This window comes from Arvicola amphibius, chromosome 6, assembly GCF_903992535.2.
Source record: "Arvicola amphibius chromosome 6, mArvAmp1.2, whole genome shotgun sequence".
NCBI lineage: Eukaryota > Metazoa > Chordata > Mammalia > Rodentia > Cricetidae > Arvicola > Arvicola amphibius.
Window position 1 is genome coordinate 11629907 of NC_052052.2, and position 101313 is coordinate 11731219.

General features: G+C 50.5%; 4 protein-coding genes and 1 non-coding gene across 6 annotated transcripts in view; 3 read left to right on the forward strand and 2 right to left on the reverse strand.

Moving 5' to 3' along the window:
* Spata21 (spermatogenesis associated 21) overlaps positions 1-18295 on the reverse strand; it is a 23347-nt gene extending 5052 nt beyond the window's left edge. The window contains 11 exon segments of the mRNA XM_042055252.1: positions 2350-2467; positions 2579-2650; positions 4996-5133; positions 6129-6217; positions 6711-7162; positions 10203-10260; positions 11164-11345; positions 11347-11430; positions 12925-13107; positions 15674-15823; positions 18170-18295. Of these exon segments, the coding sequence (XP_041911186.1) occupies positions 2350-2467; positions 2579-2650; positions 4996-5133; positions 6129-6217; positions 6711-7162; positions 10203-10260; positions 11164-11345; positions 11347-11430; positions 12925-13107; positions 15674-15823; positions 18170-18295 (1652 nt within the window).
* A 10465-nt stretch (positions 18296-28760) lies between these two features.
* Positions 28761-46208, forward strand: Necap2 (NECAP endocytosis associated 2). The gene is made up of 8 exons (XM_038335056.1): positions 28761-28895; positions 33221-33321; positions 37580-37684; positions 37770-37851; positions 39414-39522; positions 41816-41993; positions 44393-44477; positions 45078-46208. Exons 1-8 carry the CDS (start codon positions 28804-28806, stop codon positions 45124-45126), a joined length of 801 nt encoding a protein of 266 aa, XP_038190984.1. The 5' UTR covers positions 28761-28803; the 3' UTR covers positions 45127-46208.
* Positions 46209-52829: 6621 nt separating this feature from the next.
* LOC119818208 lies at positions 52830-52936 on the forward strand. The gene has a single exon (XR_005286093.1). It is a non-coding gene; the product is annotated as a U6 spliceosomal RNA (small nuclear RNA).
* A 4709-nt stretch (positions 52937-57645) lies between these two features.
* Crocc (ciliary rootlet coiled-coil, rootletin) lies at positions 57646-94810 on the forward strand. Its single transcript, XM_038333858.1, has 35 exons — positions 57646-57780; positions 62479-62664; positions 62749-62832; positions 62904-62965; positions 63045-63210; positions 63576-63682; positions 65779-66015; positions 66876-66972; positions 67471-67554; positions 67836-68069; positions 68556-68755; positions 71302-71484; positions 73253-73397; positions 74275-74421; positions 74708-74938; positions 75615-75808; positions 76084-76211; positions 77179-77348; positions 79133-79312; positions 79840-79974; positions 80353-80496; positions 80867-81105; positions 81531-81690; positions 84356-84523; positions 85915-86263; positions 88863-89032; positions 89134-89254; positions 89525-89688; positions 90868-91083; positions 91422-91646; positions 92050-92199; positions 92479-92679; positions 92803-92934; positions 93466-93642; positions 94390-94810. The coding sequence occupies exons 1-35, from the start codon at positions 57646-57648 to the stop codon at positions 94474-94476; spliced, it is 5808 nt and encodes a 1935-aa protein (XP_038189786.1). The 3' UTR covers positions 94477-94810.
* Positions 94811-95751: 941 nt separating this feature from the next.
* On the reverse strand, positions 95752-100586 carry Mfap2 (microfibril associated protein 2). Of its 2 annotated transcripts, XM_038335025.1 has the most exons (9): positions 100542-100586; positions 98518-98593; positions 97757-97846; positions 97557-97586; positions 97382-97462; positions 97235-97288; positions 96611-96698; positions 96383-96456; positions 95752-96194 (listed from the first exon to the last, which is right to left on the reverse strand). In XM_038335025.1, exons 2-9 carry the CDS (start codon positions 98558-98560, stop codon positions 96091-96093), a joined length of 564 nt encoding a protein of 187 aa, XP_038190953.1. In that variant the 5' UTR covers positions 98561-98593; positions 100542-100586; the 3' UTR covers positions 95752-96090. The 2 variants fall into 2 exon arrangements, with proteins under 2 accessions (XP_038190953.1, XP_038190954.1); XM_038335026.1 differs by lacking the exons at positions 98518-98593; positions 100542-100586 and having other exon boundaries at positions 97382-97490; positions 97757-97822.
* Between the last annotated feature and the right edge of the window lie 727 nt (positions 100587-101313).

The window sequence follows — 101313 nt, forward strand, 5'->3', positions numbered from 1 at the left end:
GAATCTGATGTGCTGTGGTAGGGTTAGAGGAGTGAGGGGGGCAGGTGGAGGGAGCACATGGCAGAATGTAGATTAATATAAATAAATTAAGTTATAAGATTATAAGAGCTGGTTGGGAACAAGCCTAAGCTAAGGTCAAGCTTTCATAATTAATAAAAAGTTTCTGTGTTGGCAGTCCAAAGAAAGTCACACTGTTTATGTGTAGTGGGGTGGTTGGTCAGCTGGTGAAGTTCTTGGCTAGTGTGCATGAATCCCTGGGTTTGGCCTCTGCACCAAATTAACCAAGCATGGTTGTGCATACCAGTAATCCTAGAGGAGCATCAGAATTTGAAGGTCATCCTTAGCTGTATCAAATTGGAGTCAAGCCTGAGCTACATGTGCCCTTAGTGAAACTTGAATTTTTATTTTATTTTTTGAGACAGCGTCTCACTTTGCAGCCTCTGCTGGTCTGGAATTCACTGTGTAGACCAGCTTGATCTCCAAGTCTCGGCCAATTTAAGGTTATTAGCCTTTGGGAGTTATGGGCACAGGGTGAAGCTGGAGGAGCTCAGGTTCCAGCCCAGCTGGGATAACACAGATCCTATCACAGAAAAGGGAAGAAAAAGTTAACTCTCACCTCGTACCCTGGGGCCCAGTCTCTTAGAGCCTGTAGGCATTTTGCAAGGATGTCCTTTCTGAAGTAAATGCACTTGTGCAAACAAGCTGGGAGCTAAGCGGCCAACTTCCATCATAAAAAGAACCACTAATTCCTGGGCTAGAGGTGTAGCTTAGTGATGGAGTAAAAAGGGAAGGAGGGACTCCAGGGGATGGATGGGTAACCTGAGAGACTAGGGATCTGAGACAGGAGATTGCCATCCTGGGCTACATGAGATCCTGTCTCAAGGAGGTGGGAGGAAACGGGAGGAAGAACAATGGTTATTTATCCTCTGGTATTTGATAGATGTTTTCTCAAAAATGAGTGATATTAGCTGATCACCTTAGGTTAAATCTATGACAGCCTTGGCTGCTTATACAAAGTAAAAAAAAAAATCTCCTTCTGAGCCCCTTGTGGTGTCTTATGCCAGTGCTATAATCCTGGCTAACTCCTCTGTACAAGTAAGGGAACGATGAGGGGAGAGGAAACATGCAGAATTGGAGAGACTGTTCCCGCTGTACGTCTGCTGAGGAGTGATAATCAGAATATACAGAGATCTCAAAAGCCGGGCAGTGATGGTTCACACCTTTAATCCCAGCACTCAGAAGGCAGAAGCACATGGATCTCTGTGAGTTCGAGGCCAGCCTGGTCTAGAAAGTGAGTTCCAGGACAGCTAGGGCTACATAGAGAAACCCTGTCTTGAAAAACCAAACCAAATAACAAAAAAGAACTGAGTCAAGAAAACAAACCATCCAGTTAAAAACTGGGCCAAGGATGTAAGTAGTTCTCAAAAGAAATACAAATGGCTATGAAAGACCTCGGTGTGTTCAGCAGCAGCAGCAGCAGCAGCCAATAGAGAAATTCATCTTGAATAATGAAGATCAAGAAAACAGCTGGTAACAGATGCTGGCGAGGACGTGGGGAAAGGAGAGCCCTCACCCAGTGCTGGTGGGATGGAAATCAGTGTGGAGAATTCTCAAAAGGCTAAAAATAAATCCACCATATGACCAGCAAGTATTAAAATATGCTCATTAAGGACAGGAAGTGAGGGCGAGGTTCAGAGATCAGCTGGGCCTGCCACCTCCACCCATCACTTTCAGCCTGAAAGACATCATGTTTACTTAGCCTGTAGTCATATCTCCCTGGGCTGCCTACTACCTGTCCATCACCTTCCTGGAGGGTGAGCTGTCCAATGCCTGCCCATCCATCACCCTTCCAAGAGGCTGAGCCGCCCACTAACCTTCCTGGAGGCTGAGCTGTCCACTGCCCGCCCACTACCCTTTCTGGAGGCTGAGCTGTCCACTGCCTGCCCATCACCCTTCCTGCAAGATTCCCTTTCTGAGGGTGTTCTAATGCTTTGGGAAGGTTCACTGTGGTCTTGATGAAGCTGCTGAACCAGGAGGACTGTGAGCATCGGGCTGCCATCACCACCCTTCCCACTGGGAGGACCTGGCTGAGTTTGAAGCCAGCGCCCTGAGATAGAGAGGTGGGGAAATAAAACTTGAACGCTATCATCCAGTGTCCTGGATCCAGCCCTTCCTGAGGCCCTGGCTGATTATTTGAATGATGCATTCCTCTTCCGCATAAGGCCGTTTAATTGGGACTCCCTTTCGGTTGCACCTGAGCGTCTTAACCCTCAATTATCTTTAGCTGCTGAAGCACTAGCTGCTGCTTCTGTCTATGTCCCCCACCCTCAGGCAACCGGCCCCTCTTACTTTGTGATCTCTTCTAGGGCCGCCTCCGGCAGGGCCAGCATCTCCACCAGCAGAGAGAGGATCTCAAAGAACAGTGTGTAGGGGTTCGGGGGCGACATATCCATCAGGACATTCTGTTCTGGGGACATGGAATAGTGACTGCCGTTACTCTTAGGTGGCCTCTGATATACCCCATTAGCCTCCAGGTCCTGCTTCCAGTTCTGACTGCCCTGGGCTGACCCCTGCTCACCCACAGAGCAGAAGAAACGCTTGGTGTCTGTCATTACTGCCAAGAAGTCTTTGAAATCCACATGACCGTCTCCTGCAGTGTCAGAGAAAAACAGGGTGATCAGGGACCCTCTGCAGCAGGCCCAGGTACTGCAAGCTAGGCGTGGCCCTGGTGTCTTCCCCCACCCCCACCCCAGGGGGCAAATTGTAATGGCAGTGCCATGCCAGTTCAGCAGAAAATGTGGGCAGGAGAAGCCAAAGCAACAATCTTCTAGTTAGAGGCTCTCGGACCAAGACAGGGCTCGTAGCTCAGTAGGTAGAGTGTTTGCCTAGCGTGCATGTAAACTTGGAGGTAGAGGGAGGAAGGTTAATACTTCACGGTGATCCTTGGCTATATCGCCAGCTCCATGCTCACTTTGACACAGACTGTGTCAAGGAATATGAGAAACTACTGGATCTTGTATTTTTTTTTAATTTATTTGTATTTTATGTGCATTGGTATTTTGCCATGGGTGTCAGGTCCTCAAACTGGAATTACAGACAGTTGTGAGTTGCCATGTGGGTGCTGGGAATTGAACCCGGGTCCTCTGGAAGAATTGTCAGTGCTCCTAACCACTGAACCATCCCTCCAGCCCTTGTACCTTGCGTTCTTGAGATATCACTGTGAGATGAAAACCCAAGTCCACCATTTTCCATTCATGTGAGTTGGGTCAAATTTCTGAACTCCAGGAAGGTTTAGTTTTCTCGCTATGGAGCAGGGACAGTCAACAGGGCTGCACACATAGCATGTGCCCACTAAAGGCCAGCAACTGTCATTACTGAGAATGACCTACCAGATTCTAGCTAGACTTTAGGGCCCTGCAGTACCCACCGAACTCCTGTTAGCAGCCTCATCTCATTGCCATCCTCCCTGGCAGGAAATACTGCCCAAAAGTCCTTATTCCTCCCATTCGAGGTCTCTGTGCTGCTCCCGGGTCACAGATGTCTCCCCTTTCCTGCCATGGTTCCTCATTGTTACATTTTATTTCTTTTATGTGAGGGGAGGCGATATGCTTGCCACATCCCAGGTGTGGAGGTGAGAACATATCTTCTGGGAGTTGGTGTTCTCCTCCCACATGTGAGTTCTAGGGCTCAAACTCAGGGCATGTTTGCAGCTAAGCCACGTCACCACCCCCTTTCTCAGAGGTTCAGACCGGGTCAGATCCCTCGTCAGACTGTCTCCTAAAGCTCCTGTCACACATGTGACACCTGGAACTTAAGACCCTGAGAGACAAGAATTGTACAACTTGTCCCACGCTGAGTCCCAGGGTTCAATCCGGTGGGAACTCCACTGACATTCTCGGAGCTTCTTGATAATGGACTAAGGTGTAAAAACAGGGACGGGGTGCTCTGGACTTAACCCTGGTCACAGGTAGGGCTCGAGGCTCTTGTCCCCGTCCACATCGGCAGAGCTAGGTCAGCTGGGGTTGAGTCCCAGAACCTCTGTCTTCCTAGGTCAACAGTCTGCTGCTTAGCCACACACCCTTGAAATGTGTGAGAGGACTGTGCAGTGGCAGAAGGAGCAGTTGTGATGGTGGTCAGGACGCAGGTCCCGCATGACCCTTCTCTTCCCTGTGTCAGGCCACACTCCACCATACACAAGTGCCTCAAGCCCACTTCTCAGGAGCTACTACTTCCATTTTTCCTGACCCATGTTTGAGTTAACAGCACTTGGCTTGAGTGGCACCTCCTCCAGGAAGCCTTCCTTCCCGACCCCCATCTTCCAAGCTGCTGTAACTGTTGTTTGCGTTTGCTTTGCTTCACTTCCGAGTCAGCTCTTGCCCTGTGGCAGTAACTGTCTTGGAACCCTTGAGGACCGCAGGGCTCGCATGCCTTACACATCGCTGTTCTTGGTGCCCTGCACAGGAACAGCCACAGAAGGCATTCCATACTTGTCACGTGGGTAATGCTAACAGCTGCTGCCTCCTGACCCGCAGGCCTGGTTCCCACCCTCAGCCTGGCTCACCCATTTTATCTGAGAGAACTTGATGAGGATGTTGCTCCCAATAGCACAGAGAAGCTGAGGCCTAGCAAGCTGTAGTGACCAAAGCCATAAGGCTGGTAAAAAGACATGCAAGGGTCACAGGGGACACTTGATGTACAAAGCCAGCTGAGGTCACTTACACCATTGGTCAGGAGGTGGGTGGGTCCTGGTCACCTCTGGATCCCCAGAGATGACACTGCACAGTGATTCTGAGAACATTAACTTCGGGAACCAGGGCCAGCTTGCCAGAGCCTTTGTGAGCCGCGGGGTAGAAGAAAAATGCAAACCCAATAGGTTCAGATATTAGGGCCACTGGACGCTGACCCTGAGCCTTACGCCACGAGGGATCCTTCCGGCAAGGAGCCCACACGTGGGTGCAGCCCCTAGCTGGAACTCAGGGAAGACCCCGTGCTCACCATTGACATCGGCACTCATCAGGGCCTCTTCCACCTGTGCCGGGGTAAGGGTGAAGCCAATTAGGAGCAAGATGTTCTTGAGACTCCGCGCATCCACCTCGCCAGGGCCGTTGAAGATCTCAAAGTAGCTGCGGAAGGCTGTCAAGGGACACAGGGTGACCGAGTGGGTCACTCCTGCGTTTCTTCCTTTTAGCTTTTGTGTGGCATGTGGAGTGTGTGTAATATGCATGATGTGCTTGGTGCATGCGTGTGCATGTCATGAGGAAGACATCGGTATCCAGCCCTGTTACTCCGTTTTATTCCCATGGGTCAATGACAACATTCTGGAAGATCTGAGGAAGGAACTGCTCTGGCCAAGAAGGTTCTAGACCTTGGGAAGGAGTGTGAAACAGGAGGGTTCACTGTTTTTAAACTTAATCTCAATCTTACCGATTTTACCAGTAAAGACTCAGGTGTCAGATGCTAGGGAGAAAACCTGCTAGCTCAGAGAGGCTGAGGAGCAACCAGCAGACCTTTTTCCCTAGTCAGCATCTCAGAAAGAGAGCTTTTCTTTTGTAGTCCCACACCAAAAAGGACCACCACCAAACCCAGAGTCCCTCCCTCCTACTTCCTGTGCATTTCTCCGTCCATTTTCTGGACGCGTCTTACTCTCTATGGGTACTTCTTGTTAGCTAGCTGCTGCTTCCACCTCTTGACCCAAGGTTGATTTTATTAACACATTCTTGGGGTTCACAGTGTGACCAAATATCCCACAGTAGTACACATCCATTCTTCTAGGGACAGCCCAGCATGAGAAAGTAGGGTCAGAGGGCATCCCCAAGGACCATAGAGACCTCACCCAGGGTAGGAGTTCAGTCAGCACTGTTCAGTTTTGTTAGTGGGGCAGGGTGTGATGGGAAGTAGGGGCTTGTTCAGGGATGGTGGCCTTGTTAAATGGAGAGGGATTATTTAGGATAGGTCGAGGTCCTGAGGGACCCTGTCTCCCAAGCTACCTCTAAAGAGTGGGTTGGAGTGGGGGAGGTGGCCCACCTCCTCTTCTGTGTCCTAGGCCAAGTGCAGTTGACCCCCCGCTGGGGACACTGCTTGGTGTGATGGGACGATGGGTCAGCAGGGCAGTGGTGTAAGGTGCTCACCTTCCTCTTGCTTCAAGGTGAGGTGCTCCTCAGACCGTTCCTCCCAGCTCTGGTACAGTTTAAAGAGGCCATGCTCTTCCGGCTCCTGCCTGCAGAACAATGGGCCCAGGACAGTTTGCAACCACCTCCTGCCTGCCTGTGCCCCTGCCTCTGCCAAGGCTACCCAAGGCAGGGGAGAGGAAGTCAGGGCAGCACAGGTTAGGGAAATTCTGAGGAACTTTGGTGGTCAGCAGCCACAAGTGACAGGAGAGGCAGACCCAAGGGAATGAAGCAAAGCCATAGGTGGTTCATTTGATGGTAGTGGTGGCAGGAGTGGGGAGACTAGATGGTGGGGGGAACTGGGGGTGCACTACAGGGGTGGAGTGTTTGTCTAATATGTGTGAAACCCCAGCATCAGGAAGAAGAGAAAGAAGGAAAGGAGGGCTTGGAAAAGGGACCTGGAACTTGGGGGATCCCTGCTGAGAAGCACAGAAAGAAGACAGAGTTGAGGGGGGACTCCTGAGAGTGTAGGAGATGCGAGGGTCCACGTTGGACATAGACTGTAAGCGTGGGACCCTGTCTAGGTGGGGAGGTGGCTCCTACCGTGTCTTGGCATAGTTCAGGCTTCTCTCACTGCCCTGGGGCAAGAACTCTGGCCATCTCCAGCTCAGGTCCTGGGTGGGAGCTGACAGGACTGAACTAGGGGACCCCACAGAGGTAGGGGTTTGCCCAGGGGCTGGTGGTCTGACCCACAGTGGGACAGTAGCTGGAGCTGAGGTGGAGGGTTCAAGCAGGGTCAGAGGCAAGGTTGGGACTGAGTTGCTGATGGGGCCTGAGGTGGAGACAGAAGTCAGGGTCCTGGGTGACCTCCGGGTTGTCAGGGTCCGGGCTTTCAAAGTCCTCCGATGGGTGACTTCTTCCTGCTCCTCCACCTCCAGGAGGCACTTCATGAAGCCCCGACGGGAGTTCCCAGATGCATGGCTTCCTGCAGCTGCCGAAGCCTGCTGCCGTTGCTTCTGCCCTTGGCCCAGCTCCTTCTTCTCACTGTTTCTTTCCTCCTGAGGGAAGGTGAGGACATGTGGGATACCAGAAGCCAGCCAGACTGGCTACAGAGCTGCTCACCCCTGCAGAACGACTGAGGATGCTCAGACTGTCCTTCTCCAAAGCTGTGGAGGAGATACTCCAGATCTCCATGTACCACCCCGGGACCCATGTGGGTCACCACCTCCCACCTGCAAGCTATGTTCCTGAGTGAGCCAAGTTCCTTCATTGCAGCCCACACAGCTGGCAGTGACCTTGCCTCACTCCTGATGCCTATTTCATACAGGTGTCCCCAGCACATAATGGGCACTTCAACTGTTGTTCCTCATTCATTCCATAGAGCCAGCCATACCTACATCTGGTCCTCCCATCCCTGGGTCAACATACCTGCTTCAGCCCAGCCTTTCTCCATCACTTACTCCCATCAGCATCCCAGCCTTTCTCCATCACTTACTCCCATCAGCATCCCGGCCTTTCTCTATCACTTACTCCCATCAGCATCCCAGCCTTTCTCCATCACTTACTCCCATCAGCATCCCAGCCTTTCTCTATCACTTACTCCCATCAGCATCCCAGCCTTTCTCCATCACTTACTCCCATCAGCATCCAGACCTTTCTCCATCACTTACTCCCATCAGCATCCAGACCTTTCTCCATCACTTACTCCTATCAGCATCCAGACCTTTCTCCATCACTTACTCCCATCAGCATCCAGACCTTTCTCCATCACTTACTCCATCAGCATCCTGGCCTTTCTCCATCACTTACTCTCATAGCATCCTGGCATTTCTCCATCACTCATTCCTGTCAGCATCCTTTTCTTGATGCCCAACGTCTGGCTGATGATAGGAGTGCTTGCTCTGAGGCCCATCCCTAGCTCTCACTTTTTTTTGTAAAAGTAAAGCAAAGCTGGCCATGGTGCTGCACACCTTTAATCCTAGCTCCTACCGGAGGTTCTAAATCTGTAACTCTAGTATTAGGGAATATAGTTTAAGGTGTGTTACACTTTTTTATGCTGTGAAATGTTTGTTTAATGATGCAAAGATGTGTTGCCTTTTTTAAATGTTGCATTTATTTAACTCTTTAAAACTGCTACTTTGCCTGTCTAAAACAGCTGATTGGGTCTAATAAAGAGCTGACTGGCCAATAGCTAGGCAGGAGAAACAAATGGACAGGACTCTGTAGGGCAGAGAGAATAGGAGGAGAAATCTAGACTCAGGGAGGAGTGAGGAGTAAGAAAAGGAGGAGAGGAGGACGCCAGAGGCCAGCCACACAGCCAGCCACAGAGTAAGAAGGAAAGATATGAAAAGTAGCCAGGCAGTGGTGGCGCATGCCTTTAATCCCAGCACCCGTAAGGCAGAGGCAGGCGGATCTCTGTTGAGTTCGAGGCCAGCATGGTCTACAAAAGCTAGTTCCAGGACAGACTACAAAGCTACAAAGAAACCCTGTCTTGAAAAAACAAAACAAATAAATAAAGGGTTTTTTTTTTTTAAAGCTGGTTAGAAACAAGCCAAGCTAAGGCTGGGCATTCATAAGTAAGAATAAGTCTCCATGTATTTATTGGGAGATGGGTAGAGGACCCCTAAGAGTTAAAAATAAAGAACAAACAACTACAGTGGGATCACAAGACCTGCTCTGGTCTGTGATCTGAAGAGAGCTCATGCCAGCTGAGCTTGGTATTGAAGCTGGGAGTTTCAAGGCTCCATGGCTGTTTCTTTATTCTTTTTTCTTTCTTTTGTTTTTGTTTTTGAGAAAGGGTCTCTGTGTCTCTGTGTATCCCTGACTGTCCTGGAACTCTCTATAGACCAGACTGGTCTTGATATGCCTCCTGAGTGCTAGGATTAAAGGCCTGACCGAGGCTGGATCTTTTCTTTCTTTTTCTTCCTTTCTTCCTCCCTTTCTTTCTTTTTTCTTTCTTTTTTCCCCTTTCTTCCTTTGTTTCTTTTCTTTCTTTTCTTCTTCTTTCTTTCTCTTTTAATAATTTATTTATTTTTATTTTGTGTGCATTGGTGTTTTGCTTGCATCTATGTTGGTGTCAGGGTGTTGGATCCTGGAGTTACAGACAGCTGTGAGCTGCCATGTGGGTGCTGGGAATTGAACTCAGGTCCTCCGGAAGAGCAGCCAGTGCTCTTACCCGCTGAGGCATCTTTTCAGCCCTGAAGCTGGATCTTTTTCATCCTGTTTCCTTCAGTGGCAATTGTTGGAGGCTGCAAGGACATGGTGGAGTGGAGGTAGAGGGTCACGTTGCTGAGCATCAGCTAAATAAATCATACACGTGGTAACTTCAGAAAGAAGCCAGTGGCAAGCCTGTGCACTGTGCTGTGCCTAGAATGTTCAAGGCTGGGGTGTGGCTGGGGATGTGGTGTGAAGCTAGGCAGGTGTGGTGAGGGCTGAGGATGATGGTAGGGTGGGAATTCTAAGTTTGTACCATCAACTCAGAGACCAGAAGAAAGTGGCAGACCTGGTGGCATGGGGCATCAGAGAAGCAGATTGGGACTGAGGGCAAAGGGCAGAAGGAATCTATGCCCATGTGGAGCAGCCCTGGGATGGACTCAAGGGCTCTCGAGTGTGATCCGTTTTGACTGCCAACTCCAGGCAGACACACTGGGGCCCCCAGCAGAATACGCACATACTGCCAGTGCCTGGGAAGCAGAAACCAGAGGGGTTAGGGTTTGGGGATCATTGTCGACTACATAGGGGGTTTTAGGGCAGCCTGGGTTACAGGAGATCCATCTCAGAAACCCGTAATTTGACTTTGAGATGGCTTAGCAGGTAGAGGCACTTGCCACCAACCCTGACCTGAGTTTGATCCCCAGGGTCCACATGATGGAAGGAGAAATCCTCCACTCCTGTGGCATGGATATGTGGTGAGCTTATACATGCACAATAAGACATTAGGACTTGTAATTTAAAAATAAACAAACTATAAATCACACACATAACACATGCATAAGTTTACACTTGACCCAGTTTGCCTGAAAATGTTTCTGTGCCCACCATTTTCCCTCCAGCCCTCCCCAACTCCCTTTCCCCATCTCCTATCCCCACTCTGACTCGACTTACTGGTGGAGGAAGAGGCCTTGGTGATGCCTTGGTCTCTGCAGCTTCACCTCTAAACAAAGAAGAAGCCACCCCCCGAGGGGGGCAGGGTTTCAAGTCAGGGCTTGCACCTTATACTGGCCCCGAACCCCCAGCACATTCAGGCCTGATACCCTAGTCTTGCCCCTTTGTTTTCACCTCAGCGTACCCTCATTGCCTTACCTGCATGCAGACATACCCACAGACCAAAGATGGGGAAACTGAGGCCTGGCAGCGTGCAACTTAACCAAGGTGTTTCATGAGCCAGAAATGAAAAACACCACACCGTTTTTATATATGTAGCTTTTTAAAAATTACATTTGTTTGCTCATCTTGTGTTAGCACAAATGTGGAAATCAGAGGACGGACAGACAGTGGAATTCAGTGGGTCTGTGGGGTGCCAATTTCAGGTCACCATACTTAGTGGCAAGCACTTTTACCTGCTGGGCCATCTCATTGACCCAGTTATTGGTGTGTGTGTGTGTGTGTGTGTGTGTGTGTGTGTATGTGTGTGCATTCCAGAGCCCAAGTGTGGAGGTCAGAGGACAACCTGCACAAATTGGTTCCCTCCTCCCGCTACATTAAGTCCCTGAGGATTGAGCTTAGGTCTTCAGGTTAGCAGCAAGCGTCTTTACCCACTGAACCATCTCCTCAGCCTCCATGTTGCTTTGAGACATGGTCTCTCATTGGCCTGGAACTGGCTAGGCTAGCTGGCCAGTCATGGTCCCAGGATCTACCTGTTGCCATCTCTCTAGTGCTGGGATTACAAGCACGTGCCTCTGGGCCCAGCTTTCTTCCTGGGAAATTAATCTCAGGTCCTCATGCTTACAGAGTGAACCCTTGACCAACTGAGCTGACTCCCCATCTCCAGTGTCACTTAGCTGAAGAGTCACCCACAGGCAGAGGGAGCAGCAAGTGGCCCTGAAGGATGACTTACCCCTCTTTGTGTGGTCGAGGGATTGGTGCCGATGACAAGACGGGACGGGCCTTCTTTTCCTCCACAGTCACCATGGGTTTGGGTGTCACTGCCTCCTGGGGACTGTCCTTGTGTGTCCCCGAGGTGGGTGTTGGCATGGGCTTCTGCAGCCTGACCTGTGGGAGGCCTGCGTTACTGGGGGGGGTCATCCTCCAGTGGCTGACTCCTGCTGCCGGAGGCGCTTGGCTTTTCCAGATGATGATCTGTGTCTCCTTGAGTGGGGAGAGCCTGGGAAATTAAGAAGATGACCTGAGAAGAGCTACTTCTGACTTCCTAAAGGGAGTTTCAAAGGACAGACCTCCACATACTTCTTATATTATATGGTATATTTTTTCTGAACATTTTTTTTGAGGGGGTGGGTTTCGAGACAGGGTTTCTCTGCATGCCCTGGCTGACCTGGAACTCACTCTGTAGACCAGGCTGGCCTTGAACTCTCAGAGATCTGCCTGCCTCTGACTCCCAGTTGCTAGGATTAAAGGTGTGCGCCATTACCACCTGGCCCAAAGATCTTTTATTTATGTGTATGTGCCTGTGTGAATGCATGTATGTGCATTTGGAGGCCAGACGACATTGGGTCCTAGAGTTATAGGTGGTTATGAGTCACTATGTGGGATTCTGGGAACTGAACTCCAGTCCTCTGGAAGAGCAGCCAGTGCTCTTAACTCTGAGCCATCTCTCCAGCCCAATTTTATACATATGTGTATGTGTGTGTGTATTTTGTATCGTAACATATGTATATATGTACACATATATATTTCGTTGTTTTTGTTTTGTTCTTGTTTGGGAAAGGGTCTATGTAACTCTGGCTGTGCTAGAACTCACTATGTAGACCAGGTTAGCCTCAAATTCAGAAATCTACCTGCCTCTGCCTCCCGAGTACTGTGATTAAAAGCGTACGCCATCACTACCTGGTAAGACCCTGTCTTAAAAAAAAATGATGCTGATTTGGGATATGGGGCTAGGCTTCAATATGAAGAAAAACCAAGAATATATGCCTTTAATCCCAGCAGTTGGGAGGCTGAGGCAGGCGGATCTCTGTAAGTGTGAGACCAGCCTGGTCTACAGAGCAAGTTCCAGGACATCCAGGGCTATACAGAGAAACCTTGTCTCATTAAAAAGGCGGGGGGGAGGGGGGAGGAAGAACCAAGAGTATTGTATTGGGCTGTGTTACATTGTTTTCTTCTATAAACGAATGTAGAAATGAGAAAAATAAGGAAGTAAAAAGTCTGTTAAGTTTTGGAATGGCCAGCATGTCTGTCAAAGGCTCAGTGAAGGGGCTGGAGAGATGGCTTAGTGGTTAAGGGCATTGCCTGTTCTTCCAAAGGTCCTGAGTTCAATTCCCAGCAACCACATGGTGGCTCACAACCATCTGTTATGAGGTCTTGTCAGAAAGAATATTGTATGCATAATAAATAAATAAATATTTTTTAAAAAGGCTCAGTGAACACGGGGTGAGGTATGTCACAGTCATTCTCTTAAACTCAGCATCACCGTCACACAACCCTAGCCCTGCCCTGTCCTCAAGACACCCAGAGGGCCTCTCTGTAAACAAGACCTGAGGGGAACACTGTGATTCCAACTGCCAGAACCATCCAGGAACCCAGGGAGACTGAGCGTCTGCGCAGCCTCCACCAACACAAGTGCATCTGTGTTGGGGGCAGAGAGGGCCCTTTGTCCCCCTCCACGGGTGCCCAATCCCTCTTCGTGATCTCCCAGGGTTACCTGGCAGCTCTCAGTGGGAGGAATCTCTTTGGCCTCGGCGCTCTGCCATCTCTCCTGTTGGTCCTTGGTTGGCATGGTTGGCTGTGGCTGCTGCTCTTCAGAGGTCACACACTCCCCGTCAGGCTGGGCTTGCTCCTGGTCAGCTTGTAGATCCTTCGGCCCTTCCTCGGTTGCCAAAGATGACTGGTTCCTTGTGGAAAGAACAGACAACAGACACTTCACCCCAGCCTGGGTGCGGCTCTCCCAGAACCCTGTCCAGGACTAGGCATCTTAGGGGTGCATGGGAGGCATCTTAGGGGTGCATGGGAGAATAAGTGAGGGATGGACACACACCCAAGTCTCAACACCTTCATGTGAATGTTGAAGTGGTTACACTCTAACCCTTTAAAAAAAAGATTTATTTTTATTTTATGTTTTGCCTTCATGTATATCTGTGTGTGAGGATGTTAGATCTTGAAATTACAGTTTGAGTTGTTATGTGGGTGCTGGGAATCAAACCTGGTCCTCTAGAACAGTCAGTGGTCTTAACCACTGAGCCATCTCTCCAGTGTTTTTTTAGAAAGAGAAGGGGGTGCTGGTGGTGCACACCTGTAACCCCAGTACTAAGGAGGTGGAGAGGGGAGTGTCAGGATCTGAAGATAGTCTCAGCCACATGGTAAATTCAAAGCCAGCGCAAACTGCATGAGGTCCTGTGTTGACACTCTCACTCCTATGGAGAGAGAGGGAGACAGACGGAGAAAGAGGGAGAGAAAGAAGAAGGAGAGGACTTTAGGTTGGACTGGGGATAGAGTTCTTTGGTATAATACTTGCCTGGCATGCACAAGGCCCTGGGTTCAATAACACACACACACACACACACACACACACACACACACACACACACAGAGAACTGGGTTGAGAGACTTGGGCACAGGGTCGTAAAGCTTAAGGTAGCATCGGGATTGGAACCTGTGTGTCTCCAGCCTCTTCACTCTGAGTTCCTGTTCTTCACCAGCCCCTTTGCTCCCTCCTTTCTTCCCTTCCTTCCTTAGACAGGGTTTTGCTCTGTCGCCTAGGCTGGCATCAAACTCCTAGTCCTCCTGCCTTAGCCACCTCTGTGCTGGGGTCACAGGTGTGTGCCACCACCTGCCTGGAGCTTTCTCCTTGAGGCGCTCTCTAATGCATAACCCACTGTCAGGGGGATTCATTAAATGGCTGTCCTCACATGACTTCATAGTCTACATATTCACAATGCATAAAATATTAACATGCTAAAAAGCCTTCATATGCATACTTTCCTTTTTATGTTTCCATTAGTATATTTTAAAATTTATTTAAATTCATCGGGGCGGGTTTCGTTTTGACATTTATACATGGATAAAAAAATGATGATGTTCCCCCTCATTACCTTCTCTTCCCCTTCCACTCCCTCTCCCCCCACCAAGTCCCCCTTTTCATCTCAGGTCTGTTGATGACTAAATGACTTTCATGAGGGTTGCGGACAGGAGCACAGGTGATGCACGGGCACCTCAGCATCAGCGACATCACTCAAGGAATGTTTTCCCTCCCTGGCAGCCATGGACTGCCTAAGGTCCTCAGGAGGGGTGGAGCCTCACGAGTCCCTCCTCCCTGCAATAAACACACTTTTGAGTGAGCATATAAAATTCCATATCCTAGATGAGTAGTGGGCATACACCTTTAATCCCAGCACTCGGGAGACAGAGGCAGGCGGATCTCTGTGAACTCAAGGCCAGCCTGGTTTACAGAGAGAGTTCCTGGACAGCAGGGCTGCATAATATAGAAACCCTGCCCCAAAACAAAGCGAAACCAAAAAATTTCATGTCTTAACATTTCTTCTTTTTTTTTTTTTTTTTTTTTTTTTGTTTTTCGAGACAGGGTTTCTCTGTAGCTTTGGAGCCTGTCCTGGAACTAGCTCTTGTAGACCAGGCTGGTCTTGAACTCACAGAGATCCGCCTGCCTCTGCCTCCCGAGTGCTGGGATTAAAGGCGTGCGCCACCGCCGCCCGGCAACATTTCTTCTTTTAATTTGTTTATATTTTTATGAGTGCTCTGCATATACACCTGCCCTCCAGAAGAGGGCATCAGATCCTGTCATAGATGGTTGTGAGCCACTATGTGGTTGCTGGGAATTGAACTCAGGATCTCCGGAAGAGCAGCCAGTGCTCTTAACTCCTGAGCCATCTCTCCTGCCTGAAATATTTCTGTTATGTGCACTTTAATTTTTACTTTTTTGTTTTTTTTTTTTTTTCAAGGTAGTGTTTTTCTGTAGCTTTGGAGCCTGTCCTGGTGCTGGTCTACAAAGTGAGTTCCAGGACAGCAGGGGCTACACATAGAAACCCTGTCTCAAAACAAAAGCAAAGGAGTGTTGGAGAGGTGGCTCAGTGGTTAAGAGTACTGACTGCTCTTCCAGAGGACCCAGGTTCAATTCTCAGCACCCACATGGCAGCTTACAACTGTCTGTAACTCCAAGATCTGACATCTTCACACAGACATACGTGCAGACAAAACACCAAAGCACATAAAATAAAAATAAATTATGTAAAAAGAAAGAATTTAGTTTGATTGACACTCTGAACTGGGTCAAAGGCCTCCGATCAGTGAGGGAACACTTGCCAAGCTAACAACTGGGTTTGCTCTCAGCAGGAGTAGGTGGGGGAAGAGATGGGAGAAGTAAGAAGGTGGGGAGAAGCATGGAGTGTTGCAGCTGCTAAATCTCAGGTCTCCCCCTTTTCTGGGGACGTCCCCCCAACTCACTCTGGTCTTGCTGAGAGCTGTTCCTGGGTCTCAAGCTCCCCTGGCCCCTTCTGGGGTGATCCTGTGTGTTCAAGCTCCCCCTCTGGTCCTCTGGGAGCTACAGGCTGCTTTTCTTTCTCCTTTTCCTTGGCATCAGCAAAACCAGCCTGAAACAGAGACATGAGTGGGTTGGTTCAAGGGCAGACCTCGGTCCAGGTGTTGGGGCCATCTCCTGTTCCTCCTTGCCCATTCTCCTGTGTCTGCCTATGTTGGGGAGATGTTGGAGAGAGAGGACAAGAAAGACCAGGGGCGCCTGGAGGTAGGTGGTGGACCTGGCCCTACTGGTTAGCATTGTGAACTCTGGCATAAAACTGGAGACCAACTGGAATAGGAGCCAAAGGATTGTGTTGAAGAGTGATGCCTCCCACACAGCACCGTCATCCCATGGCCCAGATGCTGGACTTCTTAGAGTTTCTTTGTGTAGCCTTGGCTGTCCTAGAACTTGCTCTGTAGACAAGGTTGGCATTGAACTCAGAAATCTGCCTCTGCCTCTGCCTCCTGAGTGCTGGGATTAAAGCATGCGCCACCACTGCCCAACATTTTTTAGTTTTTTGAGATAGTGGTTGTGATTTATAGCCTAGGCTGGCTTTAAACTTGACCATCTTTTTGCAGCAGCCTGGATCCTAAGGCAACAGGTGTGTTCCACCATGGCCCACCTGTTGTTTTCTATTTTAATTATTGCTGCCTTTTAAGATACAACTGTCCTAGTCAGCAGCTGCAACTCGGCTGCTATCAGCAGCAATTTAGCTGCAAGAGATGCATCCTGAGGAAATTCTGTTCCCTCAGGCACCGACTCTTTCAAAGGTGAAATTGTCTAAATCTCTGTCCCTCTAAAGAACTCACGATTCAAAGGCTGAAGTAGACTTCTGCTCCCCAGAGGGGAGCTTCTCATGCTTCTCCTCGCCCCTCCTTATAAACCTTCTCCAGCTGGGTGGTGGTGGCACGCACCTTTAATCCTAGCACTTAGAAGGCAGAGGCAGGTGGATCTCTGCGAGTTCGAGGCCAGCCTGGTCAAAAGAGCTGGTTCCAGGACAACCAGGGCTACGCAAAGAAACCCTGTCTTAAAAAACAAAAACAAAAAATTCTTCTCCACCTGGCTCCTCCCTACAACTTCCCCGTCAGCTAGTTGCTAATGCAGCCTCCTGGCTGCAGGTGAATTTTATTTAATCAAACACATCTTTGCATCATTAAACATTCCAGAGCAGAAACAAAAGTAACACACCTTAAAATAATATTTTACAACACCCACCCCTGGATTTTTTATTTTTAATCTCCATCTTGTCCATCAGTTGCCAGTAGGGTGGAGCGTAAGCCAACATAGCTCCTAGCCTCAGAGGTCAGCAAACACCACGTAGCTCATTAACTAATGGATGAAGGTTCTTTTTTTATCTACTTGTTTTTACTTTATGTGCATTGGTGGTTTGCCTGCATATGTGTCTGTGTGAGGGTGTCAGATCCCCAGAAACTGGAGTTCAAGACAGCTATGAGCTGCCATGTGGGTGCTGAGAACTGAACCTGGGTCCTCTGGAAGAGCAATCAGTCAGTGCTCTTAGCTGCAGAGCCATCTTTCCAGCCCCATGGATGAAGTTTTGCTGTTTTGTTTTTTTCCAAAAGATTCTGGTGGAAGCCAACTCTAGTGGGTGCCTACAGCGAGACAGAGCCTCAACACACTTAGTCTAGGTCATCCTTACCATGACAAACACACACACAAAATGATGAAAGGGATTCAGAGATGCCTCGAGGTCACGGAGCTAATTAAGTGGCAGGATCAGAACCCCATGTTTGCTTGCTGAGAAAATGAGTAGGAGGTGGTAAAGAAGGCCCAGAATGTTCGCCAGGGTTCCTTTAAAAGACTAAACATGTGTGATGTGTGACCCACAGACTCCCAACTGGGATTAACAGCTGGTTGGTTTCAGGAAAACAGCCAGATCATGAGGGCTATGCCTCCCCTAATGGAATTATGTCTTGCTGGAATATTAGCATAGTGGCTTTGTGGGGAGGGGGGTGCATTGTTCTGGGTTAGGAACATGCTTGGATGGCAGGTGACAGGTGTCCACAGAGGGTGGCCTTGTGGTTAGCTGTGGTTGTCAGCTTGACCAGTTGAAAAAATGCCTGGGGGTTCAATGGGGTGCTTTGTGGTCTTTAATCCCAGCACTTGGGAGGCAGAGGCAGGCGGATCCTTGTGAGTTCGAGGCCAGCCTGGTCTACAACAGCTAGTTCCAGGACAGGCTCCCAGAGCTATAGAGAAACCCTGTCTCAAAAAGCCAAAAAAGAAAGAAAGAAAGAAAGAAAGAAAGAAAGAAAGAAAGAAAGAAAGAAAGAAAGGAAGGAAGGAAGGAAGGAAAGAAAAGAAAGAAAAAGAAAGAAAAAAGAAAAACCAAACAACAACAAAAGGAAAGGACAAGACCAGCCCTAGGAATGGCGATCAGAACTGGAAGTGAAGGCCCACCTACCTGACTGACTGACACAGTGGACTCTAAATCCATCTTCTTTTTGGTGGAATTCAGGCCAGGACTTGGTTGGACCGCTGGAGCCTCCTCATTGTTCTCTGGGTGTATCTGGGTGTTTCTGTTTTCCATCGTTCTGGAGCCAGCAAGATTCCCAAGCCAGGGGCATGAGCTGCTGTTATCAAGGAGAGATCCAGTCAAGCTCCCACCAGCCAGGCCTGAGACCCCATGGCTGCCTCTGTGCTTCACCAGAAGCCTGGGGTGAGCAGGTCTGGACTCGGAAGGAGCAGGGCCAGCCTGTCAAAAAAGAGCCTGCACTTAAGTAGGAGCCAGTCCTATGCAGCAAGAGCCATCGGATTCTTTAATTTCCACAATTAGCCTGAGGAAGAGGCTCAGGAAACACGCCCAAGGTCTAGAATAGGTTCGGACGTATAACTGCTGCAAACGCCAGATCTTGGGCTCTTTCCGCACAGTTCTATCCTGCTCCATCCTCAAGCCGGCCTGAGCTAGAGGGAATGGAAGGCTGGCCTCATTGAAACGAAGCATAGAGTGTCTTACAGGACATCTCAGAGCCTTTAAAACTCTAGTGGACACTTAAAAGCCTGCCCATTAGGAGCTGGGGTATAGAGAAATTGGTAGTGTGCTTGCCTAGCTTACACAAGCCTGCATAACCGGGTGTGGTGGCCTGGGCCTATGATTCCAGAAAGTGGAGACAGGGAATCAAGAATTCAAGGTCATCCTTGGCTACATTTTGAGGCCAGCTTGGACGAGAGGGAGAGAGAGAGAGAGAGAGAGAGAGAGAGAGAGAGAGAGAGAGAGAGAGAGCGCACATGTGTGAGAGAGAGACCTTGATGTCACTGCTGCTTCAATGAAAACCACATTGAGACATATGTCCATTGGATGCCAAGTTTCCATTGGCAATGGTAACTTGTCAAACACAGCACCCATATTCCCTGCCCCCTGGACATGCCCTTTTATTAAACTTCCTTAGGGTCTGTGGTAGTTTGGATGAGAATGGTCCCCATAGGCTCATATATTTGAATACTTAGTCACCAAAGAGTTGCACTATTTGAAAAGATGAAAAGAAATAGGAGGTGTGGCCCTGTTGGAAGAAGTGTGTCACTGGGGGTGGGCTTTGAGGCTTCAAAAGTCCAAGCTAAGTCCAGAGTATCTCCTCCTCTCCTCTCTCCTCTCTCTACTCTCCTTCCCTCCCCTCCTCTCCTTTCCCCTCCCCTCCTCTCTCCTCCCCTCATCTCTCCTCCCCTCCTCTCCTCTCCCCTCCTTTCCTCTCCCCTCCTAGGGTTCAGGATATAGCTCTCAGCTACTGCTCCGGTGCTTGCCTGCCACCATGACACTCTTGAACTAAGCCTCTGAAACTATAAGTAAGCCCCAGTTAAATGTTTTTTTTTTTCCATAAGGTCATGGTGTCTCTTCACAGAAATAGAATGGTGACGAAGACAGGCATCTCCCACTTCCTGTCCTCTGGGACTTCACTGGCCATATCGTAGGGCAGAAGTGGCGGCATGTTGTGTTCTAGTCTAAGTGGTGTCCATCCTCTTCCCCAGGTACCCTGTCCACATTTCTGCTTCTCCCACACCCCATTCCATCTTGGCTTCCAGCCACTGAGTCTCTCTCTCTCTCTCTCTCTCTCTCTCTCTCTCTCTCTCTCTCTCTCTCTCTCTCTCTCTCTCTCTCTCTGTGGTCCTTCTCTCCTGTCTGTCGTCTCTCTGTGTCTCTCTGTCTCTCTCTCTGTTCTCTCTGTCTGTCTCTCTCTCTCTCTCTCTGTGTGTGTGTGTGTCTGTCTCTGTTGTCTCTGTCTCTCTCTGTCTCTCTGTCTCTGTCTGTCTCTCTTTGTCTCTCTCTGTCTCTCTCTCTCTCTCTCTCTCTCTCTCTCTCTCTCTCTCTCTCTCTCTCTCTCTCTGTCTCTCTCTCTCTGTACCTGGGTCCCCTGCAAGAACACACAGTGCTCTAGCCACCGAACCACCCCTCTGACTCCCCCATATCCCCCCCTTAACAAACAAATCAAAATAGGGGTTTTGGTAACTGAAATCAGGTCCTCATTCTTACAAAGCAAGCTGTTTACTGGCTGAACCATCTCCCCAGCCCAAGCTCCTTTAGGGCAACATCAGCACCGTTTCTATGGCAACATTTTGGCTGCTTCTCACACCCACTAGTTCTCAGAGGTCAATACCCCCTCCCCACAGGGAGAGCCTGTGACCTGGAGGTTCTCGGAGACCTTCCCTTCTAAGCCTCAGCAGGCCAGCTACTGTCCATGGAATGACCTCCTCACTGCTGGGAGTTCTTCAGCAGGATTCTCTTCACAGCCCTGTGAGGTTCCTGTAGTAGAAGAAACAGCAGCTCAGAGTCACCCAGCGTTTTGCCCAGCACTACCTGGCTCATCTCCAAGTGGATTAAAACCTAGATCTGTCAACTCCCCCGATGGCACTGCTGACAGGGTTGCCCTGCCTATTGAAAGCACGGGCCCCTTATTTACCGCTTAAAGACAATCGTCTGTACCCCTTAAGTGCCAGGGTGCCCTCTCACACACCCCAGGGATACAGATAATTTCTGCTGACACAGACCCCAGCTTTCTCCTCTTGCCCCTCCAAACCCCCTTCTGTTATCTCACCTACCTTCCCACAGTGAGCCAAACCCTGTACCCCAGCTCCTACGCGACCCAGGTTCTCAAATGGCACGAGAAATTGTGGCTGTGGCTAAGTTTCCCTTTCTTCCCCTGTGGTTTGTCACTTTCCCCCCACCTCTTTCCCATTAAGGACCCCTTAACCATCCCTCCTCTCTGGAGCTGTGCTGCTCCAGAGGGGGCTGACCCTTCTGGGAAAAATCTCCTCAGGCCCCAGACACACCTTTCTCTGTCCACTGTTTCCATCTCAACCCCGGAACCCTCAGGTCTTAGTGTTCTACAAACCACAGATGCCCCCCCCCCTCCCGATTTGTTATGTAACAGTGTTCTGCCAGCATGTATGCCTGCAGGCAGAAGAGGGCGCCAGATGTCATTACCATGTGTCACCATGTGGTTGCTGGGACTTGAACTCAGGACATCTGGAAGCACAGCCAGTGCACTTAACTGCTGAACCGTCTCTCCATCCCTACAAATCACAGTTTTTTTTTAAAAGATTTTATTTATTATGTATACAACATTCTGCCTCCATGTATGCCCACATGCCAGAAGAGGGTGCCAGATCTCATTATAGATGGTTGTGAGCCACCATGTGGTTGCTGGGAATTGAACTCAGGACCTCTGGAAGAGCAGCCAGTGCTCTTAACCACTGAGCCATCTCTCCAGCCCTACAAATCACAGTTTTAAGGGAACAGAAGTCCCCAAGGAAGACCAGGTCCATCAGGAGCTAGCTGACAGATTAGACAAGGAGGAGACCCTCTGGCTAGGCTGAGGGGCACATACTCCAGGGACAGAACTGGAGTGGCGGTGGCAAAGACAGGCTTCATACTCCATTCAGGGCACCTGACCCTGTTTTTGTTAGCAACTTTCTTTGAGCTGTACAGTATGATCATTGAAAGTCCACCGATCAGGCTGGCAAGATGACCCAGTGTGCCTTGACACACACATGTGCACACACACACTAAAATGTATAGTCGGGTGGCGGTCGCGCACTCCTTTAATCCCAGCACTCGGGAAGCAGAGGCAGGAGGATCTCTGTGAGTTCGAGGCCAGCCTGATCTACAAAGTGAATTCCAGGACAGCCATGACTGTTACACAGAGAAACCCTGTCTTGAAAACAAAACAAAAAAAGTAATATAATATATATTTTTTAAGAAAGCCCACTTGTCACTTAGTGGCTATTAGCGCAGTCACAGGGTTGGGTTCCCAGTGACATTTATCTCAGCCCATAAAGGAATCCCATACCCCTTGGCCATTGCTACCAACCTTCCTGCTGGACTTGGCAACTACTATCTTTCTGGCGCTGTGAACTTGCTGTTCTGGGTTTTTTATAGAAACATGCTCATACAGCTTAGCGCTCTCGTGGTTCATCGATGTGATGTTTTGTTTTTTAAAGATTTATTTGTTATGTATACAGTGTTCTGCCTGCAGACCCGGAGAGAGCACCAGATCTCATTACAGATGGCTGTGAGCCCCCGTGTTGTTGTTGGGAATTGAATTCAGGACCTCTCGAAGAACAGACAGTGCTCTTAACCTCTGAGCCATCTCTCCAGCCTAATGCTTCCTTTTAAGAAGATTTATTTTGAAGGTGTGTGTGTGTGTGCGTGCGTGTGTGCGTGTGTGTATGAATGCAGATATCAAGAGACTAAAAGAGTGCATTGAACCCCCAGAGCTGGATAACAGATGGTTGTGAACTTTTGGGGTGTTGGGAACTGAACTTGGGTCCTCTGCAATAGCAGCCAGTGTTCTTAGCTGCTCAGCCATCTCTCCATCCCCCTTTCCTACTCTCTTATGCCTTGGCTGTGCTTGCTTTGGTTCTACATTTGCCAAGATGCAAACTCATTGTGTTTGGTTACTTCACCTCTCCAGAGAAAATGTGGTCAGAGTTTCTTTATCCATTTATATTGTTTTTATTCTTACTCCGTACTGAGTGTTCCTTATACTTTATACCTGTGGGTTGGGACCTCTTTGAGGGGGTGTCGAATGACCCTTTCACAGGGGTTGCATATCAGATATCCTGCACATCAGATATTTACATTACAATTCATAACAGTAGCAAAATTACAGTTATGAAGTAGTAACAAAATAATTTTATGCTGGGGGATGACAACATGAGGAACTGAATTAAAGGGTCACGGCATTAGGAAAGCTGAGAGCCACTGCTCTAGGCTCTAGACATTCTAGACACGAGTCTCATGCTCTATGTGGATGGCATTGATTTCTCCCATTATTTGGATTGTATTTTATTTTCATTTGTCTGATAGTTGATTGTTTTGTTTTGGAGACAGATTTCTCTGTGTATCTCTGGCTGTCCTGGAACTCATTCTGCAGACCAGGCTGGCCTCAAACTCACAAAGATCTACTTGCCTCTGCCTCCCGAGTGCTGGGTTTAAAGGCGTGCGCCACCATCTCCCAGGACCGTTTAATTTCTTTTTCTCCCTCTCCAACTCACTTTGTAGACCAGGCTGGTCTTAAACTTATTATGTAGTCAAGGATAACTTTGAACTCCTAAACTTCCTGTCTCTACTTCTCAAGTACCAGATTAAAGGTGGGCACCCAATGCCCAGCTCTTTTTTTTTCTCTTTAGTTGCTTGTGTTTTTAGTGTCATATCTAAGAATATATCTGACTCTTTTTGTTATAACGTAAATCCCCAAACGTGAAAACATACCTGTTCTCTTCTTCTTTGAGCTGTGTGCTTTTTTTCTACATTTATATGTCCCTGTGAGCTGTGGTTTGTGGTCTGAGACAGAAATCCTAAGGCCTCCTTTAAAAAAAGAAACAAAATTACTTATTATTTGTTAGAAATAAAATCCGGTGATTCATTTTCAAGGATGCCTTTTGCAAGCTTAGACCTAGCTACAAATGAACAGAAAGGAGCTAGCTTACACCAGCTGGGCCTGGTGGCACACACCTTTGATCCCAGCATTCAGGAGGTAGAGGTAAGCTGCTCTCTGTGAGTTCAAGGCCAGCGTGGTCTACCAAGTGAGTTTTAGGACACCCAGGGTTATGTAGTGTTATGGAGTATTAGTTTAAGATATGTATGTTACATTTGTCGATCGGTGGTCACGCATGCCTTTAATACCAGCACTTCGGAGGCAGAGGCAGGCAGATCTCAGTGAATTAGAGGCCAGCCTGTTCTACAAAGCAAGTTCCAGGACAGCCAGGATTGTTACATAGAAAAACCCTGTCTCGAAAAACCAAAAAAGAAAAAGAAAAAAAGGAAAAAAAGAAAAGAAAGAAAGAAAGAAAGCAAGAAAGCAAAGAAAAAGGAGGAAAAAAGAAAAGAAACCCTACCTTGGGAAAAAAAAGTGTTACATTCATTTCAGCTGTGGAATATTTGTTTAATGATGCAAAATGTATTTCATTCTTTTATGTTGCATTTGTTGAACTCTGTGAAGCTGTGCTACTTTGTCTAAAACACCTGACTGATCTAATAAAGAGCCGAAAGCTCAATAGCTAGGCAGAAGAGAGAAACAGGCAGGAGCTGGCATACAGGGAAAATAAATGGGAAGAGAAATCTAGGCTGGAGAGAGAGGAGTGAGAAAAGGAGGAGAGGAGGACGCCATGGGTCAGTCACCCAGCCACATAGCCAGCCATGGAGTAAAAGGGAAGAAAGATATATACAGAAAGGTAAAAAGCACAGAGGCAAAACGTGGACAAAGAGAAATGGGTTAATTTAAGTTAGAAAAGCTGGCTAGAAATAAGCCAAGCTAAGGCTGGACATTTATAAGTAAGAATAAGTCTCTGTGTATTTATTTGGGAGCTGGGTGGCGGCCCCTCAAAAGTAAAATAACCAACTACAAGTTAGCAAGACCTTGTCTTGGGGGCTGGGGAGAGGGAGAAAAGAAGAAACTTCTTAGCAATCTTTTAAGATGTAATTTGAGAGCCAACAAAATGTCCTGTATGACTAGTGAAATGATTGTCCCTCGAGGGGCCACACCCACATTTGTCTATGCCTTACTTTCTTCCATTTATCTTTGAAAGGCTTTTGTCATGCTTCCTTAGAAGTCCCAGTAACCTTCCCTTCGTTGTCTCTTCTAGTGTGTAGGCATCAGTCTTTGCTCCTGTGCTGAAATTCTGGGGTTGCAGTCAGTAAGAAACAGAAATCATGCTGGGTGGTGGTGGCACACAACTTTGATCCCAGCACTTGGGAAGCGGAGGCAGGTGGATCCCTGAGTTCAACCAACCTTGTCTACAAAGTGAGATGCAGGACAGACAGAGCTAACAGGGAGACCTTGTCTCGAAAAACAAAACAAAACAAAAAACAAACCAAAACAAAACAGCAATCACCTCTAGAGGGGTGAGGGTCTCTCTTCTTCCTTGTATCCCCTTAATTTCCCCATCTTTTTTCTCTGCCTTGTATGTACATAACACTGGATATTAATCAACTGTTGAAAGGAATGGAATTCAGCTACACGTTGTGACATGGATGGGTCTTAAAAGCATCATGGAAAGTGACACACAGCAGCCATGAAGGCAAGGGTTGTATGATGGTGCTCTATGTGTGCTGCCTAGAGCCGGCAAGTGCACAGGCACAGAAAACGCAGTGGAGGTTACTGACAGCTGGAGGGTACGCAGGAAACCATCACTTAATGCGTACGGGCTCACTGTTGTAGAACTTGTGGACACAATTGCTTGAACAGTACACTTAAGATGCTGAAAGCGGTCATAGTGGAGCTGAGATGTAGTCTGTGCTAAGATGCCTGAGGTCCTGGGAGCCAATACCCAGTAGGGGAAGAAGTTCAAGTTCTTACGTAGGGCTGGAGAGATGGCTCAGCAGTTAGAGTCACTGACTGCCCTTCTAGAGGATCCAGGTTCAGTTGCCAGCATCCACATATTGGCTCACAACTGTTGGGGACTGCAGACCCCTGACCCCTTGACTTCCTTTGCCTACCTCAGACCCTTTGCCTGCTGGAGTGAAACAACTTGTTTTCCTGTGCCTGCAGCTGCTCTGAGCACAAGACCCTCATGAGTTCCTGATGACAGGCGAGTGAATCCTGGTGGGTTTTACAGCTGAAAATCCCAAGAGCTGGGGCGTGGCTGTCTGTTAAGGATCCCTATATAAGCTTCCCTGGAGCACAATAAAGTTGGCATTCTTGTTTCAAGGATAACCCGTGTCCCCATATCTCTGTGTGCCTGTGTTTTTAAAGCTCCAGCCTAGTTCCCAGCTTGCATACCGTCATGTGGTACAAGAGTTACAGGACCTTAGTAGTGCGCGGACCATACCGTAGAGAGCAGAGCGTAGAGAGCACAGAGCTGGCACTGCGCTTTACACACAACCATTTGCAGCTCCAGTCCCAGGGATCTGACACCTTCTTCTGGCCTCTTTGGGCTCTGCAAGCATGTGGTGTAACCACATACATGTAGGCAAAACATTTATATACATAAAATAAAATATAAAATTAAAAATTACAAAAAATTCATATGTATATTTTGCACCAATTAAAACTTGGTGGGTGGAGGGCTGGAGAGATGGCTCCAAGGTTAAGAGCACTGATTGCTCTTCTAGAGGTCCTGAGTTCAGTTCCCAGCAACCACATGGTGGCTCACAACCATCTGTACTGAGTTCTGGCGCCCTCTTCTGGCATGCAGGCATACATGGAAGCAGAATGTTATATACATAATAAATAAATCTTTTTTAAAAAATTAGGGGTGGAGATGTAGCTCAGTTGTAAGAGTGCTTGCCCACCACCACACAGTCTTCAAACTGTATAAACTAGACAGGATGGTGCATACCTGGAATCCCAGCACTTGGGTGGCAGGAATATCCGAAGTTCAAGGCCAGCCTTTGCTACATATACTAGGAGACCAACCTGAGTCACATGAGACACTTCCCCTTCTTCCCCCTCCAAAAAAAAAAAAATGGGTATTTAACTCAGTGTCTTAGGTAAGTGCTAGGCCATAGGTTGGATCCTTAGCAACCCCTCCCCCAATAATCTAGGTTAGGTTATTCTTATTTTATAGAACTTATATAATGCTGGGCATGGGGGCATATGCATTTAATCCCAGCACTCAGGAGTCAAAGATGGGTGGATCTCTGTGAGTTCAAGGCTTGCCTGATCTACACAGTGAGTTCCAGGACTGCCAGTGCTACACAGAGAAACCTTGTCTTGAAAAACCAAACAACAACAAAAGAGTTAGACTCCTTCCCAAAAATGGGGTGGAGGGAGCAGAGGGAGTTAGGGGTCTTTGGGAAATCACCAACTTCAGTTAGAGTACCCCAGAGAAGACTTGGCACACTGTGTAGATGCACAATAAAAATAGGTGCACTAAGAGAATAGAAGAGGCGGGGGTGGTGGTGCACACCTTTAATCCCAGCACTCAGGAAGCAAAGACAGGAAGATCTCTGTGAGTTTGAGGCTAGTCTGGTCTACAGAGGGAGTTCCAGGACGGACCCCAAAGCTACAGACAAACTCTGTCTCGGAAAACCAAAATAAGAAAAAGAAAAAGAAGAGGGGTTTTGAGGATTTGACAACATATTCCTTAGAGTACTGTATGAGAATTCCAACTTAAAGCCAGATGTGGTAAACTCCTGGACTCCCAGCACCTGGGAGCAAGTGACAGGAGGCTCAGGTGTTCAAGGCCATCCTGAGATACATGAGACCCTACCTTAACCCCAGAACCAAAATGAAAACAAAAAGATCCAAGTTCTTCAAGTTCTAGCAAACAAAGCCTATCTGGAAAAAAAAAAAAGCAGCTACCAAGAATCTGCACTTGGCTCCCATTTTTGTGGGTCTAGAGGCCCTCTTTTTTTTCTTAAGCTATTTTTTAGGTCTTATGTACATCCATGCCCCAGATGGTGGGTACCAATTTGTTGACATACAGAAGAGTTCCACAATCACCCAGAATGGAGTATAACAAAAGTTTATTTATCTGGGGATAAACTCACAGAATGTAGCAATCCACAGTCCTCTGAGAGCACTGGGAACTGAATCCAGCAGCCAAGAGAGCCATGCACACTTTTGTCTGCATTTATAGTATAGTATGTGAGGTATTGGCCCCAGATGCTATCTGAAGACATTCTCAGCTTTTTCACTGGTGGAAGCTAGGGGTACATTCCAAAAAAGATTTACCTAATAGTCACAAGGATGTTAGGTCACACACAGAGGTGGGCAATGAATGGCTATTTAGAGGGTCAAGATAGTCCCAAACCAATTTGGCTCCCAACCTGAAATAAACCAGTTTTTCACACTCTATCAACCTCGTCCAATGTTTCTTACAGGTGTGGCTTCTCCCTCCCACCCCCCAAAAGGGTGGTTTAAATAAGAATGTCCCTAAGGCTGGTATATTTGCATACTTAGTCCCCTGTTGATAAACTGGAAGGATTAAGAGGGGTGTCCTTGTTGGAGGTGGATAATAGGAAGGGGCTTCGAGGGTCCCCCCCAGCTCCATGCTTCCCACCATGATGATAATGGACTAAATCTCTGAAACTGTAAGCGAGCCCCCAATTAAATGTTTTCTTTTATCAGAGTTTCCTCAGTCATGGTGTCTCTTCACAGCAATAGAACAGTGACGAAAATACCCAGGAACTTGTAGTTCACAAGTTTGATTTTGACTCCTGTTGAGCTAAGCCACTGGGGCCTTGAACACAAAGTAGATTACAAAAAGTACAGAGGGTGGTGGAGCAAGATTTCTCCAGAAGCCTCTGAGAACCTTCTTGGGTTAGCAGGGAGGAGGACATTCAGCTGGGAACAAGCACGTTCTAGGGCTGGAGGAGGGAGAGGCTGCAGAGAAGGCACAGTTTAGCCGGCCTGGCCTAGGGTGTAGGAGTTTGATCCCCAACCAGATTCCGGATTAGGTCCTAGTCTGCACCGCAGGCTTTTCAGGGCTCTCAGCATCAGGGTTCTGACCCGAGGTGACCGGCAGAGGGAACTCGACGAGGAGCAACCGATGGCCGGCGGGAAGCGCTGCTCTAGACAGAGCTGGTCATAAAGTCGCGTCAGTTCCGGCCCCGAGGGGGCGGGGAAGAAGCCGGAAGTTGGGTGAGCTCCGGCGGTCGCGATGGAGGAGAGCGAGTACGAGTCGGTTCTCTGTGTCAAGCCCGAGGTCCACGTCTACCGCATCCCGCCGCGGGCCACCAACCGTGGCTACAGGTGACCGTTTTGGCTTAACCTTTCCCCTGCCACCCTGGCATGCACTGTGGGGGTCAAGGACGGGCTGCCGCGTTTAGGGAAGGAAAAGACGGAGCCCAGTGGCTGCTTCCTGTCGGGGCCAGACCCAGGAGGGGTAGCTGGCCGTGAGCTGTCAGCCAGCTCTTGGGGACCCGAATGGGCTGCGGGGTCCACGGGTCGTGTCACAGCCCTAACCGACAGCCTTGAAGGGATCCGCGGAAATGCCCAGCGGGAGGGAACCCGACTCCATCCGAGGGACCCGTCCCTGTCTCCGGCATTCTTGGACCCTGTTTCACCCCCATCACAACAAGCTGCAGCTGGGAGGACCCAACTGCTCTTGTCTTGAGTAAGCGTCACCTGAGGCAAATCAACACAAGTGCCTGTGAACATATGGCCAGTCTCTGAAAGGGAACCCAGAACTCCGCTCTAGGAGGGGGAGACCCAAAGTTGTACAGACATTGTTATTGTTATATATGTCCCGTACTCTTGGCATTATCTATCCAAAAAAGATGAAAGAAACTTTAAAAAAAAAGTCATTGCTGATATAAATGATGTGCCCTGTTCCCTGTGATGGGTGGGGTGTTGCTACTTAGGAAGGATGGCTTTTTTTTTCTTCCTAGACAGAGTTTCTCTGAATAACCCTGTCTGTCCTGAAACTCTCTGTAGACGAGGCTGGCCTCGAACTCAGAGAGCGCTTGCCTCTGCCTCTCAAGTGCTGGGATTAAAGGTGTGCGCCACCACTGCCTGACAAGGGTGACTCTCAAGGGAACGTGTATCTTAAGTTATTTGGAAATAGGAAGTAGTCTCTACCACAAGTGTGTTGGAGTGTTGTTGACTTATCTGTCTTTTGCACTTGGGTAAAAGGCACATAGCACACTTTCTGATCGGGTATCTCACTGAACACTTACTGTTTCTGTTAGATAACTTTATTTTTGTTTGTTTGTTTGCTTGTTTGTTTGTTTGTTTTTGAGACAGGGTTTCTTCTCTAGCTTTTTGGAGACTGTCCCAGAACTAGCTCTTGTAGCCCAGGTTGGCCTCGAACTCACAGAGATCCGCTTGCCTCTGCCTCCCGAGTGCTGGGATTAAAGGCATGCGCCACCACCACCCGGCTTGTTAGATGACTTTAAAGTGGTATGGAAATAACAGGAACGGAGGTCAGCAAGCAACAGCTGTCTTTGTGTGTTGGCATGATGTGTGTGCCTGTGTGCGCGCCCATGTGCACGCGTGCAGAAGCCACAGGAGGACCAGCCAACGTCTTGCTTTCTCTGTGTTTTTCCCTTGAGATGGGCTCGCGCTGAACCTAGCGTTTGCTGTTTCATCTAGACCAGCTGCTCAACAAGCCCCAGCCATCCTCCTGTCTCTGCCCCGCCCCCACTCAGAGGAAGGTTTCCAGGTACCTGCAGCCACTCCTGGCTTTTAGGTTCTGGAGATCCAAACTCAGCTCCTCAAGTTTGCTCAGCACACACTTTTCCTCACTGAGCCATCTCCCCAGCCTTCTCCATTCCCTTTATACTGGAGATTAGTCCCCAAAGCAGAGGTGGCTGTCTACCCAAATCTATTGGGTCTTCACTCAGTAGGTGAGGGTTAACTCCTCTTGGAGGCAGAGGGCAGGGTCACCAAGTATCCGGCCAGGCTGGTTCGATAGAGAAGAAACTGCCAGCCTTGCACCTAACCTTTAGTGCTCTCCTTAGCAGGATCTAAAGCCCGCTGCGCCAGTAAGAGGAACAGAAACTGAGTCTGCTGTGCTGTTAGCTGTGGATCTACATTTGTGTGGCCCTGCAGCAGCTGCCACTGAGAGTTCTAGAGAGATGATATTTGCTTAGGAACTTACCAGAAAAGCCTTTTGGAAATACCCGTGGTGCTTGCTGTTTAGGGGTTTTTCTGTGCTTCTGCAACTAAAATGTAACACTATTGCTCCCCCCCCCCCAAGACAGGGTTTCCCTGTGTAGCCCTGGCTGTCCTGGAGCTCATCCTATAGACTAGGCAGGCCTCGAATATAGAGATCTGCCTACTTCTGCCTCCTGAGTGCTGGGATTAAAAGTGTGCACCACCACCTCCTAGCTACACTACTGCTTTTTTGTGTGTGGGTTTTTTTTTTTGGTTTTTTTTTTGTTTTTTTTTTTTGAGACAGCCCAAGCTGTCCTGGCATCCCCTCTATAGACCAGGCTGGCCTTGAACTCACAAAGATCCGCCTGCCTCTGCCTCTCATGTAGGGCAATGATGAGGGTCCTTGTTCCCTGGTGTTTCTTCCTGCCTGGAATACATTTGAGAATATGTTCCCTAACTACCCCATTTCTCCCCTGTATACACACTCATGCACTTTTAATCTCTTTCTAGCAAAGATTGTCCCTTCTGTACCTCTTCCAACATGGCCTCGGGGTCCCAGCTGGTCAGCTTGGTATCACTGTGTCTTCCCAGAAACAATAGGCCCCTAGCTGCTTCCTCTGCAGAAAGGAAGCTGGGAAGGAAATTCCACTTGAGAGAAGGTCTGTGGTCATTGGAGTGGGCCAGCAAGCTACAGCGGCCTGTGGTTTTGAATGCCCACAAGCTAAAAATATTTTTTACAACTTTAAAAATGATTGGAGATTTTGAAGACGTTCATGATGTAAAAATAAGAGTTCCAGATTTCAGTGCCTGTGTAGTTACTGAATTGCAGCCATATTCAGAAGATACTTGCTAAAAATACCTTGTTATGTAGCTGTTATAGTATTTATTTATCTATTGTTTGTTTTTTTTTTTTTAATTTTTTTGAGACAGGGTTTCTCTGTAGCTTTGGAGCCTGTCCTGGCACTTTTCCATGAATCAGACTGGCCTTGAACTCACAGAGGTCCACCTGCCTCTGCCTCCCAAGTGCTGGGATCAAAGGTGTGGGCCACTGTTGGGGACTGTTCACCACTAGACCCTGAATTTCTTGTAAACAACTTGTTTGCTCTGAGCAGCCTGCAGCTGCTCCTAGCACAAGACCCTGATGACAAGGGAGTGGGTTCTGATGAGTCTGAAGCTGAAAGATCCCAAGAGCTGGGGTGTGGCCAGAGCCCTACATAAACTGCCCCTGAGCACAATAAAGTGGGCATTTTTGTTGCGAGGATGTCCCCGTGACCCTGTCTGTCTTGTCTCTCTGTCTCTCCTAGTTCCCATAGCGCGTAGTGAGTAGAGCGTGGACCGGACCAGTGTAGTTTTACAGGCCACCACCTCCCAGCTTTATTTTTATTTTTTATTTCTTTAATGTTTGTTTGTTTGTTTGTTTATTATACAATATTCTGCCTGTGTGTGTGCCTGCAGGCCAGAAGAGGGCACCAGACCCCATTGCAGATGGTTGTGAGCCACCATGTGGTTGCTGGGAATTGAACTCAGGACCTTTGGAAGCGCAGGCAATGCTCTTAACCTCTGCGCCATCTCTCCAGCCCCCTTTATTTTTATTTTTAAATTTACTCTTTGTATGTGTATGCGTGTTTTGTCTGCATGTATGTCTGGATATCACATGTGTGCCTGCGAGACCTGAAGGGATCCCCTAGGACTCAAGGTACAGACCTTTTGAGCTGCCATGTGGGTGCTGGGAATTCAACTTGGGTCCTCAAATAGAGTAACTAGTGCTCTTACCCATTGAGCCATCTTTCGAGCCCTTGTAATAAGATTTTTTTTGTTTATTTGCTTATGTATTGTGTGTATGTGTGTGGGTACATGCCTGTCATAGCATGTATGTGGAGGTCAGATGACAACATGGAGGAATTCGTTCTCTTCATCTACCATGTGTGTCTCATGATGGCACACACCTTTAATCCCAGCACTCAGGAAGCAGAGGCAGGTGGATCTCTGAGTTTGAGGCCAGCCTGGTCTACAAAGGGAACTCCAGGCTAGGCAGGGCTACACACTGAGGACCCCCCCCCCGTGTCAGAATACATTTTTTATTACATTTATCCGTGTGTATCTGTCTGTGCACGTGTGCTGTTTACCAGTGGCAGTTGGGACAATTTGTGGGAGTTGGCTCTTGCCATGGGGAGTGCCAGGGGTCAAAACAGGTTGTCAGGCTTGGCGGTGGTTGCCCTTACCTGCTGAGCCGTCTCGGCAGCCCTGTATGTGACACAGTATCAGCTTGTACTCCCATTGCTCGGCTGTTTTCCACTGCGTCATCAGAATGGTCCAGTTGCCCAGCCGAAGTGTGTGACCTTCGGAGACATTAGTTACTATCCTTGCTTTTACAGAAAATGTTTGCCAGCCGTGTTCTTGATTAAGCAGCCCTACCCATCCTCTTCTCCAGCACTGGAGGAATGGAGCAGGAGGCTCAGTGCTTTTTCTTGTCCTCACAGGGCCTCAGAATGGCAGCTGGACCAGCCATCGTGGAGTGGCCGGCTACGGATCACTGCAAAAGGGAAGGTGGCCTACATCAAGCTGGAGGACAGGACTTCAGGTAAAGGCACAGGACATAGGTGGAAAGAGAGAGATTGCCCTGGCCAAGGCTGTTCAAGGCCATGGCAGAGCCATTGCTGCAAGGTAAAGGCCTTTAGGTGCCTCTAAATGTTGAAGTGGGTGGACTAAGTAAATAAGCTGCAGGCTCCAGGGCCATCAGTTCTTGTAGTGGGAAGCGGCGGGGCTGCGTCCCGCCACCCGCCGCTGGCTAGCTTTACACCCGAAATAATTACACGGAAACTGTATTCTTTTAAAACACTGCCTGGCCCATTATCTGTAGCCTCTTATAGGCTAATTCTCACATCTTCCTTTAACCCATATTTAGTAATCTGGGTAGCACCACGAGGTGTGCCTTACCAGGAGAGATCTTAACCTGCGTCCATCTTGGAGAGGAGCAGCATGGAGACTCCTATGGCAACTGCCTGAAGCGTCTCCCCAACTCTACTTCCTTGTTCCCACAATTCTGTTCTGTCTACTCCACCTACCTAATTTTCTGTTCTCTTAAAGGGCCAAGGCAGTTTTCTTTATTAGTAATGAAAGTAACACATAGACACTCCTCCATCATTTCCCCTTTTTCTGTTTAAACAAAAAAGAAAGGCTTTAACATAGTAAAATTACATGTAACAAAACAGTTATCAAGCAAGAATTACAGTTACAATATTTAGATCTATTTTATCTTTTATCATAACTAAGGAAAGCTATAACTATTTATTCTTCAACTCCATCAAAGACTCCAGAAGGATATAATATTACCTAAGTAAACAAGTCATATGCAACTTTCAAACTCTAGAAATGACAGACAACTCGCTGCCTGGACAGTCACCCAAAGTTCCTCTGTACCGTTGGGGCATCCATCTTCAGCCTTCAGGCCCATAGTGTCCAGCAGACTTTTTCAAAAGCAGGAAATTCCAAAGACAGTTCAGTCACTTTCTGCTGTGTCCTGCAGAACGTCTCACAGACTCTTTCATGAATCAGGAACCCCGAAAGACCATCTCACCTTTAGGCAAGTTTAGCAGTCCTCTTTCTGTGGGTTCCTTGTGTCCAGTTTATGTAACAGTCCAGGCAAGAGCAGTTTCTTGCCCAAATGGCTAACAAACTCCATAAGTAGCCTCTTCGATGCCCATCTTCCTCTTGAAGTAGATTGGTGCTGCCAGGAGCAGACATGTCTCACTGTCATGAAAACCCTAAGTTATTAAAACATTAAATGCCATATTCTGCAGTCTTTGAAAGATATGAAGAATGTCTATCTAACTGAAATATGTCTCTACATATCTAGAAAATCTAATAACATGACTATAAGCTTAACTATTATCAATGATTATCCATTAACAACCTATATTTCCTAATTATACATTACAATTTTTAAAATGAACTACAATCACAATAGCTTAATCAAGATCAGAAATACATATACATATAACAAAATTGACCTTAAAATCTATACCAATGCAAATTCATATCTATATCATCTCCCCCTTTAAATGTAAAAGAACATTTATAAACAATATTTGGGAAAATGGGCGCAGTTTTTTCTCTCCAAACTGCTTCCTGCTGAATGGGGGCGCTGTTATTTAGGTCTTTCATGGTGTAACCTGTATGCTAGGTTCCTCTCAGTTGGCAGTTGAGTGAAGTAATTTTTTGAAGATGTTCACAGCAACCTTTCAGGAGGGCGTGGTCTATCATACCATATTGGGATAGAAGCAATCCACAGAGTCTCGTCCTCTGTGAAAACAAAAGAAGAAACTCTTTTCCAAAGCATCATGTTCTTAGATCCAAATCCTGAAGTCATACCGTTAAGATGTCCATTCTGGTCTAGCCTGGCAGCCCATATAATGAAATGTCTCTCTGTACTTAGCTCCTTTACAGTCAAAAAAATCAAAGAAAACACAACAAAATACATAATCCAGAGTCTCTGTGAATTTTCCATTTTTACGTGGCTTATTTTTACTCTATCACTTTAGTTCTTTTAATCTATAACTATCTGTACTCTGTCTCTTTAAAGACTTTAACCTTTTTTTTTTAAGGCATTAACTTTATTCTCTATATTTTCTTTTTCTCTCTTTTAAGCCTAAGTGAGCCATTTAAAGGCCTTCTATGTCTGAATCTTTCCTATTGTGAATCTGTAATTTTTTTACTATCCAGGAGCACTTCTTAAAAGGTTAACCATTTCTTAAAAACTTAAGTTGCGCCAGGTAGGGGTAATACGGTACCGCCTGTTTACAGCCAAGTCCAAACCTTAACTGCGCTGTTATCATGGTAATTACGATAGTTCCTGCCTGAGGTCAGCACAATTCAGCGTGGCGGAGCAGAGCCAGAGCCACTCCTGCCTCAGAGCATGGTCTCAGAGAACCTTCTTTCCGATCCCCAGCGGGCACACAAACATCCAGTCCATAAAAGCCACTGAAATGCTTTATAGCCAGAGTTTGCACTGGCGGCACAGCGCAGGAAGCTGCATTTTAAAATGACTCAGTTTTTTTTTTTTTTTTTTTTTTTTTTTTGTGCCGCTATTGCGGAAACAGGAGATCTCTCTACAGCATGTCCAGGCAAACAGCAAAAAGCCGTGTTAAACTCTCTCTCTCCTTTATTTAAAGCTTTTTCAGGTTTTTACGTGGATTTAGTCACCACGTTGGAGCGCCAACCTGTAGTGGGAAGCGGCGGGGCTGCGTCCCGCCACCCGCCGCTGGCTAGCTTTACACCCGAAATAATTACACGGAAACTGTATTCTTTTAAAACACTGCCTGGCCCATTATCTGTAGCCTCTTATAGGCTAATTCTCACATCTTCCTTTAACCCATATTTAGTAATCTGGGTAGCACCACGAGGTGTGCCTTACCAGGAGAGATCTTAACCTGCGTCCATCTCGGAGAGGAGCAGCATGGAGACTCCTATGGCGACTGCCTGAAGCGTCTCCCCAACTCTACTTCCTTGTTCCCACAATTCTGTTCTGTCTACTCCACCTACCTAATTTTCTGTTCTCTTAAAGGGCCAAGGCAGTTTTCTTTATTAGTAATGAAAGTAACACATAGACACTCCTCCATCAAGTTCTCATCTGGGTCACTGTTGGTAACCCAGCTGCTCCTAAAGCACAGGACATAGCCAAGGCTTGTGGTCATGCCTGTAATCCCAGGACATGGGGAGAACTTTTCTCAAGCAACAAAACAATGGTGTGTTTGATCAGACACTGAGGGCACCGATAAGAGTACTTTTGAGCTTGGAGCAACATAGAGGCTCTTGGGTTTGTAGTCATCGCTGCCACTGTGGAACCCAGAGTCCACAAGGGGACACTACACAAGGGTGCCTTTTCTTTCCTTTTGAGACAGTCTCATGTAGCCCAGGCTATTACGGAACTCACAGTGTAGCCAAGGATGACCTTGAACTTTTGAGCCTCTGTCTCCAAAGTATAGAGATTATAGGCATGCCCCACCATGCCTGCTTCATGCCCTGCTGGGAAACTGACCCAGGCTTGCTAATCAAGCTTTTACACTGAGCTCCATGTCCAGCCTGGAGCACAGTGTGAGACCTGCCATCCTTTGGCCTAGTCGCTGAGACTGAACTGAGTTAGTGTGTTTTAGACTGTTCTTCGGGGTCATAACTTCTCTGCTTTCTGCCGGGCTTGTTGGCTCCTCTAACAGTCCTTCCTTGTGGTCAGGCCTTTCTGAGGTGTGACACACTTGTGCTGGGACCATCACCTTCAGCCTTTGAGCAGACCATACAAAGAGAATAAGCTGCTGGGCTGGTTGGTGGCAGCTCTACCCTGCAGTGACTGTGTGGGGATGGAGACCCAGCATAGATGGAACTTTTCATCTTCATGAAAAGTCAAGGCCAGGCATTGTGCTCACACCTTTAAGCCCATCACAGAGGCAAAGGCAGGTGAATCTCTGTGAGTGTGAGGCCAGCCTGGTCTATGAGTTCTGGAACAGCCAGAGCTACATAGTGAGACTCTATCGCAACACCCCTACCTCGCAAAAAGTCCCAGAAATGGATGTTTTAGAGCAGTCTGATTTTGAAATACTTGTAACTTAAGTAAAAACTGTTGACACTATGAGCAAATGTGACCAGTAAGCCACTTGTCACTCTGTTTTTCTTCTCTTCATTTCATGCTGGCACTGTCCCTTCAGCAGGAATAGATTTGCTTGAACCCTGGAGCAGTGCCCACCTGTCCAGCTCTTCTGGTGTGATTCACATCAGGAAAGCCCCAGTGCACAGCAGCACCAGGCTGGAGGGTTCCCCGACTCACCTCCCTCACCCTCTACTTACAGGGGAGCTCTTTGCACAGGCCCCAGTGGACCAGTTTCCCAGCTCAGCCGTGGAGAGTGTGACTGATTCCAGCAGGTACTTTGTGGTCCGCATTGAAGATGGAAACGGTACGTGTGGGTCTCGGGCTCTTGTGAGCAGAATCCTTGCCTCTGGAAACATGAGATTGATGGCTGTCACTTCTCCCCACCCCAGGGCGACGTGCTTTTATTGGGATTGGCTTTGGGGATCGAGGGGACGCCTTTGACTTCAATGTGGCATTACAAGACCATTTCAAGTGAGTACCTCTTGGGACACGTATTCTTGTCTCCTGCTTCTCTTTCCTTCTTTTCAGGACAGAAGTGTTCTTCCTGGTTGTGCAGATCAGCGACTGCTTTGTCTGTTAGCAGCCTGCCAGTCCTCCTCTAGGCTGCCTTCTCTGCTCTGCTGGTCCCCAAGTCTGTGTGCCACCTGTGTGAGCTGGCCTACCCTTTTCATGTCCAACTCTTCTTCAGTAGCTCTGAGCTGCCAGAGTCCCTGTGGCTCTAAGGATCTGCTCCTTTATAATGTCACAAGAGGGCCTAGCATTTCCAGGTTATCTTGCAGATGCTTTGGTGTCCTTTGTGAAAGGACAGGACATTCTCAGGCCTCATCCTGATGGTAACTGGGTAGTGCCTGGCCATTTGTGTGGACACCCTTGTCTCATGTGGCTGCTAGTAGCATTGTGGAGGGTAGACAGCCTTGTGGGCTGGGGACCAGCCTCGACAAAAATACACTTGCCAGGGTAGGGGTGATGGGATTAGAAATATAAGCAAAGAATACGAAGAAGCGAAAATAATAAAACAGAAAAGCATAGAATAGTACTGGGAGGGAGTTCCAGCGAATACTGAAATCACCCGCCTTTAATTTTCCATGCACTTTTATGCCCCAATACAAAAGGGGGAAGAAGGCAACAAAAGACTTCTTTAACATGATACAAAAGACAACTTGAAGAGCTAATTGCTTTAACACTTTGAGACATCAAGTCATCAGCATTCTGTGTTTAGGCAGTGAAGTAACACTAGACCAAGTATCCTGAAGGCAGCCTTTCCACAGGTCAAACCTCCTGTTATAAAAAGAGAAGCAGAAATATGCTTGCATATCCTGACCATCTGTCAGGATGGAATGGATCTACTTGTTTGAGCTGCCTTAATGTCAAAAGACCCAAGTAACCACACCCTAAGTCAGGATGTGTATCCGTGGTTGTTGTCAACAATTTTGAGCAACCTCCAAACTCTCTGACCTTCAGACAAGGTGGAAATAGGCTCACATTTTTGGGCCTCCACGATTGTGCTGCCCTTTCCTTTTAGGTATCTGTACTGTCTGTGAATATAGGAGTGTTCAGGTGGAGCCAGAGGTACAGACCGCACCAGGGGCTAGCAGGAACGTGCAGGCTCTGGCCCCTTCTGGGTGTGTGAATATGAATGAGCTCATCCAGTTCTCAGAGCAGTGTTAAGACCTTAGAGTCTAAACTGTTGTCTCAGCCTTCCTATGCTGCAGGTGCAATCCTTTAATGCAGTTCCTCATGCTGTGACCACAATCATCTAATTGTTTTTATTGCTACTTATAACTAAATTTGCCACTTTTATGAATAGTAATGTAAATATCTGATATGGGGCCCCTGGGAAAACGTCATTTGACCCCCGGGTTGAGAACCACTGGTCTAAACCATGGAGGTGCTTAAGAGTTCCAGAGCTGGGGTCTGAACTACTTACTGGTTGGGAAGTCGGCCTCAGCAAGGGCCTCCTGGACCACAAGCATTGAGTGTGGATGCAGAGCAGCTGCCATTCCTGCCTCATCACTCTTCCTGATCCTCCCCAGGTGGGTGAAACAGCAGAGTGAGTTTGCAAAGCAAGCACAGAACCCAGACGAAGGCCCCAAACTGGACCTGGGCTTCAAGGAGGGCCAGACCATCAAGATCAACATCGCAGTGAGTCCCACCCTCACTTGACACTGTGGGCCGTGCTTTTGTGACTCTGAAACCACCCAGCCCAAAGCCTCCCCATCCCCCAACCCTTCAAGTTCAGTTCTATCCATGTAGCCACAGTGGTTCCAGCATCTTGGCTTCATGCCAGGTTCACCCCAGGGTACCAGGCCTCTGCTTCTACGCTCTTCAGGTTGAGCTGACCATGTGCAGATGTGACTGCAGAGTGGCAGGAGAGACTGCTGCTAGAGCGGCCCTGGTGCTAGGGCTTCTGGGGGAAAAACAGCCCATAATGCAGGAGCCCACTGGAAAATGACCTGTAGGCGGGCATGTGGGGTCAGTAGCAGTGTGCTTAGTGTTTCTGTCCTGGCTGTTGGAGTGGGTCGGGAGCTTTGGTGTGCTTATCTCAGCTGTATCTTGGCCTCATGCCTGAGTGAGGAAGGTTTGGGAACACCCTGGGCTCTCAGGCATCGAGGAGGGTTCTGCTGGTGGTGGTGTCCTGGCTCCTGGAGTCTTCTTCCTGTGTGGTTTTGCATCCAATCTCCCCTGCCAGGTCTTGTTGAATGGAAGCAAGTCAAGCAGGACTGGGTGCCCAGACACAGTTTCTTTCTCCTTGGCTGCTGGAGTGGAGGGTGGTGGCGCTGGGAGGCATCTGGGGGAACCGAGGACAAATGGGTCTGTGTAGAGAAAGCCTGTGACTCTGAAATAACGCTTTCCTCTTTACTCACCGTTTCTTTCTCTTTCCTGCTTCATGCTGGTGATGCTTTGGGACCTTGACGTTGGCCAGCTGGCCCTTGAGAGAAAATGCAAGTCCAATCCAGTGGGCTGGTGGCACTGTGATTCTTTCTCTTGCTTGGAAGAAACTAACACTTAATGAGCGTCAGCTGTGGGCCAGGTAGTGTTTCAGGCATTTCTCATATGACTTCAGGATCTCCCTTTGTAACTGATGAAAGATTGAGGCACAGAGATGGGGGTTAGGGTGGACTTAGCCACGATAGGAACAGAAACAGCCGGCCCAACTGGATGCACGTGGAGGATGCTGGCCCTTCCACCTCTGCCGTTTCTGTGCTCACACGCAGACTGGTATCTTCATCAGTGTGGCTTGTGCTGTTTTCTGGCTCATGCTTGGTGCTCGCTGCTCTGTTATGTTGTATAGAAGTGTCACATACAGAAAAGTCCCAGATTATAAGTGTAGAACAGAGTGACTTTCTCTAGGCCAAACAAGGGCTGGGACAATAGAAGCCTGTTGGCAAAGTGTTTGCCTCTCAAGCTTGAGAACCTGAATTCAAGACCCAAGACCCACATTAAAACAGAAGCTGAATGTGGGTAACAGATGCTTGTAGCCCAGTGCCAGAGAGACACACAGGAGGGTTCCTGCTGCTCACTGGCCAACCATCCCTAAGTGGTGAGTTCCAGGTCAAGGAGGTGGGTGGTGTTTCTGAAGATGGCACTCAGGGTTGACCTGGCCCGCATACTCACCTGCATCCTTGGTCACATATATGAGCATGCATGTGTGCATACACACATACATAGACACACACACACACACATAAGAGCATGGGACTTCCCTAGGTCAAGAAGTAGAAGTAGACTCCCTTTGGGAGTCCTTCTTCTGCCCACTTCCAGTAGCTTCCTGCCCTCACTTCAAATACCTTGAACTGGGTCTATGCTTTGCTTTTGTGCATTGTGTGGGAGACTCAGTCCCTTTCATATATGATCCCCTCATTCAGTGTCATGTTGTAAGAGTTACTTATATGTTGCCTGTGGTTATTTGTCCTCTGTGATGGCACATGCCATTGTGCATGTGTTCCTGGTTCATCTGTTTCCCTGAGGGTAGACACTGGGGGACGCCATCTGGTCAGCTCCAGATGGGGCTGCTGTGAATGTCCAAGCTCATGTCTTTGTTGTGCACACCTCTAAAGAGGAGACCGCAGAATCCTGTGGCTGCTTCGGCAGAGCACTCAGGCTGGCTTCCCTTGCCTCGCCGAGCGAGCGTTTTCTGGCTGCTCTGCCCTCATCGGTACTCTGGGTCAATACCCAGCTGTTTCCGTGGGGCGGAGCGGTGTGTGGCTGTAATTGGTGTGTCCTTTCCTGATGAGAGGTGAGGTCAGGTGCTGGGCTTAACACCGAGCGCTTTGGTGCCGATGGAAAACTGGGATGACTTGGCTGCAGCTCATGCTGATGCTGTGTGGTACTGTCGTTTGCTGTACAGATGCTGAGAACTGGAGGTCTCGGTGGATTTTATTCCAGTACACGGTGGTGGCATAATGACTGATTTGTATTCTGCTCTTCTCTTTAGAACATGAGAAAGAAGGAAGGAACAGCTGGGACCCCAAGAACCAGGCCTGCCAGCACAGGAGGGCTGAGTCTGCTTCCCCCTCCTCCAGGGGGTAAGACCGCCACCCTCATCCCTCCCCCTGGGGAGCAGTTGTCTGTGGGGGGCTCTCCAGTCCAGCCAGCAGTTGTTTCTGGTTCAGGTGAGTGCTGGGGTGACCATTGTGTCCATACCTGGCAGCTTTGTCCCAGAAGTGATCCCGTGGCTTCCCTTTCTCACACTCACTTTGTGCCTCATGTCTGTGTCTCTGTGTGTGTGTGTGTGTATGACTAGATGGTGGCACCAGAGTGTCTTGCATACCTTGAGGTTCCTCTGTTCCCTGGCACCTGTCCTGTCCTGGTAGGCAGTGGCTGTGAAGTTATCGGTATGCAGGTGCCTGGGCCTCAGTGTGGTCTGTACTCAGGTGTCATGGGCAAGATGAACCACAGGTGCACAGACCAAATGTACCGAATCAGTAGGGCCAGCAGCATTCCCTGTGGGGGGACTTTCCGGAGGAGCTTGAACTATGAAGGAAGGCCTCTGAGGCAGAGCTGGTGCTGGCATTCTAGGTAGAAAGAAGAGCGAGGCCGAGGTTGAGATTTTGAGAATCATTGTCTTGGGGGATGCAGCTGTTAGTGTGGTACTGTGGGCAGGAGACACCATGGGGAGATGTGACGTGGGCTACTTGGTGCACCACCAGGAGCTGGGAAGCTGAGAGGCTTCTCCCAGGGGGCAGTGCTGGGGAGCCCTTTCCCTCCACCTCCCCACCAGGCAGGGATTGTCACCACCCTTTCTCACAGCACTGTCCGCAGGTTTGGAGTCATGCACCTAGGCAGGGAGCCTTCCTGTGCTCCTGGTTCTTAGAGTCTCTGACATTGTCTCCCCTCTCTGGAGGTCAGGCTCCAACCTCAGCAGTGTGAGGTTGGCCAGGAGAGTGCCAGAGTTGAATCCAGCCTCTGCCTGGCATCAGGAAATCGTCCTTCTGGCATTATGTTCAGGGTGTGCTCACAGGACGCTGGCTGTGGCATCGCCAGGGATAGGAGCAGCAGTCTGAATGCTTAGAACATTCTGTGTGTGTCTCAGCCTTCACTGGTCTCTGGGTGAATGTGGAGGATTAGGCCCTGGAGATACCATAGGACAAGTGTTCCTTAACTTGGGATGGCTGCAGTAACATTCTGATAAGCAGGTAGAACATGCATTTAACATTTTCATAAGCCATAATAAAGCTGAAAAAAATCAAATGCAGCATCGTGAAGTCAGGATCTTTTGTGCAGCATGGAGTCCTCGCTCTCTGGCTTCCGTCCTAGTACTCACAGCCTGCAGTAAACACGTTTACACACAAGGTGGTGGCAGAGAGTCGCCATCGGCCATCTGCTGATGCTGTCTGCTCTGGAGCCACAGTGCAGAATTTAGACTAGCTCTTTGTTTTGAGCTCCTAATGGCCTACATCTCTCTGTGTCTGTTTTCCCATCTGTAGAATGAGATACTGATGATGTTTATAGTGAAGACACCTGAGCTAAGCCTTGTGCTACACTCAGAGTAGTATGCTGACCACTATGAACTCTCCCTCGGTGCCAGCCTGGGTTCACTCATTGGCATTTTAGTGACACTGTGTGCTGGGCCTGAGCTGAGCATGCCGGATCTAGGAGCTCATTCTGCCCTGTGAAATTGTCTGTCGACCGAATGAGAGATAAGAAAAGTGAAACTCAAATGACCTGCACAGTCACACAGCTAATCCCAGCCTGACCTCCTCCCCAGGCGCTGTGGTGAGGTTCAAATGAGATAATGCATGCTTAACACTCAGTGAACTGTGAGGTGTCCCCAATGGGGACCTTGGCTTTATCTGGTTTTCCAGCCCAGGGCAGTTGAGAAATGGCAGCGTAGCTGTTGGGCAGCATAGGAAAGGTGCCAGGAAGCCAGGAGTAGGCTTGTCCCCCAGTAAAGGTGTGAGGGCAGCTTCTGTGTGGCCTCGACTGGAAGGCTCTCCCTGGCAGTGTGTGGCCTGTGGCTCTAGCCAGTTGATGCACACGGTGCTGCAGGCTTTCTGGATAGGCTCTGGGGTTTCAGGAGTCATTCCCACTCCAGAAGTCAGAACAGGACACATGTGTGACTCATGTTACCTGGCACCACTCCCTCCACCTTGTATGTGGCTCCTGTTTTCTCTCTAGGGACTACCGAGGACCCATGAATAAGGTGGTGGAAATGTGGCTCGCTCTGGAGTCGTTTGTCCCCAAAACATGTCTCCCTATGTCTCAGCTGCCTGGGAGACTGGTCCCCAGATTTAAAAATTTAGTAACTGAGGGCTGGAGAGATGGCTCAGTGGTTAAGAGCATTGCCTGCCCTTCCAAAGGTTCTGAGTTCAATTCCCAGCAACCACATGGTGGCTCACAACCATCGGTAATGAGGTCTGGTGCCCTCTTCTAGCCTTCAGGCATACACGCAGAAAGAATATTGTATACATAATAAATAAATATTTAAAAAAAATTAGTAACTGAGACTACCAGAAAGATATCTGACTTCCCTATTTCTTTCTTCTCTCATTGGATTTGGGGACATCACTAGGAGGTGCCACAGAACCCTGGCCACAGTCTAAGCCTGCTGCCGCCACGACTGCTGATGTCTGGGGCGACTTCACCAAATCCACAGCGTAAGGAGGGGAGCTTTCTGGGCTGGGTGGGGCCAGAGCTATTTCCCTGAGTTTCCTGAAATTGCTGATTCGACCTGCTGGGAGACTAGCTCTGGTTGGACATTTTCATGGTAGCTATGGGACAAAGCCCCTGCCTTGGGTGGCATATTGCCCTCTTTACCTCTGTAAAAGCTTTCCACTGTTCCCCACTGCCTGAGACCACCTTTTGCAAACTTGTCTGGTTCTCACCAACTGCTGCTGTCCTGGGTCAGGAATCAAGACCCAGATTTTAGGCCTGGACCATCTTTACAGGACCTCTGAGGCAAGGCATCTCCTGAGCTTTAGGGCCTGCCCTTGGGAAATCAGTGTGGAAAGATGCCAGATTCCTATCCTCAGGGTATATTGGAGACTTTGGAGCTGTCAGCGTGGGTCTGTCTTCTGTAAAGGAATGGACAGCTCAGATCCACACACGGGCCAGATTGGATCCTTAAGCCACGTCTGCTGCCTGCTGCTCTAGACCCTTTGGGGACTGCCTGCTCAGAGCTCCATCTGCCCAGAAATATGCCCCTGTGTCTGCTCTCCAACAGCTGGATACTGCCACCTCCTGTCTTCCCTTCACAGGCCGCCCTCCAGCCATTCTCAGCCAGGCACCGGCTGGGTCCAATTTTGATGCACAACTTTTTCTTCACAACTTCTGGGAAGAAGCTGCCTCATCAGACCCACAGAAGGAGGCGAAGCCGCTCCCTGGCTGGCCCCTGGAGCATCACTCTCCTCTCTTTGCCTGGCTGTCTTGACAGCCTGAGCAACAAGAAGCAGTAAATTGGCAGTAAAATGCCTCACTAGCTGAGGTACAGGTGCTACACAGCCAGACGACAGGGGCAAACACTCCAGGGCCCCCAGCTCATCCTTCCTTATGGGAGAGACCCAGACCTGCCTTCTTCCATGAAGTGATCCTTATTAAACACAGCCCCTAAAGCACAGAATGGGTTGAGTTTGTGGCCTGGGTTCAGCTCTGCCCCTCAGGTTGGCAGGTGTCCCAGATTCACTTTGGGCAGGGGACTCCCTGCACTCTGTCCATTGTAGACATTGTCGGATGTTCCAGAGGATCTTCCTGATTGCTAGCACATCTTTGAGCCTCAGCTTGAGTGTGTTGTGCGGGGACACTGGAAGGATTAAGCAGCTTTTGAAAATGTTAATACATTGCTCTGCTAATATGCTGACCAGCACTAATGTGCCCTTGTGAGGGACCCACCATGGCTGGGTCCTCTCACACACCCTCCTCCCTGCCCTGAGCCCCAGAGGCGGCTACGGGAGTCATCCTGTGTACCTGGTTTCCATGTCTTCAAGCAGTTGCCCCTCAGGTGGGGCAGGCTCTGGGAGCCTGCTGAGCAGTGCTCTGGGGAAGTTGGAGTATCACCGACCGGCCGGCCGGCCTGCCTGCCTGTCTTCTGCCTCTGCTCTGGGCTCACAGGGTCATGGCACGACTGGTCCGTCCCTGGTGGCTTCTGGAGGGACATGTCTGTAGATAGCCTGTCCTTTTCTCCCTTCAGAGACTGTGACAGAGGAGCTCTGTCAGCTGGAAGCCTGGGCCATCAGTAGTGGTTTTTAAGAAGCCATTGTCCTTAGTGCCTCTCTGACGTTTCTTTATAGACTTTACCTTCAGGTGAAAGGTTTCTTTTTTGAAAGAAGTTTTGACCTTGTGGGACCAGAGTTTTAAAGATGGAAAAATAAATAAAAGTTTTGACTTCTGTAGTGACTGTCAGATGGATGTATTTTTGGCGGCATGGCTGCTCAGCTCTCTGGTGCCAGGGTATCATTTCATCCAGAGGAGAACCTGGTCCTTCTGCTCTAAGGGTAGTACATCTCTTAGTATGTTAAGAGGAGTCTTTTCCCACCCTTGTGGCAGCTGGAGTCACTGGTGGAGACCGACTGTGTCATAGACCTTCAGTGGACAAACCTGTGGAGAACTTTCTCTCTGTAGACCCACCACACAAGCTCAAGTGTGAAATGGTACGTGTATACAGAGGCCAGGCAAAAAAAAAAAAAAAGTTAAGAAAATCCTGCCCCTTGAAAACATAAGATGGACTGCTGCCCACCTAAGTGAATACTTGTTTTCCAAATGCCAATCCTTGTTAAAGATGATTTTCAAGCTAAAAACTCCATCCCTCAACTCTATAGTCAAGGTAGAACCAAGGTACTATTTTGAAGACATGGCAGGAGACCTGCAACCAGGTGTTTAGAAGGTCTGGGTCTCTCTTAGTTTCATTCCCTTTAGGAGACTCAGATGAGCTTTCAGGATGCTATGGCACAAAAAACAAAGTTCACCTCATGGCCCTGGCTGAGACAGTAAGTCTGCTGTTCTGAATATTTTTGCCTCCAATGCTATGGAGACCTGGGTATGACTAACTGTATATGGACTCTGGTCCTTGTTATTTTTAATGGATTTTAAAAACTAGTTGGTCTGTACTCAGATATACTTTATTTATCCTTCTGAGATCTCTGATAGTATTAACGGCTAGGGCAGTTATAATGTCAGTTTAGCAGCAGAAGGCATCCAGATTCTTCTGCAAAGCTATAGCCAACTTGTTAGCTCATTAAAAAATATATTAAGGTCTGAGAATATAAACGTTCATAAGCTTTAAGGATCTAAAAAAGAAGACAAATACAGATTAAGATATAAAAAAATGTTTCTAATCCCCCCCCCCCCGCCTTGGTAGTTCTAATAAGCTAACAGAGCAATGACTACTTACTATGTGGGTCACAAGCTCAAGATTTTGGACCTATTCTGGTTAAAGACATCTCTGTCCAAACCATACATGGTTCTCTGGACAGCAGTAAAATATACATGCTTTTAATCAAAATCTGTAGTTTTTGCTAGGACCCAAAGGTATGAGTCTATTCCTTCTGTTTACAGATACCCGTTATCTGATCTTTTTCTACAATATGGGTTTTTCTTTAAATAAATTTTAGGGCTGGAGAGATGGCTCAGTGGTTAAGAGTACAGCCTGCTCTTCCAAAGGTCCTGAGTTCAATTCCCAGCAACCACATGGTGGCTCGCAACCATCAGTAATGAGATCTGGTGGCTTCTTCTGGCTTGCAAGCATATATGCAGGCAGAACACTGTATACATAAATATCTTTAAAAAAATAAAATCAGGCCGGGCGGTGGTGGCGCACGCCTTTAATCCCAGCACTCGGGAGGCAGAGGCAGGCGGATCTCTGAGTTCGAGGCCAGCCTGGTCTACAAGAGCTAGTTCCAGGACAGGCTCTAGAAACTACAGGGAAACCCTGTCTCGAAAAACCAAAAAAAAAAAAAAAAAAAAAAAAAAAAATAAAATAAAATCAGCCGGGTGGTGGTGGCGCACGCCTTTAATCCCAGCACTCGGGAGGCAGAGGCAGGCGGATCTCTGAGTTCGAGGCCAGCCTAGTCTACAAGAGCTAGTTCCAGGACAGGCTCTAGAAACTATAGGGAAACCCTGTCTTGAAAAACAACAACAAAAAAATAAATAAATTTTAACTTCTGTTCCTCGTTTAGACTTATCTCAATAGGCTTCTACTTGGCTGGCAGACGCATCTAATCATCAGTTGCTGACTATAACCTGCTCTGAACGGTGCCGAGCCCTGGACTTCCTGAAAGCTGATATGGACCAGTCCAGCTGATATGAACATAAATGCTCCCTGTCCCTTCAAAGGAGTCTGATGAGTGCCCTATTTTCTAAATTTCCTCCATGTCTTTGGCTAGCCTTTCAACGTGCTTGGGCCCGGACAACAACGCCCCAATGTCAGCTTGAAGCAGTTGCGAAAAGGAACACATTGTCCCGTGCCCACTGCCCAAAATAGGTTAAAAGGCTGATACAAGGGGAAACTCCCTGGCATGGGGGACAGGACAACTACCTATAGTGCCTGTTAATATACTAGATTCAGAGTTGTCAATTTAAGTAGTTCCATGCCTCCTTAAAACCAGGGACAAGCAGGATCCTGTCATTGGTGCTTGTGAAGGGGGAAATGTGGGGGCCAGCCGTGATAAGCTAAGTATGGGCAGGTTACCCAAAGGAAGTTCTTTATTTCCAACCAGTATCACCTGCCAGAGTAGAACTAGGCCATCCATAATAAGACGCTTGAGTCTCAGTTTGCCCTGAGGCAATGCCTGGTTGCAGGAAGAACCACAAGCTGAGATTACCCAAGTCCACCCAAGAACAGATCATTCAAAGGAAATGCCTGGCTTTCCAAGCGCTATAGATAGAAACACCTACCAGGGAACATTCACCAGGACACCCCTAGACAAATGTCAGCCAATCAGGGGTCTTAAAACCTCAGAAACCCTCTCACCCATCTTTACTACTATAAAACTATTCTGAGCTTGGGGCTCTCCAGTTATTCCAATTTGTTGGACATGCTGAGAGACCGAGTTTGCAAACGATTAAAATAAAGGCTCTTTGCTTTTACGTATGGGACTTGTTTCCTTGTTGGCTTTTGCGGGGACTTCACGGATTTGGGCATAACAGGCACTACCATTTTTTTAAGGTTTATTATTTTATATGTTTGTGGTTTGCATGTATGTATGTGGGTGCTGGGAATAAAATCCAGGACCTCGAAAGAGCAACAAGCGTTCGTAACCACTAACCAACGTTCCAGTTCGGCACTACCATTTTACAGGTGAGGGCAGAGTGCTCAGCAGGACCGCTCCATCATCAGGAGAGCAGTCTCTCCTAAAGGTTATCACATCATTAAAGCCTCGGCTACACCCCACTTCGGACAGAACGCAGAGGTTTCGCGCCGGTCGGTAAGACAGTGGACCTCTGCAACTGGGACACTTGCACCCGAGTGCAGGACGGTCCAGAGCAACAAAGGCGATCGCAGGGAAGAAGCTGGAGCCGGACCTTATCCCGCCCGACAGAGCCAGTCTGTAGGGTAGCAGAAATCCTTTCTTCGCAACTCGCTTCGCCTCGGCCCTCCCCCGCCTGAGCCACGCCTCCTGGTCAGGGCCCTGCTGCGTAGCACCGTTTTCCGCCGGGCGGACGCTTTGCTTCGCCTCAGACACGCCCCTTCAGTGGAGCCGTTCCCCACCGTAGAGCGCATGCTCCGTCTTAGCCTCGCCCCCGCTCCACAGCGGAGCACCTCTCTCCACCAGGAGGCGCTCACCCCGCCCTCGCCCGTTAAATCACCCTAAGACCCCCGCCTCTTCCCCCGCCTCCGCGCCGCGGAGCTTTTTCTCTTTGGCTGGGCTCTCCCGCCGTTATAACCCCGCCCCTTACGTAGCCACACCTCTTCCACGCCCCCGGGGGAACACGCCCCGCCCCTCGGCTCTGGCCGCTCGGACTCGGCGGCAGCGCGCGAAGGTAGGAGCCCGCGCCGCGCGTGCGCGGGGCGGGGACGGGGCGGGCGCGCCCGGCTGAGGAGGCGGGGTGGAGTTGTGTGGGTGTCTTGGGGTCTCTAAGCTCCACGGGCGACCCCGCCGGGCTGGGTTAGACCAGGTCTGGGCGGGAAGGGAAACGCACTTGAGGTGCGTACCCACCGGAGTCTCCCGCCAGGGACCCGGGGCCTACGGCCCAGCAGCCTCTCACCGGGTCTTCTTGCTCCGCTGGGCGCAGCCGTCGAGGACGACGGTCACCCAAAGACTCGCCGCTGCTCGCGGCCTCCCGAGTACCAGGCCCGGCCCCACGCACCTCAGTGGGAACTTTCTCTTTTTAGCCGATCTCGGGGGAAAGGCTCTCCGTAGTGCACACGAGCAAACTGGGGCCTGGCGCAGTCCCTGGGCGGTCCAGCATGGTGAGGCCTCAGAAGCCTGTGTGGAGATACTGGGTCTTCCACTCTGGGGTTCTCAAGATGGGTCCAGCCAATGGCTCTGGAGCTGGCATTTGGAGAGACCTCTCGGGTTTTTTTTTTTTTTTTTTTTTTTTTTGCGAACTCAAATCTGAAGGAATGTCTGTTCTTCCCCATCCCACATCTGCCCAGCTCCCTGGGGACCCGACTTGTCTGGAGAGTTAGGACCCTTAGGGAGGAGCCTTGGAAGTACCCGCTGTCTTCTTCCAATTTCCTGTTTTCTTGTTGAGTTCACAAATAACTTGTCATTTGCAGCCCCCATCCCCTCCAGGCGTAAGCCCTGCGCGGGTGTGTGTGTGCGCGTGTGGGGGTCTTCTGAGGGTAGGACTTCTGGACCCCTGGTGTCTGGACCTGGGTTCCCTGCTGCCTTGTGATCCCCAGCTGTGTAGCATGACTGAGATTTATGCACTCCCCCCCACCAAAGTTAAGGAGATTATTCTGCCCCCCCCCATTTAGGTTTTTTTTGGGGGGAGTTAAGTATCTCAAAATTACTTCATTTAAGACAATTTTTTAGAGCGGGGTGGTTGTGGCTCGCGCCTTTTGTCCCAGCACTTGGGAGGCAGAGGCAGGTGGATCTCTGTTAAGTTTGAGACCAGCCTGGTCTACAGAGAGAGTTCCAGGACAGCCAGGAATATGCAGAGAAATCCTGTCTCAAAAATCAAAAAAACAAAAAACCAACCAACCCCCAAAATTTTAGATATTTACATATACATAAAAAGGTTTGAGGGGACAGGCCCCAAATCAAAACAGTGCACTCATGCTTCCTACTTCAATTGCCCACATTGCCTGCAGTAGCTTTATACATTTTTCGTGTACTGTGATTAGTCACAGGGAGTTAGGCACAGGTCACTTGTGGCATTGACTCAGAAGTTTTAGATTTTCACATTAGAGTTGCTCATCTCGGTGTTCATTCATTGGTTCAACAACTGTTTGTAGAGCTTTGGGCCCTAGGCTCCGTGGAGGTGGTAATGTACAATGCTCTGGGTAGAGAGGGTGCTATGCCCAGATCACGGGCTTCCCCCCCACCCCCAGAACCAACTAGAAGACAGAGTCCTGTATGTAAAATCAAAGAGCCTTTATTCTTACACAAGTTTGCAAACTCGGTCTCTCCATATGTCCAATGTATTGGAGTGATCCGAGAACTCCGAGCTCAGTTGGGGTTGGGTTTTTGTAGTAGCAAAGGCAGGGGTGAGGGGGATTTCTAAGGTTCAGGACCCCCCCCCCATTAGCTGACATTTGTTTAGGGGTGTCCTGGTGAAAAGCATTGAGTGTGTGCTGGCAGGTGATCCTGTCTACAATGGTTGGAACACTAGGAATTTCCTCTGAATGGTCTGTTCCTGGGTGATCTCAGTTTGTGGTCTTTCTTGGAACCAGGGTAAACTATTAAGACTCAGTCCTCTATTGACCTTGTCATGGCTGGGTCCTACAATGGCATTGTAAGCAGAGGATCCACTACCAGCAGGGACCACTTTAGCTGGGGGGAGGGATGTCCTCAGAAGGTGATGCTCTTGAGCCAACATCTGATCTCCTGGCAGCACTTACTTCATCTTGTGTAAAGGAGAAGGAAGAGGTGCTCACGCAGAGGATGGCAGGAGCAAAGGCCTGAGGTGGGAGCATGGCTGGCGTGTGTGAAACACCGTGACCAAAGCTACCTGGGGAGGAAAGGGTTTATTTGGCTTCCACTTCCACATCCAAGGTCCACCACTGAAAGAAACTGGGACAGAAATTCAAGTAGGGATGGAACCTGGAGGCAGGAGATGATGCAGAGGCCATGGAGGGGTGCTGCTTACTGGTTTGCTCAGCCTGCTTTCTTATAGAACCCAGGACCACCAGCTCAGGGATGGCCCCACCCACAATGGGCTGGGCCCTCCCCATCAATCACTAAGAAAATACCCCACAGATACTTTTAAAAGATTTATTTATTATATAGTGTTCTACCTGCATGTATGCCTGCAGGCCAGAAGAGGGCACTAGATCTCATTACAGATGATTGTGAGCCACCATGTGGTTGCTGAGAACTGAACTCAGGACCTGGGTTCCCTGCTGCCTTGTGATCCCCAGCTGTGTAGCAACCAGTGCCATCTCTCCTGCCTGCCCTACAGATTTTATGGAGGCATTTTTCCAATGGAGGTTCTCTTTCAGATAACTGTAGCTTGTGTCAAGTTGACATAAAACTAGTCAGCACACCCACCCAGTATTCACATAGGTGCCAGGGATCAGAGCACCAGGCGTTTGTGGGAAGTGCTTTGTTTACTGAAGCACTACCCTTTAGATTTCTTTATTTTATTTCATGTGTATGAGAGTTTGCATGCATGTCTGCATAACATATGTATGTCTGTATGAACTGTAGTTAGGTATTTTCTGGGAATTGAACACGGTCCTTTGGAAGAATAGTCAGTGTTCTTTTTTTTTTAAAGATTTATTTATTTATTATGTATACAATATTCCTTGCATGTATGCTTGCATGCTAGAAGAGGGAACCAGATCTCATTATAGATGGCTGTGAGCCACCATGTGGTTGCTGAGAATTGAGCTCAGGACCTCTGGTAGTGTGCTCGCTTTGGCAGCACATATACTAAAATTGGAACGATACAGAGAAGATTAGCATGGCCCCTGCGCAAGGATGACACGCAAATTCGTGAAGGACCTCTGGTAGAGTAGTCAGTGTTCTTAACCTCTGAGCCACCTCTCCAGCCCCTAGTCAGTGTTCTTAACCACTGCACCATCTCTTAATGTAGCCCAGATTGGCCTCACACACAAGATTCTTCTGCCTTTACTTCCAAAGTGCTGGGATTGCTGACCTAAACCACCACGTCTGGCCTCAACTCACATTTGTGATATAAGTAAACTACAGTGTTGAGAAAGCATTAATCCCTCTGACCTAATCCCCTCTTAAAGGTCCCATCACCTCTCAACTCTTACACTGGGGACCAGATTTCACCATGAGTTTGGGAAGGGACAAACCACATTAGAACCACAGCAGGTGATGCTGTAGCAATTAGATTCCTATGACCAATTTGGTGGGCCTTCCCTTCTTCCTCCTCCCTCCCTCCCTCCCTTGACTACCTACCTGAGACTTGGAAGGAAGCTGCAACTATCAGGGCAGAGCATATCCACAGAATTTATCAGTGCTGTCTCAGGATCCGTGGGGGAGTTTTGGTAGAGCCAAGGGTTGGTATTACCTAGTGTCCAGGGTCTGGCATTTTGCCCCTTTCACTCAATCTCTTAGGACACTGGCTTGTGGGAGACACAGAATAATTCTGTTCCATTCTCCAAGCATATCTGTGATCCCATCTGTGCTGAGCTGGGCATCCTGGCCCAGGGTGATCGAGGCGCTCTTTGGCTGGGTGATGGGTGTTGCAGTCTGGAGGAGTTCTGTGGTGGCTCTTTGGAAGCAGGGTGGGGCTGAGTGGCAGCTCTCTGCTCATGGGTGTAGATTTGCTGAAATCTGGATGTCTGTCATAGCAGCTTGGTGACACTTAAACCTTCTTGGTCTGGTGTACCTTGCTTCCTGCATTTTCATTTGCAGGAAAAATTCTGTATTTGGAAAGGAGAGATCCAGTCTGGATTAATGTGTATTTATGCAATACCTGCTGCATCCCTGGGTCTGACCTGGATACAGCCCCAGGTCTTGAGGTGCAAGAAGCCTGGCATTGCCCTTTAGGCATTTGGGGAGGTTGCTTGGTCTAAGTGGGGTGATCTTCAGACTTATACTTCTGCACAGTGTGCCACCTTAAATAGGTGAGCCACCCACCCACCCCTCTGAACCTCATTTTGCTCATCTGGAAATGGGCTGATGTGAGGATTTGATGAGCTCAAGTGGACCTGCCCTAAAACCAAGGGACCTGGAGAACAGGAACTGGCAGATGGTGTTAATGTGAGCTGTGAGCTTGCTTGCCTTGCCTTGCCTCGCCTCCCTGCTTTCAGCACATTTTAATCCCCACAGTGACCCTTTTCCTGTTTACAGAGGAGGGAACAGCCAAGAAGAGGTAATTTATCCAGGGATATACTGCTAACACATGGTGCCAGCAACTCCAGGCTCTAACCATGGTGCCACACAGCTTCCTTGCTGTAGGGAGGGAAACTGCTCAGACTCAGGCCCAGAGTTTTCGTGTTGAGTTTTCCAAAAATGAAAACAGTGCTTACCCAGTGTTCGGGGTGTGAACTGGTGCCCTGCTGTGTGCTGCTGATGGGCAGACATTTTGCTCCAGACAGCTCAAGAGGCCAGCACCAATAGTATCTGCTCTTACCCAGGAGGATGCTAGGACACAGCTGGGGGTGGGGCTTGGAGAGGGACTCAGTTCCTAGTGTTGTCGGAGCTCCTGCTTTCTTTGTTTCTAACCTGTAGTGTACAAACATCTGCCCAGCGGGCTGTGGATGTGTTCTGAGCAAGCCATGTAAGTCCGTTCTGGGTCACGGAAGATGCTCTTTAGACTGAGGACTCTGGCCTTTCCCACCTCCAGCAGTTGGGCTTGGAAGGATACAGAACCCACAGCCTGGGGAGAGTGGAGGTTGGGGGAGTACTGTCCCCTTTCTTCCCACCTTCCATTCATCTTTCCCTTTTTGCTCTACTCTCTTCTTGCCTCTTGGGCTTCAGGGCTCCTTCTGCCCACTCTTCTCCTGTATCTCTGCTTCTCTCAGCTCTCCTCCTCTCCCATCTGAGCCCCTCCCCACCCTCTACATGGTCACGTGGGGGCAACACTGGATTTAAGCTTAATCTGCCGGGCGCTCAGCCCAGCAGCCTGGCATTGTTAGTGTGTTGTTAGTAGCTGAGCTGATCTTGGTACTTTGGGGAGGGGGACTGTGGGATACCCACAGACCCCCTCCATGAACCTAGGGCTGGCAGAATCCCTGCAGCCCCAACTGGCATTGGAGATTGTGATCCAGGTGGGTCCTAAGTGCTGTGTCTACCCTGTCTAGAGCAGGGCAGAGCAGGATAATTGACCTAATAGGAGCAGTGAGAGGTGGGTGAACTGAGGGAGGTGTGGGGCTGGTATACAGGAGCTGCAACTTGCAGCTCCCAGGGGCCACATAGGCCAACTGCTAGGACTCCCTAATCCTAGTGCACAGTAGTGGGGGAAGGGCCTCTCATGGATTTTAGGGATTACTGGCCTCTGGCACAGCTAGGTCCTCTTTACCTATGGTGGGAACTGGGCTGAAACCCCCCAACAGCCTGTGCTGCCTCCAGTGTGCTGCCTGAGTTGGCTTGGTTTACCTCTCTAGCCTTCAGGTCCTGCCTAGAGCACAGACCTAGGAGAGACTCCCAGCAGGAGCTCTTTGCAGTTTGCCCTTCAGGCATCAGCTTCATCTCCTGAGTTCTCTAGGACTTGGGCCATAGGACTTGTCCAAACGCTGTCCTCCCACAGACTCTGGAGAGCTGTAGCCTGATACCAGACCAAAAGAAGAGCCTGAGTGTGCAGAACCCAGCCCAGGACTCCCAGGGTGCCATCCTGCCAGTCTGTATCAGGGAGGTCATCACCCGCAACCTTTCTCAGCCTGAGAGCCCAGGTGCCACTCCCTACCCTGTCTAGGGTTCCTTCTCTCACTGTCTTCCTCATTAGCAATAGATGCAGATAGAGCTCTCTCTCTCTCTCTCTCTCTCTCTCTCTCTGTGTGTGTGTGTGTGTGTGTGTGTGTGGCAATGCACACATGTGCAGATGTGTTTCCTGTGAGCTCAAGGACATCAAAGGAGGGCACTGGGTTCCTGCAGTATCACTCTCCACCTACTCCTTTACAGCAGGGTCTTTCAGCCTGAAGCTAGGCTGGTAGCCAGTAAGTCCTGCTGATTCTCCTGTGTCTTTCCCACATAGCTCTTGGGTTACAGGTACTTGAGCGGCCGTACCCAGCTTTGTGCATGGGTGCTGGGATTTGAACTTAGATATTCAATCTTATGTAGTAAGTACTCTTATGGACTGAGCCATGTCCCCAGTCCTCTTCCCACTTCTTGAATACCCATAGGGGGTTAGGCACAGCTCTGTGATGGATGGATCTACTTCACAGAGGAGGAAATGGAGGCTGAAATGCAATTTACCCAGATTTATTTTATTTATCTCCCATGTGGCACAGCTAGAGGAGAAGGTGGGGCAAACCCTCCCTGCTCCCTGCTTCAGATTTGAACACCAAATACTGTATTTCCTACCAGGGATGGTGTGGGCTGTCTGAGGCTGAGATTATATGGGGAGGCAGCTCAGTTCAGACCAAGCTCCTGCAAAGGCCTGATGGCTTGGGCACAAAAGCTGATGGCCGCAGTTGGTCCTGGTATGTGGCATGCATGACCTGATTATGTAGCCTGCTTGAGTGCCTGGCCTTGCGGTTAGCCACTTAGTAGGTGGTGTGGAGCACTGGCGGCTGTTCTATGGTGATTTTTAGATCACTGCTATAATCTGGTTTTGATTCCAGGTCAGGGCTGGGCTATCTCCTTGAGTGGAACAGGGATGCTGAGACTCCCCAGAATAGGGGAGACTTAACAAACCACCCCAAAACTAGAAGGCCTGCAATGTGTGTTCATGTTTTCAGGGTCAAAGTAGAGCACACAGGGAGGGGTGTTCTGCTCTGACCTTTATTTTTCTCTGCTTCCTCTTCCCAAGCTAACCTCTACTGTCTTAAACTCTGGGTATGAGAAACTGGACATGATGGAACTCATCTAAAATCTAGCACTCAAGGGGCAGAGGGTTCCATGGCAGCCTAGGCTGCGTAGGTTGTGTTACTTCAAAAAACAAGAAAATAAAGCACAGTTATGAGAAGTCCTGACTTCAAGTAAGGCTTGACCACTTTCCTGGCATGATTGGATCACTGTTCTACGCATTTAACAGATGAATAAAATTGAGGTCCTGAGGAGAATAGTCCTCAGAAAAGGAGGGAGCAAGAATTCAGAGCTTCAGCTGGGTAATGGTGGCACACGCCTTTAATCCCAGCATTTGGGAAGCAGAGACAGGCGGATCTTTGTGAGTTCGAAGCCAGCCTGGTCTACCAAGTGAGTTCTAGGACAGGCTCCAAAGCTACAGAGAAACCTGTCTCGGGGGAAAAAAATTCAGAGCTTCATGTCCCCAGGGTGGGTATAGAAAAACTTTCTCTTGACTCCTAGCTAGAGCCTTCTCCTGCATGTTCTGGGGATGTGGCCACACTGGCTGTAGTTGTTTCTACACAACTCTAGCTCTGATGTCTCTTGCTAACCTTCCCGTTCCTCAGCTCTCTTGGACCCCAGGTGCTGCAGCCACATACACACACGCAGGGTTCTTCTAGGGCCCTGGCCCATCATCTTGTCCCAGAAATGAGTAGAACACCCATTGGGGTTGGTGCCCCTCTGCACTAGACAGAAATCAACCTCAGCTCCTTGTCCCTGGTTAGCCCCTCTCCAGGTCCCAGAGATGGCTTCCCTGCTGTCACTGCAGGAGGAGAACCAGCTGCTGCAGCAGGAGCTGTCCCGTGTGGAAGACCTGCTGGCCCAGAGTCGTGCTGAGCGTGATGAGCTTGCTATCAAGTACAATGCCGTCAGTGAGAGGGTGGGTGCTCCTGGGGCCGGGCTTGGGTGGGTAGGGGGATGTCCTGACCAGGCCCACTGACCATGTAAGCATGGGCATCTGGTTCAGACTGCAGCTCTGCCAGCTGGAATGGCCATGAGCTCCTGGTACTCTGGGGGAGCTGGTGGTGGAAGGTTGAGAAGTGTTGAGTGACGGATGAAGTGTGAGTGCAGATGGTGAGGACAGTGATTGTAATAGTAGCTAGCATGGGCCGAGTGTGGGGGCGCACACCTTTAATCCCAGCGCTCAGGAGGCAGGGCAGTGGATCTCTGTGAGTTCGAGGCCAGCCTGGTCTACAAAGCGAGTTCCAGAACAGCCAGGGATACACAGAGAAACCTGTCTTGAAAAACAAACAAAATAAATAAATAAAAAGATAGCTACCATTTATGGAATGCCTACTATGTTCCAAAAATATGCTGAGTCCTTTATATTTAGTGTACCAAAGTTTGTAGCATTATAATATCCATTTAACCTAGGAGAAATATTCATTTATCCTAGAGGAGAGAGAGAAAGCCCCATGCCTTGTGTCACACAGCCAGTTAAGACAAGACTCCCAGTGTCCTGGCTCCCAGGCCAGGACTATATATTGCCTTTGTTTGGGGGCTGTGCAGAGAGCCTGCTAGCTCCTATAGCATCCACTGTGTGCTAGTGGGAAGCTCTGTCTGTATGGAGCCCTGTGTATTGTCTTGTGTGTGTTCTGTACTGAATTCTGTACATCCTCTTGTTATGGAGTGTGCCCATGTCTTGGTACTGCCTGCTCAGACAAGCCTCTGACTTGTTGGGGCTTGCCAAGCAGCCAAGTGGGGCCCCCATTGTGGTCCCCTAGCTTTGAGGACACTACAGAATTCATTTCTTGGAGTCTGCAGGGGGTTCAGAGACAGGGTGGCAGGAGTACTGGGTTGGTACTGTTAATGGGCCAGAATCAGCCTGCTGCTGGTTAGACCCTTCCTGGCCCAGGGTACAGTGCCAGTCCACTGAGGACTGCCTCTTAGGTGCCAACTTCAACAACTGAAGCTCACACTGCTCCCTGATTGACAAGGAAGGGAAGGAGAGGTGGGTGGGGGTAGCAGTTTCCTTCTCTGCTGGGACATAGCTATTGGGGGGTCTGCAGTGGGGGCTGAGGAGTTGTGCCCTCATATATTGGCACAGATTGACTGGATTTTTTAATTGTTCTGTGTCTGAGAGAGTTTGGGTGAGACCCTATCTGGAGGCAGAGATTGGAAAAAAAATGACCTTGAAGGTCTTTCATGGAGGGGGAGGGTCCTGAGTGGATAAGAACCCAGCGATCACCTTATTACAGATGGAAAAACTGAAGTTCACAGAGGAGCATGCTAGACCCAAGGTCAGTGGTAAAGCTGGACAGGAGCCACTGGTCCAGGGATGTGAATGTGGTTGTATGACACATTCCCTGATATTCACGTCAACCTGTGCCTGCAGGTGACAGGTGTCCTGTGGCCACACTGGCATGGTAGACTAGGTTGGGGACAGTTAGGTGAAGTTGTTCTCATCCTTCAAACCCCACATCCCCCTGGGGTAGGGAATGGAACAAGTCAGGATTCATGCTCTTTTCTTTGGATGTCCTGTGGAGAAACTGAGGCAGGACTACCAGAGGCCACCTCCTGAGTAATAGTGTACCTCAGTATTCCCAAGAAACAGGGGTAGGGCGAGGTGGGTGGGAAAGAGGCAGTGGCATTATCTCTTGGCTCTAGAGAACAGATTCCTTGGGTTCCCTCAGTGTCCATGGCAACCTGGGCTTAGTCATTAATGGGGCAGGAGAGCAGCAGTTGCTAAGGGAGACAATAAAGTACTTTCATCCATTCTTGTGGCAGCCTCCTTTCCACTGAAATTGCAAGTCACACTGAAAGGCTATTTTGTAAAGGGCAGAGTTGTGGAGAGAGTAGCTGACACTGAGCTCTGGGGAAACGGGTGGATTCCCTAGTAACTGGCCAGGGCCTCTCCACACCAGGAGCCAATAACACTGAGGTCACACCAATGTGCAAAACACACACAATGCAAGTCACAAATCGACCCCACATAGAACACAGCACATAGAAACAAACTCACCTTATGTATACACTCAGACTCATGGTCTATATGTAGCCAGACACCACACAGTCCTGCCCTTACACAGAGCAACACCCTGGTGGACAATCCCACCACCTCTGCATATAGTAACCAACCGCACAGTGCACTATATGCATCTCCTGGCTGCACACAGACAGCAGAAGGACAGAAGCCATCAAGGACCAACTGTCAGCCCACAAAGGCATTCCCACATATACTAGTAGTCACTAACATTACCTGTGACTCAAGGAACCCAGACTCTTCCTCAGGCCCCCAGTTTACATCATGCCCACACCTCCCTGGCATACACAGACACACAAGCACATGTCCTGGTACATACAGATGGGCATAATGCCTGCACCACCCCATAGACCATGTCCAGATGCACCTCACTTTGGACCACGAGAAGGCCTGCACACCAGCGTCAGCATGCACCCAGTGCATTCAGAGCATGCGGGGTTCTGTGTGGAAACATGGCTGACCACAACCCACTCTGATGCTCTGTCCACCTCTCTGCTTGCTTGGGCTTTATGTAGCCATTTGCCACAGACTCAGAGAATGTTCCTATTGCCACTCTCTTAGCAACCTTAGCCTGTGTTCTTCAACTCACAGTACAGCCCTCATGCGGCTGTGCTGACTCCTCCCTGCTGGTGTCATCCCTGTCGGCACAGTCACACTACCCACCAGCATTGCTGAGAGTGGCTCTCAGAGCAGCTTCCAAGTACACTAAGCTAGTACAGTCCTGGAGTGGCACTGATCTGGCCTGGACCCCAGGTTAGTGTGGGTAAGAAAAGTCTCCCCTCCTGTTGGCTTCCTATGACTGGTGGTCCTACACTTGTGTGTATGTTTGAGGGCCTTGCTGGTTGGCCTGGGTGCTTGGGAGATGGATGGTAAGTGTCGGTTGACATCAGTCAGCTAGACTGGGATCATCCTTTGGTTGTCCTCAGACCCTGTGTGTTCATGACCTTAAGTCAGTCCTTCCTCCCCCAACCTGTTTCCCTGACAGCCAGAAGCTGAGGGACCCTAGGAAAAGTAGCCAGGACAATCAGGCACCTGAACAGGGTTGAGAGGGCTATTGGACAGGCCTCCTCTGTGTGGCCATGGGGTCTGAGGGTGGCACACTACACAATACCAGGAGAGGAGGAAGCTGGATGGGAGAGGGTCCTGTGAGGTGAGGGAGAGGCCACGGTAAGAGGGGGCAAAGCAGTGCTAGATGGGGTACATCCAGATCTTAAGGCTGTGTGTTATGTGTCACCCTGGGACCTCTTAGACTGCCTTTGTGCACTTTGTGTGCTCTCTGTAGGCTCGGATCTTATGCTTAGTGATACCTCTGTTCTGAATAGATTCACTGTGCACTTGTGTTGTTAGTCTCGATATTCCCTGGGTATGAGTCAGGACACCCCATAGTCAGTGTCCTGTATATTCAAATCCAATAGGGAACAAAAATCCAGGCTTTCCTGAGCTTGCCTTGGGGAGGGAAGAGGGTTGGGGAGACATGTCAGCAGACTAAGGCATAAGCCATAGTGGGGTAGTCTCAGTGTTCTGAAGGGATGGCAGAGAATACATGGAACAGGGTGGCTACTTCTGCAGTCTGCCTCCAGGTGCGTGCATCTGCAGATGTGGTAGGCGTACCTGCACATATACATGCCTGTCTCTTCTGTGTGCCAATGTGCCCATACCTGCTCTATCTGTATGCCCATGCCCACCCCACAATCCATGTCTGCATTGTGTGCCTGTGTCTGTCCTGTGTATTCAAGCACGTCCTATCTGTGTGCCAAGCATACCCCATCTGTGTGCCCATTCCTGTCCTGTGTGTCCAAGCATATCCCATCTGTGTGTCCATTCTTGTCCTGTGTGTCCAAGCATGTTCCATCTATGTGCCCATTCCTGTCCTGTGTGTCCAAGCATGTTCCATCTATGTGTCCATTGCTGTCCTGTGTGTCCAAGCATGTTCCATCTATGTGTCCATTCCTGTCCTGTGTGTCCAAGCATGCCCCATCTGTGCCCATTCCTGTCCTGTGTGTCCAAACATGTCTCATCTGTGTGCCCATTCCTGCCCTGTCTTAAGTGTCCAAGCATGTTCCATTTATGTACCCATGCCTGCCCTGTGTATCCAAGCATGTCCTGTCTTTGTGCCCATGCCTGCTTTGGGTGTCCAAGCATGCCCCATCTGTGTGCCCATGTCTGCCCTTATCCCCAAGCATGTCCCATCTGTGTGCACATGCCTGCTTTGTCTAAGTGTCCAAGCATGTCCCATCTGTGTGCACATGCCTGCTTTGTCTAAGTGTCCAAGCATGTCCTATCTGTGTGCCTACACCAGCCCATTCCTGCCCTGTGTGTTCAAGAATCCCCCATCTGCGTGCCATGCTCTATGTGCCTATGCATTGCCCTGTCTGTGTGTTCATTCCTGCTTCATCTGTATGCTCATGCAAACTCCATCTGTATGCTCATGTATCATACACATGTGTACTACATCCTGGCTATACCTGCTTGTGACTGCTCCTTGGAGTGCTATCAACTTGCAAGGCATTGTGGTCTGAGCCCAGGCTGGTGTCTCCTGAAGAGGCCTGGGCCTGCTTGAAGCACAGGACTCTCACCCAGGGCCCTTCCCTGCAGCTGGATCAGGCTGTGCGGCTGGAGACTGGGGAGCTGGAAGCTCAAGAGCCCAAGGGGCTGGTGCGGCAGAGTGTGGAGCTGCGGAGGCAGTTGCAGGAGGAGCAGGCCTCCTACCGGCGCAAGCTGCAGGCCTACCAGGAGGGCCAGCAGCGGCAAGCCCAGCTAGTGCAGCGGCTGCAGGCCAAGGTCAGGGCTGCCCACCCCTATCCCTGCCCTCTTCTTCACTCAGCCCTCATCCCTGGGCTCACACGGCTTCCTGCTTGTTGCCAGATTCTGCAGTATAAGAAACAGTGCTCAGAGCTGGAGAAGCAGCTGCTGGACAAGTCCACCGAGCTGGAGCAGCAGCGTCTGAGGGTGGGTGCCAGGTGGGGCAGGCACAGGCCTCCCTCCTCCTGCCTGTCCTTACTGCTCTCTTCCTCACCTAGGACACAGAACACAGCCAGGACCTGGACAGTGCCCTTCTGCGCCTGGAGGAGGAGCAGCAGAGGTGAGGGTGGGGCACAGTCAGCGGGTGGCCTCCTGGAGAAGTGAGCAAGTGCTCACTGACCCCCATCTGCCTCTCCCAGAAGTGCCAGCCTGGCCCAGGTGAATGCCATGCTGAGAGAGCAGCTGGACCAGGCAAACTTGGCCAACCAGAGTCTGAGTGAGGACATTCGCAAAGTGACCAGTGACTGGACCCGCAGCTGCAAGGAGCTGGAGCAGAGGGAGGCAGCATGGAGGCGCGAGGAAGAGGTGAGAAGGGTACCAGCGGGATAGCTTGACAGTGGGGGGACCTGCAGAGGGACTGGGTACCTGACCATGTGAGCACAAGAACAGTAGTCAGTGTCATCAAGGGAGTGCTGGCTTTGTTTACTTAAGCCCTGGGCCAGGTTCACAGTTTCTTCTATTTCTCATGACGTGTGGTGCTGTCATTGTGTCATATGGAAAGTTAAGTACCAGCCCATGGTCACATGACCCTGCCCACTGAGAGGCCAGTCCAGGCCCTGGGTACTCTCTGTCCCTTGGGGAAACGCCTGTCCTTCCGTAGGCCATGCTGGCGGGGCACTGGGGCAGGAATGCAGCAGTGTCCCCAGTGCCTCTTGTGTCTGTCTCCATAGTCCTTCAACGCCTACTTCAGCAGAGAGCACAGCCGCCTGCTCCTCCTCTGGAGGCAGGTCATGGGGCTCCGACGGCTGGTCAGCGAGGTGAAGATGGGCACAGAGAGGTGAGGGCTGGCTCCTGGGGAGCATGGGGTGCATCTTTCCAAGGACTGCCTCTGGGGATGCGGGGGTCAGCTTGCAGGAAGAAAGGTAGTCAGCTTTGCTGGGGCTCAGCTGAACTACTCTTCCTGTGATCTAGTGTTCAGTTCCCCTCAGAGGCAGGAATTATCCTGCTCATCTCACACCAAAGACCAGAGGGACTGAGTAACCCTTTTAGATCACACACCACAGAGTAGCCGTGGTGTCGGGCTGCTCACAAATAATGACATGGAGACTTCTTATTAATTATGAAAGCTTGGCCTTTAGCTTAGGCTTGTCCCACTAGCTCTTACAATTTAAATTAACCTGTTTCTGTTAATCTACATTCTGCCATGTGGCGCGGTTACCTCTCCTCTATACCATATGTTGAACTTCTTCAGTGTCTAGCTGGCATCTCTCTTGTACCTAGATTCATCCTGAGTTCCTCTCTCTGCCCAGAAGTCCCGCCTATTCTCTTCTGACTAGCTATTGGCCAGTCAGCCCTTTGGAGACCAATCACAGTGACACATCTTCACACAGTGTAAACAAATATTCTTCAACATAGCTGAGTTTGGATTTGAAGCCTGCCTCCCTTTTTGTCTTTATAGTTTGTTTGACTCAGTAGTCACAGATACTCACAAAGTGTGAATTTTTTTTTCCTGAGACAGCATCTCATTATGCAGCTCTGGCTGGCCTCCAGTTCAGAGATTCTGCTGCCTCTGCCTCCTGGGTGCTGGGATTAAAGGCATGCATTACTATTTTTAAATTTTTAAATCCTTTTTCTTTCTTAGAGCCATGTATCCCAGGCTATCCTGGAACTCACTGTACAGGATGATGGCCTTGAACTTCTGATCCTCCTCTTTCTACTTGCGTGCTAGAATTGCGGGCATGTGCTACCATGCCAGGTTTATGTGTTGCTGGGGATTGAACCTAGGGCTCTGCATGTGTTAGGCAAACACTCTTATAAATTGAGCCAAGATCCCAGCCCAGTACTTGGATCTTTTTCTTCCTAGTGCTAGGAATACAGGTCTGTGTTGCCCACCACACCTGGCTAAACTTTTTTCTTCTTTTGGACCCTTAAGTCTCTTATTTGTTCAAGGAACAACCGGCTTTCCTCAGGGATTCCTATAATCTAGCTTTCGCTGTCTCGTGTTTCATAAGCCTGCACAGCTAGAGCTGCAGATTGCTATTTCCTTGGCAAGACTGGGACCCTAACAGTGCAGTGTTCCCCCACAGGAGGCCCTTTGGCCTGGGGCAGGTGTCTGCAGCCTGTGTTGGTATTTCTGGCTTAATGGCAGGATGAAAACTGCATTAGAAGTGTTTGATACCATGCTTGACCTACTACTGTGTATTACCTAGAATTCTATGAGGCACTCCCCACCCCCTGCTGTTGGATGCTCAGTACTGCAGTTCATACAGAGAGTGCATGAGCCCACATTGGGGCCTTATTTTTAATTAATTTGAGAAAGGGTCTCATTATATTGCCCTGTGTGGCCTTGAGCTTGAATTGTAGATCAGGCTGGTCTCAAACTCACAGAGATCTGTCTGCCTCTGCCTCCCGAGTGCTGGGATTAAAGGCGTGCGCCACCACTGCTCAGCTAACTTTGCTGTTTTAGAAGAACCCTCATCTGACCATTTTCCTGGGAGATGTACACATCGGAGTAGCTTCCATATTGGTTTTTCTTGGTTGTGGGATCCACTGACTGAACTTCCCATCGTTTATTTACTTGTGATCTCCCTTTTAATGGATGTTTTGGTATCTCCAGGATTTCTACACGTGCTATGCTACCATAGTCATCTGTCATTGCCTTGGGATGAGCCTGTCTGGAAGATGCACTCTTAGGTGCAAAGGACCCAGGTGTTCATACCTTTCAGGGCTTTTCCTAATTGCCTTCCCCTGTGGTTCTGCCCACTTGCCCTTCATCAGCTGTATAGGGGACGTCCAGTTCTCCCCCGACCTCACCCATATTGGGCATAATGTGACTTTGTTTCTATAATCTGATGGTGACAGATAGTGCTAGTGTGTAGTTTTGATTTGTACTTGGAGGCCACCTCCACACCCCCTTATTCTGCTCTCTCCTAGGGACCTATTGCAGCTGGGAGGGGAGCTAGTACGGACATCCCGGGCTGTCCAGGAGGTGGGCCTGGGACTGAGTGCCAGCCTTCAGCGGGCTGAGAGCCAGGCTGAGGCGGCTCTGGAGAAGCAAACACTGCTGCAGGCCCAACTAGAGGAGCAGCTACGGGCCAAGCTGCTCCGGGAGAAGGACCTGGCCCAGCTGCAGGTGCAGAGTGACCTGGACAAGGCTGACCTTAGTGCCAGGTGGGTGGCAGCAGGCCCATCTGTGACCAACTCCCTTCCTGCAGAGGGTTCCCCTGGAGACTCAGAGAGGAATATGTTCACCAGGGCTGGGCTGTAGTGTGAAGCGGCGGGGCTGTGTCCCGCCACCCGGCCGCCGGCTAGCTTTACACCCGAAATAATTACACGGAAACTGTATTCTTTTAAAACACTGCCTGGCCCATAGTTTCAGCCTCTTATTGGTTAACTCTCACATCTTCCTTTAACCCATATTTAGTAATCTGGGTAGCACCACGAGGTGTGGCTTACCAGGAGAGATCTTAACCTGTGTCCATCTCGGAGAGGAGCAGCATGGAGACTCACTATGGAGACTGCCTGAAGCGTCTCCCCAACTCTACTTCCTTGTTCCCACAATTCTGTTCTGTCTACTCCACCTACCTAATTTTCTGTCTCTTAAAGGGCCAAGGCAGTTTTTTTTTTTCTTTTTTAAGGCAGTTTTTTATTAATAATAAAAGTAACACATATACACTCCTCCATCACTGGGCCTTCCCCAAGTGAGCCTGGCTGGGCTTCCCAGGCACTGTGTTTGAGGTTCAGAGAATTGGGGTCTAGACATATAGGCAGTTAAACCTCTGATGACTTGAATGACCGCAACTCCTGCCCCCACTGCTCTCTCATGAGATACAGCCAGCTGCAACCTCATTCCCATTTTGCAGCTGAGAAATCAGAGGCCCCCAGGTAAGAAGTTTCTTACTCCAGGTCCCATACCTGGGGCGGTGGATCCTAGGGTCTTTGTTTAGTTTTGGGAAATGCAGAGGACATATGCTGGTAAATTGAGAAACTGAGGCAGGTCCCCCATTCACCTCTTTTGCTCCTTCCTCCAGAGTAACAGAGCTGGCCCTGTCTGTGGAGCAACTTCAGAACCAGAACACAGAGAAGGATCAAGTCAACAGGACTCTTTCTGATAAGTTGGCGGCCCTGGTAAGATGTGGCACCAACCAGATCTATGGCTACTGGCTGAGGGCCAGGCTGCTTGGGACACGATGAATGTCTCATCCAGACTGCTGTCCTCACAGTGCATGCCAGGCTTTGCACAGTGACATTCACCATCTCTGTGCCCTTCCACCCTCCTGCAGCAAGCCATTACACAGTTGAGGAAGCCAAAGCCCAAGGGTCTCCAATTCAGTAGGTGGGGAGTCAGGACTTGAACCCTTTCTTAGGCTCCCTGAGGAATGCCACTGCCTCCCCACCAGAAGCATACCTCCAGGGCACCGCCTGAGCTCCACACCCCTTTGTGGAGCAGGGTTTGGGCTCTTCACTAGGTCATGTGACTGGGACAGGGCACTGTACTTTTCCGGGCCTCATCTGTTCAGTGAGAGCAGCTGACCTGTGGGTATGGCCATAACTGCTACCCCAGAGGGGCAGGAAGAAGTGACTTCATCCTTCGTCAGAACTGTGACCAACCTTTCTTGTTGCTAGGAGTCTCTGCGGGTCCAGGAGCAGGCAGCCCTGGACACTGAGGATGGAGAGGGACTGCAGCAGACACTGAGGGACCTGGCGCAGGTATGCTTACAGCCCACCTGAGCCCCCGCCATACCCCTTGGGAACCTTGGGATGAACTGGAAGTGGGTGGGGCCTATTCACCCTGGCTGCTGTCTCTTACTGGCTCACCCAGAGGACACTGGAGGACAGTGAATGGTAGGCCTTGCATAGAGGGCTGCACTATGGCTGAGATGGGCTCTGAAAGGCTTCTTGGGAGAAGGGGCATGTGGGAAATGTCACATTACCTCGCTTATGCCTGTGACTAGTTAACCCCCCACTCCTCTTTTCTCCCTCCCCGCAAGGCTGCCCTATCGGACACAGAGAGTGGTGTCCAGCTCAGCAGCTCAGGACACACTGCAGACACCTCTGATGGCAGCCTGCGAGGGCTCTCTGGCCCACGGACCCCCACCCCACCACGGCACTCCTCCCCGGGTCGAGGTCGTTCCCCGCGCAGAGGCCTGTCCCCAGCCTGCTCCGACTCCTCCATGCTCACTCTGATCCACTCGGCCCTGCATAAACGCCAGCTGCAGGTCCAGGTATAAACTGGGCCTGAGCATCGCTCACACAGCCAGGGACCATGGGGGCCGGGCTGGGGCCCTGAGAAACGACTGCTAATGGAGGGTTCTAGATAAAATCTGAGCCCGGAGTGCCTGGATGGCAGTGAGTGCCGCAGAAAAGGGGCTGGAGCCCTCAGAAATGGAGATAAAGCTTGGGGCCAGGATCCTAAGACAAATCCTGAACAGAGAATCTGAGCCTAGGACAAGGGGAGTTTGGGACCCAGAGGCGGGGTTGCGTGGGAGGAAACGAGGGGGCGGGGCCTGGGCCCTTGTGGGTGGAGTCAGTATCTAAGGGACAGTTTTCCTTGTCTGACCCTGGGGGCGCTAGTTGGAGTTGCCCCTTTGGCAGAGAAGGGAGGACACAGTGGAGGCATCCCCTCTGCTGCCTCAGACACGTCCAACGCTATGGAGCTGTTAGGAGGGAGTGAATGGGTTCCTCCAGACCCTGTCACCCCCATACCCCAGGATATGCGTGGGCGCTATGAAGCCAGCCAGGAGCTACTGGGCACCGTGCGCAAGCAGCTCAGTGACAGCGAGGGAGAGCGGCGGGGCCTGGAGGAGCAGCTGCAGCGTCTGCAGGACCAGACAGCAGTCACAGCCCAGGCCCAAGAGGATGCGCTGCGCGAGGCCCAGCGCCTGCGCAGTGCCAACGAACTCCTTAGCAGGTGCGGGGCCTCCAGGCCAGTGGGAGGCGTTGGGTCTAGCTAGCCAGGCCTTTCATCTAGAGGGTTCCTCCCCACCATCCAGGTGAAAAAATCGACAGTTTTCAAGGAAGTAAAAAAGTCAGTCCTTGTTACTCTCGTCACATTTCAAGTACCCCCATTGCCACATGTGGCTATAGAACATTCTAGAATTCTGCTCTCAGTGCTCTTCTGAACTGTTTCCTGTTGGTTAGTTGTCTCCTGCTGGGAATGAACCCAAGCCTGGTGCATGTTAGAGAAGTACTCTGTCACTGAGATACATCCCAGCCAAACTAAAAGGCAGGTTTTTTGTTTATTTGTTATTATTTATCTGAGTTTTATATTTTTGAGACAGAGCCTCACTATGCAGCCCTGGCTGGCTCCTAGAGCTGCTATATAGCCTGGGCTGACCTCACACTTGGGGCAGTCCTCCAGCCTCAGCGGCCTAAGTGCTGAATTGCGGATGTGAGCTATTAGTTCCCGCTTTTCTTAGAGACTTTTTTGTTTGTTTGTTTGTTTGTTTTTGAGACAGGATCTCACTGTGTAGCCCTTGCTGGCCTGGACCTCCCAAAGTAGACCAGACTGGCCTTGAAAATTCCAGACATCTGCCTGCCCCTGCCTCCCTAGTGCTGGGATTAAAGGCGTGCACCACTATGCCTTTTTTTTTTTTTTATTCAGATTTTTTTAAGATTTATTTATTTATTATGTATACAGTATTCTTAGTATTCTGTATGTATGCCTGCAGGCCAGAAGAGGGCACCAGATCTCATTACAGATGGTTGTGAGCCACCATGTGGTTGCTGGGAATTGAACTCAGGGCCTCTGGAAGAACAACCAGACTTTTAAAGTGATGATGATGGTGGTGGTGATGAGTTGTATGTGGGTATGTGCTCTCCTAGAAACCAGAGCTACCAGCTAGATCCCTGTGGATCTGGAGTTTGAGGTGACTATGAGCCACCCAGGGTGGATGCTGAGAACCAAACTGGTCCTCTGCAACAGTGGCATGTACTTAAAAGAACTGATTCAGGAATGTTATCCTCTCATCTCCATTCATGTGCCTTGTTATACACACACCTCCACACACAGAACAAAAACAAAATTAAAGATGTTATAAAATTTCTTTTAAAGAGACATACATTATCCTCCCCTTGGCTACCTGGTAGGTTTTGGATTTTACTTATTTATTTTTGGTGTTGTTGCTTTTTCATTTTCTTTTTCTAAATAAAAACACCAAAGCTAGGCACTGTGGTGGATACCTTTAATTCCTATATTCTGGAGGCAGAGGCAGGCAAATCTCTGTGAGTTCTAGGCCAGCTGGCTCTATTTAGGAAGTTCCAGGCCAGCCAGGGTTACATAGTGAAATCTGTCTTAAACAAACAAACAAAGAAGTCTCTAAAACAAGCAAGTAGCTCACATCTGCAGCCCAGCACTTAGGACACTGAGACAGGAAGATTGTCCCAAGTATGAGGTCAGCCTGGGTTATATAACAGTTCCAAGCCAGCCGGGGCCATATAGTAAGACGAGCCTGACCTGCTAAGTGAGTTCCAGAACAACCAGATCTATACAGAAATACCCTATCTAGGAAAACAAAAACAAAACAGAGAGAGAGAGAGAGAGGGAGAGGAGGTAAACTCAAAGTGCGATCACCCAACTCCCACCCTCACTCCTGCCTGCCTCACCTGCTCATCTTAACCCTGGCTGAGTTCTGCTTTTGCCTTCCATAGTCCTGACAATATGGAAGCACAGTAGGTGTGCATGTGTGCATTTGTATACCTACTGTGTTCCAGGATGTGTGGCAAGTGCTGCACCCGTAGTACCTCAAATTCATGTGAATCTGTCAGAGCTGTCTTCATACAGCTGGTGAAAGACTTTCTAGACTCAACTGTGAGTGTGGATGGAGGTGGCAGTGGCTCACTTGGGGCCAGGCCTTTGGCTTCCTTTTATGGGAAGAAACTGGGCCTTTTAAATGGTAATATCCTTGGTGAGAAACCCATTTTGCATTCTATTGTGTTTTTTGTTGTTGTTGTTTTGTTTTTTGGGGTTTTTTTTTGTTTTTTTGTTTTTTTTTTGTTTTTTCGAGACAGGTTTCTCTGTAACTTTGGAGCCTGTCCTAGATAGAACTCCTGTAGACAAAGCTCTCAGAGATCTGCCTGTCACTGCTCCCAAATGCTGTTTTTATTATTTATTATTATTTATCATATATACAGTGTTCTGCCTGTATGTTTGCTTTCATGCCACAAGAGGGTATTGGATCTCTTTGTAGATGGTTGTGAACCACCATGTGGTTGCTGGGAATTGAACTCAGGACCTCTGGAAGAGCAGTCAGTGCTCTTAGCCTCTGAGCCATCTCTCTAGCTCCCTGTCTTAATATTATGCCACAAGCTGTTTTCACTTTGGTATTTAGTATATTTGGGGGTTGTCACTCTGTAGTAAAGAAGTGGGTAGAGGCTGTAGTCGGAGTAGTCAGTTCAACCATCTTCTCTGACAGACAGCAGCTTCAAAATGCCCTCTCCTCTCCTTGTGTCCTACAGGGAGAAGGGGAGCCTGGCCCACAACCTGCAGGTGACTCAGCAGCAGGCCGAGGAGCTACGCCAGGAGCTGGAAAAGCTTCAGGCTGCCCAGGAGGACCTGAGGCGCCAGCACACCCAGCTGGAGGACAAGCAAGAAAACACAGTGCAGGAGGGGGCCCGGGCCCGCAGAGAGCTGGAGCGCAGGTGGGTCCCTGCTCACCAAGGGTCCTTCAGTGCATCTCTTGGGAATGTGCGCATCATGCTCTCTAGACTGCTTGCTGTTGTCTGGGGATGACAACATCTTTAGGGGACCCAATCCTGGAAGAGCTAGCTGTTGTCCAGTCTCGGTGTGATAGGAAAATCTAGGGCTGGAGTAGTCTGTGAGGCTGGACCATCTCAGCCAGCAGTCTTGAAGCTGTTCTGGATGTAGAGCTCTGAGGAAACTGTGACAGAGGCATTCTGAGAGACTGGATCACCTGGGCCACCCATTTTCATTGATGTCTGGTCCTCCTGCTCTGAAAACACACAAACTTGCAAAGGTAACATACATATCTATATTAACACAAGTGTGGACTGGGTATATTATACACAAGCCAGCCAAAGATGATTTTTTGTTTTATTCTTGAGCAGGTAAAATATAAGTCATCTGCCTTGTAGTTTTTGTGGGTTTATTTTACGTAGCCAGTACAGTCTTTGGTTTCCTGTGGAAACAAAAGCATAACCTCTTCCCCAAAATAATACATTTTCTGACTTCCATTTTAAAGTTAAGGCTTTCCTAAAGTATCTAGGGTGGCTTAATTCAGCAGTCCCTTCCACAATCCGGTGTCTCTTAGCAGCTGTCATTCTCTGTTCATTAACATTAAAAAATGCAGAATTAACAAAGCACCATAAAAGGGTCAACTCTCTGTGTTATAATAATCCTTACATGACTTTTATATTATTTTACATTTTTAAAGACTTTATTATTTATAAACTATTTTTTCTATTACTATCTATACCCATTTTCTTTCTTCAGCATCTAAGTACACTTTAAAACACTACCTCTTAAAGGTTTTCTGTGTCTGAACATGACTTTACTAAGCATCTGCCGTATTTTCTGATGGTATGAGACAAATCTTAAACTATATCAGCTGAAGTGTAGCTTAGCTTAGTGCATGGCACTGGAGCTTGGCAGTCTGTACACTGCCGAGCTTACCCCTAGAGACTTTGGTCACCAGGAAGATGTGCCAGGAAGCCATGTTTGTCTCTATGGTTCTGAACTTTTTTTAGTTTTCTCACACCTTATGTGGATCTATGTGGCCAGATGTCATATGTAGGTGGACTTTTCTTTTAGGACCGCCAGCTCACGGAGGGGGTGGAGAGATGACTGAGCAGTTAAGAGCACTGACTACTCTTCCAGAGGACCCCTGTTCAATTCCCAGCACCCACAAGGCAGCTCAAAACTGTCTGTAACTCTTCTTCCAGGGGTTCTGACACCCTCATAAAGACATGCACACAGGAAAAATACCAATGCACGTAAAATAAAAATTTAAAAAGTGACATGGAGACATTAGTAATTAATTATGAAACCTTGACCTTAGCTTAGGCTTGTTTCTAACTAGCTCTTGTAACTTAACCCATATATATTTTTTAAGTTTTTGGAGCCTGTCCTGGAACTTGCTCTGTAGACCAGACTGGCCTTGAACTCACAGAGACCCGCCTGTCTCTGCATCCTGAGTGCTGTAACCCATATTGTTTGGTCTACATTCTTCCATGTGCTTGCTATCTAACTCATCTCCATTTTGCCCTTCCTGGTTATTCCTCATCTGACTGGTGACTCTGCCTTTCTTCTTCCCAGAGTGCTCTCTGTCCAGAAGTCCCTGCTATACCTCCTGCCTAACTATGAACCATTTAGCGTTTTATTAAACCAATCATAGTGGCACATCTTCACACAGTGTAAAGGAATATTCTATAACAGTCCTCTGTCCCACAGCCATAGGCAGCTGGAGCAGCTGGAAGTGAAGCGCTCAGGACTGGCTAAGGAGCTGGTGGAGGTGCGGGAGGCACTAAACAGTGCCATATTGCAGAGGGATGTGCTGCAGGCAGAGAAGACCGAGGTGGCCGAGGCACTGACCAAGGTGAGTCCTGCCAGCTGCACAACTCAGGATTTGTTCACTGGCCACAGACTGACCCCACTCAGGCCACTGACTGAGCATGTCACTGGAATCAGACTGACCTTTTATTTTTTATCTATTTATTTATTTGTTACTGTGTTTTAAATCCACACACACCCCATGCCGTGTGTGTGGTGGGGTGCAAGTGTGTGCTGTGGTGGTTGCCTGGAAGTCAGGATAGCCTTGGTGTTTGTCCATGCCTTCCACCTTATTTATGGCCCATCATTGTTCTCTGCTTTGTCCACTAGCTGGATCTTGAACTTCTGGGGACTCTCCTGTCTTTCCCCCATCATGCTGTAGGAATGCTGGCATTATACTTGTTAACTTAGGCATACAGCTTGTACATGGATTCTGGGGATTTGAACTCATGTCCTTATGCTTGAGCAGCAAATGGTTTACCCACTGAGCCATCTCCCTACCCCCACAGACTGACTTTTGACCCAGGCCATAGATCCCTCTTCTTCAGGGGCTCTTGTGACTGGAGCCTGAAGCTTAGGGTCACCTGGACCTTTGTGTGGAGATGGGTCCTGGGACTGAGGAAGTTGGGGCCATTGTCCTAAGAGTCCTCAGAAGGTGCTTGACCCACTTCTGGTGGCCTAGGCTCTACATGATGGCCCCTAGGCTGCAGCTGTAGTCTCTTCTGACCTCTGGCTCTGCCTTATGGTCCTTTCTTGAGCAGCTCTAGGTATGAGGTGTCTTTCAGACAGCATCCCAGTCTGTGGCCTTCTTTGATGGAATTACCTGACTCCTCTCAACCCTTCCTCCTTGGCCCCGACCCAGTCTGTCAGCGTCTGCTTCCCTGGATTTCTCCCTGACATCTGCTTCCCTGTTCCCACTGTAGGCCGAGGCTGGCCGTGCACAGCTAGAGCTTTCCCTGACCAAGCTGAGGGCAGAGGAGGCCTCCCTGCGAGACTCCCTGTCCAAGTTGAGTGCCCTCAATGAGAGTCTCGCCCAGGACAAGCTGGAGTTAAACCGCCTCATGGCCCAGGTATACTGTACACCAACCACCTGTCTCCTCTGTCAAGCATGCTGGGGCTCCTACACCCTACCCTGTCTGTCCTGCTGTCCACCTCTCATCCTGTTTGTCTGTCTATTTTGTGCATCATAGAGGGCCCTGCTGTATTTTGGTGCTTTGTACTCCATACTGTGGACATTCTTCCTTCAGCTTAGGGAGCCTTCCCTGGGCTGGCTGTGACCATTGGTGGGAATAGAGGGGCATCCCTGGTCCTGGGACAGTTCCCTTCCTCCCCCAGACCTTTATCCATATCCTACAGCTAGAGGAAGAAAAGGCGGCGCTCCTGGGCCAACAGCAGCAGGCAGAACATGCTACTACATTGGCTCTAGAGGAGCAGGAACGATTGGAGCAGCTGAGACTGGAGCAGGAGGTAGAGCGGCAGGGCCTGGAGGGCTCCCTCTGTGCCGCTGAGCAGGTCCGGGAGGCGCTGGAGCAGCAGCTCCTTGCATTGCGCAGTGAACGCAGTCATCTGCAGGAGCAGTTGACCCAGGTGGGCTGAGCCCCAAGCACATGTGTGGGTAGGGCTCCTGGCCACTCATGTGCTATTCTGGGATAAGCCATAAGCCATAGGCTTAGGTGCTTGCCTCTGGGTGTATATGCACCTCACCTCTTCTAGCTAAGGGCCTTGAACAAGCTATACCCTACATGTCTCTACCATCCCATTTGTCTCTGAGGCTAAAAGATTCTGTCACTTAGAGGATGCGCTGGCTTTGAACCGTGCTTGGTGAAGATCTGTCATATGAAGAAAGTAGAGATTCAAGGAACTGGAGCCACATGGCTGGAAGGCAGCTTAGGGTTCCAGGCCTCTGGGGCCTGTGATGCAGCCTGTGTTCTGGGGTCCAGGGGTCCTGTGAGGAAGATGCAGCTCCAGCTCTTCCCTGCAGCCTGCACAGCTGCTTTCCTTGCCTTGCTGTGTTCAGCTTCTTAGAAAGTTTTGGGCACAGGGCAGAGTGAGTGACGAGGGCCCTTGTTATTTTCACATGTGTGCATTTGCAAGTGTAGACAAGGCTAGGGTTTGCCCTGGGCACACACAGCACACCAGTATAGAGTCTGTGCTCAATCCCTTAGTCTTCTGCTGCCGGGCCAGCACTGGACTAGACCCCCACATTAAAGTGCTGCACAGTGAACCAGCCAGGGCTTCTGCTCACAATCCCTGGATTGGCCAGCTCTCCCGGCAGCTGAGTGGACGGGACCAGGAGCTGGAGCAGGCCCTGCGGGAGTCACAGCGGCAGGTGGAGGCACTGGAGCGCACGACCCGGGAGAAGGAGGCACTGGCCAAGGAGCGAGCTGGCCTGGCTGTGCAGCTGGCAGCAGCAGAGCGTGAGGGCCGAACCCTGTCGGAGGAAGCCCTTAGACTACGGTAAGGCGTAAGGCACGGTCTTTGCCCAACTCCCAGCAGGGGGCACCCCTGGGGATACTTCCTGACCAGCCCCGCCCTGGGGTTAACCCAGAGGAGCCAGTTACTTAGGAGCCATGCTTACCAACACAGCCTAGCTCAGGTGCAGTCTTCCTGGGGGAGCCTGGGTTCTAGCTGGGCAGGTAGAGGGCATTTGGCCCATGCTGGCTGCACCCTGATACCCACAGTCCTGGGTCAGGGAGGTTGAATCACAAGGCCTCGGGGAATGTGTGCTACAGCTTGGAGAAGGAATCCCTGGAGAGCAGCCTGTTTGATGTGCAGAAGCAGCTGGCTCAGCTTGAAGCCCGCCGGGAGCAGTTAGAAGCTGACAGTCAAGCCCTGCTGCTGGCTAAGGAAACCCTGACGGGTACGAGGGTCTGGGTCCTGGGGAATACCTAGGCTCCATACTAGAGGTTAGGAGTCCTTGGTGAGGTGTGTGGCAGACCTGGGTCCCTGAACAAGTTCTTCCTTCTCTGAGCTGTAGGTTCCTCTGACATCAGAGGTAGGGAGGGGGAATACCCACCTGCCTAACCTGTTGCCAGGATGAGGTGAAGGAGCTTGTGAACGAAGGCCTTGGCAAAGTGCCTGACTCAGCCAACTGTGGCTGCTGTGTCTTCGTCATCAGGGAGGCTGGAGAGTTCTAAGGTCTCTAGAGAACCATCAGCTGCTTCCATGAATCAGCCTCATGGCCCCAGCCCATGGTGCCCACATGTTCCCCACTCTCTAAATTCAATCCTTACAGCTCAGCGAATGTAAAGCTCAGAGAGCTAAGTACCCGCTTGGGTTGTGGGAATTGACTTTCCTGACTCAGACAGACCCGAGGAGGGCACTGCACTTACTGACCAGGTGGGACACAACCTTCCACTCGACCCCTCCGTGAGGGCTGACATTGCCACTAATGGAGACACTCCATAAAGCTAGACAGCTTTGCATGGTTTCTGGTCTTGGAGCATCATCTTTGACATTTAAATAACAAGGCACATCATTTAAATGCGGTGATATGCTGGGATGTATGGAGTATTACCAGCTGCATGACCCAGCAAGCATGTCAATAATGAGTGTCACTGCAGTTTTGATAGCCTTCCCCTCTATGTAGCACTTCTCATTGGGCATTTTATCCCTTGTATATGAGGGGAACAGAGCCAGTGAGCCCATATGGCAAGTGGGAAACTGGTATCCAGAGGGGGTGAGCCACTTCTCCAAGAAACCCAATGTAGGTGCCAGGCAAGCTCTCTTCCCTCTAATTTTGCCCATGTGGCTCATCTGGCCCGAGTGTGTTGTCCCAGAGGGAGATTGTGACTCAGCCCTGTCTTCCTGCTATCCTTCTTGTGCAGGGGAGCTGGCAGGCCTGCGGCAGCAGGTTACAGCCACTGAAGAGAAAGCAGCCTTGGACAAAGAGCTGATGACCCAGAAGCTGGTGCAGGCTGAGCGGGAGGCCCAGGCCTCTCTGCGGGAGCAGCGAGCAGCTCATGAGGAAGACCTTGAGAGACTCCAGCGTGAGAAGGTTTGGTCAGCTGGGGAGGAGTAGGCAGGACTCTGAGCTTTACTATCTCTGAGCTCTGGGGAGGTGGCTGTCTTGCTCTGCCTCAGTCTCTACATCTGTGTAACAGGACTTCATGTCTGCCATGGAAGCCCTGGGGACAGCTGGGAAGATCTGTGGGAGTAAGTTGTCCTTATCAGATATGTAGAGTTCCAGACCCCAAATTAAGTCCAATTGTAGTGTACCTGATGGAAACCCACAACCATACCAAAACAAGGCCAGTATAGTATATAGCAGAAAGAGGCTGGTTGTGGTGGTGCATACCTTTAATACTGTCATTGAGAAAGCAGAAGCAGGTAGATCTTTGAGAGTTTGAGGCCAGCCTGGTCAACATAGTTCCAGAACAGCCAGGGCTACATGGTAAGAATTTGTCTCAAAACAAAACATACAGTAAAAAGCTACATTCATTTGCTAAAGTTCAAGAATGACAAGGCAGGGCATGCCAAGGAAGTTACTTGAACACTGATTCTATGCTTACATTTCCTGAGTCTGTGTCTGATCTTGGTTTCACTCCACTGATGCTATTTAAGATTTTGTTCCTTCAGTTTTCCACCCATAGAAGTGGGGATAGATTGCTATGGGGTCTTGTGTGTAAAGGAGTTAGCCTAGTGACTATTACTTAGTAAATTTCCTGTCAATTCCTGTTTTTGGAGTGCTCTCCAGAGTTGTCCGCAGGACAGGGGCCTCTAGAAACTGAGCCTAGCAGTGGGCTGTCTCCAACAGTTTCGTATTTCATATTCTACTTGCAGGGCAGTGGTGTGAGAGATGTCCCCTGAACCTCCTTGAATTAAGGTGGAAATTACCACGTATGACACATTGTCAGTAGGTGTCAGGGTATCACCTGAAGAAGGTCTCGCCTACTATCCTTCAGAAAGTTCTAGGGAACAGAACACCTGGAGAAAGCTGTCCTTTGTCATGGGCTGTACCATGTTCAGGGAGCCATGCTCTGATCCCTGGTCCTATCTGTCTTGACCTCATCAGTGCTCCCAAGTCTGTCTTCTCTCCAGCTTTTCTGCCAGTCTGGTCCCTGGAGTCTGCCACTCTTGTAACCAGCCCTACTCCGCTCTGTACAACCCTTTAGCCACTTTCACAGAGTGGGAGAGAGGGTCCAGTGGTTCCCAGCACTTGCTGCTCTTCTAGGTTAAGTTCCTAGCACCCACGTGACAGCTCACAATCATCCATAACTTTCTGTAACTTCAGTTCCAGGGAACCCAGTGCCATCTTCTAACCTTCAGAGGCATCAGGAATGCACAGGGTACATAGACATCATACAGACAAAACACCCATACACAGAAAATAAATAAATCTAAAAGAAAGTTTAAAAAATAAAATTCAGATTGACTTTGTCATCTTGGGGCTGAGGGTCCCTATTGTCCCTGTAGCCCTCAATCCCACAGCTCACCTGGTGTGACCCAGTGACTGTGCCTATGGCTTTGACCCATTGTTACCATGTCTCTGAGGATTCCTGAGGTTCCAGCCTGTTTGTCCCTCAAAGCCTCCAGGCTACACCCCTGGCCTAGTTCTCTTCTGTCTGGGTGGCTGCTGCTTCATCTTCACCAGGGAGCATTCTTATCCCCAGCCCAGGTTGCTGTGCCTCCTTGCTGCATTCAAAGACCTGATGTGACTTGGTCACCCATCCTGCCTCTTAGCTGGGGGGCGGGGTATTTGGGCCTTTTTCTGACCTGAATTATGCAAGGGGCTTCCTGGGCTCTTCCTTGCATGTCACAAGGCCTGGCTCTGGCCCTCAGGAGGCTGCATGGCGGGAACTACAGGCAGAGCGGACTCAGCTGCAGGGCCAGCTGCAGCAGGAGCGGGAGGAGCTGCTGGCACGGATGGAGGCAGAGAAGGAGGAACTGAGTGAGGAGATTGCCGCGCTGCAGCAGGAGCGGGATGAAGGCTTGCTCCTGGCCGAGAGTGAGAAGCAGCAGGTTTGTGAGTCTGGGTGGCCTCTGCGGCTCTTCTGGCTCTGTCCAGCAAGTCCCCACACAGCAGCTGGAGTCCAGGAATCAGCCAGTTTCTTCCTGGGCCTCAGTTTTCTCACCTGCAGGGTAGGAGAATTGGAGGCCTAGCACACAGTGGCAGTGACAGTAGACACAAGGCAAGCTGTCTCACATACTTCTCTTTTCACTGGCCTCAGGCTGCATGCCTGTGGAGGGTGCCCACAGGTGCTTGCTGACCCTTCCTAATAGTTAATTCTTGATTTTTGTAAGGTAATAGAGCATGGCAGACTGCAGCTGTCTGCTGTGTCACCCTGGCAAGTGACATTCTCCCTGAGCCATTGTTTTCTCTTCTATAACATGGGAATCCCGAAAGTCTTTGCCCTGGGGTAGTTGAGGCATTAGTTTTTCTGTAGATCATGTCCACTTCCTGGGCCAGTGCTGCTACTGAGCACCAGTGGGAGGCTAAGAGAAAGAACTAGCCACCCACCAACCCCTGTCTTCTTGCCTCTGCCTAGGCCTTGTCCCTGAAGGAATCTGAGAAGACAGCACTGTCTGAGAAGTTGATGGGAACCCGGCACAGTCTGGCTGCCATCTCTCTGGAGATGGAACGGCAGAAGCGAGATGCCCAGAGCCGACAGGAGCAGGACCGGGTAGGTAGGCACCCAGGCCTTTAACCAAGGGGAAAGCAGCTTGTCTGGAGGGGCCCATCTGTGGGAAGGCCTGGTCTTCCTTGGGGATGATTCCAGGTTGTGGGGAAGGTCCAGCCCTTCCTTTAGGACCCAGCTGAGGAAAGCAGCCAATAACTCCACCCTGGTGAGACCACAAGTGTAGAGAAGCCAGCTTAAAGATCACACCTCACCCTCACCCCCTTATCCCCCTCCCCCCTCCCCCCCCCCCCCCCCCGCACAACTGAAGAATGAAGCTGTGGTGGCCCCTAGGAGGGGCTGCATTTCAGCCAGAGGGGTAGGGCAGTGTAGTGGGGTTGGGGGCCACATCAGGACTAAGTGTGAGGATCCTGATTGCCTCAGAACACAGTGAACGCCCTCACATCTGAGCTTCGAGACCTCCGGGCCCAGCTGGAGGAGGCCACTGCGACCCATGCCCAGCAGGTGAAAGAACTCCAGGAGCAGACTGGGAACCTGGGCAGGCAGCGGGATTCCAGCATGCGAGAGGTGAGCTGACACTGTCCTGGCTGCATGTGGAGTGCTGGGGCTGATCCCGTGAATCCTCCTGCAGAGAGGACAGACCGTGGCTAACCCAAATAGTAGGCAGTAGACATTTATTAAGCTCCTGGTGTTTGCAGAGGAGGCTTGGGGGACTCATTCACTGGACAGTCCTAATGGGGACTGTTTTCAGGTTCATGTACTGCTGCTGAGTCCAGTATTCCTTGTCCCATACCATAACTGAGATCAGCTACCACCTCAGATTAATGGGGCAGTGTTGGGACTGTGATATCCCCTAGCTAGGGAAGGGAGTGGCATATAAGCCTGTTCCTGCTACGGTCTTAGCCTGAGGGGTCCTGACCTCATTCTGGACCCACAGGCAGAAGAACTGAGAAGTCAGCTACGCCTACTGGAGGACACCCTTGATGGGCTGCGGCGAGAGCTGCTGGAGGCTCAGCGCAAGGTTCGGGACAGCCAGGAGGGCTGTGAGGCCCAGCGCCAGGAGGCCAGCGAGCTGCGGCGCAGTCTAAGTGAGGGTACTAAGGAGCGTGAGGCCCTGCGGCGCTCCAACGAGGAGCTGAGGACTGCCGTGAAAAAGGCTGAGAGCGAGCGCATCAGGTGAGAGGTGCAGAGGGTAGCCTTGCCGACCACATCCCATCTTCTAGCAGTTAAGAACTCAACTGAACCGTGGCTCAGGGAACCATATACACGGTGAGTTTTGGTATGTCTGTAAGCACAGCCTAGCATCACTTTGGTGGCTTAATTGTCACAAAAAATGGACAGGTGACAGTGGAGAGGGTTGGGTCACTCTCAGGCTTCACCTGTGTCAATAACCTTGGAAACTAAGCTCCCTCCTGGATTCCCTCATGTCCTTCTCCCTGCCAAGGGCTGGGTTAGTGCACGGACAGCCATGTGGTCAGGCAGCAGTTAGGCTACCCTGTGGCAAGATAGGGCCGGACCCACTAGGAGCCAGGGGAGAGCCTTGTGTACCGAGATGCAGATGACTGTCCCAGGACTCGGCCTCTACCTTCTGTTCTCTCCAGCCTGAAGCTTGCCAATGAAGACAAGGAGCAGAAGCTGGCTCTCCTGGAGGAGGCTCGTGTATCCATAGGCAAGGAGGCTGGAGAACTGCGGGCCTCACTGCAGGAGGTGGAGCGGTCCAGGCTGGAGGCTCGCCGAGAGCTGCAGGAGCTTAGGCGACAGGTGCGGTCCTGGCTCTTGCCCTTCCACATGCTTTGGCCAGCAGTGACCGTCTCAGGAGGCTGGGTCCACTGTAAAATCAAGGCCTGGGCTGTAGCAAGCCTTTCACCTGACCTTGCCATTCATGGATGGGGTTTTGTAAGAGAACATACCCCTACTCACCCCAGAAGGGAACCCACAACAGACCAAAGTAATGGTTGCCCCAAAGTCCAACTTGATGAACCAGTGAGTTTTTATAGTAGTTGCAGGAGTGTGGGTGAAGGGTCACTTACAGGAGCAGGGATGATGCAAAACTGGCCACATCACATAAACACCAACCCTGCCATGAGCAGCTTCTTCTGAAGGCTGCAGCTGGACAGGGAATCCCCTCCCTCATTGCTTGTTTATGCATCTGTAAAGCTGAGGATGGGCTTTTGAGAATTTTTCAGATTTCCATTCCCTCCTGAAAGGCTGTGTTTACCTCCTGGATCTCAGGAGCCTCCCCTCCCTCATGGAGAGAGTTTTAGTTCAGAGGAAGCTTCTGTAGAGCAGCAGGGCTTTCAGGGGCCTTCTGCCTGTGAACTGTGGAGATGCTGTGTGTCCTGTGTCACATTCAAACTCAGGCGTCCCCACAGGGAGGCCCAGCATCTTGTCCAGTATGAGAGGAACCTGAGCAGTAAAGGATTAGCTCCAGGGAAGCAGGCCTGGCTAGCAGACTGCAGTGAGCCGAGAGCTACTGCGTACTTCCACTTTTACAGGCCACAGGGCTCTGCTTCCACCCTCCTTACTTACTGCTATAAGAAAGCAGCCGCAAAGCCAGGCGGTGGTGGCACACGCCTTTAATCCCAGCACTCGGGAGGCAGAGGCAGGCGGATCTCTGTGAGTTCTGGTCTACAAGAGCTAGCTCCAGGACAGGCTCTAAAGCTGCAGAGAAACCCTGTCTCGAAAAACCAAAAAAAAAGAAAAGAAAAAAAGAAAGCAGCCGCAACCTCCCAACTACTTATGGAGACTGAGGCCAGAGGGGCATGGGTTCAAGGCCTGCCTGGGTTGCAAGGTCTGTTCAAGGACAGTCTTGACTTACTGAGGCCCTGTTCAAAATAAAACATCAAGGCTATAAATTACTAACTCAGTGAGAATGCTTACCAGAAGCATGAAGTTCTGTGTTCACTGCCCTGTACTGCCAAGAAATAAAAGTAGGTCCTGGAGAGATGGCTCAGCAGTTAAGAGCACTGACTGTTCTTGCAGAAGACCTGGGTTCGATTCCCATCACCTACATGGCAGCTTATAACTGTCTGTAACTCTAGTTCCAGAGTATTAATACCCTCTTCTTGGCCTCCACAGGGATATGTGGTGCACAAACAGACATACAGGGGCAAAGCATTCATACATATAAAAATAAATAAGTAAAAATATTTTTTTTTCAAGACAGGGTTTCTCTGTATAACAACCTTAGCTGTTCTGGAACTTGCTTTGTAGACCAGGTTGGCCTCAAACTCAGAGATCTGTCTGTCTCTGCTTCCCGAGTGTTAGCATTAAAGGTGTGTTCCACCACACCTGGTATAAATTTTTTAAAAATGAGAATACCCATAAGAGGTGGGGTGTGTAGCTCAGTGACAGGGTGCTTGCCCCACGCGCCCAAAGCCTGTGTTTGCTCTCCAGTACAAGATGGGAGATGTGCACACATACACACACGTCCTCTGCATGGAATATGAACATGGGGTGTGCTCCAGTCAACCTTTGTGAACACGGATTTGAACCTCATCTCATTATCATGTGTCAGGAAATTCTGTTTTCCTCTGTGGTTTTGTCTCATTGCATTTTGGTTTTGAGCCATTTTCTGCTGTTTGAAAATGGAAGAGCTGTCCTTGCCTTAGTAGAAGCAGGAGGTGGCTGAACTTGTCTGCAGGCTGTAGGGTGCTGACTCGGACTAGATCCCCACCCCATCACCAGCAAGCACTGATCAAGTGTCTGCTGTCTGCTGGGCACTGCCAGCGCACTGGAACGTCAAGTCTTCCCCCCTTAAGGGGAACAGGAAACTGCCTTGATGGTTACGATGGAGACATCGTGTCATAGCTAAAGACCGATGCTCTAAGATGGGTGGCATTCCTGAAAATAATGCCTTCTCACCTCAGTCCCTCCAAGCCCCTTAAGTCAGCAGCCAGGTGGTTGGCATATATGTCAGGCCTGCTATAGTCCTGTGGGGTGGGTGGTCCTTGCCCCACCTGCTCCTGGGAAGAAACAGACTTAGAATGTTCCCCTTGCCTGGGATCATATACCAGTCTGTGTAGTAGGCTAGTCATTCTGTGCTCTGGCCTGTCTTCTCTTCAATGAAATCAGGGTTAAACATACAGGGACAAATGACAGTAAATTCAGTTGGTGTAAGTGCTTAGAACAGGAAGCACTCTGGTGAGCAGAGACCTTGGGTGTTGTGGTTCCCAGCTGTAGTTGCTAGGTTGGTTGGTTGTCAACCTCTTCCTTGCTGTCACCCTCACATCCAACCCCCATCAAGTGACATACAAGCCACTGGGGCGAGGTGCCTGGCATGAACTGAGTTCAGTGAGCCACTATGGACTCGGAATATTAAAGTTGAGGCCTACATCCTAGGTCAGTCTATCCCGAGAGCCTCCTGGGCCAGGACTGGGCAGAACTGTACGGCCCAGCTGACCTCCCTGTGTGCTCTGGTTCACAGATGAAGATGCTGGACAGTGACAATGCCAGGCTGGGCCGGGAGCTGGCAGACCTGCAGAGCCGCTTGACCCTGGGTGAGCGGGCAGAGAAGGAGAGCCGGCGAGAGGTTCTGAGCTTGCGGCAGAAGTTGCTAAAACGTGAGAGCAGCCTGGAGGCCTTGAAGCAGGAGGTAACTGGGCAGGGGGTTGGGTTGGTCAGGGGAGGGTGGGCTACTGTCTGCCTGTGTCTTCCCTGCAGAGGAGTGTGCTGAGCCCACTACTTTGGGACCCTCCCTCAGTTGTATTAATACTAACAAGCAAAATAATCTGTAGGCCTAATGTGTGCAGATACCAGAAGGTCTTGGAAAGGCTCTGAAGACAGCCATAGTTGATTTCCCACAGCCTGTTCATGAGGCAGATAATGGAAACCCCATTTCACTAGGAGAACCATGCAGGCTCAGAAAGGTCAAGACATCTGCCCAGTGTCACACAGCCACCAGGTCTTCTGTGTGACTTTGACTTAGACACTCTCTGTGTTTCAAAGTACTCATTTACACTCAGGGAAGATGGGGTGAGAGGAGGGGCTGGTGCAGGGCCTGGTGTCCTGTAGAGGAGGGGCTTTCCTATGGAACTAACGACTGTCAGAGGTGGCCCCTTCTCTTTACCAGAGGGCATCTTTCTGTGTGTTGCAAGTCTATAATGGATGGCTTCTCCCTGTGTGACCTTGGACAAATCACTTAACTTCTCTGTCCCTGTCTCTTTGTTTCGTTATGCCCAAATCCGCGAAGTCCCCACAAAAGCCAACAAGGAGACCCGTATGTAAAAGCAAAGAGTCTTTATTTTAATCAAGTTTGCAAACGCTGTCTCTGCAAACATATTCCAATATGTTGGACTAAATGTTATTATTTATTATTTATTCCAACATATTGGAATAAACAGAGAGCCCAGAGCTCAATTAGAATAAGGTTTTATAGTAGTAAAGGTGGGGGTGAGGGGTCTCTGAAGTTTAGGCCTTTGTCTAGGGGTGTCCTGATGAGTGTGTTTTGGCAGGTGTTTTATCTACAGCAGTTGGAATGCCTGCCAGGCATTTCCTTTGAATGGTCTGTTCTTGGGTGGAGGTTGAGTAATATCAGCTTGTGGTTCCTCCTGCAACCAGGCATTGCCTCAGGGTAAACTACTGAGACTCAGGCCTCTTATTAGATTTATTGATGGCCGAGTTCTGCTCTGGCAGGTGATAATGGTTGGAAGTAAAGAACTTCCTTTGGGTGACCTGCCCATACTTAGCTTATCATGGCTGCCCCCACAGTTTCATTATTAGTGGAAGAACCATGACTCTTAGAGTAGCTTTGGGTCTTTGGGAAAGTAATTTCTGCCTGGCACTATGTGCATGTTCCTATCTTCACTAACTGCACATTACACATAAACAGCAGGGACAAAGAAGCAAATTCAAATTACCCCTCCCTCTGCGGATGTTCTTTCCCTCCCAACAGAGTGGGGGCCACTAAAGGCACAGGTGGCAGGCACCAAGTGGGGAATGGGGGCGGCCTTGTGACTCGGTCTCCTGGCCTCACCTCTGCCCCAGCTCCAGGGATCCCAGAGGAAGTTGCAGGAGCAAGAGGCTGAGTTCCGGGCACGTGAGCGAGGCCTGCTGGGCTCCCTGGAGGAGGCACGTGGCACCGAGAAGAGGCAGCTGGACGTGGTCCGGGGCCTGGAGCTGAGGCTGGAGGGAGTGCGGGCTGAGACCTCTGAGCTGGGGCTGCGGTTGAGCGCAGCTGAGGGCCGGGCGCAGGGCCTGGAGGCCGAACTTGCCCGCGTGGAGGCGCAAAGGCGGGTGGCAGAGGCCCAGCTGGGTGGTCTGCGCTCTGCCCTGCGTCGGGGTCTGGGCTTGGGCCGAGTGTCCATGTCCCCAGCGCGGGAAGCACCCGCAGGAGGTGAGTGAAGCCACACTCCTGGGAGGGCGACACCCCCTGGCTGCTGTGGGCTCCTGGGTGACATTTTAAAGGAGGGACCCTTAAGGTTCCTTTGCCTTTTCTGAATCTTTGAACCCCATCTTCTTTGTTTTATTTTATGTGTTTGTGAGAGTGTCTGCATATATGTATGTGCATCATGAGAGGCCAGAAGAGAGAATTAGATTCCCTGAAGCTGGAGTTAACATGTTTGTGAACTGCCATGTAGGTGCTGGGAATCAAATCCAGGTTCTCTGCAAGAGTAGCCGGTGCTCTTAACTACTGAGCCATCTCTCCATCCTCTCCATCCCCCCCCCCCCCCGTCCCAGCCTCCCTCATTTTTTTTTTTTTCTGAGACAGGGTTTCTCTGTAGCTTTGGAGCCTGTCCTGGAACTTGCTCTGTAGACCAGGCTGACCTCAAACTCACAGAGATCCACCTGTCTCTGCCTCCCGAGTGCTGCAATTAAAGGCATGTGCCACCACTGCCCAACTGAAAAAAGAATTGTTAGTGACAGGAGATCCAGCATTCCTGCTCCTCAGTATATAGCTAAAAGGACTGCAAACAGGCATGTGGTAGGCACTTCTATAGCAAAGTCTGTTGCAACCTTGTTCATAATAGCCAAATGGCAGTGACGTCCCAAGTATCTATCAACATGACTAGATAAACAGAAATGTGGTACATCCATCCTGTGGAGTAGCATTCAGCCATTAAGAGGAATGGCACTCTTACGTATGCCACAATGCAGGTCAGCTCTGAAACATTCTACTCATCAAGTAAGGCAGGCATAGGAAGGCAAACATCAGTGAGTTCTAGCACAGACAAGAACATAGACTCAGCAAGCAGGTTCAAGGTTACCTAGATCTAGAGAGGAGACAGTGAGAGCTGTGCTTCAAAAATAAATTTCTGTCTGGTTATCTTAGTTGGCCAGGACTGTTCTGTGAAGGAACTGTGACCCTTCAGTAGCCATGGAAGAATGCGGACTCTCTGTCTCCCCATATCACAGATGCTTTCGGCTGCTTTGTGTAATTGCTGTGTTTGTGTAACCTGCACACAGCTACCTAGACATCCTCAGTCTCTGGAGCACTGTGATAGCTAATGCACATACAAATCATGTGGACATCCTCCTTGGAGAATACTCACAAAGAAAGTCTGCACACGCTCAGTACAGGTTCAGTGATCGTGTTGTTTTGCCTCAGTTTTTAGACAGGGGGTCTCACTCTAAGCTATCCTGGAACTCACTGTGTAGCCTAAGCTGGCCTTGTACTCAGGGCCATCTTCCTGTCTCAGCTTCCCAAATGCCAGGCCCACAGGCTTGTGCCACCATGCCTGGCTGTTAGAAATATTTTCCTCTGCATTTGATGCATCTGGTAGATTGTTTAGGGACAGTGGACCAGCTGTCACATACTTGGAGGCTTAACAAGCAGAAATGTGTGTTTGACTGTCTCAAAGGCTAGAAATCTGAGGGCCACACCCCCTCTGAAGGTACTGGGTAGGATGTGTACATGCTTCACAACTCTAGTGGTCACATGGTATCTGTATTTCCCCTTTTTATAAGGATAACAATAGTGGGTTTGGGGTCCACCATTCTAGTATGACGTCTACCTGTTTCCAAATAAAGTTATGCCCAACATGGGGAATTTGGGGAGATACAGAACTGAAGAAAAAAGATTTGAGATGACCAATGTACAATAGCATAAATGTAATTCATGCCACCAGATCATATCTTTAAATATAGTTAAGGTGTGTGGGAACGTGGCTCAGTTGCACTTGCCCATTCTGTTCAGAGGCCTGGGTTTGATCCCTAGTACTGCATAAAACTGGACATGGTCGTACATATCTGTAATTCTTGCACTCAGAAGACTGAGGCAGGAGGATTGTGAGTCAGGTCCAGCCTACATAGTGAGCCCTGTCCCTGTCTCAAAAAGGAGGAGTTCGTGGAGTGGCAGGGTGCTTACCTGGCATGGCCAAGACCCTGGGTTCACCCATAGTACCTCCAGAGCAAAAAGTAAACAAAGATTAATATATATATATATATATATATATATATATATATATTGTCCAAAACAAAAAGCAAAACATCAATGAAAAGGAATTAAGGCTGATGTGGGGACCAGTGCATCCCAGAAGTAGGGGGAAATGGGGAGGGAAAAATGTTGCAGAGTGCAGTTTCCAGCACTCACAGGACAACTCTCCACTGTCCTTAATTCCAGTTCCAGGGGTCTAATGCTTTCTTCTGGCTCCATGGGCACAGGCACACTTGTGGTGCACACACATACATGCAGGCAAAACACCCATATACATAATACAAACATAAGCTAGGTGTGGTGGCACATGCTTTTAGTCTCAGCAATGGGGAGGCAGATCTCTGAGTTTAAGGTCAGCTTGGTCTGCGTAGTGAATTTTAGAACAGCCTGAACTATAATAATATAGAGAACCTATTTCAAAATAAATAAAAAGAACTACTTTATTAAAAAAAAAGAAAATAAGCTGTGCTTGGCTGAGGAATGTGAGTAGATCTCGACAGGGGTTTTAGGCAGGAAGATAACCTGGCTGCCATGTCCTTGACTATATCTTCTCTTCCAGGAAGTGAGGATGGACTTAGCAGCCCCAGTCCTTTGGAATATAGCCCTCAGTCCCAGCCACCATCTCCAGGGCCCACTGCCTCCCCAGCACCTCCAGACTTAGACCCAGAGGTGGTGCGTGATGCCCTCCGAGACTTTCTGCAAGAGCTTCGGAGTACCCAACGGGAGCGGGTGAGGCCGGTGGAGATGGCTGGGAGGAGAACCCAGGATCCAAGAGAAAAGCCATGGTGGTCAGAGCTGGGGTCTTCCACTTTCCTCTGTTGGGGCTACAGGATGAACTTAAGATCCAGACCAGCACCCTCAGTCAACAGCTGGCTGAGATGGAAGCAGAGAGAGACCGTGCAACCTCAAGGGCCAAGCAGCTGCAGAAGGCGGTAGCTGAGAGTGAGGAAGGTGAGGGCCCCTCTGCCCTCTTATGCTCTTAGCAACTGAGGTGGGAGGCTAGGGAACTGGTGTCAGTAGCTCTTTATGTCCAGTCCTGGCCTACCTGGCTCTGCTGGTTCCTTCCAGAGACCTTCCCTGGGCAGCTCCAAGGGGCCCAAATCTACAGACCCTCTAATGGTCCAGGCAGAGCTTGGAGAGGGTGGGGTACAGGTTGGACCTCATGGCCTGGTTCGGGGCTGGGCTTGGCATGAAACTGATGGGACTGGGTGGTGGTCGCAGCTTGGCGCAGTGCAGACAGGCGACTGAGCGGGGCCCAGGCAGAACTGGCACTGCAGGAAGAGAGTGTGCGACGTAGCAAGCGGGAATGCAGGGCCACGCTGGACCAGATGGCAGTGCTGGAGAGGAGCCTGCAGGCCACCGAGAGCGAGCTCCGGGCCAGCCAGGTGGGCAGGAGTGGAGGGCCCATGGGAGCAGGGCCCAGGGTTCTCTGTGGTCCTCTGCCCGAGTCACAGCCTATAGGGGTGACCTGTGGCTCTTTCCATTGGGCAAATTTTAGTCCACTGGTTGGGTGTTCATGTGCTTCAGGGGGAGGGCTTGGTCTGAGTCAGACAGAGGAGTTCAGATTTGGCCTGAAACAGCCTGCTGTCCAACTGTTGCCCTTTGGGTGGGGGTCACACGTAGAGGCAGTCCTGTAAGCTATTAGCTGGAGCCTCTGTCTCTGAATATCTGCATGAATGGCGATGCAGTGTTTGATGTGTAGGTTTCCACATGTCTCTGTGTCTGGGACAGGAAGCCCAGGCCTTGGGTGATGACAGCCCAGCCTCTGAAATGAAGCCCCTGCCCTCTCTCCAACTGCTGTCACTCCCATCACCTCTGTCTGGGACCAAGCTGGAGCAGGATTGTTGTGTCTGCAACTTCAGCTCTGGCTTTGGGCCCAGAAGCCCCTGGGGCCTGGGAGGAGGCCAGGAACAAAGCTGGGTGGGAGCCAGAGTGGGGGCCCACTCTCCCCTACAGGCCAGACAGGGCAGGGAGAGGCTTGAAGATGAAGCTTGAAGCAGGGAGGCTGTAGTGACACCCAGAACCCACTGGCTCTGGGGCCCTGTGTATCGAATGGTCCCAAGTTCTTCCTGCCCTGTGTCCACTCTGCAAACCCCTTCATCATCTGAGTCCTGAACAGGGGAGGAGAGGCAGCCATTAGAACTGCAGCGGTGCCCTGCTCCTCAGAAGCAGCTGCCAGGTTCAGCTCGGGTTTCATTTGTGCTTTCAGCCATTTCTGGAAGCCTTTTTGTAGAGCAGGGGAGGGTCCAGTGTCTACATTCTGCAGCCCCCTCCCAGGGATCAGATAGCGGCACCTCTGGAACAGTCCTCCCAGGACAGACATGAAACAGCCAGAGTGGGGAAGGTGCATCTTGTCTCATATAACATGTTAATCAGCTTGAGCAAGAGCGCTCTGGGCTCCTCATAGCTGCTCAGTCTGTAACAAATGGGGAAACTGAGGCCCCAGCAGTCACAGGCTGGTCCCAGGTCATACAGTCCTTGAGGCTGACCCTGCTTTGTCCCGATGCTGCAGAGGGGTTTGGGGAGAGGTGGACAGGCACGGGGCTGAGCCTTGTTACCCACAGGAGAAAGTCAGCAAGATGAAGGCGACCGAAGCGAAGCTGGAGAGTGACAAGCGGCGGCTGAAGGAGGTGCTGGACGCCTCCGAGAGTCGCTCTGTCAAGCTTGAGCTGCAGCGGCGAGCTCTCGAGGGCGAACTGCAGCGCAGCCGCCTAGGTCTGGGCGACCGGGAGGCCCATGCTCAGGCCCTCCAGGATCGGGTTGACTCCCTGCAGAGACAGGTGGGCCCTTCTCCCTCCTGGTCACCTGCATGCCCTGTGCCAGGCTCTGTTCAGGCATTGTGCAATTGCCAATTCTATGAAGTAAGTCTTCACCATCAGGTTTCAAGGTGGACAGGTAGACTCTCAGAATGGCAGTGTCCTTGCCTGTCACATAGCTAGGTTGCCGGGACTCTGGACCGGGTGGTTAACCCACAGTGGGGTGAGGGCAGACCACAGTAGGCTGAGCCAGTGAGAGAACAAGCCAACAGGGATATGGATAAGGGAGCAGAGTGGGTTAGAACTCCTGGTGGAGATCCCAATGGAAAGGGAACCCTTGACCTTCTACTACCTTCCTGCAGGTGGCAGACAGTGAGGTGAAGGCAGGGACCTTGCAGCTAACAGTGGACCGGCTGAATGGGGCACTGACCAAGGTGGAGGAGAGCGAGGGAACCCTGCGGAGCAAGGTGCAGAGCCTGACAGATGCCCTGGCCCAGAGCAATGCCAGCCTCACCAGCACCCAGGACAAGAATCTACATTTACAGAAGACCTTGAGTACCTGTGAACATGACCGCCAAGTGCTCCAGGTCTGGGGTGGGGAGGGTTCCAGCATCTGGCATATCTCTCTCTTCCGTCAGGAAAGAGTTCAGTGAGAGAGTTAGCTGAGAACATCAGGTGTGGAGGGAGGCGATAGCCAGTGGGGCTGTCAGTCAGGAATTCTGGGGAGCCAGTGAGAATAGGTCTTGAGGTGGGAGTGGGGTCAGCAGAACTAGCCAGTCATGAGGCTTAGAGGGGGATGCTGTCTAGTGAGAGAAGAAACCTGCTAGTATGGGACCCATGTGCAGTTTGGGATATGAGTGACTGCCACCTTCAGCACAGATCCGTGGACAGGACTGGCAACAGGCCAGACCAGTTAGGCTTTTCACCCAAAGGAAAGCCTTTTGCACAGGCTGGCAGTCTGGCTTGGCACCATCAGCCTCTGTCCTCCAGGAACGGCTGGATGCTGCCAGACAGGCATTGTCTGAAGCACGAAGGCAAAGCAGCTCCCTGGGTGAGCAGGTGCAGACTTTGCGGGGCGAGCTAGCCAACGTGGAGCTGCAGCGGGGAGATGCTGAAGGCCAGCTGCAGCAGCTGCAGCAGGTGAGGCCTGGAGGGCCTCTGTCTATAGGGATGCCCCGTGTGGTTCTTGGCATGGGGTGGGGAACCCACTCAACTTCACCCCAATTGACCCAGCCACCTGTGAAGAACCATGGTTCATCTGGCCCACACTCCCATTATTCCCAGAGAAAACCATTTGGCCTCAGGTGTTTCCCTACGTCGGCCTTGCAGTTGGGAACAGTGGGCTAGCACCTTTGCTCCCAAGTTTCAGATGGCCATCCTGAGGTGCAGTGGGATGAGGAACTGCTGGCTTGTCTGCAGGTGCTCCGACAGCGGCAGGAAGGCGAGGCTGCAGCTCTGCGCTCTGTCCAGAAGCTGCAGGAAGAGCGGCGGCTGCTGCAGGAACGCCTGGGCAGTCTGCAGCGAGCCCTGGCCCAGCTGGAAGCTGAGAAACGTGAGGTGGAACGGTCAGCACTGCGACTCGACAAGGACCGTGTTGCTCTCAGGAAGACACTGGATAAGGTGGCCTACTCTGCTGGTGCTTCCCTAGGTTTTCTGTGTCTCTCTGCTTCTGCTGATGTCAGATTATTCTACAGGGGCTTCTGTGAACCCCCTGTGAGCCCCTTCCGGTCCACTTCTACCCAGGTGGAGCGGGAGAAGCTTCGAAGCCATGAGGACACACTGAGGTTGAATGCAGAGAAGGGCCGTCTGGACCGCACACTCACAGGGACTGAGCTGGACCTGGCTGAGGCCCAACAGCAGATCCAGCAGTTGGAGGTCAGCCCTCCCCCACCCCCGGCCTAGTCCCCAGTGTCATTCCCATACTGAGTTCGAGATGTCCTAGGGGAGCCTATGGCTGAGCCAGCACAGGAGCCCAGAGCCTTTGGGAGGGTGTCCTCATTGGACTGTAGAGTTGGGTTCTTCCCATGGTGGGAAGAAACATTGAGGCTCATTGGCATTCAAGCCAGTGGTGATACCTGTGTGCTGTGGATGTATGGAAGCTTGCTCACCGGTATAGCATGAACCTCATGTGGCCTGTGGACTGAATCCATGTAAATGTTTTTACACATGCAGATGTTAGGCTGCTGTGCTTTTGTGCCCATGTGTGCTTCTGTACAAATAGGCTTGCTTTTGTTCCCGGGCGTGTGTAGGCCAGACACTGTTGGAGTATTTTTGTATGTGCATGCCTGTCTGAGTGGGCTTCACTGGGGACCCTGACCCGGAATTGGAAGGTACACTGTTAGGGATAAGCCCACGCCACTGTATGCACATTGGGTTAGAACTCTGATTGGCAGCCCCTGTCTGTAGGCACAGGTGGTAGCCCTGGAGCAGAATCACAATCCGGTCCAGTTGGAGGCAGACGAGCAGCGGCTGGAGCTGCAACAGGAAGTCGAGCGCCTGCGCAGTGCCCAAGTACAGACAGAGCGCACACTGGAGGCACGGGAGCGGGCCCACCGCCAGAGAGTGTCGGGACTGGAGGAGCAGGTACACGGGCCTCCCCTGGGTGAAGATGGTGCTGGGATGGAAGTGTGGGGCTGGGGGAGAGGACTGCTCATGAGCTTTATAACTTGAAAAGGGTCAAATAGATCAGTGTTGGTACCAGCCATGGGTGGGGTGGTACTGCCTGGTCTCAGTAGCTCCTGGTCTAGGCCTCACTCTCTGCCTCAAGCCATCAGACCCTCTCCCTACATAGCATGGCTCCCTTAGCAGCTCTAACTATAGGCTCTGCCAGCAACCTGGATCCCAGTGGAGAACAGGCTCTTTCCTAGGAATACTAGAAAGAGCCCAAGAAATGGCTCTTCCTGGCCAGTGAGGTCACTTGTGTCCCTTCTGGCTGTGCCTAGAACAGCACTTAGCTGCTTAGATAGGCCCAACCTGGTCACACAAACACTTCTGCTAGTAGACCCAGCCAGGTCTTCCATGCCTCTCTGGCCCTCCTTGGGACAGGGTCCCCCTGTGGATACTGCCAGTGCTCATAGACAGTAACAGGGCAGGGCTGGGAGGACACAGGGCCTTGCTCTGTAGAGTGATGCTGAGCAGAGCTGCTTCACATGATCGAGCCTCTGAAGGGATAAGGATGCCAAACATACAGACACTTAGCCGCCATGAGGGGCAAAATGAGAAGCAGAGACTCTCCCAGTCTTAGGCAGCAGCAGGTGGCATGCCACCCCATCAGCTCCTGTTCTCTGAAGTCAGCTGTGGTCCGGACTGTTGGGCCCTTCTCCTCTCCAGGTGTCCATGCTGAAGGCACAGCTGAAGAAAGAGCTTCGCAGGAGCTCAGCACCTGTCTTCCCACCCTCTGGCACCCCAGAGCAGTGAGTCCCTTCTAGCCAGCATCCTGAGCACAGTCATCTAGGCAGGAGAGGGTCCTTAGTAACGTAGACTGCCCCAGACCTGGACATAAGAGTGGTGGGAGGGAGCTGGGGTGACAGATGAGGGTGGCACTGTGGCTGTACCACCTATATCACTCCAGTCCCCTTTCTATGAAGATCCTCTGACGGCCAAGCCTTTCGACTGAGCCAGCCAGGGGTCAGGGAGAGCGCTTGTTTCCACCAGTAACAGACCAGGGTTTCCCCAGGAAGGAGTGCCTAAGCCAGAGCAGCTCCAGGGAGCTCTCCCTTGATTCCTGGTGTCAGGAAGCTCCTTAGTGAGCCTAGAGCCCTTGTATTTTTGTACCTTTTCTAATGTTAACTGTGGAGACTGTTATGCTTTTTGTAACATGACTTGTTTTCTAGAATCGTCTGTACACACACATGCTTCCTCTGCCTGGGAGTTGCTTGGGAGAGTGGGGGGCAGTCTTGCTAGCTGAGCTTAGCAACCTCAAGGGCACGATGGACCTTCCTCTCCATCTAGCTGCTAGCAGATGGTGCTGTGCCCACTACATAAGCTCAGGCTCCCCTCTGGATAGTGCCAGGGCTCATAGACACCCTGGTAACAGGCAGGGCCGGGAGTGGACAGTGTTGCCGTGGCTCTGTTGAATGATGCTTTCTGGGCAGCGCTGCTTCATGTGGCAGAGTATGTGTGTTCTTGTGTGAAGTGGAACGAAAGTCATGGTGTGACAGTGGGGCTCACGGAGCGCTCAGCATCCCAAGACTGCTCTACTCATTCCCTTCTCTCAAAGTACCATAGCTAGGCTTGGCCCTCCCTGGCACCCACTACTGTGAGCCTCTGGATGGTCACTGTCATTTGAGGACAGTGATTTACCCGCTATGTAGACCTGTCAGGAGAACTAACCAGGACAGCATGGGGAGCACTATACAGCTCTTTATGCTGCTCGCGCAGAAAAACCAAAATGACCTGTCTCTTTCTGCATGCACCTGAAGAGTTGCACCTTGGGAGGGGGTGTTGGGGCCCCTTGCTCTGGGTGGGTCACAGATGAAGCTAGGGCTGGAGTAGGTAGGGGTGGGGTTCAGAAATAGAGCCATATGGCACTGCCTTCTAAGGAGCTGAGTAACCTTTTGTTAGGGACCAGCAATATTGGTGGCACTTAAGTTCTCCCCAGTCCCAAAAGTGACTCTGTCTTTTGTAAAAACTTTATTATTTTGTATAAAACAAAGGTGGCCCATGCCTGGGGGCATAGGAAATCCAAGCAGACCAGCTGGGTGAGGGGCACAGCCTACCTGAGGAGACTGAAAAGGGAGGAATGCCCCCAAGGCACTGAGAAGGCACATTGAGATTACCAGATCCCCAAAAGAGGCCTTGAATGAACCTCACCTGGGGGGTGGAGACTGGACAGTCAGCAGCCCCAAGTGCTCAGGGGTGGAAACAGGCTGGGGAGGAGCCCAATGCAGCTATGACCCCACTCCCCGGGGGCAGCAGCCCACTGGTGTCCAGGATGAAAGGGAGGGCAGGATGGGAGAAAGCACCAGGTCAGGTGGGGCCTGAAGTGGATCCGAGCTGAGTCTAGGGCTCAGATCCTACACCAGCTCCACCCTAGCAGCCCCCACAGCTCCGGGCACAGGAGGCAGCCACAGATTGGCACAGGCCACTGACGGCCATCACGCCACACTTGGAGAACTTGTCCCGGCACAGGTCAGCTGTTGGAGGGAGGTGCAGTCAGGTGGGAACCCACCACCCAGTACTAGTGAGGATGGAGGGAGGGGTCTTGCAGCATCTTACAAGTGGGCCTGGACACATATTCCACGCCAAACCTTGCAGGTGGGACATGGCCAGGTAATGAAGTGGGTAGTGGATGCTGCCGGACAAGGGGTGGTGGTTTTCCTACCTCGGAGGAGTTCCTCATGGGCACAGACTGTGCGGACACATATTTCCTTGTTGACGACATACACCCGGCGAAGGCTGGGGGATGAGCCAGGCATGCTTTCAGCCACACCCTCACCTACTCCCACGGGGTGAGTCCAGGGGTCCAGGCCCAGGCCCGTCCTCTTCACTGCCTATCCCAACTCACACCTTCCCTGGTAGGAGTGGCCCCCGAGTCTCCCTCAGCCCTCACCTGTAGAAGCAGACCTCATTGAGACACTGTTTACAAGGCTTGTGGATGGAGTAGAGGCGAGTGCACGGGTACTGTTCCTCACGGCAGTCTGGGGACAGGTGGGGTCAGACTGGAGGCTCAGCTCAAGTGGCAGGTTCACAAAGTCTGAGTCCCTAAGCACCCTCAGGCCCTGCCCAGGTCCCCACACAAATCCAGCACCCAGGTAGCACAGGATTGCTCAACTTTATACCACACACAAAGTCACTCCCATTTGGAAACATAAATTGGCACACAAATTCCCAGCTACCCAACTTGGCCACTGGGACATCACAGTAGCTCACAAGCTGCTCTGTAACCCACTCTGTAACCAAGTCAACACACACAGGCTGGGCTTCTCCGGGTCTCTCCCCTCAGGCTCTCAGCTGGGTAGCACTCAGCTGGGCTGGGCTTGCTTGCCCCTTTTCACCAAGCTCTGCTGACCAGATGCTAGTGGGCATGCAGGGAGTGATATCCCACAGCTGCCCAGGGACATGTCTGTCAGCTCCCTCACCTAGCACCCCGTTGCTTAACCCTGCAAATTCCCATCAAAAGGCCCTCTCTTTCTGAAGCCATGCCTGCTTTCTCCAGCTTCTGGAAGGTTCTTACCAAGAGGCCCAGGCTCCGTGGGCTCAGTCTCCAGGTCCCCTGGAACTGGCGGTTCTGGTGTGGGAAAGACAGCCAGGGGTGTTCAGGGCAAGCCAGCACCCCCATCCTGAGGCATACAAGTAGCTGGACTAAGGGAGATGGCATTACCTGGGGTAGGGGCTGGGATGACTTCCTGTGGGACTTGCTGCTGGGACTGGAACTGTTCCTCAGGAGGTCGAGGACTCACTTCTATGGCAGGGGGTGGGTGGCAAGGCATCTGCTCACTTTCCCTACAGACCCCCGCCGGGTTGCTGGCCCTGCCCATCCTACCCCAGACTCTTACCTTGGTAGTCATAGTAGTTGTCTGCGTTGTCTGTAAATGAAAAGGAAACATTAAGGGGGAGGGGGTCAGGTTAAGCCATGATCCCAGGAGAGCGGGGCTCCAGGGACCTGCCTCTGGGATTCCTACCACCCCACCGAAATGGGTGTCTGGCTGATGCATGTATATGGGAGGGCAGCACTGGGCACTGCGAGGACTCTTACCAATCTGGTCGCCATAGTGGTTGTACTGGACATGGTCCGGGAATGGGGGGAGAGGATCCAGGTCATATTGGCCTTGAGCCAGCAGGCCTGCTGAGGGGAGGGGTCATGTGTGGGCACCCCACAGAGGTAGGACAGAGAGAAAGCAGGTGGCAGTCCTATTAGGCTAGGGACCTACAACCAGGTTTAGGCTCAACAAAATTCAAAAAGTCCTGGGTCAGTTCCCTGCCCCTGTCCCTGCCCTTGCCTATCCCCTCTGCCCTGGGTGGCCTCATGGCTGCTCCGGGAATTCCCATGCTCCTGCTTGCCTCGGAGCTTTTCCATAGGACTCCCCAGGCCTTCTCCAGGTCTCAACTACCATTTCAGCTCTCCCGGGGCTAGCCTGCTCCACCTTCCCTGCTATGGATTTCTATCATAGCACTCAACACCATCTCAAAGTTACCAGTATTTGCCTCTTCTCTAACCTGGCCATGTGGTGGGGGCCAGGTGCGTCTGCCTAATTCACAGTTTCATCTCCAGTACTTAGCTTATAGTAGACGTCAGGGAATGGATGAGACTCCTAGGTCTGGCACCTCCTAATGTGATGGATAAGTACCACTCAAAGGCTGAGTCTAAGTCTACAGAACCGTGAAGCCTCACGTAGATCTAGCACCAGTGCCTGGACTCCCTGCCTCTACCATAAGGTGCAGGCCTGAAGCAGGGCTCAGAGCTGGAGAGCCCTGACTAAGTACCACGTGGGAGACCCCAGCCCAGCAGCCGCTTACCAGGCAGGAACAGCAGGAAGAGGCAGGCGGCTCTCATGGCCATGGAGGGAGGAGGCTGTGGTGGCGTTGAGGACAGCTAGAGGGGAGGAAAGGAGAGCTAGCTGCATGCTGGCCAGCTAGCTCAGGATGGCATAACATTTCTGTCCATGAGCTCAGTCTGCAGGGGACAGACAGAGCCAGGTGTCTAGAGGTGGAGAGGGACATCTACAGTCCCTGCTTGGGCGAAGGTGAAGGCTTTAAATCAGGTTCCAGTGCTGACTTGGTTTTCTAAAGACTGGGGGTCATGTAGCCCAGGCTAGCTTCAACTTACTGTGCAGTGGAAGAAACCCTTAACAAGTGGACGGACAGTCCCCCCACCCTGAGTTTACCCACTTCAAGCCCATCATCTTCCTGAGTTCTGATGTTCCATGTGAATTCCAGTGACCTCAGGCACATCCTTAAGGTACCAGCCCTGCCCAGCCAATACCACAGTCAGTCACTAGCTCAACAGCATTTGCCAGGCCTGCCACCTGCTCCCAATTAGCCCCTGGGCCCTGAGCAGGCCGCTCAGCAGGAAAACCACATGCATACAGGCCCCAGGAGCCCCCAGAGCGGCCAGGGCTGGGCAGGACTCCCAGCTCCAAGAAGACGCCTGCCAGCTCTAGGCCTCCCAAGACCTGGCTGTCTTCATTACAGACACACGCACGAGACTGAGGCCTGTTTGTCTGCAACAGCAGGAAGCCTGGGGAGGAGAGCAGGAGGAGGTGAGGGCGCCTCTGGCTCCCAGCATGCTAACTGGGTGAGGCGAAGTCGTGTGGCCCAGGGATTCAGAACCCTTGACGTGATCCTGGATGACAAGAGTGTAGCTTTGGTGAGGGCACTGGTCCAGGGTTTGCACAAAGTCCCTAATACCCAGGGACTCCGGGGTGAGTCCAGCCTCCAGTGCTGGCTACAGAGTCAGCTTGCTATGCCCTGTCTTAGTCAGTGGATGGTGACTTCTAGATGCTGCCCACAGGCTAATCATCCAGAGGGCTCCCTACCCCACCATGGGACGTTCTTCCACAGTTTGAACCCCAACTTTGATGTAGGTCCCCCTGGGAATCTGGGGAGAGAGCAAGGGAAAGACAGAAACAGGGTATCTGACCTCAGTTTCCCCAACCCTGAGGTTTCTTGATACCTTGCCCATCTCAGACATCTCGCCCAAGTGGCCCTTGGTGGGGGCCAGAGGCCCTTGCTAGTTTATATCCTTTCCCATAGGGACCATGGCTAAGGCTCCTCACATTCCCGGTTTTTAAAATGTGGGCAGCCTTGTGGTTGGGGGGCCACCAGCTCCATACAGGCTGATGACTGACCTGAGGCCCTGGGCATTAGGAAGCATTGAGTGGCTGCCAATGTGTATCCAACACTCGCACTCAGGCCCAGGCATATGGTAGGGAGTGGGGTTCATTGGCTAGCCCCGGCATGAAGAAGAAAATAATGAATTGCTCCCAGGGGACCCAGGCAAGTTCTTCAAAAGTTGACTTTGGGAGGTGTTAGGCAGGTCAGGAGCTGTTGGGATGTCTGATCCACCCCCACCTCTGGTCCTTTCCACAACTTCGGCCTTCTTCAGCCCCTTGGCTCCTCGGTTCTGGGGGGCTAGGACTGGGAGCCCCCTTACTGGCTCAGACCCGAAGGGGGCCCCACCAGTTGCTGCAGCACCGCTGTACAGCTGGGAACAATCAGCCGGCAGCGGAAACTTGCTGAGGCACTAGCTGGCTCTCCACTTTGGTCTTTCTTTGTCTCTGTATCCGACCCCTGCCCCGCCCTCCACATCCCAAACACTTGGGGGACAGCAGCCCTGTCCCCCAGCACTCCCATCTCTGATGACCCCTAAGTTCCAGCTCTCTGTCTAGCCTATCTTGCGGCCCACCACTTGCCAGGTGCCCCCTCAGTATCTACTCGGTACCCCGGGGCCAGGGTCTCCATAATCCTCCCCCTCCTCACCAAGAACGGAGTGTAAAGCATGGCGCCCCCGACACCCCTGGGCGCGCCCAGCCCGCGCCTACCTGTTGGGGCCCTTGTGCGGTGCTCTAGTGCGGCTGAGAGTGCCCGCCCGCCGCCCGCAGCCAGAGCCCCCTACGGCCCCCAAGGCCCACGCCCGCCCCTAGCCCGGAGTCTCTGGGTCCTAGAGAGCGCCGCCGCCACGCCGCACCCTCGAGGCTCCAACCCCTCCCCAATGCCGCTGATTCTGGGCCTGGGCTTGGGCCTGGGCCTGGTACTAAATGAGCCAGCCGGCTGGTCACCCCAATTAACAGAGGGATCCCAGCCCCTCCACCCGGAGTCCAGAGGTCACTGGGCTGGAAACGAAGTTTGACTTGCTTCCTGCCCCCCCTCTCCCCCTCCCTCCCTCTTCTCTTCTCCTTCCATCTCTCTCCTTCCTTTCCTCCTGGCACAACAGGCATGACCTTAGAGCAGATCAAATTCAAAGAATACACAAGTCCAATTTCACACACCCCCAACGCTGATTTGACCCCAGGAGTTGGCCTCAGTTCAGGGGAGCCCCAACATTCTTCCCTTAGTCTTTCTCTGCTTTTAGTGTTCCATTTCTGACACTGATTTTTTTTTTGAAGATTTTTTGAAATTTTATGTCCATTGGTGTTTTATCTGCATGTATGTCTATGTGAGGACGCCAGATTCCCTGGAACTGGAGTTACAGACAGTGGTGAGCCACCATATGTGTGCTGGGAATTGAACCTAGGTCCTATCTGGAAGAGAGCCAGTGATCCCAACCACTGAGACATTTTTCTGGCACTAATTCTTATCTTGGGAGTTTAAGTT

What these genes read in the sequence shown, in the direction of transcription:
- Necap2 (XM_038335056.1), top strand. Translation starts at nt 28,804, where the DNA reads ATGGAGGAGAGCGAGTACGAGTCGGTTCTCTGTGTCAAGCCCGAGGTC. An exon ending in GCATTACAAGACCATTTCAA is followed by an intron (nt 37,852 to 39,413) that starts GTGAGTACCTCT and finishes GATCCTCCCCAG; the next exon opens with GTGGGTGAAACAGCAGAGTG. An exon ending in AGCAGTTGTTTCTGGTTCAG is followed by an intron (nt 41,994 to 44,392) that starts GTGAGTGCTGGG and finishes GGACATCACTAG; the next exon opens with GAGGTGCCACAGAACCCTGG.
- Crocc (XM_038333858.1), top strand. Translation starts at nt 57,646, where the DNA reads ATGGCTTCCCTGCTGTCACTGCAGGAGGAGAACCAGCTGCTGCAGCAG. An exon ending in CTGGAGGAGGAGCAGCAGAG is followed by an intron (nt 62,966 to 63,044) that starts GTGAGGGTGGGG and finishes TGCCTCTCCCAG; the next exon opens with AAGTGCCAGCCTGGCCCAGG. An exon ending in AGAGACTCCAGCGTGAGAAG is followed by an intron (nt 77,349 to 79,132) that starts GTTTGGTCAGCT and finishes TCTGGCCCTCAG; the next exon opens with GAGGCTGCATGGCGGGAACT.
- Mfap2 (XM_038335025.1), bottom strand. Translation starts at nt 98,560, where the DNA reads ATGGCCATGAGAGCCGCCTGCCTCTTCCTGCTGTTCCTGCCTG. An exon ending in CTTCCTGCTGTTCCTGCCTG is followed by an intron (nt 97,847 to 98,517) that starts GTAAGCGGCTGC and finishes CCCTCCCCTCAG; the next exon opens with CAGGCCTGCTGGCTCAAGGC. An exon ending in CCACTATGGCGACCAGATTG is followed by an intron (nt 97,587 to 97,756) that starts GTAAGAGTCCTC and finishes TTTCATTTACAG; the next exon opens with ACAACGCAGACAACTACTAT.